A 142,660-nucleotide genomic window follows, 5' to 3' on the forward strand; every position below is an offset into this window, starting at 1 on the left:
GCGCTGATGGCGGGAGGCGAGGGCCGACTGCCTTCGTGACCCACAGCTTCACCGCCCCCCACCCCTCCCACGGTGCCTGGAGGAAGAAATTATGAGCTGGAAAACTCTCTCATTTCATGGGGGTGGGGAGGGCTCCCCGTGACTGAGGGGCTGGTCCAGGCTGTACCCGAGGCGGGGGCGGGGAGCCTTGTCCAATCCCTGCTTTTATATCTGCCCCCAAGCACCTCCACCTTAGTCTGAAATCATTCAGTCTCTTTCCCTCACTGGCTGTGTGTGTTTATACAACTCACTCACCCTCCCTGGGCCTCAGTTCCCTCACCTGTGAAAAGGAGCTGGCTCCATCTCAGGCTTCTGCCAGCCCCAGCCCCAGCATCTTAGGGTCCCAGGAGATTGTGAGCTGCCTGGGCTGCAGGCTGGGTGCCCATCTGAGGAAGAGAGGTCTGATCGCCATCCCCAGGGGCTGTGACACTGGGCGGGGGGGTTGGGGGGGTGGGGAGTGTGTCTCATGGCCAGAAAGAGATCCCTGAGGACCCTTCATAGTCAGGGGCCTTCCAGGGGTCACTCGCACCCTGAGCACAGCAATCTGTTGTGGACACAGCCCGGGTCACATGGGTATCTGTGCATGGAGGATTTCAGCTTGTCCTCCACAGTCTCTGCCCTGCAGTTCCCTCTCTCACGTGTGTGATGTTCAGGGCTGCATTTGAGCTGAACAGAACTCATTTGGTGACTTGAACTGACACTTAACAATCTTAGTCTGGGGGTACTCTTTCTACCCCCTTCTGATGCCTATGTCAGAAGCTTTCTCTATCTCCTTTATACTTTAATAAAACTTCATTACACACACACACACAAAAAAAAACAATCTTAGTCTGTGGAGACACGGGTTCAGTCCCTGGGTGGGGAAGATGCCCTGGACAAGGAAATGGCAATCCACTCCGCTATTCTTGCCTAGAAAATCGCATGGACAGAGGGAGCTTGGCGGGCTATGGTCCATGGGGTCACAAAGAGTTGGACATGATTGAGCGACTGAGCACACACACAGTTTCTGCCTTAGAAGCTCCATTTTTAGACGAAGTAAAGAAAGCTTGGAGAAATTAGACAGCTTTCCCCAAATTACTATGTTGATCATGAGTGCTGTTCACTGGCCATTTCCACTCTCTCTTCCAGGCATGGGGTAGGATCACACCTCAGGGGTCCCTCTGTAGTTGGGTGGGGCCATCACTGCAGATGGTGAATGCAACCACGAAATTAAAAGATGCTCCTTGGAAGAAAAACTGACCAACCTACATAGCATATTAAGAAGCAGAGACATTATTTTGCCAACAAAGGTCCATCTAGTCAAAGCTATGGTTTTTCCAGCAGTCATGTATGGATGTGAGAGTTGGACTGTAAAGAAAGCTGAATGCCAAAGAATTGATGCTTTTGAACTGTGGTGTTGGAGAAGACTCTTGACAGTCCCTTGGACTGAGAGGAGATCCAACCAGTCCATCCTAAAGGAAATCAATCCTGAATATTCACTGAAAGGACTGATGCTGAAGCTGAAGCTCCAATATTTTGGTCACCTGATGTAAAGAGCTGACTCACTGGAAAAGACCCTGATGGTGGGAAAGATTGAAGGCAGGAGGAGAAGGGGATGACAGAGGATGAGATGGTTAGGATGGCATCACTGACTCAATGGACATGAGTTTGAGTAAACTCCAGGAGTTGGTGATGGATAGGGAAGCCTGGCATGCTGCAGTCCATGGGGTCGTCGTAAAGAGTCGGACACGACTGAGCAACTGAACTGACTTATGTGACTGGTCCCAGCCAGTGAGTTGTGATTAAAAATTATATGAGTCTATTCCAAGTCAAAGTATTCAAATGCCAATTCAGGACCCTCCAGATCTTTCCTCTCTCTCTGTTCCAGCAACCAGCAAGTTCAAAATGGTGGCCATTCATTAGCCTGCATCCCAGTTCAGTTCAGTTCAGTCGCTCAGTTGTGTCCGACTCTTTGCGACCCCATGGACTGCAATGCACCAGGCCTCCCTGCCCATCACCAGCTCCTGGAGTTTACTCAAACTCATGTCCATCAAGTTGGTGATGCCATCCAACCATCCCATCCTCTGTTCTTCCCTTCTCTTCCTGCCTTCAATCTTTCCCACCATCAGGGTCTTTTCAAATGAGTCAGCTCTTTGCATCAGGTGGCCAAAGTATTGGGAGTTTCAGCTTCAACATTAGTCCTTCCAATGAACACTCAGGACTGATCTTCTTTAGGATGGACTGGTTGGATTTCCTTGCATCCCAGAGTGGGGAGAAATAGAACAGAGCTCTGAGTGGATTCATGATGGACTTTTAGAATGAACAAGATAAATCTTTGTGTTTAAGCCATTACACTTTTTTTTTTAATGTATCTTTTTTTTTTTCAATTGTTTTTGGCTGAGCCTTGTAGCATGTGAGGTCTTAGTTCCCGACCAGGGATAGAACCCATGCCTCCTGCATTGGCAGTGGAGAATTTTAACCCCCAGACCTCCAGGCAAGTCCCTAAGCCATTACACTTTTAAGGGCATTTGTTACCACAACCTAACTCATCCTCTCCTGACTGATACAGCCACCAAGTCGGACTTTGGAGGGCCCCTCACTTCAGCATAAGGGCACAATGGACTTGCCAGGAAAGGAGACAAGCCATAGACTTATATGGACAATACAGCCCCCAGAGCATATTGCTACTAGAACTCTCTGCTCCTAGGAAACTGGACTCTGAATGGCAGCAGTCCCCAGGCCCTCTGCACCAGCTCAGCTTGGAAAAGGCCCACAGGGTATTCAGCAGCTGTGTCACGTGACCCAGGGAGCCCTCCCCACGCTGCTTAGCACAAGTCACACAGCAGCTGGATCTACTTCTAAGGGCCCCTCTAAGGGGAGATAGGGACAAGCTGGGACCCACTGCAGCGAGTCTCTGGAGTAGAAGTGGGAAGACACGGTGGATTTCACAGTGTCAAGTCCAGGAGTTTCTGCTTTCTTAATAAAAGGGGCCAGATTCAGCTGGTGTGACCTCTCTCTTTTCATCTTTCTGTCTGTTTTGTTTTGAATGTGGGCATGATACCTAGGGTGCTCCCTTGGTGGCTCAGTAGATTAAGAATCCACCTGCAATGGAGGAGACCCCGGTTTGATCCCTGGGTCAGGAAGATTCCCTGGAGAGGGAAATGGTGCTATACCAGTCATCTAAGACCACAAAGAAAAGGCCAGAAGAAACTCTCCTACACTGTTGGTGGGAAAGTAAGTTGGTGCAGCCATTATGGAGAACAGTATGGTGGTTCCTTGAAAAAAAAAAAACTAAAAACAGAGTTACCATATGATCCAGTAATCCCATTCCTGGGCAAATATACAGAAAAAAATGAAAAGGCTAACTTGGAAAGATACATGCACCCCAATGTTCATGGCAGCACTGTTCACAATAGCCAGGATATGGAAGCAAATTAAGTGTCCATCGACAGGTGAATGGATAAAGACGATATGGTATATATGAGAATACATATTCAAGAGAATAGTACTCAACCATAAAAAAAGAATGAAATAATGCCATTTGCAGCAACATGGATGGACATGCTAAGTGAACTAAGTCAGTCAGACGGAGAAAGACATCATATGATGTCACTTAAATGTGGACTCAAAAAAAGGATACAAATGAACTTATATACAAAATGGAAACGGACTCATAGACTTAGAGAACAAGCTTATGGTTACCAAAGGGGAAAGGGAGCAGGGAGGGGTAGTTGGGAATATGGAGTTAACAGTTACACACCACTATATATAAAAATAGATAAACAGCAAGGCCCTACTGTATAGCACAGGGAACTATATTCAATATCTTATAAAAACCTATATTGGAAAAGAATATGAAAAAGACGTAACCATATATTTAACTGAATCACTTTACAGTACACCTTAAGCATTGTAAATCAATTAAACAAATAATTAAGGCCAGAAGAAACCTCAGAATGGTTGAGCTACAACAGCAATGTTATCGCTGATTTCTGATTTCTTTCTCCTGGTTTCTTATTATGAGAAAAAGACCCCCTGTGTGTGTAAACCTCTATAACCAGGGTTCCTGCTCCTTGCAGCCCTGTACCTTCCTATCTGGTACAGTTCCTAGCAGGGGAGTTGGAAGAAAGGACTTTTTCTGGTTATCAACCCCTGCGTTCCTTCCCTTTCCTCACCTGAGGTTACATGGCCCCAGATCAATCCAGTCCCCAGAAGTTGTCCCCAGTCAGTTCCGACTGCAACAGGAAGATTTAAGCACCCCACATCCAGGGGTGCCCCTTCACACCCACTCCAGAGTTACCGTCCCCAAAACACAAACCTGAGCATGGCACTACTCTGCCCCAGAGCCTACCGCCTTCTCTCGGACCCTGAGAATGGCACTCAGATGCTCTTCCAGAGCCCTCAAGGTCCTTCCCACCCTAGATTCAGTTTACCTTTGCAGCTTTAAATCCCTTCGCTCCTTACCAGGCACCATCCCCCTCCTAAGCCGCCTCTGCCACCACCACCCTCCCATTCACCTTGGTCTAATGTGCTTTTTCTCTCTTTTGCATTCTTTGTCCACACTTTGGTTATAGCAAGTGCTCTTCCCCTTATAATTACTTGTTTGCAAATCTTTCCTTCCAGAGATTGTGAGCTCTGAGAACAAGGGCCAATCCTTACTCTATTTGTATGTACCTTAGCTTCCAGAGTGGCTAGTACTCAAAACACAGCCTGTTGAATAAATAAAACCTCAGTGCTTTGGTGATACTTTGGATATTAACTGCGAGCTTCCTCTTTGGGTCTTGTGTGGAGCCACTCTTCAGGTAAACTGTGAAGTTCCCCATTCTGAGGAAAGGGCTTGCTTGGTTTCCTGCTGCTGCTAAGTTGCTTCAGTCGTGTCCGACTCTGTGCAACCCCATAGACAGCAGCCCACCATACTCTCCCGTCCCTGGGATTCTCCAGGCAAGAACAATGGAATGCGTTGCCAGTTCCTTCTCCAATACATGAAAGTAAAAGTGAAAGTGAAGTCGATCAGTCGTGTCCGACTCTTAGCAACCCCATGACTTCAGCCCAACAGGCTCCTCCGTCCATGGGATTTTCCAGGCAAGAGTACTGGAGTGGGGTGCCATTGCCTTCTCTGCTTGGTTTCCTACTAAGCATATTTAATGAGCACCCACCATGTGCTTGTATCAGTTAGCTGTTACTGCAATCATGCTGTGTAACAAACACCCACAAAATCCCGGTGGCATATAACTGTAAGTACTTATTCATCTATGACAAACCTAGACAGCATATTAAAAAGCAGAGGCATTACTCTGCTGACAAAGGTCCATATAGTCACAGCTATAGTTTTTCCAGTAGTCATGTACTGATGTGAGAGTTGGACAATTAAAAAAAAAAAAAAAAAGGCTAAGCACCAAAGAACTGATGCCTTTGAACTATGGTGCTGGAGAAGACTCTTGAGAGTCCCTTGGACAGCAAGGAAATCAAACCAGTCAATCCTAAAGGTAATCAACCCTGAATATTCATTAGAAGGACTGATGCTGAAGCTGAAGCTCCAATACTTTGGCCACCTGAAGGGAAGAGCTGAAAAGACCCTGATACTGGGAAAAACTGAAGGCAGGAGGAGAAGGGGAGGACAGAGGATGAGATTGTTGGATGACATTACCAACTCAATGGACGTGAGTTTGAGCAAACTCTGGGAAATAGTGAAGGATAGGGAAGCCTGGCATGCTGCAGTCCATGGGATCACAAAGAGTCAGACATAACTGAGCAACTGAACAACTTATTCATCATTTGTCTTTGAGTAGGCTGGAGGTATCACAAGTTGTTATTCACAAGTTGTTATTCACTTTTCAGACCAGAGGTGAAGAGAGGTAAAGTGACAGTCTAAGTTTGAACAGTTGATAAGCAGCAGAGCCAGAATGAAAACCTAGGAGCCTAGCTCATAGATGGATTTTTAACCATTATGTTGCACTGCCTTGCCCCTCTGCTACAGACTGAATGTTTGTGCCCCTCCTCTCTGTGAATACAATTGTTGACACTTAATCCCCAGTGCCAAGGTATTTCAAACTGAGGCCTTTGGGAGGTGATTAGGTCATGATGCTGAAGCCCTCATGAGTGGGATTAGTGCCATTATGAAAGGGGCCCAGAGAGCTCTCTAGTCCCTTCTGCCTTGTGAGAACACAGGGGAAAAACAGCCACCTATCAAACTGTAAGCAGGCTCTCACCAGACAGTGAAGCTGCATGCTTCTTGATCTTGAACTTTTCAGCCTCTAGCAGTGTGAGAAATAAATTTCTGTTGTTTACAATCTACCTAGTTTGTGGTATCTTGTTGTAGCAGCCCCAACAGACTAAAACACTCTCCCTCTTGGGGAGCAACCCACCTCTATGCATAAAAAGTTTGCTCATTTTTTTTTAAATAAGTAGAGTCCACTTTGATGCCTTTTACACTTTTTTTTTTTTTTTTGTCTATACTGGATCTTCATTGCTCCAGGGCTTTTCCCTTGTTGCAGTGCACGGGCTTCTCATTACAGTGGCTTCTCTTGTTGCAGAGCACAGGCTCTCGGGGTGCAGGCCTCAGTAGGTGCAGCACATGGACTCAGTAGCTGAGGCTGCCAGGCTCCAGAACACAGGTTCAGGAGTTGCTGTGCACAGGCTTAGCTGCTCTGCGGCTTGTGGGATCTTCCTATATCAGTAATGGAACCCCTGTCTCCTGCACTAGCAGGCGGAGTCTTTACCACTAAGCCACCAGGGGAGCTAAGTTTGCTCACTTTTAAAATCACAACCTAGTATTTCACTCAATGGATGGCAATATATCATAATTATTTAGTTAGTCCCTACTGATGTGCATTTAAGCTGTTTCCAAACTTTCACAAACAATGCTATATGAACAATTTGTGCCCAAGTCATTCAGCCTTGGTGAAGTGTATCTGCAGGGAAAATTCCTAGAAGTGGAATTGCTGGGCCAAATATATGAGCCTTTATAATTTTGAATAATATTACTAAATTTCCTGCCAACAATCTATGGGCTGGCAATTTCCCCACACCCTTTCCCACATGGTATGTTAGCAAGCTTTTTGATCTTTAATAGCATGATGAAGGAAAAATACTATCTCAGTGTTTTTTAGTTAGCATGGTTTCCATTATGTGTAGGGTTGAAAAAATAATAACGTTACCTCATGGGGTTTTTGTAAGGATTAAATAAATTAAGACAATTAATAGATATCAAGTTCTTAGGACAGTACCCAGTTCATGGTAACCGCTTAATAAATATTTATTATTATTACTCTGAAATATTGTGGGAGTGTGGAGAAGGGCAAGCCACAGAGCAGTATGTATAATATGCTATTATTTGTGAAATAAAACAAGAAGCAAAGATATATTTACATATACATATGTATGCATGCACACATATGTGAATATATGTATTTGCACGTATATATAAAACATTTCTCAGAAAAGATATACAAAAGTAGAAAATATTGATGCCTCTAAGAAAGGAACCAGCTGCTGGTGACAGCAGTGAGAAAAGATTTTTCCTTGCATTCTCTTTGTATCACATCATGTTTCAACCATGAGCATGAAACCTTCTCAGAAAAGGTTGCAGTTACTGGCACTTCCTGTAGGAAAGCAAGCTACACAGGTAAGAAGAAGGATTCCAGACCTATAGCTTTATTCTTTTTCAATTTTATTTAATCCAAGATATCCAAAATATCATTACTTCAACATGTAATCAATATAAAATGAGTTAATGATCTTCCAATTAAAATTTAAAAATATATATATATATATATAAGTGCCAAAACTAAATCATAGAAGATGCTATAGGAAAATATGTCTATTTTCTAGACAGGGTAGGATTCCTTAAACAACATGCCAAAAACAAAGTCATAGAGAAAAAGATTCTAATTTGACTATATTAAAATTAGGCATGTTTTCACTGAAAGACAATAAGAATATTAACATATGAAAATGCATTAATGATATTTTACTTTAAAGATACAAAAATCAAGTCATGATTTAAGACTTTTAAATCTTCTCTGTCTATGGTGATTCTCCAGGCAAGAATACTGGAGTGGGTGGCCATTCCTTCTTCCAGGGCATCTTGCCAACCCAAGGATTGAACCCACATCTTCTGGGCAGGTCCTTTACCACTAGCACCACCTGGAAAGCCCCTTCATTTGGATGGCCACGTTTAAGTTGCTTGTTAGGCACATCTGGCTACTGGATATGTACTTGAGCAGGACCCAATGGGGCCTTCCCTGAACAGGCCTTCCCCCATATCCTCGCTTTAGCTCCTCTCTGAAGTACCTAGAAAATAAAATTTGATGCACATTTCCTGAGCCCCAGGGCTTTAGGTTTAAGTTCCCAGAAGGCGCAGAGAAAGCAATGGCACCCCACTCCGGTACTCTTGCCCAGAAAATCTCACGGACAGAGGAGCCTGGTAGGCTGCAGTCTATGGGGTTGCGAAGAGTCGAACACGAATGAGCGACTTCTCTTTCACTTTTCACTTTCATGCATTGGAGAAGGAAATGGCAACCCACTCCAGTGTTCTTGCCTGGAGAATCCCAGGGATGGGGGAGCATGGTGGGCTGCTGTCTACGGGGTCGCACAGAGTCGGACACGACTGAAGCGACTTAGCAGCAGCAGCAGCCCAGAAGGCGACATAGCCCATTTTCCCACCCTGGCCTCTTGAGGGCGCCAGACTCACCCTAATGGTAGCTCAAAAGAAGGTTGTAGTTGCCACAAGCTGAGGAATGGGAAGAGCTGTTCATTCTTCCTCATTTGTCCACGCTCTCTAAACCTAATCTCTCTATCCAATCCCTTCATGGCAGGAGGAGGCAGGACGATGCAACAAGGGAGCCTGAAACCTTTGATACCTTCAAGACACCTGATGAGGTCATAGAATTCCTGGATTTGGTGCCTCCATCCAGTCTCAATGACACCACTGACCTCCTGGGCAGGCAAGATTCATCACCTCCCTGGGCCTGAGTTTCCTCCGAGTGAGAAGGGGTTACTGACACCCAGCCTACATCATAGAGTTTGAGTTAAATCAAATAAGCAATGTGAAGCCATATTGAAAAAAAACCAAAGCATGATGTTAGGCAGGCTTACAAAATGTGGGAGTGGAGGGTAACAGTGAGCATCTCTGACCCGTCACCAAAGAGAGAGTCTTCTCATGGTACTACTCCATGAGACATATCTTCCCAGTTCAGACTCCAGCCTGGGAGCTCCCCTTCTCATCCAGGAGAACAGGATGAAGCACCTTGCCAGTCAGTACTTGATGACAGACACCACACAAAGGACAAATAAAAGAAGGATGCAGGAAAGAGAAAAGCTGAGCCTGAAGAGAAGTCAGGTTGGGGTGTGGAGACTGCTCAGTGGGGAGGGGGGGGAAGTCAAGTCACCTGAGAGCGGTTCTCTGAGGCGGGGAAGGGAGGACATTCCTGTTTGCCGAGCCGGCCCCCTGCGCAGATGTGGGGCCAGCTCTCTCCTGCCAAGGTCTGAGAGACCCCGTCAGGGCATGACCACTCAGGGAGGTGAGGCTTATCAAAGAGAAAGCGAAAGTTGCTCATTTGTGTCCAACTCTTTGCGACTCCATGGACTTTAGCCTGCCAGGTTCCTCTGTCCACGGAATTCTCCAGGCAAGAATACTGGAGTGGGTTCTCTTCTCCAGGGGATCTTCCCAACCCAGGGATTGAACCCAGGTGTCCTGCATTGCAGGTGGATTCTTTACCATCTGAGCCACCAGAGAAGCCCAGGAATACTGGAGTATCATGGAATACTGGAGCCTATCCCTTCTCCAGGGGATCGTCCCAACCCAGGATCAAAGCGGAGTCTCCTGCATTGCTGGTGGATTCTTTATCGCCTGAGCTACCCAGGAGCCCATCAAGGAGAGAAGCACGTGTCAAACTCAGCATCAGCTCACTTTGCAGAGTCTTCTTTAGGATCAAATTCAGCTGTTGTGATCAAGATCCAAAGCTTTCTCGATTGTATTCCCATCCTGGCACTCAGGGAAAATGACAACAGTTATTGGGTTGGTGAAAAAGTCCATTCGGATTTTTCCCGTAAGCTGTGTGGAAAAATCTGAATGAACTTTTTGGCCAGCCCAGTATATAGCTCCACTGGACCAAGGATGGAGATCATCAGTAGCTTCACACACCTGGTACCCACACACCAGGGAGGCCCAACTTTGATGGGGAAGCTTTGAGTTTATTAAGGTAGACATTCACTTCCCTGTCAGATTGAAGAGTGAGTTGTTATGCTGACTCTTGCTCTATGAAGCCATCAAAGGCCTGGACCCCATCTGTATTGTTGCTCCTCCATCCTTAACACACTGCCCTCATCTGAAAGATCCAGGATGGCACACCTCACACCCACCTTCCATCTAGAGAGAGGGTGAAGGGGAAGCAGAGGCCATCCTCTTAAGGGTGTGTTAGTTGCTGCATAACAAATTACCACAGAACTTAATTAATTAAAGCAACAAGCATGTATTATCTCAGTTTCAGCAAGTCAGGACATCAGAGGATGCAGTCGAGGCATTGGCCAAGACCAAGGTCCTCCGAATGCCAGCTAGACCGAGGCTTAAGGATTCACTTCCAAAATGGTTCCGGCGTATGACTGTTGGCAGGAAGCCTCCGGTGCTTGCCACATGGGCCACTCCATAGCGCTTCTTTTTCTAAAATTGATTTTTGGCTATACTGAGTCTTCATCGTTGCGTATGGGCATTCTCTGGTTGCAGCAAGTGGGGGCCACTCTCTAGTTGCGGTGCGCAGGGTTCTCATTGTGGTGGTTTCTCTTGTTACAGAGCACGGTCTGTAGGGTGCATAGGCTCAGCAGTTGTTGCAATGCGAGCTCTCTAGAGTGCGGGCTTAGCTGCCCTGAGCATGTGGGGACCAGGGATGGAACTCATGCCCCTTGCATTGGAAGGCAGATTTTTAACTATTAGACCACCAGGGAAGTTCCATAGTGCTTCTTGATTGTCCTCACGATTTGGCAGTTGGCTTCCCCATTGCACTTATTACAAGAGAGAACAAGGAGGAAGCCCTCTGCCTCCTCAACTCATATGTCACACACAACAACTTCTGCCGTATTCTACCCTTTAGAAGCAAGTCACTAATTCAAAAAGATATCTGCCCCCCATTATTCATAGAAGCAATACTTACAATTGCCAAGGTGTGGAAGCAATCCAAATGTCCATCAACAGATGAATGGATAAAGAAGATGTGGTACATGTGTACAATAGATTGTTGAAAGTGAAAGTATTAGTGGCTCAGTCGTGTCCAACTCTTTGCCACCCAGGCTTTGTAGCTCACCAGGCTCCTCTGTCCATGGGATTCTCCAGGCAAGAATATTGGGGTGGGTTGCCATTCCATTCTGCAGGGAATTCTCCCAACCCAGGGATTGGACACAGGTTTCCTGCATTGTAGGTGGATTCTTTTCTGTTTGAGCCACCAGGGAACTCAGCCATAAAAAAAAAAAGAAGAGCAAATGCCATTTGCAGCAATGTGGACGGACCCAGAGATTACCATACTCAGTGAATTAAGTCAGAAAGAGCAAGACAAATACTATATCACATCACACATACGTGGAATCTAAACTATGGTGCAAGTGAACCTATCTACAAAACAGAAACAAACGCACAGAGATCAGATTTGCGGTTGCCAAGGGGGAGCGGGGGGAGGGAGAAGGAGGGACTGGGAGTTTGGGGTTGGTAGATGTTTATTATTACATTTAGAATGGATAAACAACCAGGTCCTACCGTATAGCACAGGGAGCTATATCAAAGTCTCCAGAGATAAACCACATGGAAAAGAATATTAAGAAAAGAACATCTGTAAGTGTATAACTGAGTCAATTTGCAGTACAGCAGAGACTGGGACGTTATAAATCAATAAAGAAATTTCTTTATTGTACTTCAATAACAAAAAATAAAATAAATCTAAAATGCAGTGAATATATATGTGTGTGTTTTATATATATATATATATATATATATGCACACACAGATAGGACACACACTCAACCATAAAAAAAGGATGAAATTTTGCCATTTGCAGCAACACAGATGGACTTGGAAGGCCTTTTGCTAAGTGGAACAAGTCAGACACAGAAAGACATGAATACTATATGATAATTGCTTATATGTAGAAACTAAAAAATACGACAAACTGATAAATATAACAAAAAGGAAGCAGACTCACAAATGTAGAGAACAAATTAGTGGTTACCAGTGGGGAAAAGAAGAGGGGAAGGGCAGTATAGGGGTAGGGGGAAAAAGGGTTATTATGGGATTATATGAAATCATGTGTGTGAAACTTTTGAAAATTGTAAAGCACTATAGAATTCAAACAATCTTCCATTCAATTAAAAATTTTTTAGGGAAAAAAAGACACAAGTTCCTAAGTGTAGCATATATCTAAGGGAGGGGTGGGAATTAGGCTTCACCTTAATGAAATGAATGTGAAAGAATTTGTGAACACATGTGAAACTGCCACAGGACACATCCAAAAAGTTGCACATATTCCTCTTCTCCTCACCCCCTGTTGGCTAGAACTCAGTCACATGACCACACACAGTCAAGGGGAGCTGGGATGTATCGTTTTTGTTGTAGTGGCTGGACATCCAACCAAAAATGGGTGGTCTGTTACTATGGGAGGGAAATGGTGCAGGAGTAAAGTTTCTGCCTCCAAAGAAGCAAATGCGCAGATACGCTGGTGGGGGAAAAAAGAACGCTGTGGAATATAATTTACGTTCTTGGAAAAAGGAAAACATGTTTCTCATCATTGGCATCCTTGAAAATGCTCATGACAGATGGATGAGTGAAAAACACAGGTCGAATAACAGCATGAATTCATTCAAGACAGTTGATAGACGCAGATCTTAATGGGCGCGGAGGCTGAGAGGTGATTGAAAGGATATTTGCCAGCCCAGTCATTGTGGTTTTCTCCAGGTGATTGAATTACTGGTAGTCATTTCATACATTTCTGTCATTTTTCTATACCATTTACTGTTTTTCCCCAAACAGAAAAAGGAAAAAAAAAAAACCATACACAGTATTTCTTCCTATCCTTTCTAATCAACTCACCTCCCCAAGCTGGTCTAGAAAGAATGTTGGTGAGAAATTCCTGGGTGTCCTGCAATGAGACTTGCTGGGTAATCTATCAGATCAGAGGCAAGCCAAGCACAGGGTAGCAGGAGGGCAGGGCCAGAGGTCTGGTTAGACAGTGAGGATGGGCCAGTTGTCATAGTACCAGGGCTGGAAATCACAGCTTAGTAGGGGGTGGGGGGCATGCCTTTAGAACAGAAGTCAAAACAAAGAGTCAGTCCAAAAGTGGAAGCAGCCAAGGTGTGGTGCCCAAGGGGATGTGCCAGGATGTGGGCAAAGCATCTAAGTGTCCATGCTGAGGACAGTGTTCACAGTTCCAATGAGTCCAAGGGAACAAGGGGAAAAGAGATTTCAGAAAGTGATGCTTGGTATCAGTGATGGGTTGAAAACCAATTCAAGTTGTAAAAACCCCAGGAACCTCATTCAGGACATTTTTGAAGAGGTACAGCCAACCAGACTGCAGCCATGATGGAACCAGGAGGACACGGGGGAGCATGTTACTGCCCCAGCAAGAGCGCCTTTGCAGGGCTGATGCTGACGGCACTGGACAAGGATGGGCAAGTGGGTTTAATCTGCCTGCAAGCTCTGATCTACGACTAGTCCCTCCCTGGACTCTTGCATTGAGAAAAGTTCTAAGGCTGAGTCTGGGCTTGGGAGGAACCACTGAAGCAATGATTAGTGATGTCTCCCAAGGCCCAGGGGAGAGTGCTGTCAACCAAGTACCATGATTTCAACAGCTTATTCTTCTCCGCTAGGGACTCACTACCACCCCGTTTCCCCTCACTTGCCTGTCTCCCATAGTAGGGAAAAATTATTCATAATCCCACCCTTTTCACTTTGGCTGATTCACTGCTAGAGTTTCTATATACAGAGAGCCTTTTTTTGTAGCTGCCATCAAAAGTACATCCTAATTGTAAATGTTTTTTCCACTTGGCGTTACAACACAAGGATTTTCCTATGATCCTTTGTTAATATCTTTTTTTAAACTAACACAAGTACATTGTAGAAGAGACAAAAAAAAATCAACAAGAAAAAAAAAATCTTTAAAACATCTTTAATTCCAAAATGCACAGGGGAACTGTGCTGTGTGTCAGGGAGTGGCAAACCAGGAGGATGGTCACTCTAGAACAATTGCTCCAACACTTCCATAAGTATCAGAATTGTATGGGATTTTCTTTTAAGAAATGAGAGTTCCCTCTGCAAACTCATTAGAAAAGGTAAATCTCCCCCACCTCCAACAACAACAACAAAACAAGGGCAAAGATTATAAACAAGAAAATTCACAAGTAAATAATTAAGAAGCATGTTCTTCTCTAATCAGTCAGGAAAATGAAAATTAAAACAATGAGGTGATTTTCCCCTCCCTCAGCATACTGGCATGAAGTCAAGTGCAATGGGCTTAAACTGCTATAGCCTCTTGGGAAAGTAATCTAGAGTTGTTTATGAAAATTAAAAATACTCTGTGTGTACATTTGTCAGAACAACCCTACTTCCAGGATCTTCTCTATAAAAGTTTAAAAAAAAACAAAACACAGAACACGAAGACATACATACAAGGACATCTAATGAAATACCCACTCATTTATTCAATGAATATTTGTTGATTAACTACTATGTGCCAAACACAGGAATATAGTGACTAAAACAAAAAAAATCCCTGATTCCATGGAGTTTACCTTTCAGAGGGAGGAGATAATAAAAAACAAAGGAAACCAACCCCCCCCCCACCCCAGATACACTTAAAAGACGTAGCATGGAGAAAAACACAACAGGGAAGAAAGACGGAGAAAATGCCAGGGGAAGTAGAGTGTGTGGGGGGTGGGGGAAGGGTTCTATTTCACTTTGAAATAGAACAATCAGGGAAGGCCTCACTGAGAAGGTGGCATTTGATCAAAGAACTGAAGAAGGGGAGGAAACAAGTCATGGGGCTATTTAGGAGTGGAGCATTCCAGGTAAGGAAACAGCTGATGCCAAGGCCAAGGGGCAGACAGGGTCCGTTGTGTCAGAGAAGCAGAGTGAAGTCAGGGAGGTAATGGGGCAGGTGGGCCAGTTGGAGGTCACTGCAAGGACCTGGCTTCACTCTGAGTGGGATCTTGCCATCTCGGGGATGCAAACAAGAATTAGGAAGTCAACAACCTACAAGGGTCATGCAGTCTTGAGGGCGGGAGGGAGGGAGATAGCAGGAACTGAGGACCAGACCCCAGGGCATCCCAACCAGCAAAGGAGGCCAAGGAGGAGTAGCCAGAGAGGTAGGGGGCAACCCAGGGATATTTGGCTGTGTTTCACAGGGGGACGGATGGGCTGTGTCCAGTGTGCTGGCTGACAGGTCAAGTCTGATGAGAACTAAGGACCAACATCCTGAAGGAGATGGGCTGGCCCAACCCTGGCCGAGGACTTCTGTCACGGAGGGTGGGCACTCGTACAAGCCCCTCGGGCAGGGAAGTGGAAAGAACCACAAGAGCAAAGAGAACCCGGAGGACAGCAGCTGATGAGCCCGACAAGCCGTTGCATGGAGCAGCTGGCTGTCTCTGGAGAACAATAGAGGGCCCTGTGTCCTTGAGTTCCAAGGAGGCCGCCTCTCACCCAGGGCTGGGCAGCTAGGAGGAAAGCGGATCCCTGCGTTAATTAAGTCCCATCAACAGCAAGTCGGTGCTTGCCAAGCTGCCGGGTGGGGCCTGATCTCAGTCCTGCCTCTGAGGAAGCTTCCAGGACGCTGGGACTGGTGTTGGCTCCTCGGAAAAGTGCTAAGGCAGGGAGGAGGAAATGAGTCCCTGACGAGGGCCAGGCCAGAGGAAGGCCACAGCCCTGTGAGGAGCCGGGGTGGTGGGGGTTGGGGGGACGGGGGTTGCTGGGGAGAGGCCAGCGGAGGTCTGTCCTGAGTGAGAAAAGCAGATGCTATGAAATGCCTCTTCCTTCCTGCTGTGGGTGATGCCTGGAGGGACAGGGCAGGCTAAAAATGGTGAATTTCAAACAGAAATGAAACAGATTTTCAGCTCACCCTGGGGCTGAGTGACATTTTCTGGACAGAGAATTATCTAGCTGGAAGAGGCCTAAGTCATCATGTCCATGAACCACGTATTTTATAAATGGAGGAACTGAGGCTCAGACAGTGGGAGGTGTTTGCCATGGGTCAAGCATCCAGTGAGCAGCAGGGCTGAGAAGCAGCATCAGGACCCCTGGCACCTGTGCGTGCCAAGGGGGTGCCTGGGAAACGGCTCTGCCTCCTGAATCCATGGACTGAGGAAACCAGGCTGGGGAGGGGAAAGCAGGAGACACCGGAAGCCAGTGGGCTCTCACAGGAGAGAGAGGCCTGGCTTCTGGCAGAGTAGACTCCTCCTGATCATGGGGAGGGGCCTTGAGGTCTGAGAGGGTGGGTCTCAGTGGGCTCAGGACCTGGAGGAAGTGGCACACAGGCCCTGGGAGGAACGAAAGCCCGCACCTTGGCCTGTGGGTGTGACCATTTCACTTAAACCCTCTGAACTGAACTCAGAACCTCAGTTTCCCTTCCCTGTGGGTTCCATCGGGCTCCCGCTCATTATTCATTTCCTGCTAAGAACTCTCACGGTGTTAAGACTTCCTCCCTGGCCTGCATCTCTGTGGGGCTCTCCCAGACATCCTGGGCTGGAGTGGAATGGGCAGGGCCCTTGGGGCTCACCCGGTAGCTTCTCACCAGGGCAAAGAGACCCCAAGGAGCCCTCCCAACCCAGGCTGTACATTGAGGCCTCAGGGCCTAGGACTATCCTGCAATGTGGTGACAGACAGACCTATTCTCTGCCTTCCAGGAGCCCACAGTCGAGCCAGCAAGATGGTTGGAGGGACAAGCCACAGAGCCACGAGGGGACAAGGAGGTGTCCCAACAGGCCCAAGGCAAGGCATGTGGAATCTGGATAAAGGTGAAAGGACCTTTCGCTGAGGGGCAGGTCAAGAGTCAGGGGAGGTGACCTCTACTCAGATCAAAAGGACAGCCACTCATTTATTTGTAATTTCTCTAAAGATGCTCTGTTGGTATTTGTTTTGATTAATGACTGTGGAAGCTATCGGCTTCTTCCAGTTATTCCCTGGTTCAAAAGAATCCCTCAGGAGGAGAAATAAAGCTTTTCTAGCAAGAAGGAGGCAAGACCTCAGGCTCCATGTGGTGGGAAAGCCCATGTGGGCTGTAATCTGAGCCTTGAATTCAGGCATGCAGGCAGTTTGGGGCCCAGGTTGGAAATGGGCTGCGAGCAGCCTTGGAGGTCACAGAGCCACTGTCTACTTGTACTCAAGACGGGTCACTCAGGGAGCTGAGGGTCTGGCCAAGCTGGACCCCAGGCCTCTGGGTTCCCAGAGGGCCATGTTCTCCCTCAGTTACAGAGCACTTGGTTCTGGGCAGTTCCTCACTTGCTTTTCCCACATCCCTGTGCTTGGGAGAGGAGAGCGCAGGAGAAAGCCCACTGGAAAGGGGGGTTGAGCCCAGCGGGTCTGCCTGTGGGAAGTGCTGACGAGAGGGGCAATGGTTCAGAACAGTCCGTCCAAGCTCCCTGAGGAGCAGGACAGGGTGCACCTATGAGGCTGCCAAAAGGGGGCTGGGGCCTCTCAGGCAACTGCTCCCCTCAAGCTTGGCTCCCATCCAGTCCTGTCATCAAAGCCAAGGGAGGCCGCCCTGACAGATGTCACCAGCACGGAGCTGTCAGTCATCCCAGCAGGTCCCCACAGCACCCCCTCCACCGTCCTGTGAGGGCTGGAGAACAAGGCTCTCCAGTGTGTAACCCCCTGAGAGCTGACGGCTGAGCCCCCTCTCCTAAGTCCTCTCATGGCTGTAGCCTCTGCCTTCAGTTTGGAGACTCAGCTGGTCAGAGACCCTCTGGCAGTGCCTGGGGCAACCACATGGGTAACCAAATCCTAGCTTATCCCAAAGCCGAACGTTCTAGTGGCCCTGATACCAGCAGTCTCCAAACTGTGTTCCATGGCCCTCAGCCTGCTGGTGGTGTCCAGTGAGATGCATGTGTGAGTGCTCAGTCGTGTCCAGTGCTTTGTGAACCCATGGACAGTAGCCCGCCAGGCTCCTCTGTCCATGGGATTTCCCAGGCAAGAATACTAGAGTGGGTTGCCATTTCCTTTTCCAGGGGATCTTCCCGATCCAGGGATCAAACCTGCATCTCTTGTGTCTCCTGCATTGCAGGCAGATTCTTTACCACTGAGCCACTGGGGGCAGAGCAGGGGGAAGCTCATCCTGTGAGAGGGGCATGAAATAAAGAATAAATGCAGTCTATCAGCAGATGAACGGAGAAACGAAATGTAGCATACATGTATAGTGGAACATTATATAGCCATAAATAGGAACATGCTCAACATGGATAGATCTGGTTTTTAATATTTATTTTTATTTATTTGACTGCACCAGGTCTTAGTTGTAGCATGTAGGATCTTTGATCTTCATTGTGGCATGCAGGATCTAATTCCTTAATCAGTGATCAAACCTGGGTCCCCTGCATTGGGAGCGCAGAGTCTCAGCCATTGGACTACTAGGGAAGTCCCAATATGGACAGACTTTGAAAATTTATGTTTATTGAAATAAGCCCAACCAGAAAGGACAAATATTGTATTCCACTTAAATGAGGAATAGGCAAATTTATAGAGATAGAAAGTAGGATAGAGGTTGCAAGGGGTGGGGGTCAGAGGAGGTGGGAAGAGGGAAGTTATTATTTAATGGGTACAGAGTTTTTCTTAGAGATGATGAAAAAATCTGCAATACAGTTAGTGGTTACGGTTTCACAGCATCATATCTTATTTAGGGCACTTCAAATGATTTAAATGATAAATATTATGTTATACATATTTTATGGCAATAAAATTTTTTTTTAATGTACTGCTCAAACAAGTTTGGGAGACACTGAGTTCTCAAATTTAAATGCAGGGGACAAAAAAGAAAAAAAAAACAAATAAATAGAAGGGCAATATAGGGGTGTGGGATTAAATTTTTAAATTAAAAACCTTTTAAATTTAAATTTTTATTTATTTTTAAATAAAAATTTAATTAAATTATTTTTAAAGGGTTCGTATGGGATTATATGAAATCATGTATGTAAAACTTCTGAAAATTGTAATGTGCTATAGAATTTAAAGAATATTTCATTCAATAAAAATAAATTTAGGACTCCCTGGTGGCTCAGTGGTAAAGAATCCACCTGCCAACAGAGACACACGTTTGATCATTGGTCCAGGAAGATCGCACGTGCCACAGAGCAACTAAGCCAATGGGCCACAACTACTGAGCCTGGGAGCTACAACTACTGAGCCCACATGCCGAAACTACTGAAGCCTGCGTGCCCTAGAACCCGTGCTCCCAACAGGAGAAGCCACCACAATGAGACGCCCATGCGCAACTGAAGAGTAGCCCCTACTCATTGCAAAAGCCTGCACAGCACCAAAGACTCAGAAGAGCAAAAAAAAAAAAAAATTTTTTTTACCTCGCAGGACTTTTCAGAGCCTTTATGATGGGGAAATATTAGCTACAGTTCCCAGTGGAGAGGATCATTGAACTCTTTGTTCTTAAAAATCCTAGTCCTGTTCATCTTGGGGCTGACCCCAAATTACAGCATTTGACTTCCTTGGCTGCCTCTCACACCTGGAAGAGGCACTAAAGTTTTTGTTAAACCCCTTACCCTGATTTTTATTTAGAAAATAAAGGTCAGCATAGCTATCCCACTGTGTACCAAACTTTCTTCTATTTTCTCCAAAAATGGTGATTTATTTCCTGGGACTTGGAAGGATTTTGAGTTCTTTACTTAAAATTAAAAAAAAAGGGGGGGGGTGTGAGTTGCATACATATGTGTGCATGCAAGAGGAAAATTCTAGAAACTTCTGGTTGTGGAAATGAAATCCCAGAGGAGGAACGCATGTTGTCTGTGGACCAGATGTCTTTGAAGGTGGTTTGGGGTATAGCCTTGGCACCCGGCTAAACTCAGGGCTCCACTTGCCTCTTGGGGCAGGGGCAGGCTCTGTCCTGTCCCCTCCTCCCCATGGTGTTGCCAGTCAGCTGCCTCTGGACAAGCCTCGGTTATAGGAGAGCCTAGGGAGAGGAATGTGGCTGGTCTAGGCCCTGCATCTCTTCTCCCAGAGTCAAGACCTGGATGCCTGCTCAGCTGAGTGTGGGTGAGAGGCCCGGCCAGCTGCCGTATTTGCTTATGACCTTTCCACTGGGCATCGTATTTTATAGTCTCCTGTTTTCAGTCTGGGATTTGGTGGTGACCTGGGGTCGGGTAGGGATGTTAAATTGAAGAAAAAAGACTGGATTCAAGCCCCAGCTGTGGGACAACTTCAGTGAGTCACAGAGCAGAAATGTGGTGTCAGAGAGAGAAGCCAGAGGGGAAAATATTTATAACTGCTGGAAACATGATGAACCTGTCAAAAATACATGCAATCAGCTAAAGAAATTGGGGAGAAATAGGCAAGGTCTTGTTTGGTTTTCTGGGAGTGTAAACATTTTTTAAAAAATCATCAGGAGAGAGAAAATATTAATAATTCCTCTATACACAACTGCCTTGTGTGAGTGATGTTTTGGGGAGATCAAGGGAAAGTGCCCGTGTTCCCTAAACTGAAGCAGTATAGAGAGAAGGGATCAGCCATAGGAAGTGATTGAGAGAGAGATAATTAGATTGGAGAGACAGAAACATGGGTTTCCCTAGTGGCTCAGTTGGTGAAGAATCTGCCTGCAATGCAGGAGACCTGGGTTCGATCTCTGGGACAATCCCCTGGAGAAGGACATGGCTACCCACTCCAGTATTCTTGCCTGGAGAATTCCACAGACAGAGGAGCCTGGCAGGCTACAATCCATGGGGGTCACAAAGAGTCAGACACAACTGGGCAAGTAACAAAGATAACTCTCAGCTCTCAAGAGATAACCATGGGGATGTAAGCCCTTTGAGAATCCTCAGAGATCTGGAGCAATAATGGGCTTCTTAATATAGATGGAGCAAAGCAATGTTCTGATTTACATATGAACAGGAAAGATGAGCCTTAGGATGGGGGGACATGAACCCAGGCCATTGCTGTTGGGTTAAGCAGGGCCTCTCTGTCTGCCCAGGTTCTGGAGTTGAGAGAATTAGACTTCCTTCTGGGGAATCAGGGGTCTTGATGGATTAGATACAAAAGAAAGTTAGATTTAAAAAGAACTGTCTCTGGGACTTCCCCAGCTGTTCAGTGGTTAAAACTGCATTTCCACTTCAGGAAGCATGAGTTCAATCCGTGGTTGGGGAACTAAGGTCCTGCATGCTGCGAGGTACGGCCAAAACAAACAAAAAGGAACAGTTTCCAGAGCAGTAAACAGCAGCGTCCAGAAAGAATCGTGTTTTGGGGGCAGCCAGAAGAAAGGGCACTGAGGCATGGCTAAGAAAGAGGGGCTGTTAACACCTGGGGACGGGATTCAGCCATGTTCCCAGATGACCAAACTATGTGTCACTGAGTCTAGGGAGACACTGGAGTCACTGGAGGAGGGGATGGGACCATCTGTGACAAGTCCTATGGGCCACTAAGGAGACTGGACTTTGCCTAGAGGTGACGGGACCAGGGGAGGAACTTCAGCAACACACCTCCAGTTAGCAGTAGTGGAGTAAGGGTCAGCAAAGAACAGATCAGAGAGAGGAGGCCAGTCGTGGAGTGGCCACATAGCCCCGTGGACATAACCAAGGTGACCTTCTAACATGTCCTCCATCATGTCATCCCAATGGTACCCCAGGAGCCTGGCCTGAGGGGTTCCCACCCACAGTTCACTCCAGAATGGCCCTAAGACTGGGATGACCAAGAAAGCACATCTCTCCAATTGGTTAATAGTGACTGCCTGGAGCACTGTCTTGAACTTGGACAGCTTCAGACCGCCCCACCAGACGAAGAGCCACAGTTGATTAGTGATATCTGAGGAGGGGTGTGTGGGGGGGGTTCATTCATTCATTCATCCACACACCTTGATAAACGTTTATTCAGCACCTCCTGAGGGCCAGGCACATGTGCAATGAAGCTCTCCTCTTTGTAGGAGTGTGCAAAGGCTCAGCCACAGAAAGAGTAAAAAGCCTCAAGTCTGGGCTCCCCTCTGCTCTGGAGCTTCTCCCTTTGAGCCTGTTTAAAAGTGAAAGTGTTAGTAGCTCAGTCGAGTCTTGCTCTTTGCTACTGCATGGACTGTAGCCCGCCAGCCTCCTCTGTCCATGGAATTTCCCAGGCAAGAATAGTGGAGTGTGTTGCCATATCCTTCTCCAGGGCCAACCTAGGGATTGAACCAGGGTCTCCTCTACTGCAGCAGATTCTTTACCATCTGAGCCACCAGGGAAGCTTCCTGAGCTTCTTTGAGTCCTTGGTAAAGGCCTGTGCCCTGTTCTCTTGGGTCTTAACAAATTAGCTGCTTGGTAGTTATTTGTGGAAGGAGGAAAATAAATGCGTGAATTACCATATTTTTCATATTTTATCCATTCATTCAACAAAGAAACCAATATATACATTGTACAAAGCCTTTTCAAGGATTTGGAGACGTGATTGACCTAATCTCTGCCCTCTAGGAATTCACAGTGCCATGTGGAGATTAGACATATGCCCAAATAGTTGCAAAACAAAGTCGTTATTTATTAAGCCAGGTTCCTTGGGGTCCCTGGCTTCAGGGAGGCAGACACAGCTTGTCTGGGGTCCAGGAGACCAGAGGAGACTGTGAGAAGGTAGGATCCTTGGGGCAAAGGGCAAAGCCAGCCGCTCCCTCCCCTCCCCACCTCGCTCAGTGGGGCCCCCTCCAGCCTCCCTGTCCTCCTGGAGCCTGAAAACAGCAAGCATCTGTGTAGGTGGCAGAGAGTCAGAAGGCTACATGAATCTGCTGAAAGACACACTTGGAGATGTCAGAGTCTTGCTTTGAGAGGGCTAGGTTATTTGTCACTTGGGCTGCTTGGCAATAGCCACTTTGTACCTCAGGAAGCCAAGTGGAAGGTGGGAGGCAAGTGTAACCCCTACTCTAGCTCCCTAGTGGGCCCCCCAATTGACCCCCCCCCCACCAGTACAGCCCTTGTGTTGTTGTGTGTTAGCCACTCAGTTGTGTCTGACTAAGTGGACACAAAGTCACTCTTTCTGACCCCATGGAGTATATCCTGCCAGGCTCCTCTGTCCATGGGATTCTCTGGGCAAAAATGCCAGAGTGGGTTGCCATTCCATTCTCCAGGGGATCTTCCTGACCCAGGAATCAAATCCAGGTCTCTCGCATTGGAGGCAGATTCTTTACTGTCTGAGGCACCAGGGAAGCCCCAGTATAGCCCCAGCTCAGCCCAGTTAGTAGTACCCAACTCTCTGCCCCGTATCTTGGGCACAAAGGAGCCCTGTCTGCACCTTTGCTCCCTAGGCAGTCCCTGCTCATAGCTCTGCTACCCAGTTCCCTGCCCCTGGGACCTACTAGCTCTTGTATCTCACTGACTTGTGAGGAAGGGGAGACGAGTGGGAGGGTTAATCAGGAAAAGAAATGGGACATGATGAAGTGGAGGGGATTTGGGGAGGTCCAGGACCACGTGGTGGGCCATGGGGATGGGAGGAAGGACGGTGTGGGGAGATGGAATCCACAGGGGCCCTGGCCATGCTATGACCCCAGAAAGTGGCCCAGGGACTTGTGGAACCCTTCCCCAGAATTTACACCTCTCTTCTGGGACCATCTGAGGTCGGAACCAAGAAGGAGCATGCAGCCTGTGTGCATGTTGTTTTTGAAGAGCCTGCTGACGCTCAGCCTTGAGCTTGGGGGGATCTCCGACTTCCAGAGCTCTTCTTTGTGGTTTTGCCCTTTGGAGAGCAAGAAGCACGCGTGCTGCAGGAACCAAGCATGAACCAGAGGTACACACATGGACATGGTGTGTACACACATGGCCTCCTACATGGGTACACGCCCGCCGTGACTGAGCCACCCCCAGTGTGTGGAGCCAGGACCCAGAGCAAACAACGGAGCATGGAGGGTATGTGTGTAAACGAATCTGCAGGGGCCCTGTGACCACACTCTCAGCTGAAACAGGACAAGTGCTCTCAAGGCTCCAGGAAGGCGGCTCTTTATCACTTTTATTTTGGTGAGGGTCTTTTTGCACGGTTATTTACACAAACTGTTGAGAAGGCTGCCAATGAAATGTGAATCCATGGGAAATGGATTTTTCTTCCCTGGGGATGTACACGGTGGATATCTGGGCATGCATGTGCGTTCAAGAAGGAGTGTGTGTGTGTGTGTGTGTGTGTGCGCGCGCGTGCATGCAAAAGAATCAAAGCTGCTGTATTGGGAGAGAAGCTAGAAAAGAAAAACATGGAACTTCTTGTCACTCATATGTGTGTATACATTCATACAGTCATCTGATGGTATCACAATTATTTGCTTGTATATTTACACACACACACACGTCCACATTTTTAGCACAGCCTGTATTTCACATCAGTGATTTTAAATCACTTTTTTTGTCAGTGATCTAACCCCACTTAATCCAGTAACTCTCAACCATACCTACACATTGGAATCACTTGGGGATCTTTTAAAAGTTCCAAGTGCCCAGACCAATATAGCAGAATTTCTGAAGATGGAACTTTGGCATTAACACTTTATGTCAATATTTAATAACCTCCTTAGGTGATTCTAATCTCTTTTGAGGGCTGAAGACTTCTCTGCATAGAAAGTTCTTCTTCCATTCCTCTGCTCAGAAAACTCCTATTCATCCTTCAAGACCTCTGCCCCTCCTACAGCCCTCCACACTGACATTCCTTTCAGAGTTCTTTTCTTATTACCCCTCCCCCATCCCCAGGAGGGCTTCCCTGGTGACTCAGTTTGTAAACAATCCAATCCACCTGCAATGCAGGAGACCACCTGCAGCACAGGAGACCAGGGTTTGATCCCTAGGTCGGGAAGTTCCCCTGGAGAAGGAAATGGCAACCCACTCTTGCCTGGAGAGAGGAGCAAGAGAGAGAGGAGCAATTCCATGGAAAGAGGAGCCTGGTGAGCTAGAGCCCATGGGGTCACAAAAATTGGAAACGTCTGAGCAACTAAACCACAACTCAACCACCCCTGCTGGGCTATTCTGTCCCATTCAAGGCCCACTGCAGCGCACGGATGGGACAAAGCTATGCCAAGACCTTGAGCCGGAACTGGCTTATAGGGCTGGAAAGGTGTTAACAGCACAGGCTTTGGAGTGAGGCCACCGTGTGAGACCTGGCTTTGTCACTGACCTGCCCTTCTCCTTCTGTATTCAGGTTCCTCGTCTGTACAACAGGATAAAAAATTCAGTCCCCACCTTATAAACTCACGGTATGGAGTAAATACGGTACAAGCAGAGAAAGCTCCTCACGTGTTCCTGACCTGGCCTCCTGGTCACTAGTCTAGGCCAAGGCCATGGCGAAGGTCCCACCCCACCCCGTCACACACACACACACACACACACACACACACACACACACACACACATTCATTCACACACTGTTCATTTCTGAAGCACTCTCAATCTCTTTCCTCCCCCTGACTGGCCGGCCAAAGTCCTGGTCACCCACAGAGTCCATCAACACAAGCAAGTGTTTTCTTTACACATTGGGGCTTTTACTTCAATTTGAAGCAGATGGTTGAGCACAGATGTGAACAGCTTTGGCCTTGTGAGCACAAGGAAAGAACAGGCCTTGGCTTTGAACATGCCTTCCTCCCCACGTTACTGGCCCATTCCCCTGGTCCCTTCCTCTCCTCTGCCCCCCTGCACAACCGTCACAGACCACTGGCCTCCAGGCAGGGCACCCTCTCGTGTGTCCTGTCAGGAGGGTGGGCCCCTGGCAAGGAGTGGCTGGCCAGGCCAGCTGGGGGCAGGTCACCTCGAGGCAAGTCCCGGGGGTGGGGTATGGGTGCTGCTCCCCCTACATACTCACTTCTCATGATGCTGAGGGCCCAAGAAGGAGCCTGGGCCCAGGGAACATGGAAAATCAAGGTCAGAGGCCTGGGCAGCCAGTGGGAGGGAGAGAGGGGCTGGGATCTCAGATCCCACTCCCCACAGGCACCCTCAGCCTCCCTCTCACAGCCCCTAGAAGATGTATCTTGGGTCCAGCCAGCTCAGGGCCAAGTGGAGAAAGACAGTTCCGGATCATGTCTGAAGTCACCAAACATCCATCTCTTCCATGAGTTCCTAGTGGAAATGTTGACTTGTCTTTGGCCTGAGATGGGACCCGGGCAACACGAGGAGCAAAGGTCACAGAGCCACAGTGTGGCTTTTCACCATGGGGTCCTCTCACCCCCAGTTTGTTCAGTGTCCCTGTTGAATCTTTGGCAATGAATTTCTGCAGCCAGAAGGACGGTGGGCCTCAGGCCCGGGCAAGGCGAAGACTTTGCTCTCCCCACCCCACCGGGCAGAGAGCAAAGTGCAAAGTCACCGTAGAGTGGCTGGGGGTGGGGGTGTGGGAGAGGGTGAGAGGGAGGCAGGCTAGCTCTTGTCCTGAGAGGAGGTGGTCTGAGCATCCGGTGGCATCTTAGAGAGGAAGACGAGGCTGGACTTGGCAAGCTCACCTTCTCCTCAAGCTTGACTTGGAAAGAGGGCCCACAGCAGCATCCTCAGGCGAGCCCATGGCTGGTCACTCCTGAAGGAATCAGCCAATGGGAGAAAAGGGATAAATTAGGAGGATAGGATTAACATATATGCACCATATATAAAACAGATAATCAACAAGGACCTACTGTATAGCACAGGGAACTCTACTCAGTACTCTGTAATAACCGATATGGAAAATGAACCTGAAAAAGAATAGGTATATGTATATGTATAATTAATCACTTTGCTGCACACCTGAAACTAACACAGGAGGCAGTCTCTTGCACTGCAGGCAGATTCTTCACCAGCTGAGCCACCAGGGAAGCCCCCAAATCAAACACACTCCAATACAAAAAAAAAAAGCTAAGAAACAAACAAAAAATAAAATAGCTAAGCTAAAAGGGTATATTGTATGGTGCAGGAAATATAGCCAATATTTTATAATAACTTTAAATGGAATATAATCTATAAAATTTTTGATTCACTATATTATACAACTGAAAATAATATAGTATTTTAAATCAACTATACCTCAACAAACAAAAAGAAACAACCAACGGGGATGTCCTGGTGGTCCAGTGGCTGAGACTCCTTGCTCCCAGTGCAAGGGGCCCAGGTTCCATCCCTGATCAGGGAACTGGATACCACATGCCACAACTAAAGGTCCCACGTGCTGCAACCGAGACCTGGCACAGCCAAATAAACAAATTTTTAAAAAAAGAAAAGAAGCAACCAATGGTCAGAAGCACCCCCCCCACACACACTGGTCCTAACTCCAGAAGGCCAGCCTGCACCGGGTGCCAGCGCCCGCAGCACCTGCTCTTACTTACCCTCACGGCCGCTCCAGGAAGGACCCATATGGCTCAGGCAGGGGCTGCATCTTGAAGGGTTCAGTAAGGGATGGAGCCACCATTTGGACCCAGGACTGGCTGCCACCAGAGCCCACAGTGTCCCCTTACTCCCCACCCCACCCCCACTGCATTTTAGAACCACTGCTGATTGAGCTGGGCTTCCCAGGTGGCGCCAGTGGTAAAGAACCCACCTGCCAATGCAGGAGACACAGGAGACATAGGTTTGATCCCTGGGTTGGGAAGATCCCCTGGAGGAGGGCATGGCAACCCACTCCAGTATTCTTGCCTAGAGAATGCCATGGACAGAGGAGCTTGGTGGGCTACAGTCCATGGGGTCACAGAGCGTAAGACAAGATTGAATTGACTCAGCACACATGCTGATTTAGTAGGTTTGGGGGATGGGAGGGGGTGTAGCAGGTAGAAGGAGCTCAGGGACCTGATACCCAGGTGTGACCTACAATCCCCAGGTCACACCTCCAAGGAATGTTAGAGTCAGCCCTGCCCCTGCCCACAGGAATGGCATCCTCACCTCCTTCTCCCCACATCCTTCAGACAAGATACTACACCAGCAGCCAGGAGGCCGACTCTAGGTGCAGCCCATCCCCCCACCAGCTAGGCCTCAGTGTTCTTATCTATAAAATGACAGTGTCTTCATCTAGTGGAAATAAGTGAATTCTGACCTTGAAATTCTAATGTAGAAAACAGATGAGCATGGTTCTGGTCTATTTGAATCAGGAGAGGGTGCGGGACACAGAGAGAAGGGGACCCAGAGTCTACAGTATTGCTTCCAACGTGGAGCCTGGTGAAGACTCTGAGAACTCGGGTGCTTTGGGGCAAATTGGAAAACCCTTAGCTTAGACCATCTTTCAGTCCCTTGCAATCCTGACCTTCAGAAACTTCTCTCTGGCCACTGAACTTGCTGTTGCTCATGAGAAAACTGACCAAAGGGTAGGATTTGCTATAGGAAGGGATAGGAGATGGGGAGAGGTCATAGGGGCTGCCAGGGCTTTAGCTTTGGAGGGAGATCAGAGCTGATGGGGAGGCTCTTCAGGGGCTCCAAGTCCACCTAAGAACACTCAGGAGAACAACCATCCCTTAACTGGGCACGCAAACCCCTAGCAAAGCATTGCCAAATACCTCTCTCTTGCTTCTTGCAACAACCCTGAACAAACAGCTAAGCACTTATTTTTGGAACAGAACAGCTGTCAGGCACCTCCGACGTGCCAGGGAACCTTCTCACATCCCCCATCTCAGAGGTAAGTGCTACCTACGAGTTGGCGGCACCAGCATTTGAACCCTGATCAGTGCTGTTTATCCTAACACACGAAGGCAACTCCTGCTGAAAGGGAGGCTTGGGGAGCCAGGCTGGAGCCAAACCACGAGGCTGGAGGGGCTGCTAACCACAGGCCCCAGTGAGCCTCAGGCCTGGGCGGCCGATGGGCAGGCGGCCAAGGTAGAGGCTGGGGCAAGGCTGGAAGCGGGGTCCAGGGAGGGCGAGGGACCTCCGCCAGGAGGAGGGAGTGTCCTCCGGCTAATAGAGGCTAAGACAGGGGTAAAAGGAAAAGTGAGAGGAGGGAGCATCTTGATGTGGTGAGTTCGGGCTCACATTCTCCGAGCCCATGGTGTGTGCTGGCCCCAGCAGGAATCTGCTTTTTGTTACTGAGTCTGAAGAGGAGGATTAAGAAGCGGAAAGGAAACCCGTGGGGATGGCACTGGGTCTGTGGTCCACGTGGTGATTTACAGCCGCGTCATCCCGGCGCTGGCTGCCTGGGCGGGCCGGCCGAGGACTGGCCCTGAGTTCCTCCCTTGCTCAGTCCGCCTGCGGTCAGAAAAGGCGCGCGAGGCTGGGGCAGCTGGAGCCGGCCCACTGGCTGCTCTGTCAAGGCGCGGCTGCCCAGCCGGGCTCTGCCCCAAGCCATCGGTAGGGCTCTCAGACTCCACGGAAGCCATGGCTACCACCAGCCCAAGGCCTGACCTTCAGTTCTCAACCCCACCCTTTCCCTCGCGTCTATACTGGACCTGCCTTCCACCACCCACCTTGGACCAGGAATCCCACACATAACATCATCCATCCAAGGAAGCCTTATGTCAACTGGGGCGTGGCGGGAGAAACAATGGGAAGTCTTAGGTGCCAAGACCTTTTCTGCAAATAACCAGCTGTGTGACCTTGGGAAGCTGACGCTCCCTGTCTATGATTTAATTCCTTCACCTGTATGGCAAGTACAAGTCCATGCACGTGGATAAGCACTCCCCAAAGGGTTGTTCTGCAGAGAATGAGCCAGGTGAGGCATATCCCATGAGTCTTGGAAACATCACAGACCTTGGCCCCATCTTGGAAATCACTGTATGGGCAACTCTTTGAGACCCCGTGGACTGTAACCCACCAGGCTCCTCCGTCCATGGGAAAAGATGCTGAGGCCGCACTAAAAAGAAAAAAGATCCCACATGCTGCAAAGCACACAGTAATAAATATCCAGCGGGCTGCAACGAAGAGCCAGTGCAACCAAATATTAAAAGAAAAAAGGGGGCAAGAAAGAAAATGCTCTGAATTGGTTGTGTTGATGGCCACATTTTAGTGAAAATCCTAGAATCTATTGGATTGTAAGCTTTAAATGGGTAAAGTATAATCTCAATAAAACCATTAAAACTTCCGTACATGCATAGATAGTACAGGTTAATTGTAGAAAACTTAAAAAACACAGGCAACTAAACAGAAGAAAACCATTGAAGTCACCTCCCCCTCTCCACCCAGAGAAACCATGCTAGCTATAGGCGATTGCTCTTTCACACGCTTTTCCTTTTCTTTTCCTAGTTTTTTTTTTTTCTTACTATTTCCATTTAAATTTTATTTATTTCTTTTATTTTTGTCTACCCTGGATCTTCGTTGCGGCATGGGCTACTCTCTGGTTGTGCTGCATGGGCTTCCCTTTATGGTCGCTTCTCTTGTTGTGGGGCACAAGCTTTAGGGTTGTGACACCCAGGTTTAGCCACCCTGAGGCAGGTGGAATCTTCCCAGACCAGGAATAGAATCTATATCCCCTGCATCGCAAGGTGGATTCTGAACCACGGGACAATCAGGGAAGTCTTAAGGTGGCTCAGTGGTAAAGAATCCGCCTGCCAAGCAGGAGACACAAGTTCGATTCATGGATCAGGAAATCCCCTGGAGGAGGAAATCGCAACCCACTCCAGTATTCCCGCCTGGGAAATCCTATGGACAGAGGTGCCTGGCAGGCTACAGTCCGTGGGGTTGCAAAGAGTTGGTCACGACTTAGTGACTAAACCACCACCACCACAGTTGATTTACAATGTTGTATTAATTTCAGGTATACAGCAAAGTGATTCATATATATATATATATATACACATATATATTCTTTTTCAGATTCTTTTCCATTGTAGACTATTACAAGATATTGAATATAGTTCTCTGTGCTATATGTCCTTACTATTTATTGCATACAGCAGTGTGTATATGTTAATTCCAAACTCCCAATTTATCCCTTCCCATTGTTTTCCCTGTTAGTGGCCATAAGCTTGCTTTCTATGTCTGTGAGTCTGTTTCTGTTTTGTAAATAACTTCGCTTGTATCACTTTTGGATTCCACCTATAAGTGATATTATATGATATTTGTCTTTCCCTGTCTAACTTACTTCACTCAGTATGATACTCTCTAGGTCCACACATCCACACACTTTTCCTGTGCTTAGGCAGACCTGTATCAGATTTCTTGGGAGTGAAATCAGCTTGCACAAGCTGTACCGCAAGCGGGTGTTTGTGTTTTCTCGAACATTCCAGCCCATTCATCTTTGCATTTGGCAGACCTGCTTCCACATCTCCAAGGGGCCTGGCTCTGCTGAGGTTATTCTGGGCACATGCAGAGGCCTGGGCTTCTGGCCTCCAAATTTCCCAGGGAACTGGAAGCAGGTATGGCTCAGCCCACCCCTAGCGCCTCCTGCCTCGCCTGGCCTGGGCGCCACGGGTGACAGGCAGGAAATTTATGAGCAGTTGGAGCTGGCTGCTGTTTGCTGAGGGCGGGAACATGGTGTGAATCAAGGATCACACTGTGTCCTGGCTGGGAGGACTCTCAAGGTCTTAGAGCTGCAAAGTGATGGCCAGAGCCCCTTGTGAGCCGGAGGACTCCACCTAGGGACCGTGAACTGGGGGAGGAAATCCACTTACTCAACAAAGATTTATTGAGTTCCTTCTGAGTGTCAGTTCTGTGACAGGCACTGGAGTTAGAGGCCCTGCCCTGGGGCAGCTTATAATCTAACCCCAGGGCAAAGCTGAAACCACCTGTGGTTTAGTCGCTAAGTCATGTTCGACTCTTGGAGACCCCGTAAACTGTAGCCTGCCAGGCTTCTCTGTCTGTGGGATTTTCCAGGCAAGAATACTGGAATGGGTTGCCATGTCCTTCTCCAGGGGAATCTTCCCCATCCAGGGATCAAACCTAGGTCTCCGGCGTTGCAGGTGGATTCTTTACCAACTGAGCTATCAGGGAAGCCCACTTGAAACCACTGTTGCTGGTAAATGCTGTCTAAGCACCTTTCCCCTGTCCCACCAAGCTGCTCACCAGAGGAGTGAATTCAATTGTCAGGGGCCCTGGGCTGTAGGATGCTGTGACTGCCTGTGATACAAGGAGGCCAGGTCCGGAGCATGGCTCGGTCCAGAAGTCCAAACTCCTTGCTGCTGGGACTTTTCCTGGTGGTCCAGTGGCTAAGACACAGTGCTCCCATGCAGAGGCCCTGGGTTCAATCCCCGGTCAGGGAATTGGATTCCATATGTCGCAACTGAAAGTTCACATGTCACAACTAAAGGTCCTGCCTGCTGCGATGAAGATAAAAGATCCTGGTGCCTCAACTAAGACCCAGCACAGCCAAATAAATAGATACATATTTAAAAAAATAAATAAGCCTCTTCGGATTGAGGCTAATGGATGTGTTCAGACCTCAGGGTCAGTCAAGCACATACGGAAGAACTTTCCTAGTGGTAAGAAACAACAAGGGTTACTGTGCTAAGTACAGAGGATCCCTCCTGGGCTAAGATGCTAGAGGTGGAACTGGGACGCAGGTACCAGGACCAGCTCTGAGACATCCCCATGCAGTCCCCCGGTCCCCTGTTCTGGTTACAGCCTAGCTTCCAGTTATTCCTGCCCACAGAAACAGAGACTCCAGGAAGGTGGGGTTCTGCTGGTCGCTGTGTCCCCAGTTCAGACAATGCGGGCTCCAGATCCACCTCACTGCAGGCTGGGGACATGTGTTTCCCTTTGAAGCCTCCAAGAGCTTCATGCCGACTTCTTCTCTCTCCTCTGTGCTCAACTTATGGTTGGCGCAACTGCCATCACCTGCCCACTCACCCCACACAGTGCCACCATGAGCTCCTGAAAGAGGGGGCCAGGTCGTCCTCGGCTCCCTGTCCCCTCAGAGCTGGGGACAGAAGTCAGTGAATCCATTGACAGAGGCCTCGTCTGGAGCCCACTACACTCCTTTGCTGTTGTACGGCCCTTGGGAGGTGGCTGTTGTTGTTCCCATTTTGCAGATAGGAAAATGGAGGCCCTAGGTCACACGCTAGGATGCAGCAGAGCAAAGCAGAGCCCTAAGCCCCTACAAGGTTCAGCTTCTTCACCAGCAAAAAGGACTAGAAAGTCCCCAAGCCATCCACCCAGCTGCTACCTCCCTGGTTCTAAGGAAATCTCAGCCTTCATCTACTGGGGCCTAAGTGACGGTGGCTGACCGTGGGAGGCCTGGCACTCCCAGAGTCAGGCCAGTGCTAGGAGGGAGCCCATGGTCCTTCAGGGAACCGGCAGGGAGACCAGGCCCCACCATGCCAATCCCTTCTTGTGCTGCAGACCACTCTCTCTGGTGACCAGGCTCTGCCTCTGTCTCCATACTCGGCCTGTGTGTCTCTGTGCCAACTCTCTCTTGACCGCCCCTCTGTCTCTCTCTCCAAGTCCCTCATCCTGTCTGTCTTTCTTGGCCCCCATCCCACCCCACCCCACAGTACAGGGCGAGGGTCAAGCTGGCCTGGGTGAGGCCTGAGCCCCAGCTGCTGCAGCCTCCCATCTGCTTCCCATCCTGGGAGAGTGTCCAGCCAACTCCACTTGGCTGCACACTGCTCTTCCAGACCCCAGAACACAAGGAGCCCCTGACCTTGCCCCACAGACAGGCTGGAGGGGAGCAGACAGCTGGGCAGACAGGTGGCCCAGCCAGGTGAGGAAGGTCCTGCTCCCTGGAAGCTTCCCATGGGCCCTGACTCATGACTCCCACACAATCCACCATCAACACTACACTCACACACACACACACACACACACACATACACACACACACACACACACACACATCCCCAGCCACAGTGTCAGGGATCCCCAGGGCTTAAGATCGCTCCCCACCACCCTTCTGCACATCTCCGGTCTCCCCTCCCCAATCCTTATAGCAAATTGACAGCAGGAGTGATAGGGCACCAGCCAGACAAGCCAATGCATGCCAAAGTGCCAGCCTGCAAACCTTTGCAAAGCCCACAGCCTGCAAGCCTTTGCAAAGCCCACAGCATGTCTTCAGGAGACCCTCGGTAAGAGTCTAGCTGTTTCAGGATGAGTGAAGGCAATAACGGGGTGGCTGGGAGAAGCCATGAGGCCCCGGACAACCCAAATAACCAAATGATTTCTGTAAAAACAGTGTCCAAACCCATCCTCTGGCCCTTCCCATTGTCCCTAAGCCCCTTATATCTAGACTCTGAAGCTACCATGGGATCCAGGGAGTGTTGGGGCAGCTCTGATCAGGGCCCTTTACTCACCACCACCTTGACTATCAGTGACACCACAGAGGTTCCAGGAAGAAAAATGAATGTTTCACCCACACATGTACACACACACACTTAAATGCACACAGCGACACTCCCGAACGCACACCCACCCCCATTGAGAGGCAAGGCAGCACGGCGGTTAAATGTTCCGGCTATAGCATCAGACGGACCCTGTGTGAAGCCTTACTTCCCCATTCTACCAGCTGTGTGAATCTGAGCAGTTACTTAACCTCTCTGTGCCTCTGTTTCTCCACCTATAAAAGGGTAATAATAGTAGTCTACAGTCTGACGTTGAAGAGAGGATTAAAGAACACAATGGCTGGACTTCCTTGGTGATCCAGCAGTTAAGAATCTGCCTCCCAGTGCAGGGCACACAGGTTCAATCCCTGGTCCAGGAAGATCTCATGTGCCTTGGGGCAACTAAGCCCATGCGGCACAATTACTGAAACCCGTGTGCCTAGAGCCTGTGCTCCGAAACAAGAGAAGCCACTGCAGTGAGAAGCCCGTGGACCACGGCAAAGAGTAGCCCCACTTGCTGCAGCTAGAGAAAGCCAGTGTGCAGCAATGAAGACTCACCCAGCACAGCCAAAAATTAATTACTTTTAAAAAAAGAACACAATGGCTGGGAAGCCAAGCCCTTAGCGCCAGGCAGCCACGTGTCAGTGCGCACATGTGTGTATGCATGTGTCTCCCCCATTTGCACGCCAGTTGACCACAACAGGAACTGTGTCTCCCCATCAGGTGACCAGGGCTCCACTGGGGGCACCAAGGAGATGCCCATGGGATATCGTGGAGGACTGCTGGAAACAGCTCACTTGCTTGGACTTCCACACTTCTATTCATTTGGGGAACACTTATTGAGTGTTCAGACCATGCCAGGCTCCATTCAGAGCACGTGAGTGTCCCGCAGTGAGCAAAACAGACAAGGACCACCCCCCTCACCCATCCAAGAGAAGCAGCCCCCGAGCTGAAGTGAGTTTCCCTAGAGAAAGGAAGCGCGTGTTTTCTGTGCCCGAATGGCTTGGACAGGTCCCAGTTTTTGATAATTGATGCACTTCCCTGCATTCTCCGTCCGATACTACTGGATGTACTTTGGCTTCCTCTTGACAACTCAAGGTCAAGCTCGGGGAACATCAGCCTACAGAAGACCCTCCAGGTCCCGGAGGATTCTGGGCTCTTTACCCTTACACCGAATGGCTCCATGCCTCCTGGCTCTTCTGAGCCTCTGGTGTTGCTCTTTTTGTTCTTCTGTTTCTTCCCACGCCATCAGACCACTGGCTGTGGTTCTGGGGGCTCTCACTGCACCTGCTCCAGAGCTGGCCTCCCAGCCGTTTCTGCCCAGCTGCTCTGACCTGGGACACCAGGGAGTCATGCTTATAAGAGCTGTGCGCAGACTCAGCACAGTGGGCTCAGAAGCAGGGCTCCCCTGTGAACTTTCCTGTCTGGCCTCTGTGTCACTTACCCCGAGCTCCAAAGGGTGGGGTCTTTGTCAGTTTTGTTCCCCAAAGTAACCCAGTACCTAGGACAATTCCTAGCACATAGTAGGAATTCATTTGTTCTTGAAGGAGAAAGAGGGATGATTTGAAAGAATAGCATTGAAACATATAAGTACCATATGCAAAATAGATGACCAGTGTGAGTTTGATGTATGAAGCAGGGCACCCAAAGCCAGTGCTCTGGGACAACCTAGAGGGCTGGGGTGGGGAGGGAGGCGGGAGGGGTGTTCAGGACCGGGGGGACACATGCATATCTGCAGTCAATTCAAGTTGATGTATGGCAAAAACCATCACAATATCGTAAAGTAATTATCTTCCAATTAAAATAAATAAAATTTTAAAAACCATTTATTTTTAAATGAATGTAAAGGGTCCTTCAAGCTTGCTTCATCTTTTTGTCCCCATATACAGATACAATAAATGATGAACCACAAATGGATACCACAAATGTATGTGTATAGCTGAGTCCCTTCTCTGTTCACCGCAAACTCTCACAATGCTGTTAATGGGCTATACCCCAATACAAAATAAAAAGGTTAAAGTTTGAAGAAAAATAAAAGAACTACTGCATGTAGTGGGTTGGCCAAAAAGTTTGCTCAGGTTTTTCTCCACGATCTTACAGGAAAACTGCTGAACTTTTTGGTCAACCCAATGTGTGCAGAGGAGGAGGGTTCTGCCCCTGGGTGCACAGGGCTAAACCTTTGCAAATAAGTGCACTGGCTGCCACCCACAGCCTCTGTGTGTGTGGTGTGGTGTGGTGCTGGTGGGGAAGGATGTCAGGAATGCCTCGCTGTCCTGAGGGCGGAAGCAGAGTAGTTCTCAGTAACACCTTGTCAGTGCTCCCTGGGCTGTGGGTGGGGTCACTGGGCTGCCCCTGTGCGCCCAGCTGCCTGGCTCTACCCTGCCTGCTACAATGGAACCCCCTCTAAGGCTCCTGATCCCTCAGGAAAAGGGGGAGATTTGAAACCTATAAGTTCCAGGCATCTCCCCAATGCCGGAACTCAGCCTACCACGTGTGAGGCCCTCCATCTGATTCTGGCAGATAGTGACTACTTATGCCCAGCAAACCTGTGCATGTGTGCACACACAGCAGAGGGGCAGACCTGGTGTCCACTGCCTAGCAACCCAGGGTAAGTCACCGGATGGGGAGGGGACATGTGGGCTCCCTCTGCCCACCTGTGTAATGGACAGCAGTGACCTCTAGGAACACCAGTGACTAACAAGCTCATCCAGCTGAGAGGCCCTCTCATGGCCATCATTACCTTGAACCCTCCTCACCCGTGGACATCTCTAGCCATGTCTTACAAAGAAAGCGAAGCTTGGAGAGCCCGAGGCGACAGAGCTCCCAAGTGGCTGGGCTGAGACTCAGACCCCAGTCCCCCAGCATGGGGCCCTGCACTGCCAGACCTCTCACCTTGGGAGAATAGGGGCCACTGATGGTCTAGACTCAGGAGTGTCTGTTTCACAGAAGTGGATGAGCCTTCCTAAGTCTTGCCCAGCCACCCAGCTGGATAGCCCTTGGTGACTTCACCCCCCTAAGTCCCAGCCTCCTCATCTAGCTCCATTAGAAATGTGGGTTTCAGGAGGTCACCGCAGGACTAAAGAGGAAAAGGAGTGTGAGAGGCTCTGCACAATGAAAAGCACTTGCAGACTGATGAGGCCACCAGTGGCCTGGCCCAGCCACCTGGGCTCTCTGGGCCTCAGTGCTGCGCAGTGGAAATGGGGCTGCTTCAATGCTCAGTCGCTTCAGTCATGCCCAGCTCTTTGCGACCCCATGCAGTGTAGCCAGCCAGGCTCCTCTGTCCACAGTATTCTCCAGACAAGAATACTGGAATGGGTTGCCATTTCCTTCTCCAGGGGATCTTCCCGGTCCAGGGATTGAACCTGCATCTCCTGCATTGGCAGGCAGGTTCTTTACCACTAGCACCACCTGGGCTACCGGCCCTCAATTTGGGGAGCTGCAGTGAGGAATGGTAAATTCATAGAGATGAGGTTCTGGTACTGTGGTTAAGGTTATGACACTGTTTAGCCTCACAGGGAAGAAAATCACTCTGTCAGAACTCCAGGATCAACTTTTGAGAAATTAGCCATGTGGCTGTTGACCTGGCTGCCCTCCCAACTGAGAGGACCTGATGTCCTCCTCTGTTTCAGGGAGAGCACTCCCTCTTTCAGCCTGGGTAAGGGATGTCCGGGAAGGATTGACTGAACTGGTGAGGAGGCAAAAGCTCTTACTGGCAAGGTCCTGCCCTGCCTTGGATGTAGTGTGTGGATGAAGTACTCAGTGCTGTGGCAGCCATTGTGTAGCCATGAGGTACAGACCAAAAATGAAGCCTGAAGTCTTAACATCACCGGATCCTGGGATCCAGGGAATAGTTACATCCCTTCACCTTTCCTAAGTGTGAGAAACAGGAGCCCTGTTAGTTTAAACTGCTGCTTGAGGAGTTTTTGTGATCTAAAATACAAAGCTTTTCTTACTGATTCAAGCCAACAAGAGCCAGAATTCTCCAAACAGGAGCCTGGGAGGAGCCCAGGGGCACTTCTGTGTCTGTGTCTTGAAACCCCTAGTTCATTCTTCCTAGAGTCTTAGCCTTCAGCCCAGGAACATTCAGGCCCAGATGTGTGGATTTTCATGGAAGGAATGCTGTGCATTATTTAGTGGCTTCCTATGGGGCTTCCCTGGTGGCTCAGATGTTAAAGAACCTGCCTTTAATATGGGAAATCTGGGTTTGATTCCTGGGTTGGGAAGATCTCCTGGAGAAGGGAATGGCAACCCACCCCATATTCTTGCATGGAGAATTCCATGGACAGAGGAGCTTAGCAGGCTACAGTCCATGGGGTTGCAAAAAATCAGACATGACTGAGCGACTAACACACACACACATATGTGCCAGGAGCTGGGACACAAAGATGAAAGGGCTCACAGTCTAGCTAGAGAGGTACATTAAACATACACTGTGTAATGTAATGTAGTACAGAGTTTTTGTTTGTTTTTTAATTGGGGTAAAATCGCTTTACAATGTTGTGTCAGTTTCTGCTATACAATGAAGTGAGCCAGCTATATGTATACATATATCCTCTCCCTCTTGAACTTCCCTTCCACACCACCCCTATCCCACCCCTCTAGGTCATCACGGAGTACCGAGCTGAGCTCCCTGTTATATAGCAGCTTCCCATTAGCTGTCTACTTTACACATGGTAGTGTCTATATGTCAATCCACAGTATAGAGCTTTAATATCACATAATTTATCAGGTAACAAATTATGTAAAATACAATATAATGACAAAAACTGAGCTCTAAAATATTACATAATAGAGGATCACATAATATAATATGTTCTATCATAACTTCATAGTGTATCACAGGATGCTTGCCTGAATTAGACTCTACTCACCCCTATGTAAGGGCATGGAAGTGGCCGTGCTGCTTTGGGGCCCTGAGGAGGCTGCGGTGGGGGTCAGAGAGGGCTTCCAGGAGGAGCTGAGCCTTCCAGCACGAGCAGGAGGTAGCCAGACAGACAGCAGAGAAGGGCATTCCAGGCAGAAGGGACAGTATGAGCACAGAGGCCAAAAATAGCCCCTCTGGGTGAGGAGTTCCATGTGGCTAGAGTGTAAATTGGGATACCCAGAGTGACCGGCTGGAGCCAGGTCACTTGGGGGGAGGGGCAGGTGCCTGTGGGAAGCCCCCGAAGGGTCCCAAGTGGAACAGGGAGGCTCTCTCCCAATCGGAACACACCTGGCTCTCAGCAGAGCTGCAGGGAGGGGCTCAGGTGGGAATGAATCGAGCCAGGGAGGAGCTGGGCAGTGGGGCCCCAGGTAGCCGTGAAGTCTGGGCAGAGAATGAACACCTTGAAGGTGTGAGAGGCTCCCTACTTCACCCTCTAGAAACATTTACACCAGAAGGTCAAGGAAGGCAGCGATCTATACTTTCCCCTAGAACAGGTCTGCCTCCGGTCTGTGGGGGCAGGAAGAAAAAGAATGACCAGATTGAGGACAGGTGGGGAACCAGGGCCTGCTGGCACTCCCTGTGCCTGGCTGTCCATCATATCAGGGGCAGGGGCTCAAGGCTGGGCAGTGGGCAGGACAGGCCTGGTCACTCCAGTGGGAGGGCAGTCTTGCCCCCCTGCCCCCTGCCTGTCCCTGGTCCTCTCGAAGCCCCTGGGCTAGAAAGCAGGCTCTGGTCACTGGACAGACCCCACATCATCACCAGAGGCCTGGGGCCAATGGCCACCAGTCTTTCCCTCGTCCCTCCTCAACTTCGGCCCCACAAAGACCAGGAGACACAGGAGGAAAGGCAGAGTTCACAAAATAATTTCACATACTTTGTGCCACTGATCCCTGGAAAGATAGGGAGGCAGGCTGGCATCTCCCGGATAAGACAATGGAGCTAAGCCACCAGTTGCACAGCCCCCAGGGCAAAGCTGAGACCAGCCTCAGCGTCCAGACCACACACCTCAGGCCTCAGCAGAGATGGGGGAAATCAGCCCACACCTAGCCCTTTGGATCAGGAGATCAACTGCCCTGACATTGTGATAAATCTCAATATTTTGTCTTGCAGAGCTGCCATCTCTCCAAGTGAAAATGGGCAGAGAGGAGAAAGGTGTGAAGTACCGACCTGAGGAAAGTGCAGATGAGAGAAAAGTGAAGGTGTGGTCACTCGGTCGGGTCCGACTCTTTGCTACCCCATAGACTGTAGCCTGCCAGGCTCTGCTGTCCATGGGATTCTCCACCAAGAATACTGGAGTGAGGAACCATTCCCTTCTCCAGATCTTCCTGAGCCAGGGATTGAACCTGTGTCTCCTGCATTGGCAGGCGGGTTCTTTTACTGTCTTAGCCCAAGTGCAGATGAAATGCCCTCCAGAGCCAGAGCCTCAGCTGTTGTAGGAAGAGCCGACAACCCATAGCAGTATGGAAGACAGGTTTTTTCCACTGCTGGGGTGAGGGGTGGCTGGGTTTCTGGGTCTCGCGGAATAGGGTGGGGGGCAGGCAAGGAATAAAGGTTGGTAGGACTTGAGAGAGGAAAGAGGAAGCCCCCAGTTCCCTGCCCCTGACCTGTGACACCCCCATGCCATCACCAGCATCTGACACCTGGGGAGGGGTCCCTGTCCCCACCTCCACCTGGAACCCTGGGCCTGACTCTCAGCTACTCCTCAAGGGTCCAGAGGGGTCTGAGGGAGGCAGACAGGCCTTGCCCTCTCCTCTCCTCCTCAGTGCTGGCCTCCCAGTGGCCAGTACTCCCCCAGCACCCCAAGGGCCCCCGATGACCCTCCCAGGAGGTGCCCAAATTCCAGGCAGACATCTCCCAGAAGTTTCTGGCAGCGGCAGCAGTTCTTAAAAAAGGCTTCATGTCATACTGCAATCAGCCAAGGAGCCCAGCACTGGGCGTTTCATTAATGCCACGCTTCTCCCTAAGCGTCTCCTTCTGATGAGCTGGTGGGGGTCTCTGCACCCTCTCTGCCCTCCACCCTTCCTCCAGTTTACGATTTTCTCCTGCACCATGCCCTCCAGGGCACCTTCTTCCTGCCCTGTCTCCTCCAGCCAAGGTTTTACAAAAACAGTCACTTCTAACCATCCCTAATTTTAACAGCTTAGAGAACAGGGGAAAAAAAAAAAAAAACAGTCGGGCATCGTCCAGGAGACTTAATGAGGTGGCCTTCAGGCACCTCCGAGGAGCAAGAAAAGTCACAACTGGTGCAAGAAGAGGAAGAAACAACATTAAAAGCAAACAAGGGGAAACGAAATAAAAAGCAGAGATAAAGAGTCGGGAGAAAACAGAGGCGCCTGAGAAACAGGGATTCCAGCCGCCAACTTTTACGGCGTCCAGCCCTGTTATTCATAAGCGAGTTTCCTCTCTCACAAAGGACCTTTTGCACGGTTTTCCCTGCTGCCTCCAAACCAGCTGCTCGCGCTGTTGTATCGTGAGTGATGATGAGGCTCTGAAAGGGTTTTTTGGGAACAGATGGCCAGGGGAGAGCTGGGGAATGTGCCAGCAGAGGGCTGGGCGGGCTGCCAAGCCCTGCGGTGACTGAGTGCTTGGGCTTCCAGCTCGCGTGCTTTCCCTGCCCTCTGCCCTCCGTGGCGCCAGCAGGCCTTCCCAGCGAGCGCTCGGAACATCTGGAGTCTGGGGCTGCCAGGAGGGGGGGCCGCGGCGGCCGGGCGGGGGACCCTGTGTTCCAGCGGAGCTCCCAGGGCTTCGCCACCAGGCCTGCCTCGCGGAACAGCTAATCAAAACCACAGCGCCCGAATGGGAACCAGGCGCGCTCCCAGCTGCAGCCAGAGGCCGCCGGGCGACTTAACCCGGTGTCAGGCCTCGCTGGCGGCGGCGGCGCTGGGGGGCGCGGGGAGGGTGGGGGTGGATCGGGGCTGCTGACACCCCCACCCCCAGACCAACCCACCCCCCTTCACCCCCAGCGGCGGAGGGCTATTGGCTCCCTGAGGCTAAATGGAGTTTACACGCGCTGCAGTTGCAGCCGGGCTGCTTACATAAGAGCTGTTGCTCCCCTCACCCACACCACAAGGTCCTGTACCCCCATTTGCTGGGGGTCTCCCGGGGCATGGGCCACCCTGCTGGGCAGTACGTGGACTTTAGGGCCCTGCTGTCCGCAGGAGCTGAATGAAACCCTAGGAGATTGGAATCAAAGAAACAAAGCGGCTCCACTGCTTCTAGCGCAAGACCTTGGGCAAGTTACCGCACTTCTCGGGGTCTCAGTTTCCCCTCCGTGCAATGGGGGAAGTGGTGCCAAAGTGCAAGGTTAGCAAAAGGGGTAGAGATAAAGTATGGGAGGTGCTTGGCACCCAATGGGAACTCTCCACGCAGTCAGTGTGGTCTTTGGTATTGGTGGTGGTGTTCAGTCACTCAGTCATGTCCAACTCTTTTGTGACCCCCATATTCTGTAGCCCACCAGGCTCCTCTGTCCATGGGAATTCCCAGACAAGAATACTGGAGTGGGTTGCCATTTCCTTCTCCAGGGGATCTTCCCGACTCAGGGATCGAACCTACATCTCCTGCTTGGCAGGCGGATACTTTTACTGCTGAGCCACCAGGGTGAGTCTGTTTAATAGCATTGCTGCTGCTAAGTTGCTTCAGTCGTGTCCGACTCTGTGAGACCCCATAGACGGCAGCCCACCAGGCTCCTCTGTCCATGGGATTCTCCAGGCAAGAACACTGGAGTGGGTTGCCATTTCCTCCTCCAATGCATGAAAGTGAAAAGTGAAAGTGAAGTCGCTCAGTCGTGTCCAACTCTTAGCGACCCCATGGACTGCAGCCTACCAGGCTCCTCCGTCCATGGGATTTTCCAGGCAAGAGTACTGGAGTGGGGTGCCATTGCCTTCTCCATTATTGCTTGTTCTTTGGTATGAACCCATGAACTTTGAAAGCCCATGAGTTTCTGGGCTGGTGAGATGCTCACCCCTTTTAAGGACGCAGGGCCAGAGCTCTGCCCTGAGCGCTGGACAAACAGGAATCCCCCATTTAAAACAATTTGCCCTCGGCTACCTTGGGCTGGTCATTCATCCATTCTCGGCACTGCCTGTTCCTGAGATGATCCTTCCTGGGGTTCCATATGAAGCTGTTACCTTGGAGCTGTAAATTCATGAGATTTCCTTCCTGGCACTGAGAAAAGGCCAGCCCTTTCTCCTATGGGATGTTGTTGAAGCCTTCCAGCAAGGCGGCAAGGAAGGTATGGAAGCTCTCTCTTTACACATGTGAGAATGGGGGCTCAGAGAAGTTAGGTAACACACCCAAGGTCACACAGGCAGAAAGTACCAGCACCAGGACTCGAACCCAGGTCTGCAGAGCCAAAGCCTACTCTTCGCCTACTTCGTGGTCTTGCCAAGGATCTCCCTGTTGTATGTGCCTTAAGGTTAATGACAGCAGCACAGAAACTTAAAAGAACTGTAGGGTTCTCTCAACTGAACCCCCACCTATAGCATCCTGGACGGGGGACCACCAAGTCTTTCAAGGGGTTTCCAGGGTGTACCCTGGATCAAAGCGGTGCTCCAGGGGCTTCTCTGAGAGGTAGTGGCTTAAGCATCAGAGGGGACTTTCCGCGGTCTCTGTGATTTTCTGAGTGGGAAACTTTGCTTCTTTCTCACCGTCAGAGACCCTGAGTTTTCATTCGCACACAGTGTAGTGGGGAGGAGGATGGGGGTCTGTGAGTGAGGGGAGAGGAGGGGAGGAAGTGAAGGGAGTGTGAAAGGAGAGGGGAAAGCAGCGCCCCAGCCTCTCCCCTACCTCGGGACCACCCAGGGAACATCAGACGGCCACGTCCTGCGTTCCAGGGCAGCCAGCTCCAGCCTAACCTGGGAGGCTCCCTGCCCAAACGAGCCCTCCAGCCCAGTGCCTGCCAGCCCTGTAGACTCACGGTGTCAAATGTGAGAGGGGAAACAGCAGCTGAGAGAATGCTCCACGTTAGAACAAACAGCTGGCGACAAACGTCTATGTAATTGGAATGCCAGAAAAAATAAATTGCATCCATTTTTATGACGAGAAGGGAATTTGATGGTGGTTTCCCACCCACCCCCCTTCTTTCTCAGCAGAGAGGGGCTCCATGGACTTTCAAAGCACATGGTATTTAACTCAGTAACATGGCCCAGAGGATGTAGAAATAGAACCTCCTCTCACCACCCCATTTCCATGCAGGGGGCAGGACAGGGAAGGGGCAGGGGGCCCCCCCGGGCACCTCTTACTGGCGAGTTCCTTAGGCCTCTGAGCCTCGGATTCATTGTTCCTGGGACAACACCAGGCTTCCCAGATAGCACTAATGGTAAAGAACCCGACTGCCGATGCAGGAGACATAAGAGATGTGGGTTCGATCCCTGGGCTGGGAAGATGCCTTGGAGGAGGGCATGGCAACCCATTCCAATATTCTTGCCTGGAGAATCCCATAGACAGAGGAGCCTGGTGGGCTACAGTCCACAGGGTTGCAAAGAGTTGGACATGACTGAAGCGACAGCATTCACGCGCAGGGGACAACACCAGTCTCCACCTTGAAGGGATGGGGGGAGGGAGGAGTCAATGGGGTGATCCGTCGGAAGTACTAAACACCCAGCACTATGCTTAGCGTGTGAACCAGGCTCTAAGAACGTCAGGTATTGTCAGTATTCTTGTGGTGCACTGGGGTCCCAACAGTCTCTGTGAGTGATTTTCAAATCTGTGTGAAATGCCTGTGATGGGCAGAGGGGATGGGAGCAAAACACATTTAGTCATTTAGATAGTCAAGGGGCTGAAGCGACCTCAGCTCGGCAAGTCTGACCAGAAAGGGCCATAGCAATCACTTCCGGGGTCAACTCACCTTGGAGAAGTAGAAGCCAAAGCCCCAGTGAGGGTGACCGTATATGCGATGGGGGGACAGAGCTCGGACAACACCGCTCAGTGGGCACTCTGGGGACACAGGAGGCACAGGAATTGTGGAGTTGCTGTCTCCCACACTTCAAGGCTCAGGAAGAGTCCACAGAAACAGCAGGTCCCTCCAGGTCTGAGGCCTGGGCTCAGACACCAGACAGAGAACACTCTCGGCTCCCACTGACCTTCTAACCCCAAAACCAATGTGCCATCTCAGCTTGCCCCCAGCACCAAAACACAGAAGTCTGCACCTGAGATGTCCTTCCAAAGAGGAGTGCGACTACCCTCCAACCTGCCATCACCACCAAAAGCACCCCCTGCCCAGAAAGCAGCAGCAGAAGGGGGACAACGTGGATCTGATGGAGCCACACCAGCCTTGGCGCCTCCTCTGGCTGAAGACCGCCCACAGGTGAGGAGCAGCCTCTAGAATTGCAGAGTCCACCTTTCCGGTCCGGCTGGCACTGATGGCTACAGTCTCAGCCTGGGGTCACCAATCATTGCCCCGAGCTCAGCACACCATGACTGACTTTTCTCTCTGTGTGTGTCCATGGGGATTCTCCAGGCAAGAATACTGGAGTGGGTTGCCATTTCCTTCTCTGGGTGATTCTCCCAATTCAGGGGTCAAACCTAAGTCTCCTGCATTAGTAGGCAGATTCTTTACCACTGAGTCACTGGGGAACAGCCCCGAGGCCTGTGAGCAACTTGGTGGGGGATAAGAACTTACTGGCCATTTATCACCAGGGCTTAAACTATACCATCAACGTTAGTAGCTGCTGCTGCTGCTGCTGCTATTGCTTTTGTTGTTGCTATTATTGTTGTTGTTATTGTTGCTATTATTTTATTCAATAGCTTCAAATCACTGGAAGGCAGTGCCCTAGATCGTGGGAAACTGGTCCTCTCCTATTCTGAGGTCCAGCAATGCCGATCCAGCCCAGGTGTGGAACAGCTCTGCTGCTCTTTCTTCCCCTCCTCCAAAGAAGCTCCCAGGAGTCGCTGCTTTTAAAACAGGAGCTGCGGAAACATGGCCCAGAGCCAGGTGCTTAAGGCGCGTTATCTCTGGCTGCGGCCAGAGTCGGAGCTGAGCTCTGCGGAGCCCTTCCACTCCTCGCACCTGTCTCTCAGCTGGGCAGCCTCCGATGGGCCTCTCTGCATGACTGGGGCTTCCAGATGGACCCTGGATCCTCAGAGTCACATCCTGTGAGGCCCAGAGATGGAGGACTCACCAGTCAAGGGATATAGGTGCCCACCCCCAGCAAGGCAAGGCTGGGATGGGCAAAAGGATGAGCTTGGGGCCCAGAGGGTAAGTCAAGTTCACTTTAAATCCCGTTCTTAACACAGGCCTGGAGGCAGCTTATCAGTGGACACAGAGCATAATCTCTCAAGGAGGAGTCCTGGAAAAGGGTCACCCAGCCCCTGGGGCACATGAACTGTGAGGGAGCCACCCTTGAGTGGGACAGCTCAGGGTGCCATCAACAGGATTGTTGGTGATCATTTATGGAGGACTTCCTTTCAGTTGTTCACTTACATCAGAATGTTTTTTAGTTTCTTCCTTTCTTTATCCTTCATTAGAATGTAAGCCTGACTCACTTGCATCCCCAAACCCTCAGGTCACCCTGAGTGGCTGCAGGGGATGGGTAACAGGGGTTTCATCTGAAACCCCCACCCTCTGACGCCCCGCTGCATCCACATACTCTGTCCACAGAGACTGTGTGTGTGTGTGTGTGTGTGTGTGTGTGTGTGTGTATGCTAAGTCACTTCAGTCGTGTCTGACTCTTTGCGACCCTATGGACTGTAACTCTTCTGTCCATGGGGATTCTCCAGGCAAGAATACTGGAGTAAGTCACTCTGCCCTCCTCCAGGGGATCTTCCCAACCCAGGGATAGAACCAGCATCTCCTGCATTTTCTGCATTGCAAGCAGATTCTTTACTGCTGGGCCATGGGGGAAGCCCATCTACAGAGACTTGGGAGGCTCAAATCTCTTTGCTAACACCCATCATGGCACCCATGTGCTCAGGTTGGGATTTCCCAACAAACAACTCACTGCCAGTGCTTGATAAACATTGAATGAATCAATAAATGGATGAACAAATAAAGGGATGTATTTCCAGGGGTTCTGATTAACAAAACAGTAGCCAATTCAAGCCACTCAGGGTCACTTGGCGGTCACTGAAGACCATCCTGAGGACACCTTGAAACTTACCTACCTGCCTGGTGACAGAGATGCAGGAAGGCACACACAGCAGGAATGGGGTGATGCTGTGATCAGCCAATCTACCAGCACAGCAGTGGGGCCTGAAGATGTCCCAACAGCTCCAGGACCCTGTCCCATGCCTCCCTCTAAGTCCTCTTGGTAATGGTGGTTGTCCAGGCATGGTCCTCTGGAGATGGCAGCCTCAGGACACCCCACTGGCAGGAGGGGCTACAGGATGCCAGGGTCCCCTTACCCTTCAGAGGTGAGGCAGGATCTCTACTTGGAAATCAGACTGCAAACAGCCTTGGAAATCACCGATGCTTCCACATCCCCATTGACTGAGGAGAAAACTGAGGCAAGAAGCAGTTAAAAAATGGGTCCAAAATGACACAGCTAGTAGGTGGTGAACCAGGCCTTGAACTCAGGGCTGTTTTATGCTCTTAAAAGTGAAGTGTTAGTCACTCAGTCATGTCTGACTCTTTGCAACCCCATGGACAGTAACCTGCCAGGCTTCTCTGTCCATAGGATTCTCTAGGCAAGAATACTGGAGTGGGTTGCCATTTCCTTCTCTGGGGGATCTTCCCAACCCAGGGATTGAATCCAGGTCTCCTGCATTGCAGGCAGATTCTTTTACTGTCTAAGCCACTAGAGAAGCCTGTTCGATGCTCTAACCCACCATCTAACACCTGTTTCCCAATCTGGACAATGCGGAGGCTGGACCAGATGGGCTCTAAGGTGTCTTAGATTTGGGCTGATTTCAGGGGAAGCCAAAAACTCATCTCTGCTGGCCATTGTCACCCCACTCCCCTTTCTTCTCCTCTCACCTTCCAAGCGTCTCTCCTCTTCCCCAGCCCAGGACACTCTGCTCCACAGAACAGGGAAGGAGGGGCAGCACTCTGGCCTTTGGTGGGTGAGGGGAGGACTTGGGGTGGGGGTGGGGACGAGAGGCATAAACGGGGGAAATGGGGCCTGCCCACCCTGCCCATCCACACCTCCGACCGCCCAAATGCCAGGGGAAGTTCACCCAGAGTTTACAACCCTCCTTTGTCACAGAGCACTGCATGGAGCCATCAATCACGCCCTTAATTTATCCGTGTCACTTTCCAGAGGAAAGCTGCCCTGCGAGCAGCCAGTGGTACTTCCTTTCTCACCCACTAGATGAAGATTTCACCTAATTGGTCCACGTTAAATCACTCCCAGGATTGCAATGTGCCATCAACACAGCAGTGGCTGGTGGTGTGGATGTGCTGGGCTCCTCCCTGCTGTGGGCAGCAGAGTCCACAAGGGTCTCTCTGCCTGGAAGCCTCTTGAAGGGGCCTTTGGAAGGCCTGGAGAACCCAGAGAAGGGCCTCCTTGTAAGGGGGGTTGGGGCTCAGGGATGGGGAGAGGGCGGGCCAGGAAGGAAGGAGGAGGTGGAAGGAAGGAACAGATGGAGGGTGATAGAGTCACCTGCCCCCAACCCCGCCGCTCTCCCCATCCCTGCATGCCCAGGGGAGTCAGGCATCTCTAACCACCTCCACCCTTCTTATGGGTACGGACTGGGTCCCAGCCTGTCTCTCTCCCTGTAGCTTCGTGTGTACAGAGATCCAGAGGGCTGCATCACAAGCCCTGCTCTTCATTCCTGGCAATGACCCTCAACTGGAAATGCTGGAAGCCAAGCCACGTGGGAAGCAAAGCTGTGACCAACGCCTTTCCTCCTGCCCATATTTCTCCAAACACATTAGGCTTTGTACACACTGTTCCCTCTGTTTCCAATGCTGTTCCTGCTTCATCTGCTCAGTGACCTCCTGGTTGTCCTGCTGGTCCCAGCTCAAACACCACTTACACAAAGGTGATCTTTCCAACTCCTTTGGGCAGGAAAGGCACCCTGTCCCTCCTCTGCCTGCCTGGCCTTCCCATACCCCAGCAAAGGCCTCCGGGACCTCCTGTCTATATTCTCCTGCCCTTATCCAGATGCAAGAGGGTCTCTGAGCATCCTGTGAGCTGTGGAGGTGCTAGGACCACATGTTTATCATTTTTATACTCCTGCCCAGCAGGTTCAGCAAATGGCTGGGGCTCTATGAATCTCTTCAGAATGAATGAATGAATGAACATGATTTGCCTTAATGCATGGCCTCAGGTAACCCACAGGCCAAGTCATAGTCCCAAAACACACCAAAGGGCTCTCTTGGGCAGTTACCAGCCCATGAGATCTCCCCCTAATATGATGTTAATCAGGGGCTGAGTGGGGAACTCAGCACCAGAATGTGTAAGACCAGAAAGAGCTTCAGAGATAAGCTGTCCTCATTTAAGTGATGAGCAAACACAGGCCCAAGGGGACTGTCCCCGGTCCCCAGGAGCCCTGTTACCAGTGTGCTGTGTGCTAAGTTGCTCAGTTGTGCCTGACTCTTTCCCACCCCATGGACTGTAGCCCACCAGCCTCTTCTGTTCTTGGGATTCTCCAGGCAGGAATACTGGAGTGGGTTGTCATGCCCTCCTCTAGGGATCTTCCCAACCCAGGGATCGAACCCATGTCTCTCACATCTCCTGCATTGGTAGGCGGGTTCTTTACCACCAGCACCACCTGGGAAGCCCCAGGAATAGAGTCACACACAATCCCAGGGGCCTGAGGAGCCCTGAAAATGAAGTGAATCCCAGCAAGCCTCCAAGAGGCTGGTCTCGCTGGTCCCTTTGGAAGCCTCTGGATGCGAGTAAGAGGCACCCTGGATTCCGGTCATTACCTCCCCATCCTCCCCAGAGGCTGCTGCCCGCATAGCTGGCGCGTACCTTGCGCTTCTTGGCGCGGCCCTCGGCCTGCAGGGTGCGGGTGCAACGCTGCACGCACTCGGAGAAGCTGAGGTTGCTGTGGTCGGCGCTGTAGTCGAGGTCGGCCAGCCGCGCCAGGGACAGGATGTAGTTGCAGGCGATCCTCAGGATGGCCAGCTTGGACAGCTTCTGCCCGTATGAGTAACACGGCACCTGGTGGGGGAGAAGGCGTCAGCAGGGGCTGCCCGGTCTCTGCTGAGAACCGGCCCAGGGGGCACCTTGGCCAGGAAGGTGTGGGGCCATTCATGCCGCTGCTGGGGAGGGAATGGTCAGGCAGCAGAGGTGGTTTGTCTGATCTCTCCACCTTGATTTTATTCACTGTTCTAATCACCTGCTGTTTACACCCACACACAACCCCTGGGGGGCATCCACGTTCCCAGGCTGTACAGGAGGAAAGCCAGGCTTGGCTCTTGCCCGAATGTCAGTAATCATGGAGCACAGTGCGCTTCCCCCTGGGACAGAGCTCCATCCCCTGTGTTCCTGAGAAGGAATCTTGGACAGATGTTTTTTGCTCTGAGAGTCTGTTCTCTCATTCGTGACACCTGTCTTGCTGGACACTTGGGGTCTGACAACAGACAATAACTGGATTCTACCGTCAGAGGACTTACACTCAAGACTGAGGTTATGGACCTCGGGGGTGGTGCAGTGGCTAAGAATCCACCTGCCAAAGCAGGGAATGTGGGTTTCATCTTTGGTCAGGGAAGATCCCACATGCCATGGAGCAAATAAGCCCGTGTACCGCAACTACCGAGCCTCAGCTCTAGGGCCGGTGAGCCACAACCACTGAAGCCTGAGTGCCGAGAGTCTGTGCTCTGCAACAAGAGAAGCCACTGCAATGAGAAGCCCATGTACTGCAACTAGAGAGTAGCCCCTGCTCGCTGCAACTAGAGAAAGCCAGCTCACAGCAACAAAGACCTAGACAGCCAAAAATTAACTAACTAATTAATTTTTTAAAAGAGTGATGCTTTAACATCAAAGCAGAGCTAAGCACCCAGACTCTCAGAACAGATCAGAGGAAAGTGACAATGCTCAGTTGGGAGGCCCACACATGATTGGATTATGCTTTTCTCTTTTTCTTTCTGACCTCAGGACCTGGGAAGCTGCTGGGCATACAACAGGTGCCTAATAAGTACAGCTCCAACCAGACTTGACATCCTTGACATTCATCACTGACTTCTTGTTCAGTCACTCAGTTCAGTCGTGTCTGACTCTTTCGACCTCATGGACTGCAGCATGCCAGGCTTCCCTGTCCTTCACTATCTCTGGGAGTTTGCTCGAACTCATGTCCTTTGAGTTGGTGATGCCACCCAACCATCTCATCCTCTGTCTCCCCCTTCTCCTCCTGCCCTCAATGTTTCCCAGCATGAAGGTCTTTTCCAGTGAGTCAGCTCTTCACATCAGGTGGTGAGTGGACAGTCACAAATGGCACAGCGATTTGTATCAGGTAAAGAGATGGAGTCTCTAACATCATCCACCCTTGTTTCCACTGCTTGAGCAAAAAACTACATGGACTGCAGCACAGATCTGTGTCGAAACATGGAGCATGCATGCTACATTGTTTCAGTCATGTCAAACTCTTTTCCACCCCATGTACTGTAGCCCACCAGGCTCCTCCATCCATACGATTCTCCAGGCAAGAATACTGGAGTGGGTTGCCATGCCCTCCTCCAGGGGATCTTCCCAACCCAGGGATCGAAACTGAGTCTCTTTCATCTCCTGCATTGGCAGGCAGGTTCTTTACCACTAGTGGCATGTGGGAAGCCCCCGTAAAGTGGAGACGTCACTGCAAAGTCCACCTGTCAGTTAGACATGGGCTAACTGATAGAGCTGCTCTGATGCGTTGTTCACCTAAATGGCTAATTGTGCATACCCAGCAACCAAGGCTGGGCATCCTCCTCCCTATGGCTCTCCAGGAGCTATATGTAACATCCATCCCCAACACTGATGCCTGGTACTGACTAACCCTCATCGCACAGTGAGTGGGGCCCCCATGGCAGGATCACTCAACACACACATGAGGCACTGTTCTGGACCAGTGGTTCTCGATAATATCATCCCTCAGTAGCAGTTGGCAATGTCTGCAGATGTTTTTTAGTTTTATTTATCTATTTTTGGCTGTGCTGGGTCTTCATTGCTGCCTGGGCTTTTTCTCTAGATGCAGTGAGCAGGGGCTACTCTAGTTGCTGTGCACGGGCTTCTCATTGCAGTGGCTTCTCTTGCAGAGGAGCATGGGCTCTAGGGCACACGGGGTTCATTAGTTGCAGCATGTGGGCTCAGTAATTACAGCTCCCGGGCTCTAGAGCACAGGCTCCGTAGTTGTGGCACTCGGGCTTAGTGGCTCCAACGGCATGTGGAATCATCTTGGACCAGGGATCAAACCTATGTATCCTGCATCAGCAGGTGGATTCTTTACTACTGAGCCACCAGGGAAGCCCTGCAGACACTCTTGATCATCACTAGTGGGTAGAGACCAGGCATGCTGCTGAATGTCCTACGCTGCTCAGGATCCTACAATGCGGCCACAACAAAGAATGACCTGGCCCCAATGTCGACAGTGCTGTGATCAAGACAGCATAAACAAGAGAGCTGCTTCAGGGACTTCCCTGGTGATCCAGTGGTTAAGAATTCACCTTGTGATGCGGGGGACATGGGTTCGATCCCTGGTTGGGGAATGAAGATCCCTCTTGCCTTGGAGCGAGTGAGCCCTCATGCTGCAGCTAGAGAGTCCATGCACCACAACAAAAGATCCTGCAGGACGAAACTAAGACCCGACACAACCTAATTAATTAATTTTTTAAAAGAGAGAGTTGCTTCAGGTGAGAACTTTAAATGCATCCACAAATGGAGCCCATGTTAAAGCTCACTGTGTCCAGGAGCTTTCCACGACCTGGCCCCCAGCCCTACACCAGAGGCTATGGGTGCCTGCCCTTGATGGTGCTCTAATCACCCCCATCTGTTCTTAACCCCTAATGACTGTGACTCATTTAATGGTCAGTCTCCTTGTGAGCTGTTGGGGGAAAGTCTGTATGCAGAGCCTAACACAGATCCTGCCCATCACTGGCCTCCAAAGGATCTGTCGAATGAGGGAGTCAACGAACAAATGAATGCTCTCATCTGTTTTTTGTGAGGAGGGCAAATTTGTGGCTTAAGGGAACTTAGTTCCCCACCCAGAGATCAAACCCATGCTCTTGGCAGTACAAGCTCAGAGTCCTAACCACTGGACCACCAGGGAATTCTCCAAAACTGTTCTCTGAGGACGAAGATTTAGGTGTTTGGTGTGGAGGTGAAGCTTGTACATCCTTTGGTCACCTGGGCTAACTCCTGGTCTAGCCACAAACCCCGGGCAAGAGACATGATCATTCTGGGCCTGGCCGCACAGGGTGGGAAGGACTAAAGGAGATGGCGCATGCGCTACACTGCCCGTCAGGGGCATTATGTCCATGGGTGTGGCACAGTGTCTCCTAAGAAGGGCTCCAGAGAGGGTGAGAAGCAGGAGATCTGGAGCCAGGAAGTAGCATCTGCTCATCCCTTACCTGCACCCCCCCCACCCCCGCCCCGGGGTCCTGAGACCACAGCCCAGGGCCCAGACAAGGTTTGCAGTCACCTTTCAACATCCTCCAGCAACCAAGGACTCACCCCTCACCAGGCTAGGAAACCCAGGGAGGGGCAGGGAGGAAACAGAGGGACTGCCAACTCCCCCAACTCCCGTACATTGCCCCCCACCCACAAGCTCTGACCACGCCACCAAATCCAAATCCATCTGAAAAAAAAGCCTGTAGAACAATGCACTTTGCCTGTTCTCAACCAGAGCCCAGAGAATCCTGCTTATCAGCCTGAACAAATAAACAAGGTCCGTGGAGCAAAAAGTGTCCTGGGGGCCCTAGGACAGCGGCAGGGGTCTCAGGAGAAGCCCAGCGCCCCCCTCCTCTGCACCCGGGAAGGCAGGGCCTGTCTGCGGAGGCTCTGGACAGCAGGCACAGCTATGTGACACAAGGCCCTAGTGCGCTGTCACCCAGGGGCCACTCCAGGAGTTGCCTGGCGGGCTCCAGTCCATAGGGTTACAAGGAGTTGGACATGACTGAAGCAACTTAGCATGTACGCACATCTGCCAGTCCGGAGCAGGGCTCTCAGAAGGGATCTGCTCCTGGGGATCTGGGGTCATTGTGGGACCACAGAGCAACAGATGAGGTCAAGGCCAACCTAGGAGCTCCTGTGCCAAGTTCTGAACCAGTTTCATCCCAGATTTGTCACTCTGCCCCACTGCTTCTCTCAAAGTCCAGGTCTAACAAGAAAACCATTTATTGAGCTCTGATTGTTTACCTGGCCCTGTGGTCACTATTCATAGGTAGTTTTAGCCCATTGAAACATTCCCCCAAATAAAGACCATTACCCCATCTGCACACAAGGAAACAGAGAGGAGACATATTGGGCCTCAGGTCACTCATCTAAGACCTGATTGCAGCTACAAGCTTGTGTGTCTATCACTCAAGGAAGGCACATGGCCACCAGGCTCTCTGAGCTCCTGTTGCCCGAGGTGGCCGTATATGGCACACCAAGAATCCCTTTTGGCAGCTCACTCTGACTCCTCCTGCTCTCCAGGGCGGGTGTTCCTCAGCTCACCTGGTTAATTCCAGGTCCTTCTCATGCCCATGCCCCAGGATGCAGCAACCAGGCCACCGCAAAAACCCAGCTCAGAGCACCCTGGCCTAATGCAGATCTGATTCTAGGAGGTCAAGGTAAGGCAGAAAGAGCTGATCTGAATCCCAAACAGTAGGATGTGACTTTGAACAGGTACCTTCACTACTCCGAGCCTCAGTTTTCTTATCTGGAAGGTGGGAATAACATCTGTGTACCCTCCATGGCTGTTGGAACCAGGTCACACCCTGCTGTTTCTTGCAATCTACTAAGGCCAGGCAAAGGATGGCTGTTGTGAGAGGTATTTAATGCCCCGGGAGTTTAAGCACTTCCAGTATCTCTCAGCTGATGAAAGCCGAGCTGGGTTTTGAACTCACACTTTAGCTGAGCTCTTTCCAATTAGCCAGAAGCAACTGCTTGGGGATGTGGATGTATCTGCATGTGTGCATGCTAAGTTGCTTTAGTCACGTGCGACTCTCTGTGACGCTATGGGCTGTAGCCTGCCAGGCTCCTCTGTCCATAGGATTCTCAAGGCAAGAATACTGCAGTGGGTTCCCATGCCCTTCTCCAGTGGATGTATCTTGTTGTTGTTGTTCAGTCACTAAGTCATGTCTGACTCTGGAACCCCATGGATGGCAGCACGCCAGGCTTCCCTGTCCTTCACTATTTTCCAGTTTGCTCAAACTTATGTCCACTGTGTCAGTGATGTCATCCAACCATCTCATCCTCTTTCGCCCCCTTCTCCTCTTGCCTTCAATCTTTCCCAGCATCAAGGTCTATTCCAATGAGTCAGCTCTGCACCATTACGTGGCCAAAATATTGGAGCTTCAGCATCAGTCTTTCCAGTGAATATTCGGGGTTGATTTCCTTTAGGATTGACTGGTTTGATCTTGCTGTCCAAGGGACTCTCAAAAGGCTTCTCCAGCACCACAGTTGGAAAGCATCAATTCTTTGGCGCTCAGCCTTCTTTATGGTCCAACTCTCACATCCATACATGACTACTGGAAAAAACCATAGCTTTGACAAGATGGACCTTTGTCGGCAAAGTGGTGTCTGTGCTTTTTAAAGTGGATGTATCTATATGGTGTGGAGGTGGGCAGCCCACCCTTCTGAGTAAGGGCTGGAGAGTTCTGGACTTCGTGGGACCCCGGCCTTAGTGAATACCTCTCTGAGCATCCACATAAGGCCCAGAGCCCAGCCACCACACCACCTGCAGGAAAGCCCACAGTGGTCATCCGTTCAGCTTGCTCAGAGGACAGAGGCCAAAGGAGGCAGCAGGGTCAGTTGGCTCCAACTCCTGAGGCAGCAAAACTTCCAAGAAAGTAAAAGGACCTGCCTGATGCTCAACGCACAAGAACTGTTAAGCTTCAGGACTTCCCTGGTGGTCCAGTGATTAAGAATCCACCCGCCAACGCAGGGGACAAGGGTTCGATCCCTGGTCCGGGAAGATCCCACATGCCTCAGGGCAACTAAGCCCACGGGCCGCGATTATTGAGCCTGTGTTTTAGAGCCTGTGCTCCACAACAAGAGAAGCCACCGCAATGAGAAGCCAGAGCACCACAACTAGACAGTAGCCCCGACTCACCGCAACCAGAGAAAGTCCATGCACAGCAACGAAGACCCCACACAGCGAAAAATGAAAAATAAAAAGATTGTTAAGCTTCAGAGCAGCACGTGTGGGGATTTTCTCAAGGTCCCATATGCCTCTAAGAGATTCCATCCTACTTACTTACCAGACCCTCTTCTGGCTCCAACAAGGGGGAGAAAGCAGGAAGGATCCTGGCCTGAGATGCTGAGGACCTAACTCTACTCCGGGCCATCCACATGACCTTAGGCAGGGCCACAAGCTTAGGGGACTCAGTTTCCTCACCAATAAATGGACGTGAGAACACCTGCTGCCTCAGAATGGAATCACCATGGACACATGTAGGGAGGGGCTGCGGCTGTAAGTGAGTGTTAGTCTCTTAATCATGCCCGACTCTTTGAGACCCCATGGACTGCAGCCCACCAGGCTCCTCTGACCATGGGATTTCCCAGGCAATCATACTGGAGTGGGCTGCCATTTCCTTCGGAGGGGCAACAGAGAAGCACAGCCAGGAACCAACCAGCCAATGCAGGGGAGGCCTGGAAGCCCTCTTGCCTCTGTGCCAGCTCCTACCCACTCCTCAGACCCATCCTCAGATGCCCACCAGGGCTTCTAGATCCACAGAGCTCCAGCATCACTGTGTCCTCGACAGTCGAGCACCTGATTCATTTGAAATTATTCCCTGATCGTCTCACATCAGGGAGTGCTGACTTCCTGGGGTGAAGTCTCTCCATACAGAGTCATTCAAGGTCCTTGTCAAGTTCTGTCTAAACAAAATCCCAACCTGACTCCCAGCAATGAGGCTGAACCCTGAAAACCTGGGCTTAAGTCTTTATGAGCCCTGGCCCAGAGCCAGACGGGACAAAGCCTGGTCACTAGTTCCACCTCTGTAAGTGTCCTCACCTGTGAAGTGGGAAGGTGGGACTACATATGCATGACCACAGGGCCAGGTAAGGTACTTCACCCCCTGCAAAGAAGTTCAAAAGGCAGCCGTGCTGGTGACTGGATGAGAGGGGCCGGAGAGAGGCTTCTGTCATTCCTGTCCCCTCTGGACCCAAGCAGGCCTGTCCCTCATTCCCTGAGGAGTGGGGCACAGGCTGCCACGGCCCCCTGGCATCCTATGGGGTCTGAGGTTGAGGAAGGTGCAGGCCTGGGGGCGCCATTCTCATGACCCATTCTGGGCCACCCTGAGTTTACTTGTGGAGGATTCCCCGGGAGACCATGGCACCTTCCCTGGTGGCTCAGACAGTAAAGACTCTACCTGCAATGTAGGAGACCTGGGTTCGATCCCTGGGTCAGGAAGGTTCCCCTGGAAAGGGGAATGGCAGCCCACTCCAGGACTCTTGCCTGGAGAATCCCATGGACAGAGGAGCCTGGCAGGTTACAGTCCATGGGGTCGAAGAGAGTCGGACACGACTGAGGGACTAACACTTTCACTTATGAAGAGGTACTTCAGCAGGTCCTGAGGGCTCTGCCCTGCTGATCCAGGTGTCTGCCTAGCCAGACTGCCATTCCTCCAGTGCTGAGGGGCTTAACACTTCTCTGGGAGAGAGGAAATCTTGCAAGCACACCAGATGCCCCGTGGGCAAGCACAGCCTGTGAGCCAGAAGGTTCTGTCAGGGAAGGCCGTGGCCCATGGGCTCAGGCCCCTCCCTTCCCCCCACCCAGCAACACCAGGCTTTCCTTGAACCCCCTCCCACCTGGCCCGGAGCAGCCCCGCACATGGGCCGGCCCCAGCTGTACACACATGGCCTTCACATGAGGCGGCGGGGAAGGCCCCACGCAGCTGGGCTGGTGGCATGTGGCCTGACCATCTGCCCTGCATACCCACCCCCCACCCTCCTGCCAGGGGGCCTCTCTCTCCCCCACCTGCACTTCTATGGCCAGGCAGCCTCCTACCCCATTCCTTGCCTGGTTGAGAATATGGTGGGTTGGACAAAACAGGAGACTGTCGAGCTTCCCTGTGCTGGGGGTGGACAGCTCCTGGGTGATCACCAGGCTGTTAGGAGTCTGAGCCTTGGAGCGACTCACTGACTGATTTGAATCCAGATTCTGCAATGAGAGTGGCACGTGCACCCTGGAGCCTAGTGAATGACAAGTCAGGGAGATGAGCAGTGCAAAACCCATGAGGCCTGGTGCGGCAGCCAAAGGCTGGGAGACTGCCACCAATTTACAGAAGCTCTCTGAACCTCAGTCTCACCATCTGTTAAATGGGGGTGGAACAGGAGTGGGTTGGGACAACACCTATTTCATTAAATAAACTAATACACATAACACACTTAGCCCAGGACCCAGTACAAAGGATAGCAAGGAGATCAAACCAGTCAATCTTAAAGGAAATCAACCTTAAGTATTCATTGGAAAGACTGATGCTGAAGCTGAAGCTCTAATATTTTACTCCCAGAGATAGTAAAGGACAGGGAAGCCTGGCATGCTACAGTTCATGGGGTCACAAAGAGTCGGACATGACTGAGTGACTGAACCCAGTTGCTTTGATTGCTGCCACAGATTGATGGCAGTTTCTATGATTGTTAAGAAAAATGATTATAGAATTCGTATTTCTACATTTGTCACGGCCTTTGCCCAGCATTGAGGATATTGTGGATGTTCAAGAAAGGTTCATTCCTCCTACGCCCTCCCTTCCTTTCTTCACTCGATGTTTGCAAAGAAGCTGTGTATGAGGTAAGCTTTATCACCATTTTCCAGTTTCATTAACTGAGGCTCAGAGAGAAAATGACTTGTCCAAGGTCACACAAGAGGCATACAGCAGAGACGGGCCTCAAATGCTGGCCTCCAGGCTCCCTGCTCATATTCTTTTCACTGTACCAGGAAGTTGCCCGGGGAAACAGAACTCCAGTCCAGAGTTACAGTCCCACCACAAACCTCAGCGCCGCAATGGCCAAGGTCTCATTTCAGGCAGAACCAGACTCTTACCTTTTGCGTCTTTCGCAGGAGCCCATTTCAGATAGTCAAGCCTGAGCCTAGATCCAAGGGCTTCCCTGGTAGCTCAGTTGGTAAAGAATCTGCCTGCACTGCAGGAGACCTGGGTTTGATCCCTGGGTTGGGAAGATTCCCTGGAGAAGGAAATGGCAAGCCACTCCAATATTCTTGCCTGGAGAATCCCATGGACAGAGGAGCCTGGAGGGGTACTGCCAATGGGGTCGCAACAGTCGGGCACGACTTAGTGACTAAACCACCACCATCAAGTCTAAATCCAGAGGCACAGCCTGTCTGGACAGGGGTACGCACGTGGGTGTGTGTGTGTGTGTGTGTATACACATGCACACCTTCTACAGGAGGGAAACTGAGGTCCAGAGGAGGGAGTGCCTCCAGGACACAGGACTTTCTCCATCGGACAGGGGCTGTGGGTGTGGTGAGTGTGGCCTGGGCCCTGGGCTCTGGGGACCAGAAGTGCCCTAGCAATTTCTTTTGCTCCCAGATAACAGACAGGTGCCCACCAGCAGCCTTTCTGGGGAAAGGACAAATGCTTTGGGCCAGGAGGGCAACAAACAGGAGCAGATGTTTCTGTCCAAGCACTTGGCGTGCGCTTAAGAGCACAGGTACTGATTGTGTGTATACACACAGCTGTGTGTACTTGTGTGTGTGCATGCACTCTCTCCCTGAATTTGTCCCTTTTATACAGAACTTTCCCGCAAGAAGGACAGAAGTGAAATGAAACCAGGATTAACAATCCTGTCTCAGAGAGTCAGGCTTGTGTCTGCCCACCTTCCAAATATAAATGACACTGCAAGTCCGGGTGGGGGGCCCATGACACGGATACAGCTAACACTGTGAGAAGCATTTGGCCAGGCGGGCATTCTAGAAACTTCTATCATCTTTCTTAACCCACTAGGTGATTTGGGAAGAGTACCCTTCCTTCTTTCTCTGGGCCCCAGTTTTACATTCCATTAAGTCGCTTACTCCTTGGAAGGAAAGTTATGTCCAACCTAGATAACATATTCAAAAGCAGAGACATTACTTTCCCAACAAAGGTCTGTCTAGTCAAGGCTATGGTTTTTCCTGTGGTCATGTATGGATGTGAGAGTTGGACTGTGAAGAAGGCTGAGCGCCGAAGAATTGATGCTTTTGAACTGTGGTGTTGGAGAAGACTCTTGAGAGTCCCTTGGACTGCAAGGAGATCCAACCAGTCCATTCTAAAAGAGATCAGCCCTGGGATTTCTTTGGAAGGAATGATGCTAAAGCTGAAACTCCAGTACTTTGGCCACCTTATGCAAAGAGTTGACTCACTGGAAAAGACTCTGATGCTGGGAGGGACTGGGGGCAGGAGGAGAAGGGGACGACAGAGGATGAGATGGCTGGATGGCATCACTGACTCGATGGACATGAGTCTGAGTGAACTCTGGGAGTTGGTGATGGACAGGGAGGCCTGGCGTGCTGGGATTCATGGGGTCGCAAAGAGTCAGACACGGCTGAGTGACTGAACTGAACTGAACTGAAGTGGAAAGCTAATTCAACTGACAGGGATGTTAAGATCAGGTAAGATGGAATTTATTACTAAAAGAAGTTAAAGCCACTGGACAAATAAGATGCAGTTGAGCACACAGAGACTATGAATATTTTCTCAGCATCGAAAGAGGCAGCTGGAGGAGTAAAAAGAACCTGGAACTGGCAGTCAGAGGACCTGGGTGCCAGCCCTGGCCTGCTGCTCACCAGCTGTGATGCTCTGGGCATGTGACCTCCCCAATCTGAGGGGGTTTTCCTAGCTTCAAGGTGAGCAGGTGGACAGGCATCTCTTTGTCATCTCAGCCTTCCATCCTGAGGGGCAGGTAGCAGGCTGCTACCTGAAAGTGAGACTGAATTCTCCACTTGGCCCACTGCCCAGGGTCCCAACTGTCTGTGACTGCTATCTGACCCCTCCACGCCACTCCACTTCACTGACCAATCAGCTCACCCATTCCCAAATGAGACACTTTGGCTCAAAAGTCATAGAGCCTCTTTTCCCCAGGAGTTCAATTTCTCTCCCAGGGATGAACACAGGCACTGCCCGACCCACTCATGGGAGGAGGCAGAGAGAGTGTGATAAAAAAATATCATATTTTCTGAAATCCTTTGTTACTGGCTAAAGCCTAGAGAGGGTGAATAACTTTCCTGAAGTCACACAGGAAGTCAGCTGCAGAGCAGGCAGAAATCCTGACCATTCAAAACAGTCACATCCACCCATCCCCTCAACCTTCCCCATGCCCTGTGTGGAGTGGAGGCAGATGGCACTTACCACACACTTCTTAGATCTCTCTTTGCTCTATGAAAATGAACAGCCTAGAACTCCTGAGCAGTCTCAATCTTGTCTAAGTGGAATTGTAAAACTGCCACTCCCCACTACAGGGAATTCTTGGACAACTATTCCTCTCCATCCTCCCAAGAAGACAGTGTCTGGTGAGGACAGCTGCCACCTGCCCTAAACTAAGAAGCCCCTAACCCATTCCAGAACTAGTTTCTGAAGATCCCCTATCAACCAGTTCCTGCTCAGCAGACCTGCCTCTTCCATGTGCGCTGAAGGTCAGCAGTAAGGGGAATCTCCAGGAAAGACTCTCTCCAGCCAATTCCTGGGGAAGGGTTATAGCCAGGGTCCTTAAGGGCACCGAGTGGGGGAGGGGGGTGCAGAGTGTGTAAGCAACCTGAGGGCAGGGACAACCCTGCTGGGAGGCGGGGGCTGAGAAGGGGTCGACAGGCTCCCCCGGAAGACGGAACACTTATATTCTGGCAAAACCAGGACCACCCCTCAGCAGCATTCCGGGTCTGCCAGAAGGGTAAGGGTCTTCGCCCTTACCCACCGGAGACAGATTCCCACATTTCCCCTCTCCACTCCTCACTGCGCCCAAGGGACTCCGGGAGACAAATATTCGCTGCCATAAAAGTGAACTATGAGGGCTGAAGTCAGACTCGCAGACAGGGTCACCCCAAAGGGGATGGAAGTGGCAGTAAAGAGGGCCAGAGATCTCTAACCTTCATCCTCACTTTGCAAACTAAGACCCATACCAAAGTGTGGCAAAGGTCGCTGCCCCAGGCGGTCCCATACCTGTCTCGGCGCTGGGACCGACCAGGCGGGGATTACTTGCCCTTTTATCCACACCCTCATCCTCCTTAAAGTCACCCCACCCCGCCCGCCCCACCACTTGCCCACCCAGCCTCTTGCCCACCCACTCCCACAGCCATCCCCAAGCGCAGTGAGGGTGTGTGGCTGGGAGCCGGTACCTGCTTCCTGAGCGCCTCGAAGGCTGCGCTGATGGTGTGCACTCGCGTCCGCTCCCTGGCGTTCGCCAGGAGCCTCCGGGTCTGCTGCAGGGCTTTGATCTCCGAGGAGGCGGCTGTGGCTTCGCCCGGCCGTTTCCTAGGCGACGCGGAGGAATCCGGGTGGTTATTGTAAATTACGTGTGAAATTGACGAGTAAGAACTTTCCCCAGGGCGCGTGGGGGGCGCGGGGCGCACCGAGGGCTCTGGGGGCGCCGGGGGCGCCGACGGCGTGGGGCGTGCTGGCGGTGCGCACAGCAAGATGCGGGGACGCAGGCCCGGCTCCCGGAAAGGCTGTGTCTCGGGACCCCCAGGTACCTGGCCCTGGGGCGCAGGAGGCGGCGGCGGCGGAGGCGGCGTGGGGAGTCCCGGCCCCACTGCGCCCAGGGCGAAGCCGCGTTTCCGCGGGTCCAAGACCTCCGGCGCCCGGGCGCCCCCGCGCTCCCCGGCCGTGTCCGCGCCCCCACCTGAGGGAACGGCCGGCGCCACCCGGGCTGGCACCGGGGTCGGGACTGGCTGCAGCCGCTGGGTTCTGTCCCGCAGCCCGTTGGTGGCGGTGGCGCCGTGCTCGGGTGCTTCCAAGTCCAATCGGAAAGTTTTATAGCCGTTCGCGCGCCGCGCCGGCTCCTTGCCTTTCCTCTTGAGCTTCTTGAGGCCGTTCAGCTCCTTCACGCACACGGTCTTCCAGGGCCCGTCCTGGAGAACCGGGATGTGCTTCATGGCGCGGGTAGCGCGCGAGGCAGGGGCGTGGGGCTGCCCGGGAAGCGCGCCCGCCGCGCTCGCTCTGCCCGGGCGGCCGCCGCGCTCAGCGCCTCGGAGTCGCCAGCTCTCCCCCTGCTCGCTCGCTCGCTCCCTCCCTCCCTCCCTTTCTCCCCCTCGCCCCGGGGCAGCTGCGCCGCCGGGCTGTCCGTTCCCGGAGCGCTCAGAGTGTCATCTGAAGTCGCTGCCGCCGTGCCAGCGTTTCTGGAGAACGCCCGCTGCGCTCCATCTGTGTTTGTTTAGCCTCAGTTTACACAGAAGCCCGGTTCCCCAGATCAGTCAGCGCCGCCGCCTCCCCAGCCCCGGCCGCCCGAGCCGCGAGCGCCTTTAAAGAAACAGGAAGCATTTTTCAAAACAGCTGGGCTGCCGGCCGCCTCCTTTGTCCGCGTCCTCTCTGCCTCCCCCCACCCCCAGCCCTTCTGCCCAGAACCTGCCTCCTCCGATTCTCCCTCCCCGCCCCCTCCTCGAGTCCCGGGCGCTTCCCTTTTCCCGCAGGACAGTCTGCTCCCGAGCACATGGCTTCTGGGCCCTTGGGCCCTTCCCCAAATCGGAGCTAGGCCTTCTCTCGGTGACCTTCCGCACCCAGCACCTCCACGTCCAGCCCTCCCCCCAACCCTACCCCAGCTTGCCAGGCGAGAAAGAAACTGTACGGCGACTTCTCCTGGAAGAGGGTGAGGTCATTGGGGGCTGAGGGGAGGAGGAAGGCTCTGGGGTTGCCCAGGACCCTCAGGACCCCTGCACCGCAGTCCCATTCGCTGGGTCACTCGCTGGAGCAAAGGGGAACCAGGAGCAGAAAGCCTAAGCGACAGGGAAACTGAGGCTCCAAAAAGGAATGGGCTTTTCCCACGGTCACGCAGCGAGTTTAAAGAGGCCCATCATGGTGGAAGCTTCGGATTTCGACGCAGCATCTGTGAGAATCTGAAGTCACCTCACCCCAGGCTGCCCGTTAAGCCCGGATTTACTCATCTATGAAATGAGAAATTCGGAGAATATCAACGCCTAAATCACAGCGTGGCTGTGAGAAATTAAGCCCCAGGCACATGGGAGGGACCAGTCCAATGGAAGCTTTGGTTATTATTACTATTAATAACAGAGGCAGAATAGCTCCTAGAGGCAGATTTCCTGGCCGGCTCTGCCACTTACAGACTGAGTAACACTGGGCAAGTCACTGAACCTCCCTGTGCTTCCCTTTCCTTCTCTGTAAAATGGAAGTAACAGTTGTATCTCCAGGACTGTTGCGAGGGTTAACTGACCCTGTATGTACAAAGCGTTCAGAGCAACCTGGTGCAAAGTGAGAGCTTTGCAGGTGCCTGCTGTTACTGGCAGGGGGCAGAGAGTGACTTCCCAGACCCTTGGTCCTCAGTGCCATCCTACTGGAGATTCTGGGGAGGGGAGTGGGAAGGTCAAGCTAGTTGGCCCTCACTAAGCCCTCCCCAGCCCCCCCACTCCCCCACCCCAGAGGCTGCCCCAAGGACCTGCACATACTCCTCAAAGGCCTTTCTCTGTAGCAGTTTCTCCTTAAGGTGGTGATGGGTGCTTTAAGTAGTTTGGGAAAAGATCGACCTTGGCCTGGGGCTCTGACCTCTGCAACCACTGGAATCCTTATCTTTCTGGTTTCAGTCCTTCACTCCCACCCCCTACACCCACCAAACCCAGTGGGGGTTTTCTTCAGGGTTCATCTGGAGTGCCTTCTTTCTCTCTCTCTCTCTGTCCTCTTGTCTAGGGGAGAATGACCTAAGGGTGTGAGGAGGTAGATAACTCAGTAGCCTGTGCCTTGCAGTGTCCTGGAAGGTAGGAGAGGGGTCCAGGCAGAAAGTTCAGGGGCAGGAGCATAGATTGTGCTTGGCTTTTCTCTCAAGGCCTGTGACCCTGGACAAGACAGTTCATCCCACTGGAGTTCTGAATCTGTCCTTGAGGGTGACATTTCTGTGCAGCCAACCTCTCAAGGTGGTTAGGGAAATAAAAAGAGATCACAGATTTAAGAGGACTTTGACATCAAACATACCCTCATATGTCTGCATACACATAGGAACACACACACGAAAGCATGCAATTTTCTGACTATGGCTGGCTGAAATATGTGCTTAGTCGTGTCCGACTCTTTGCCACCCCATGGACTGTAGACTGCCAGGCTCCTCTGTCCATGGGATTCTCCAGGCAGGAATACCAGAGTGGGTTGCCATTTCCTCCTCCCTGTCTGAACCCCAGGGATCGAACCCCTTGTCTCTTCTGTCTCCTGCATTGGCAGGTGGGTTCTTTACCACTAGCGCCACCTGGCAATAGTAAATGCAAAACCTCATTTTTTTCCCACGGGGGGAATCGGTCCCAGCATGATACAGAGATTGCTTCCTGAGGCACCCACTTCCCTGGACACCCAGCATCTTCCCATACCTTACCTCTCTCCTGAAGACCAAGGGTAAACCCCAGACAGGAGCCCCTATTCTCCTGCTTTTTCCCCACCAGCCCCAGGCCCTTTGAAGAGAACATTCTTCTCGCTCTTGGATGATTGGCTTCAGTCTCCTCTCTCTGTAAGCCTTGGCTGGTCATCACAGCGCCCTGTCACTCTTGCTGGCCTCTGCTCACTCCCAAGAATTGCTTCAGCTTGTCCTTCACTGAGGTCCTGTCTGAACCCCTAGGTTTGTGAGGCCCTGAAACACTGCTGTTTCTGGGACTTCTCTGATGGTCCAGTGGTTAGGACCCTGTGCTTTCACTGCAGGGGCCCTGAGTTCCATCCCTGATCAGGGAACTAAGATCCACAAGCTGCTCTTTCCTTCCTCCCTGTCTCCCAGGAAACCTTTGCTGAAGCCCTCACTTCAGTATTCTTGTCTGGAGAATCTCATGGACAGAGGAGCCTGGAGGGTTACAGTCCATGGGGTCGCAAAGAGTTGGACCTGATTGAACGACTAACACTATCTTTCACTTTCATGCCCTTTATATTTGCCAGCTCCCAAACAGAGTCTGAGACCCCAGCTAGCCCACTCTTCACACATCTAGCCAGTCAGTAGCAGAGATGGGGGGAAAGCCAAGTCCTCCTCCCCAGAACTGCTGAGTTCCTCTCTGAACCTCAGTTTCCTCCTCTGTAAAATGGGGATCATAGTATCGTCTCCCAGAACTGGCATGAGGTTGGGGTGAGACTGCATGTACAACACTAAGCTGGAATGACAGTGGCCTCAGGCCTCTGGGTTGGCACAGCTGCCCAGACTCCTTGCATCGCAGCATCTGCCTCCGGTCTCGGAGTGCGCTTGCAGGCTGGAGGTGTCCACAGCTAGTTGGAGCATGTGGAAGTCTTGTAGCAGGACTGAAAACTGTCCCTAAAGAGGCCAGCATGGGCTCCAGGAAAATCACCTGTCTTTGTTGAGTATCGAGGGCTCCACTCATACTGATCCTGAGCCTGTCACCAACTCTCTCAAAACAGTGGAGAAGATCACTGAGATCCCATGGGAACAGGGGAGAAGGGAGTGGATAGGAGTGGTCAGCTGCACTGGGCGGAGGTGGAATGGGACTCAGACCCAGCAGGTCTTCCAGGACACGCTCCTCCCCCCCGCCATGCTGCCTCTCCTGTGGGCCCAGGGGTTGGCATCAGGCTAGCCTAGGAGGAATCTGCTTTGCCACTTACCAGCTGTGTGGCCTTGAGCAGCCCCTTTACCTCTCTGAGCTGTAGTTTGTTATCTGGGCATTACTTCCTTAGTCATAAGATGGAATGCCATGCACCAGAACTGGAGAGGCCAAGTGATGTGAAGGGTCCCTGTTATTGTGATTCTCAGCCCTCCAAGTGGCAGACCTTCAAAGTCCAGGCTAACTGCCCAAGGTCCCCCAGCTTAAGGGCAAACCTGCCACCCAGGGCTCACTTCCCTTAGTCTCCTGGAAAAGTGGAGGCAGACCAGCCTGCTGGCGCCCTCTGGTGGTATGATACAGTATGAACTACACACAGCATAGCTGACTCCTCACAAGAATTTAGAGCGCAGGACTAGAGTGAAGTCGCTCAGTATATCCAACTCTTTGCGACCCCATGTTTCCTCTGTCCATGGGATTTTCCAGGCAAGAATACTGGAGTGGGTTGCCATTTCCTTCTCCAGGAGATCTTCCCGACCCAGGGATTGAACCCGGATCTCCTGCATTGTAGGCAGACGCTTTACCGTCTGAGCCACCAGGACTGCTGCTGCTGCTGCTGCTGCTAAGTCGCTTCAGTCCTGTCTGACTCTCTGCGACCCCATAGAGGGCAGCCCACCAGGCTCCCCCATCCCTGGGATTCTCCAGGCAAGAACACTGGAGTGGGTCGCCATTTCCTTCTCCAATGCATGAAAGTGAAAAGTGAAAGTGAAGTTGCTCAGTCGTGTCCGACTCTTCGTGACCCCATGGACTGCAGCCCACCAGGCTTCTCCATCCATGGGATTTTCCAGGTAAGAGTACTGGAGTCGGGTGCCATCGCCTTCTCCGGAGCTACCAGGACTGGTAGCCCTGAAATGAGAGTAACATGGATTTTGTGAATTCATAGAAATGCCAGAGTAAAAAGGCTTTCAGGGCTCCAAGTGGTCTCACACCCTGCTTGGAATGGGACAAGACACACACCCCTAGAAAACCTATGTGCGCGCATGCTCAATCTCTCAGTTGTGTCTGACTCTTTGCGAACCCATTAGGCTGTAGCCTGCCAAGCTCCTCTGTCGATGGAATTTTCCAGGCAAGAATACCGGAGCGGGTTGTCATTTCCTCCTCCAGGGGGTCTTCCCAACCGAGGGATCAAACCCACGTCTCTTGCATCTCCTGCCTTAGCACTCGGAGTGTTTCCCTCTGAGCCACCTGGGAAGTCCTACATTAAAAACAGCCACTGGGCGGTTCCACATCCTGTGTGTGGCTGATCCAGGAATAGGAATGAAGCTAGAAAGAGAAGTGAAGGCAAGAGCTTAGGGCTTGGGTCACTGGGAACAAATGCTCAAAAGCCAGGCAGTAATACCACCACAGTGGCAGTGAATATAGGCTCTATTTCTACATAGGCTCAATTTCCTTGTAACAACCCAGGGAAGTAAACCCATTGTACAGATAAGGAAACTGAGGTTCCTAGACCAAAAAGAAAAAAAAAGAAAAAACTTGCCAATGGAAAAGTTAACAGAAGTGGGATTTGAACCCTGGCCAACTGACCCCAAAACTCAAGCTTTGAACCACTGTGTTTTGTGGCCTCCTGAGACCTCAGTGACCAGCATCTGACCAGGCGAGTCACTGGGCCACGTACAGGGCTGGCCTCTCTGGCTGGCCATGCTGGCCTCCCTGCATGTGCCACCAGGCTGGGTGAGCTTCTTGCTGTCCTCTTCTCAAGGGAAGCCTCTGGCCTCCCTTGGACCAGCTCAGTGATCCTCCAGGTCAGGGTCAGATGTCAGGGGTACTTCCTCTGGACATTTGATGATCTCAGGCATATGGATCCCAGATCTTATCCAGGCACTGGTACCTCCTGGCATTGCTGGGTGGAACCTACCCAGCAGTTCCTTAGTGCATACACACCACCCATGGGGGAGGACAGGAGAACTCTGCCAGGTGGCACCCCATGATTGCCATCTCCTTGGCAAATGAGATGGATCCTTGGATCCTTGCTACTTGGAATGCTGCATTCCTGAGTCTGGAGTTCCCATTTCCGACTGTCCAGATTGTTCCAAAGAGGGTGTGTCTTCAATTCGAGCAAGGAAGAATGGAATTAGACTGCCAGAAGGCTACAGAACGCATATGATCACTGCCTTCTGGAGTTGTGCTCATATCCACACTGGATAGGACCACCCAAGGGAGTGAGCAGAGAGTAGGATACAGCCAGCCTGGTGGCCCCCAAGTCCCCTCCCTACCTTTCAGTCAGAATGCCTGAACTGCCGCCATTAACCAGCAAGACACTGGATCCAGAGGACAGAAAGGAGATATCCAGGCAGAAAGCTCTCAAACTCCCTCTCCAGCTTTCCTTCTAGCTCCCTCTATCCAAGTGACCATCTAAATTGTGGAAAATTGAGAGACTTTGGGGCTGGGACAGGGCCTGGATAAGGACATGACAGGAGGGAAGCGGGGAGGCCTTTAGTACACCCTCTCTAGGACTCCCTCTCTGGGGTTCTGTCTCTGGCATAAGCTTGGGTATCCCTTCTCAGGCCCAAGCACATGCTCTGTGGCTAATGCAGCAGACTCCCCTGCACAAGGCAAAGTCCATAGGGCACACTTGGTCCTGACTCCTGTGGTCAGGAAGGAAATGGGAGGGTCGGGTCCGGAGAGAAGGGGTTCAACAAGCATGAGGGGGAGCCTGGTACAACAGGCAGGTGGGTGCCAGGTTCTCACACAGTTGACCAGAAGTCCTTTGAAACCTGGGACACAGCCTGTCATTCCTTTGGGTGACTTCCTTTTTTCCTCACATGTGTTAGGGGCTGCCAGCAATCCTCTCCACCTGCAAGCATGCAGGCAGGGATATGTTCCTCCATCCCAGGAACCTGGACTGCCTTGGCTAATGGAGGCCTGCTGGAGTAGAAGTGATGCTGCGCTTTTAAGGGCACTGGCTGTTTCAGCTTCCTGCCAATGGGAGCCCTGAGTCACCATGTGAGGGGTCCAGGCTACTGTGTTGCAGGGCGAGGCCTCATGGGAAGCCCCATGGTGCCTGCCAGATCTGTGATGGAGGAAGGGACCCAAACACCTGCCTTCAGATGCTTCTAGCCTCAGCCTCTCTCTCTCTGTAACCACATGGAGAACCTGAGTGAGAACTGCCCAGTTGAGCCCAGTAAACCTCCAGAACCATGGAAACGTATCCTGAATTGTCGTGTTAAGCCACTGCATTTTGGGGTGATTTGTTATGCAAGCAATAGAGAACTGAAACATTCCAGTAGGAACCAAGGTTGGCATCTAGTCCCCCGTTTCTCCCATTTCCTCTCTGATCTCATCCCTCAGTTCTCCCCATAACCCACCCCATCCTTCTGCTCTCACCACACTGGGCTTCTTCTATACTTTGAACTTAGCCAGAAGGCTCCCTTCTGCCTCAGGGCCTTTGCACTGGCTATTCCCTCATTCTGGAATATTCTCTCTCAGGTAGCCTGTGACTCACTCCCTCATCCTCCTCTGGTGCCTCTATGTCACCTTCTCAATGAGACTGTCCCTGGGCATCCCGTAGAATTTGTATCCCCACCCCTTCAGAATCTTCTGCCTCTTTCCTGCTTTAATTTTTCAAGCACTTGCCATCATCTGACATATTATATATGCATGTATATTGCTGGGGTTTTTGTTTCTTTGTATCCTGGACTAGAATGTCAGCTCCATGTGGGCAGGGATTTTTACCTGCCTTGTTCACTGCTATATCCCAGCATCTAGAACAATCCTGGTGCACGTGTGTGCACGCATGCATGTGTACTTAAGTCACTTCAGTCGTGCCTGACTCTTTGCGACCCTGTGGACTGTAGCCTACCAGGCTCCTCTGTCCATGGGTTTCTCCAGGCAAGAATACTGGAGTGAGTTGCCTTTTCCTCTTCCAGGGGATCTTCCTGACCCAGGGATCAAATCTGGGTCTCCTGCCTTAGGGGCATATTCTTTACCATCTGAGCCACCAGGGAGGTTCACTGCTCAGTTTGGACCAGGTCTTACTCAACTATTCAATCAGCTGCTTTGATAGAAGAAGCCAGTGGATCCAGAGATGATCGTGTCTTAGAAACAATTGCTGTGACCACCGAGAACTGGTGGTTCGTTGAATTCACTTTCTTTCTCTCTGGCTTCGTGTCTCCTGGCCTGATAAACAACATGGGGGACAATGGGTGCAAATCAACCATCATCCAGTCACTTGACAAACCTGGCACCTGGCCAGGCCCCGTGATGGGACTGGGACAGAGACATGAGGTGTCTGTCGTCAGGAGCTCGAGTAAGTCCCACCTTTGACTTGGTCCACCTGTGGTGATTCAGTGCGCATTTGTAGACACCTGCTGAGGCTAGGGAAACAGCAGCGAACAAAGCAAAAACCCCTGCTTCGGGGAGCTGACGTTTGGCGAGAGGGCATGAGGTGACCACCCCAAGGAGCTCCGGGTCCAGTAGAAAGATGATACAAATCCAAGAGCTGTTAGACACAGTTTGAAGTGACACACACTGCAGGGAAAACTCTGGGAATTCCAAGTGTGGCAGAACCATTCTGGGAGACTTCCTGGAAGAAGAGGCATTTGGGGTTTTGTTTGTTTGAATATTCATTTGGGAAGATCCCTGGCAGCTCAGACGGTAAAGAATCTGCTTTTAATGCAGGAGATCTGGGTTTGATCCCTGGGTTAGGAGGATCCCCTGGAGAAGGGAATGGCAACCTACTCCAGTCTTCTTGCCTGGAGAATTCCACGGACGAAGGAGAGCCTGGCAGGCTACAGTGCATGGGGTCGCAAAGAGTCAGACACGACTAAGTGACTAACACTTTCACTATATTTATTTGTTTTATTTTTTGGTTGGGTTGGGACTTTGTTGCTGCACGTGGGCTTCCTCTGGTTGCAGCGAGTGGTGGCTCCTCCCTTGTCACGTGTGGTTTCTCATTGCGGTGGCTTCTCATTGCGCAGCACAGGCTCTAGGAGCTCAGCCTTCAGTAGTTGCAGCGCAGGGGATTAGATGCTCCATGGCCTGTGGGATCCTCCCAGATCAGGAATTGAACTGGTGTCCCTGACATTGCAAGGTGGATACTTAAACCGCTGGACCACCAGGGACGCCTGAAGAAGAGGCATTTGAACCAGGCTGGAAGGACAATGGGATTTTTGGCCAGGCAGACCTCCTCCCTGACAAATATCCATAGCTTACTCCCTAGCCTTGTCTCAGCCTCCTGTTATGTCACCTTTCGCTAAGGCCTCCCTTCACCACCCACTTACAACTGGAACGTTACCCCTTTTCTCCTTCACACACACTCTATGATCCACTTACGCATCTATGGGATCCATTTGGCCTGCGTTCCCACCTGAAGTAGACAGGAAGCAGCAGGGAGCAGTGGCACCCACTCCCTCATGGAGCCTAGTGAAGGTTCCTCCCTGTGGTGGGTAAGATGGCAGAGCAGAGAGGGGATGGTAACGGGGCCCCGCCTTGACATCGGGGATTTGCTAAGAAGTGAGGGGACAGCCAAGCCTCAAGGAGACTTGGGAGAGCACACCGCCAAGAGGACATGAGGGTTCAGGCTCTGCGCTTTCCTTGACCAGCATCTGACTTGGCCCTGCCCTCTCTGGTCCTCTTCCCTCCCCCAACATCACACTGTCCCCCAGATTCCTTCATTCCAGTGAGCTCTGATGGGAAAGTCCAGGGTCTTCAGTGGCTTCTCCTATGCTCCTCCTCTGCCCTCTATGTGCTCTGATTCAGTAAAACAGTGTTATCCATCTTTACCCCATGTTGTCCATTTGAATTGTATCACCCTTGTGCGTATGTGCTGAGTTGCTTCAGTTGTGTCCAACTCTGTGCAACCCCATGGACAGAGGAGCATGGGATTCTCCAGGCAAGAATACTGGAGTGGGTTTCCATACCCTCCTCCAGGGGATCTTTCCAACCCAGGGATTAAACTTGGTGAACTGTGACTCCTGCATTGCAGGTGGATTCTTTACCACTGAGCCACTGGGGAAGCACATCACCTTTGTAGTTTTGTTTACTAATTTATTTCTTTTTATAGTTATATAAAAATTAAAAGTATAAAGCCTAAGAGCATAGCGATGTCCTAGGGCTCTGTGACAAGGTGTCACCTTTCAAGACAGGAGCACACATTACTCAGGGTTTGAGAAATTCCAGGCTGGATGTTATCAGAGTTGTCCTAAAGTTCTGACTTGCTGATCTGGGCGTCGAAAAATGCATTCTCATCCCAGGACCAGCTATGTACCCTTCCCTTGGGTATCTGCTTCCTTTGTCCCCCTGCCCTTGCAAACCTCAGTTTCTTCATCTGTAAAATGGAAAGAGTAAGAAGGTGATGGCTCCTACCTACCTGGAGATACTCCCACCTTTAACATCTCAGCGTCTGTCTTAAGCCTCTTCCAAATCCAGAGCACAATGGGGAGAAGTGAAAAGTTCACTGGCTGTAAAGAAAACTCTCTTGCAGGCCTAACCCCTATCGCAGGCAAGAAAAGCTCTGTCATGGAGCCATCAAGCCCACTGGAACCCAAAGCCTGATCAGTCAGGGGGCGGGCAGAGAGCGAGCCAGGGGCCCATTAGTGCTTCCCTCATCAGGACCTAGTTGTCAACAGCCTAACAAGAACTGGCTTAAGCCAGTGATCTCCCGGGAGCTGTTACCAAGACTCATAGGCATGCTCTGTGGCTAGATGAGAAACCAGTGTGTGATAACTTTTTTTTTTAGGAGAACAACTTTCAATTCCCCAAGGAGCACATTCCTTCATTGTGAAGTATTCCCTACCCATCTCCCCCATTCCCTCAGAAAAGAAAGGAAATTAAAAAAAAAAAAAAAAAGGGCTTGGCTGCTTCTTCTGTACAGGCTCCTTGAAAAACTATTTTTACAACTCTCTGAAAAAGTCCTCTCTGATGGCGGCAGCCGGAGCCCATGGGGGGCATAGCGGAGCTGACGCAATGCACGTTTATTAGCAGTGAGGAAAATTTAAAAGGTACCGCTCTACCACAGCCGCCCCACAGACCTGGGAAGCCCCGGGGACAGCTGTCGATCTGGTGGTCTCTGGGCTGAGTCCTCAGACACACTTAATCAGTTGCAATCCTAGATCGGCACAGCCGGAGGGAGGCTTGGAGATCATCTAGGGCACCGAGGACAAACGCTTTTCATCATGCATGCCAAATCTAATTGATTGGTAGGGGCTGCCTGAAGCCCTGTGTTGAAAAGGATTCTGAGGCTGCATCTAGGTCCCATGGGAATGAACACTGTAATTGATTAGCAATGTCTGCCATGCAGAGGGCAGATTCATGCCATGTGTTGGCCATTCCTGGTCTAGTCCAGCCTTCCCATTTTATTGATGGGAGAGACTGAGTCCCAAAGCCCATTGTCTGTAGGGTCTTTCCCAGCCTTTTGGGGGGGCTGGGCTGTTGTCAGTGGTGTGCCTTTGTGAGTACATACATGCTCAGTCCCTTCAGTCATATTCGACTGTGCAACCCCATGGACTGTAGCCCGCCAGGCTCCTCTGTCCGTGGAATTATCCAGGCAAGAATACTGGAGTGGGTTGCCATGCCCTCCTCGAGGGGATCTTCCCAACCAAGGGGTCAAACCCTCATCTCTTGCATTGTAGATGGATTCTTTACTCACTGAGCCACCTGGGAAGCCCTGTCAATGGGGTATGTGTGGGGGCGGGGGGGACTTAAATATTTGTGAGGTCCAAAGATGTGTCCAAAGACTGTCTCTGAAAAAGCAAAAGAATGGGTTGGGTCAATTCAGTCAATGGCTTATTCCTGGAAATAATTGGTAAGATCAGTTGTCTTGTAGGATTGACAAGTGAGTTCAACCTATGTAGATGACCTGGCAGACCAAGGTGACCCCTACACAGTATTTACCTAACATTAATGGTTAGACAGTCAAAGAGTCCACGAGACTTCCCTGGTGGCTCAGTGGTAAGGAGTACGCCTGCCAATGCAGGAGACATGGGTTTGATCCCTGATGCAGGAAGATCTCACGTGCCTCGGAGCAACTAAGCCTGTGTGCCACAACTATTTCACCTGTGCTCTAGAGCCTGGGAGCCTCAACTACTGAGCCCATGTGCTGCAACTACGGAAGGCTGCATGCCCTAGAGCCCGTGCTCCACAACAAGAGAAGCCCCCACAATGAGAAGCCAGCTCACCACAACTAGAGAAAAGCCTGTGCAGCAACAAAGACCTAATGCAACCCAAAATAAATAAATAATGAAAATAAAATTTTTAAAAATCCATGAGTGAGGCTAACCATTTGGCCTCAGGACAATAAAATCCTCAAATGACCAATGGAATCATTCTAATCAAATGGACAGCTATCCTTCTGGTCTCTACCTGACAAGCTTGGATCTAACCATCCTGTCCATACTCCCTTCCCTCACCCCCATCTTTTCCTCCCTGCCAAGCCTGGCTTGTTTCCTTCTCCTCTACTGAGCCTGAGAGAGACCCTGAAATAGACCTTGCTTTCTCTAACCAAGAATCCTTCTGTGGTGGGTCAGACAGTCCCCCCACAACCAATACCTGCATATCAGCTCTTCCATTTTAGATTCCCTCCTTCCATCTGTATGACAGCTCAGGGACCATCCAGACCATTCCTCGGGGTACAGACTCACTTGACATCACTGGGAAATACTGGCCCCGCTGGGTCCCCCGACTACCTCTCAGGTCGTGCCGGGTGCCCTGGATACATCCATTCTGTCTGGTCCAGCTGGGTATTCATGAACCTCTCACAGTGGCAGATTACTACTGAGGACCCCTGAAGGGGGCAGTCCCACAGTGAACATTTGGGGTGGGAAAGAACTTGGCATGTAATGCGGTGTGCTGAGGAGTACAGAAAGGGACCCGGGTCATTGATAAGGTGAGCCTGGCTGTCAGAGAGGCCTGGCTTGGTAGGAACTCTGGCAGGACTGCCCAGGGGCCCAGCCACCACTTCCTGGGGATGATGAGATGGGGCAAATTTCGTTCGGATCTCTCAGCACTTGTCACACTACCCTCTGGGAGGTCTACCTTGGCATCTTTCATCCCCAGCTTAAACTTAACTGCTCTTTTTCTGGGGGGAAAAAAAGACAGGCCCTTACCCAGAGAACTTGGCTAAGTGGGAAAAGACCCTCAGTGGTCAGGAGAAGTCAAGCTTTATTATGGGACAACTCTGAGCTGAACTAGGCTGGCCACGTACCAGCTAGGAGCTTGGCCAAGTTCCCTAAAAGCTCTGGTCCTCAGTTTCCTCATTTGCAATGTAGGATAGAAAGACCACTGACCCTCAAGGGTTGCTGGGACGATAAAGGGTCATCAATGAAATGGCTCAGCACAGTCTCAGCCTGGGGTAGCTAACAATCTCCTGAACACCTCTTTTCTTTTCTATGCAACACATATGATCCCTGACTTTCAATGGTTTGACTGAAGATTTTTTTTATTTTTATGGTGGTGTGAAAGTGATACACATTCAGTAGAAACTGTGCCTGAAATTTTGTTCTTTTCCTGCACACGCGGTGCATCCCTGGTGGTTCAGTGGGTAAGGATTCCACCTGCAATGCAGGAGACCTGGGTTGGGAAGATCCCCTGGAGGAAGAAATGGCAACCCACTCCAGTATTCTTGCCTGGGAAATCCCATGGACCAAGCTCTGAGCTACAGTCCATGGGGTCCCAAGGGTCAGACATGACTGAGCGAATAAACCACCCCCACTCGAAGCGATACTCTCTTGAGATGCTCTGCAGGGGCAGCCGCCACTCGCAGACAACCATGTGATCACACCAACCCACAAACATTCTGTCCCCAGACAACTTCTGTTTTTCACTTTCCGTCCAGTGTGCCATAAATTACATAAGAAAGTCCGTGCCATGTGTGCGCTCTGTGCCGCGTGTCCGACTCTTTACGACCCCATGGACTGTTGCCCGCCAGGCTCCTCTGTCCATGGGATTTTCCAGGCAAGAATACTAGAGTGGATTGCCATTCCCTTCTCCAGGGTATCTTTCTGACCCAAAGATCGAACCTGCGTCTTTTGCATCTCCTGCATTGGCACGTAGATTCTTTACCACTCTGCCACCTGGGAAGCCCAAGAAAGTCTGTTACAAGATAGATTTTGTATTTGTTAAAATGGGCTTGTGTAGGTTAATGGAGTGTCCCAAGCACGTTTAAGGTAGGGTAGGTTAAGTTGTTATCTTTAGTAGATTGGCTGTATCACATACATTTTTTGACTTAAAAGTACTTTCAACTACTGATGGGTGTATTAGGATATAATCCCATCATAAGCAGAGAAAGACTTGTACTTCATACTCAGGGATGGGACCCTACCACACCTCCTCTGGGAAGCTTCCCTGAAAAACCTCAGCCATTCATGCAGTCTGCAGGACAGCTCAGGGAGCATCAGGGACTCACTTGACCTCACTGGCACCACTGGTCTCCTGATTCCAGCCAGGGAACTTCCAAGCTAGCCTGACTGTTCTGTGCTGAGACCCTTGTTTCTCTAAGAGCCTATGAGTCACTGGGGGCTGGGGCAGGGGACTGCATCTCTCCTTGCTCCAGAGCACCCCCACCCTGAGCTTTAAGCAGAGGATACAAGGGGTGCTGGATAAAGTGGCCACACAGATCCTGGCACCATCTTCCCACCCCCATCCACCTAATCTCTCTGGTTCCTCTGATTTTTCCAAACCCCTGTCTAGTTTCTTCCTAATGCTTCTGTCTCCACGTCTCCAGGGCTCTGTTTGCATGAGGGAAAAAGTCTACACACACACACACACACACACAAAGCTCAGAAAGCATTCAGTTGCTCCCGGGCGGGCTGCCAGCGATTGAGTGACCTGCAGCTTCCCCCCTAAATCGCATTCCACTGGCACGGATCTTGCCCCGCCTGACGCCAGCCTCCGAACTCGCCCCCAGAGCAAACATTTCCAGTTGGCAGCCTGGTCTTGTTTTTCTGAGGCCCCAATTCAGGCTCCCTTGTAGAAAACAGAAAACAAAATGCATGGGACCAAAAAGGAATTCAAATCAAATGTGAAAGGAGTCAGGGGAAGGGGGGTGAGGTGGAGAGGCGTTGGCTCCAAGGCCCAGGGGAAAATAGGAGCCTCGGGATGTGCAAAGAGTTTCTAAAAAGCAAACACACATGCTCACAAGCCCTCCTTCCCTGCTGGCTGGGAGGCTGGGATCAATTCATTCAGGCCACTGCCTCCTGCTAAAGGACTTACTCTGTTCTCATTCACAGCTGCGCCGCCCGGAGGACCAGGGATGGCGGGGGAGGTGGTGGGGAGGCTGTGGATCTGAAAGGAGAGGGTGGTCGGTGTTACAGGACTGGTGTGTGTTCTAAAGGGGAAATTAAAGGAAGAAAAATAAACATGGCCAGCCGGGTTTTCACGCCAGCGCATGCGGCGTCAGCACGAGGAGGGGGGCGTGTTTTGCCTTCTCAAAATAAGAGCCGCTCAGTGGAAAGATGTCACAACCCAGGCTCAGGCGCTGGGGGACAGGCCAGTCAGGAAGGGCTCAGGCTGGCGCCCAAGCCTCCCCATGGGGTCAGGCAAAGGCCGGGTGTCAGGGCAGGGGTGCTCAGCCAGGACCCATTTGTCAGGGTCGAGCCTGTGGGGACCAGACTCAGAAGGTCAGCCCCCGATGGGGCGGTTGGTCCCTGGGGGAAAGATGGGCTGAGGAGTGTTACTAGGGGAGGATGGACTCTGACCTGAAAGATGGGTGCTCATCTCAACAGGGAGGGAGAGATGGGAGAAGCCCACAGGATGGGAAGGGGCTAGGTGGGGTTATGGGGTGGGAAAGGGGATAAAAAGGATGCTTTGCAGACTCTAAAGTGAAGGTAGCTGGCCACAAACCTGGCTCAACCGCAGAACTGGTCAGCAGGTCTACAAAGAACCTCCTGCCCAGGGACAAGGGCCCCATGAGGGCACTGGCGGGGATAGAGGGATCCTGGCTGCTCAGATGGTAAAGAATCTGCCTGCAATGCAGGAGACCCAGATTCGGTCCCTGGATCAGGAAGATCTCCTGAAGAAGGGAATGGCAAGCCACTCCAGTATCCTTGCCTGGAGTATTCCATGAACAGAGGAGCCTGGCAGGCGATAGTCCATGGAGTGGCAAAGAGTCAGACACAGGCCCAAGGGCATGTCAAGGCCTGGGCTGGGATGTAGAGTCCCAGCCCAGCAGAGCCAGAGAGGAGTTGTCAAGCATCAGGGGCCCCAAGGGAGTGGGCTGTCACATGAGGAGCTGGGCGGGACAGCTGGGGAGGCTGTGAGAGAGAGGATAAGGGCAGGCAGCCCAGACTCATACTGGGACCCATGTGACCGTGTCCTTCCTCTATGGTACCCACTTCCCACATAGGAAAGGGCCTGGCATCTTAAAGGGAGCTGGGAGCAGTGATGAGGTCCCAGAGTGATGGGGACTGGTGAGGTTTGCAGAAGATGTATGTGCTCAGCTGTGACAGTCCACACTGCTGGAGCAGGAAGTCACAGAGACCAGGAGGAGAGATTCAGGGGCCCCGGTCCAGTGTTCCCCGAAGATGGTAGCAGGACAACCTGAGTTTGAATCACCCAGAATGTGTAATAAATGTACATCCCTGGCATGCTTTCAACCTGCTGGATCCGACTCATCTGATTGGGTTGGAGCTGTACTATGGAAGGCCAGCCCAGGGGGTTCTCCTGACCTCCATAATGGTGCCATGATCTTTCCCCTCCAGCCCTTCTTCTCTGGCTGTACCCCTACCTGTCCAGACCCCAGGAACCACAGGACTCCCACTTTCCCTCTATCACAATCTGTGTGGGACGTAATTAACAAATCTCTCCCAAGTGTTCAGTTCAGTTCAGTTCAGTCGCTCAGTTGTGTCTGACTCTTTGCGACCCTATGAATCACAGCACGCCAGGCCTCCCTGTCCATCACCAACTCCTGGAGTTCATTCAAACTCATGCCCATCGAATCAGTGACGCCATCCAGCCATCTCATCCTCTGTCGTCCCCTTCTCCTCATGCCCCCAATCCCTCCCAGCATCAGAGTCTTTTCCAACGAGTCAACTCTTCACATGAGGTGGCCAAAGTACTGGAGTTTCAGCTTTAACATCATTCCTTCCAAAGAAATCCCAGGGCTGATCTCCTTCAGAATGGACTGGTTGGATCTCCTTGCAGTCCAAGGGACTCTCAAGAGTCTTCTCCAACACCACAGTTCAAAGGCATCAATTCTTTGACGCTCAGCTTTCTTCACAGTCCAACTTTCCCATCCATACCTGACCACTGGAAAAACCATAGCCTTGACTAGACTTACCTTGACTCAAATTAAGGACACCTCTAACCTGAAAGAAATGAGTCTCTAATGGTGGAAATTCAGACCTGGAAAGAGCGAGAGGGAGAGTTTGGGGAGTACGTGAGAAACCTTCCAACTAACCCTCAACTTTACTGTGTCATTGAGAGGCCCCACAGGTAGCTTTTAAAAAACTTCTTTTCCCTTTATTTATCAGTTCTTAGAATAGTGAGTTATTTTTCTCTAAGCATTCTCCAAATGTCTTTTATTATTATCATTTTGAATTTATGGATTTTAAAAATATTTGATGTGTTTCAATTCATTGCAAGGTTTTTATTTGGTTGGTTTTGTATTTGATGCTCCTTCAGGTTGGCATCTGAGCCCTTTTGACATGAGCCCAGTGAGGTTTGGCAGCTTTCTTAACTTCTGATAAAAGATGCTCTGCGTTTACCTTGTATAATTGTTGCTCTGTACCTGGAAACAGCCAATTCTCCAAGAAGACTTGATTCCTTTCAGTGAGAAAAGATGCTTGCATATGTTCTCAGTCTCTTCAATCTTGTCAGACTCTTGGCGATCCTATGGACTGTAGCCACCAGGCTCCTCTGTCCATGGGAATTCTCTAGGCAAGAATACTGGAATGGGTTGCCATGCCTTCCTCCAGGGGATCTTCCTGACCCAGGGATCAAACCTGGATCTCCTGCACTGCACGCAGATTCTTTACTGCTGAGCCACCAGGAAAGCAGCCAAAAGGTGATTAGAGACCACAATTTGGTCACTATAGGTACTCAGTCAAAGACAGCTTGTTTCAGTTTCTCAATCTTCTCCAAGTAGAGCTTGAGTTTGGGCCCAAGGGCATCTGAAAGATACCAAGCCCTACCCCATTAAGTATGTCTCTTCTTCTTGGAGGTAAGCTTTCTACCCACCTGAGGCAGCTTCACCCCACATACACTCTATCCTGCCCCACATACACATACCCACCCACACATACCCTCTATCCTCTCCTCAAAAATGAACCTCAGTCCCCCAGGCTGCCCATTAGCCTCAAAGCCCTCTTCACCGTCTTTCTTCGATGCATACCATAGTATGAGGAACATAGCTAAGAAAATCCTACCTCAAGGGAGTTGCCATAGTTTTATGCCATAGTCTATTCACCTGCAAAGGGAGGTCAAAAAGTATTTTAAATGAGACAATTCAGGCAAAGTTCTTAGCACAGTGCTTGGCAAATAGTAAGCACTAGAAAACTCATAGGTGTGGAGCACTCCTACCAGAGGATCCCACAGTCTTCGTGTGCAAATGGAGTTTCTCTGGATCCTTCCCTGACATTCCCAAAGCGGGAGGGCCTGTAGATCCTCACTATGCTACAAATCAGAGACACAAAGATGATTTGTGCTGGTTTAGGTTTGTTTTGTTTGCTTGTTTTTGGCCGCACCACATGTCTTGTGGGATTTTAGTTCCCCTACTGGAGATTGAACCTGGGCCTCAGCAGTGAGAGCACGTGGAGTCCTAACCACTGGACTATTAGTGAGTTCCTGGCTTTAGATTTTTGAGAAAGGGAGTCCCCAGAGGAAAGGAGTATTCAAAGAAAACAAGTCCCTAGCGTCCCTAGAGGGAGATTTTTTTTTTATATTTATTTATTTGGCTGCCCGGGGTCTTAGTTATAGCACTCAGGATCTTTGATATTCACTGCAGCATGTGGGATCTTTAACTGTGGCAGGAGGGATCTTTAGCTGCAGTATATGGGGCTTCCCTGATGGCTCAGCAGGTAAAGAATCTGCCTGCAATGCAGGAGACACAGATTCGATCACTGGGTCAGGAACATACCCTGAAGAAGGAAATGGCAACCCACGCTAGTATTCTTGCCTGAAAAATCCCACAGACAGAGGAGCCTGGTGGGCTACAGTCCAAAGTGTCAGACACAACTGAGTGACTAAACACACATACACATGTGGGATCTAGTTCTCTGATCAGGGATGGACCCTGGGCCACTTGCATTGCAAGCGTGGAATCTTAGCCACTGGGCCAGCAGGAAAGTCACCAAGGGAGATCCTAAGTTGCAAGAAATAAGCAAATGTGTGTGTGGAGATGATGGGCATTGCAAGACAGGTGTGGGATAATAAGGGTGATGGGGATCTTGTGTGAGTACAAACCACAGCATGGCAGGGCCTCAGGAAATCTGGACCTGTGGGGTCTGAGGCTGCTCTGGGGACCAGCTTCCCTCTCTGTGGAATCAATAAGGCTGGTCACAAATATTCAAATTAGGCACAGCCATGAGGTTTGCTTTAGCCAATGAATTGTAAGCAGAAGGGGCATGTGTCACCTCTGGACAGAAGTTTTAACAGCTGACATGCAACTGGCTGAATTTCCTTCCCCTACCTCTGCAATTGTGGAAGCCTGGGTCAAAAGGGAGTCTCTGTTGCTCTGAGTTCTCATGTGGCCACAGTACACAGAGTCTTTCCTGCTCACAGGTAACAGGTAAGTCATGTGGGGTCAGGAATAAATTCTTATTGGGTTAAGCCACTGAGATCGGGGATATGTTTGTTTCCACAGCAGAACCTAACCTATCCTGACTAATTGTTCTCCACCTCTTTTGCAGGGGCTCACTCCCCCTCTCTCTTCTGCATAACTTTTGCTTGCTCAACATTCTCCTGTGGCCCTGTCTCTGCCTGTAACCGCTTCCTTCTTCAGGATGTCTCAGTTCAGAGAGACAAAGGAAGACTGATTTCCCCAGCTCATCTCTTCATACCAGCCACATGTGAGTTGTTGCCCAGCTTATAGACTGGCTCTGTGGGCTAGATACCAATTCCTGGTCCACATAACTGTAGGGTAGGGAGACAAGCGGGGTAGGTGGTATCACATGATACAAATCACAACACCTGCCTGAGGATTTGGGTAGGACATGACTACCTGGAAGGGACTAGAAGTGGGAAGGCACCAGATGGGGGCAGGGGAACAGGGGTGTTTGCTTTTAAGCATTAAACCAGCTTAACCTTGGATCTACAATCTAGTCAACATCTGGCTGAAACAACACTTCGATGGAACATCTGGATACTTACTCTGCACAGTGTGAAACAGCAGGACCTTTGGCAGCATCTGTGTGAGTAACCCATGTGGGGTCTCCTCTGTGTGTTTAACATCACATTTGGGCTTTCCTCTGCCTGTAACAGAAAACCAGGCTCAAACTGGGTTTAAAAGTTTTAAAGGGAAATTCTTAGCTCCCTGGGCTGAAAAGTCTAGAGAAGAGGCTGGCTTTAGGTAGGTGTTAATCTAGCAATGAACAATATTACCAAGGACCCAGTTTCTTTGTATCCTGCTAACGGCTTTATCCCCAGACTGACTCCCCTCAGAGGATCCCCAAAGGCTATCAGAAGTCCCCCTGGTTGCATTTACCTCGTTCAGTCACAAGCATGGAATTGTATCTGTCTCAGCATCCCTAGCAAAAGGCTTGACATCTACTCTGATTGGACAGAATGGGGTCATGTACTATAACTGATCCCTTCACTATGACCTAAGGGTACTGGAATGGGCTGATGTACTTAGTCACATGCTCCACCTTTGGAGCTGGAGAAGGAGCAAGCTTCTTCAGAACCCCAAGGACCTCCAAGTACAAGCTGGAAAATGTTAGGTAGGTAAAAGGAGCATGAAACTTTACATCCTGCTAGATATAATGATTCAGCTGTAACAAATCTGCCTGCCAATGCAGGAGATGAGGGTTCAAATCCTGGGTTGGGAAGATTCTCTGGCAACCCACTCCAGTATTCTTGCCTGGGAAACCCCATGGACCGAGAAGCCTGGCAGGCTACAGTCCACGGGGTTGCCAAGAGTCAGGTACGACTTAGCAACTAAACACACACAGAGAACTGGGACTAAAGTGAGGCAAGTGAGGAAGCCAGGGCTCAGAGTTAAGGAGGCATTCGTTTTCAGGGTTGGGTTCCTCACTTGCTTTACCCTAGTCCCAGCTCTGCTGCACAACAAATTACTCCAAACCTTTGGTGGCTTCCCTTGCGGCTCAGATGGCAAAGAGTCTGCCCGCAATGCAGGAGACCAGGTCTGGTCCTTGGGTTGGAAAGATCCCCTGGAGAAGGGCATGACTACTATTCTTGCCTGGAGTATTCCATGGACAGAGGAGCCTGGCGGGCTATAGTCCACGGGATGGCAAAGAGTCAGACAGGACTGAGCGACTATCACTTTCACTTGGTGGTTTCAAACAAGAAACATTTATTATCTCATGGTTTCTGTGAGCAAGTCAGCAATTTGAGAGTGGCTTAACTGGGGGTTTCTGGCTTGGAGCTTTCTCATAAGGTGGCAGTCAAGATGTTGGCTGGGACTGCATTTATCTGAAGACTTGCCTGGGGCTAGAAAATCCACTTCCAGAATGGCTTCTTCACTCAGCTGATTGTAGAAGGTTGAGTTCTTCCCCCTTGAGGATTTCTTTGTAGAGCTGCTGGAGTGCCTTCTTGGCCTGGTAGCTGGGCTCCCCAGAGAAAGTGGTCCAAGAGAGAGCAAGGAGGAACCTCCACTGTCTTCTATACCTAGTCTCACAATTCACACACCATCACTCCTGTCATTTTCTGTTCATTAGAAATGAATCACTAAGTCCAATCCCCTACTCAAGGGGAGGAGAATATGCTTCCACCTTTGAAGGAAAGATTGCCAAAGAATTTGTAGACATATTTAAAGATGTCATGTGAGGGCGGATGGGAGGGAGGCTCAAGACGAAGGGATATATGTATACATGTAGCTGACTCACTCTATTGTACAACAGAAACTAACACAACATTGTAAAGCAATTATACCTCAATAAAAAATTTTTTAATTTTAAAAAAGATACCATGTGAGGCAATAAGATGACTGGGTTACTAAAGACACCCTGTATAATTGTTTCTTTATGTCACATTATCTAAGGCCAAGAGGACACATGCTTTATCTCCTATGCCAACTTTGGTAATAGCAGTCAGAAAAGGAGATCTGTAACTGATTAGTAATGTTTGCCCTAAGCCTAACCAACAGCTATGGCTCCTTATAACAAGGGGGCCTATTTCTTTGATAAAAGAAATTCATCTATTCAGAATCCAGTTGCTCAGAGAAGGTGGGCCCCAGATAATGAATCAGGATTGGCCTAAACCAACCATCCCATGGGAATGGGCAATGCCATTCTCCCTTGCCAGAATTTCATTGGGGGACACAGATGTAACTCAGCCTAGCCAAATTTGAATTGTGATGCTGGAGAAGACTCTTAAGAGTCCCTTGAGTGCAAGAAGAACAAATCAGTCCATCCTAAAGGAAATCAACTCTGAATATTCATTGGAAGGTTTGATGCTGAACCTGAAACTCCAATACTTCGGCCACCTGATGCAAAGAGCCGACTCACTGGAAAAGGCCCTGATGCTGGGAAAGATCAAAGGCAAAAGGAGGAGAGCGAGGCAGAGGATGAGATGGCTGGATGGCACCCCTGACTCAATGGATGTGAATCTGAGCAAACTCCAGGAGATAGTGAAGGACAGGGAAGCCTGGCATGCTGTAGTCCAGGGGGTCGCAAAGGGTCAGACACAACTGAGCAACTGAACAATAGCAACAGTCTAGCCAAGAGAAGGGGAATTCTGATGGAGAATTTCTGGGAAAGGTTATCCTCTCAGTCAAAATGACACTGATGAGGAAAATACTTCCTTTGAAAGCAATTTTAGGAGGATATAATGCTTAGAGGTCCAGCTGCCATCTTACAACCAAACAGAAAAGCTATGAGAATGTCTGAAAAATAGAATCAGAGCACAGATATCACACAGCGATTGAGTTAACCAATCCTGGAACTGCCCTCCTCTGGACCTCTCATTTTGGAAGATAACAGATGCTCTTACTGAGCATTCTGATTGGGTTTATTGTCACAGATGGCCCAAAGCAACCTAGCTGACGTGTGAGATGGTCCTGTATCTTATGTACCTTCATGTACCTTGAGGGAAACTAGACAAGTTCCTTCCTTACATCCTGGTTCAGTATGACATCACATCCATCTTCACAACCTCCAGGTACACTCCGGAGCCTCTTCTTGACTAAGTGGGAGAGTGTTGATAAAACCCTACACTTGATTTTCTTTCCTTTTTTTAGATGCAGGCCTTCTCCAGAGACCTCACCGAAGTATCTATGGCCCACTTCTGGTCTGGGCCCCAGAAGCAGGCTAATCAGTCTTTGAGAAGAGAGAGGACTCCTGACCCCCAAGGAACTTGCCTAAGGCAGACCCTTAGACCCAGTCATCCTGGGGTGGGGGGGGAGCCAGGTGTACTGGGAGGTCGGGTCTGGCCATGAGTACAAGCTGCTCCAAAGGGTTTTAACCCTCCTTCCCTTCCTGTCCTGTCTGCTCCTCCTTCCAAGAGTTTCCCTTCCTCTTTATTTTCCTGTCCCAATAACCAGTCTCCTTCTTTCTCATTCTTTCTAATATGGATACAGGGATGCTCCAAACAACTACATTCCCCAGCCTCCCTTGCAGCTAGATGTAACTGCAAGATGTAGATGCAGGGAGCTGGCAGGAGAAGTCATGTGCTCAATGCCCTCTTGGGTCTGTCTTGGGCATGCCCATCCCCCACCCCTTCCTCCATGCTGCAGCTTGGAACTGCTAGGAATGGTGGAAAAAGAATGCGAACCTGGGTTCCAACTTTAGCCCTGGACCCCCTACCTATAGCTGTATGTGGGAGAAATCGCCATCTCGTTTAAGCCTCTGTTATGTTGAGGTTTATTACCTGTAGCCCTTTCTCTCACCTCTCTGCCCTCTCTCTCTCTCCTCTTCCCTCTACTGTCCTTCTCTTCCTTCTCTGTTTCCCTCCTGATCTTCAGACCCCCTCACCTTCCTTTCCTCTCTTCTCTCCTATCCAGTGTGTGTGTGTGTGTGTGTGTGTGTGTGTGTGCATGCACAATCAGTTGTGTCCAACTCTTTGTTACTGTAGCCTGCCAGGCTCCTCTGTCCACGGGATTCTCTAGGCAAGAATACTGGAGTGGGTTGCCATGCCCTTCTCCAGGGGATATCCCCTACCCAGGGATTGAACCTGTGTCTCTTGCATCAGCATGCAGATTCTTTACTTCTGAGCCACCTGGGAAGCCCCGCAAACCCACTGGCCCCTTGCAAAGTGGCAGATGGTGACAGCAGGAAGCCAAGAGCCCAGATGGCTCTCTTGCTGCCCAGTTCCTGTGAACACCATCCTGTCCTGAGGGTCATGACCAACCGGGGGCTTGTTCCCACTCTGAGGCGTCTCCCATCATGTCCAGCTCTGTGGTCAGACCAGTCTGCTCTGGGGAGGTGCAGAGAGCCAGCCAGGGCACCAACCCCAGGCAGGCCATCCTGTGGCTGCATGCCCAGTGTCCAACTCCTGTCTCATGATTCCGCGGTGACCGCTGTGATGCCCAGCACTGGAGGCTTGCCTGGGCTAGAGCCCATCTGGCTATGCCCTCTGGCTTCCCCAGAAGGAAATGCTCTTGATGTCGGGGAAGCCGAAGCCAGCCTGAGCCGGGGGTGGGGCTGACCACTTCTAACTCTTACTCTTCAGCTCCAGGTCTGAACTCTGCACAAGTGAGTGAGGGTGGCAGAAGAAGAGAGGACAGCAAGGGTGCTGTCTCCCCAAGGGCAGCAAACCACCCACAAACCACCATGACCTCCCTGCTCCCAGCCCTGCCTTCTGAGCCCTGGTGCCAGCCGCCTGTCCCTGCTCAGCCCTCACAGGCAACAGATGGTGCCTTGAAGACAAGCCCTGGGTCCTGGCCCGGGTGCGGATGTCAGCTGTGGCGGGACTCCCCTTTCACTCTATGGCCCTGCAGCCAGGGCAGCCCCCAGTCATCACCTGGCTCAGCAGGCTTGGCGGGGCTAGCAGAGCTGAGCCCAAAGAAGCCACAGGCAGAGTGTTAGTGGCCTTTTAGGGGTGGCGGTCTGGCCTGTGTGGGAGGAGAGGTGGCCGAGGCCCCAGGGCAGGTAGGAGAGCCGCGAGAGAGCAGCCAAACTGGGCCCTGCCCATGGTGCTGGATGTGGGTGCAGGGCCTCTGCTGGGCTCAGCTCATAGGAAGAAGATGGACATCTGTTGGCCTCTGGGCTGCTGCTGGTGAGGTCCTAGACCACCAGAAGGCCCCACCCTGTGTCCCCAGTCACAACCCCCCAACCGAGCCAAACTCCTTGACCTGAGCCAGCCCTGGGCAAGGGGCAAAGCTGGCGACGAGTCCACCTGGCCACTCCCAGATCGGTTACTGACCGTCAGCACGATGTCCTGACAGCATGATGTCACGTCAGAATTCTCGAAACACTTTCCATCTGGAGTCAACCATCCCTGCAGCTGCTGTGAGGGCCGCGCCCCACTGCCAGCCATGGGATGGGATCGAGTGTCCTGGTGGAAGCCAAGCTTAGGACAGGCTTAGGAAGAACAAAGTCAAGGCGGGGGCTGCTGGGGGAACAGGGAAGCCCTTGTGGGGCTCAAGTGCAGAAGCTCTGAGCCTGTGGGGAGTAGGCAGAGGCCCATAGAGGTCAAGGCTGGGCCGAGAGCCCCCAGGCAGGGGCTCAGGGGGGAAGCCAGAGGCCAAAGAATGTTAGGGAAACTTACATAAAGCCTCTTTCTCAATCTCTGTCTCCTTCCCCCTTGTCTCTCTCACACACACATGTACCTTAATCTCTCTACCACCCTTTGTTGAGACACCACTCAAAAGTCTTTAGGCTTTGTTCACATAGTTTTCCTGCCAAGAGAGCTCTCGCTTCTCCTGGTGAATTTCTGTCATCCTTCAGAGGGCAGCTCGAATGTCACCTCCTCAGTGACACAGCCCCCTACACTGACCCCACTCTGCCCCTCCTCCACGAATAGGTTCTCAAGAGTCCGTCTCTGAGCTCCTCAACCACCTGGTGGTGTTGACAGACAGTTCACTGCCCACCTGCCCACCTCCGCCGCTGACGAGGGGCACCCCAGGGGGACGCCAAGGCAGCCTGAAAGAGCTCAGGTGTGACTTGGTCCTCCATAGACAGTCCCAGGGCCTGCCCTTGGAGGGGGTTTACACACAGGCCTGAGGACATGCTAGTGGGTCACTCCATTGCCCCATGCTGAGTACATGGGGATCAAACAAAGAGTTACTGATTGAATGCATTTTCAAAATTTATTTATTTTTAATTGGGGGCTTCCCTGGTGGCTCAATGGTTAAGAATCCACCTGCAGTTCAAGAGATCCAGGAGATGTGGGTTCGATCTCTGGGTCTGGAAAATACCCTGGAGAAGGGCATGGCAACCCACTCCAGTATTCTAGCCTGGAGAATCCCATGGACAGAGGAGCCTGGCAGGCTACAGTCCAGTGGGTCACAAATAGTCAGATGTGACTGAGGCAACTGAGCACACACACACATTTTTAATTGGAGATAATTGCTTTACAATGTTATGTTGTTTTCTGCCATAGATCAACAAGAATCAGCCATAGGTATACATAATTTCTCTCCCGCTTGAACCTCCCTCCCATCTCCCCCGATTCCACTCTTCCAGGTTGTCACAGAACACCAGATACAACTTCCCATTAGCTATATTATGGGTCTCCCTGGTAGCTCAGACAGTAAAGAATCTGCCCGCAATGCAGGAGACCCAGGTTCAAGCCCTGGGTCAGGAAGATCCCTTGGAGAAGGGAATGGCCAGCCACTCCAGTATTCTTGCCTGGGAAATCCATGGACAGAGGAGCCTGGAGGGCCACAGTCTACAGCTTTACACATCGTAATGTATGTATTTCAATGCTACTCCCTCTCCCACCCCCTCCTTTCCTCGCTAAGAACAGTCTTACATCGAGAACAGACTTACATAGAGAACAGACTCATGAATGCATTTAAATAGGCCTTTGTCTGAGACCCACACATGACTCGCAGGTCTCTCTTTCTCTTCAATGTCTTGGAGTTATTTGGAGGTTGGCCCTCAGTGTGCGGAAAAGGTGCCATGAAAGCAGTTCAGTTTTGTTGGAAAAAACAAAGTCAAAGCTGCCCAGGTGTTTCTGACACCACAGAAGCCCCAGAAAGCAGAGAGAGGCCTGGGGGCTAAACACCAGAGAACCTGATGGAAGCCCCATTAGCCCACATGGGTAAGCCTCAGTCAGACCGTCAGTTTCTTCCTTGGTCCAGTGAAAATGTCTATGGTAATAACATTCCCAGTGTTGTTACAAGAAACAAGTGAGATAACATGCGATCAAAAAATGTGACACACTAATGCCATAAAGTGTCATTCAGCCCCACCTCCCACTTTTATATTTATTCATTTATCTTTTGGTTGCATACATGTGGGATCTTAGTTCCCTGACCCACACCCCCTGCAGTGGAAGTGCAGAGTCTTTCCACCAGACCTCCAGGGAACTTCCCTTGTCCCAATTCTTTAATTTCTAGTTCTAGAAAACTGGTGGAATAGGAATCCATTAATGTCCTAGATGCCAGAAAAGACTGAGGGCAGGAGGAGAAGGGGAGGACAGGGGATGAGATGGTTGAATGGCATCACCAACTCAAAGGACTTGAGTTTAAGCAAACTCTGGAAGACAGTGAAGAACAGGGCAGCCTGGTGTGCTGCAGTTTGTGGGGCTGCAAAGAGTCGGACAGTGCTGAGAGACTGAACAGCAACAGATGTCCTAGAGAAGACAATACAGGGGATTTCCTGCCTGTCTAGTGGCTGGGACTCTGTGCTTCCACTGTCGAGTGCCCGGGTTCAATCCCTAATCAAGGAACTAAGATCCCATAAACTGTGCAGCCAAAAAAAAGACAATAAAAAGGTAGAAAGACTGATCCATATTAAGAATTCATTAAAGGTTTATTGATGAGATTATATTTTAGAATGATTCCTAACTCCAAAAGCCTAAAAATTTAAAGGTATTGAGGGTGGCCCTTATTTAACCAGAAAAGCTTGGTTACCTGAACACTAGCCTCTGGGTATCCTGGGTGGAGCCACACACGCCAAGCCCCCAGATCCTGGTGCCCTACCCGCACCTCCCCCCCCCCCACCGCCACCTTCTGCCCTTGGCCGTGCTGAGGACCATTGCCTAAAAGCATCATCAGGGCTTAGTTGGCCCAGAAAAAAAGTTATCTGGGAATAAAGTGAACGACTGGTAAGGAGCCCCACGTGACCCAGGCATTCTCAGGGCCAAGATATAGCACACCTGTGTCCACAGTGCCGTGGAGTGGGTGCCACAGAAGCCTGCTGGACTGCAGGGGGAAGATAGACCTGTGACAGCATCTCTAGGGCCCCCATCAACCCCACTCCATTTCCGAGACCTTCTTGGGAGAGGACAGCTTCAGGGACCATGCAGGCTATCAGCCAAGAATGAGTCCAGGTTGTCAGAATTACCCAGACAAGCCCATTTCAGTCTTTTGTAAGGGAGGGGGTTTGGCTGGGTGGAGACCTGGAATCCCACTGAGATAATCCTCACTGGGATAGTCCTGACAGCCTGAGTCCCTGGCTTAGGAAAGTGAACATCTGCATCACCAACTCGATGGACATGAATTTGAGCAAACTCCAGGAGTTGGTGATGGACAGGGAAGCCTGGTGTGCTGCAGCCCACGGGGTCGCAAAAAGTTGGACACAACTGAGTGACAGAACTGAACTGGTCCAAGCTGTCCTGCCAGCCCTGGGGATGAAGGACTGTGACCGCCATTGTAAGGAGTGGGAGATGAGGCTGGGTCTTCTCTCCATTAGATTTACTGGAGCCCATTGACCTTGACACTGGACCCTATAATCACCTCCCAACTACCCTCTTCCACCCTCCCTTACCAGCTTACTGAGCCCAGGTTAGGTCTGCTTCAACTATCCCAACCCTCACCCTGATGCAAGATTTAAGAGATGCAAACTTTACGATTTCTAGAACACTTGACATTTTCATTGTTGTTTAGTCACTAAGTCGAGTTCGACTCTTTTGCAAACCTAGGGAGTGTGGCCCTCCAGGCTCCTCTGTCCATGGGATTTCCCAGGCAAGAATACTGGAATGGGCTGCCATTTCCTTCTCCAAGTGACCTTCCCAATGCAGGATTCAAACTCACATCTCTTGCATTGCAGGAAGATTCTTTACCACTGATCCACTAGGGAAGCCCATTCTCATACTTTTCAAACAGGGGCCCTTTACCCTTCTAGGCCAGAATTTTCAGCCTCTTTTCTTCAGCTCACAGGACAAATGACTTCTGCAGACAGACACACTCCTTTGGGTCACTTCTAAGCTAAGTCCCTAAAATACTAATTCTGTCTAAGCCCCTAAGACATAATTCTGCCCCTCTTTCTCCACTTTGTCCTGCCACTATATCTCACACCTGTATATATTATTGAAGTTTACACTGTGTACCTTGGTTACTTATTTCTGTGACAAAGTCGCTTGGGAGTAAGACCTGTTTGGTGGTTTGTTTGTTTTTTTCTTAATCCCAGTGCCCAGGCCAGCATCTCACATGCTGTCTGCAGGAAGTGTGTGTCCCTGAGCTGTCTCCTCACCAGCCAAGATAGGACCTGTTTTGTGGAAGATGGAAAAAGTGCTCTGGGAGGAGGATTGTGAAATGATAGGGATGACGTGAGGGGCTTTCGAAACCCTGGGAAGGAGTACCCACGTGAACTACAGCCCCTGGCTATTCTTGGCCACCAGCAGCTCAGTCAGGACAGCTGCCCCAAGCCTGCAGTCAACTGGGGACAGGGCCGCCCCAGCCAATGCAGGCCTCTGCTGCCCCCTGGTGGCCCCCAGGGCCTCTGCTAGGCAGCGTCTCCAAGGCCCCCAGTGTCTGATCTCTGGGAAACTACTCAACCCCAATCCTGAAGACAGGAGACTTCTGTCTTTCAGACAGAAATCTTGAGATTTTCCATTGGAGCCCCCACTTCACAGCCGTTCAGGGCCTCCTTGCAATATGGCGCCAGGAATAGCTAAGAACAGAGCCTTAGGTATCTTTTCAACTCAGTACTTTGCAGTTAAACTCATGGTATGATCTTCAGTGGCCTCCTTCACTTATCAAAGGCTGTTTTCTCATCCATAAAATGGGAATGATAATATGGATCCTTACTCATATGGGTTGTGTGAAGATTAAAGAAAATAATGCAAGACTTCCCTGGTGGTCCAGTGGTTGAGACTTCACTTTCCAGGGCATGCTGGTTTGATCCCTGGCGGAGGAGCTAGGATCCCATATGCCTTTCAGCCCCCCAAAAAAAAAAAAAAAAAACCCCAAACAAAAAACAGAAACAATATTGTAACAAATTCAATAAAAACTTTAAAAATAGTCCCCATTAAAAAAAAAAAACTTTAAAAAATAAATAAATTTAAAAATAAAGAAAATAATGCATGAAAATCGATTAGCACAGTGCCTGATGCACAGTAAAGATCCAAGCGGTAAGTATTGCTATTATTGTAACAGTGGGAGTCTTGACGACCCTCTGTTTCATTCTGCCTCCTCTCTCTGTCACCTTTCTCCATGAGACCCTCTCTCCAGTGATCTGTCTCCCCCAGCCCACCACTTGCCTGCTACCACCTCCCAGTGCTGGCAAAGAATCTGCACCCGAGGAAATAATTATGGTGCCCATGGTGGCCTAGACATCTACAAGATCAAAATCTGATGACAAGTGAAATGCACCAGGCCTGGCCCAGGGACTCCTGGAGAAGCTTGGCTGGAGAAACTGAACAGAATTGCTACACTCCTCCTGGCCCACCCAGGACTGCCTGCTTAGGGAAAGCAGGCCTTGTGCCAGTGTTTTGTGCCCCTTGGGTGGTCTGGAGGCCCAGAACTTCGCCAATTTGGGGAGGTGGGGGTGAGGTGTGCAGAGGAAGGAGTTATTGCTACCAACACCCTGGGAAGGTAAGTGGAGTCCATTTAGGAAAAGAAATTTTTCTGCACCACCTCCCCCATTGTTTTCCCTTTTCTTTTCCTCATAAAAAATGTTAACTTATCGTGATGATGCAATTAAACAGGTTATTGTAGAAACTTCGGAATATACAGGAAAGTATAGAGAAGAAAATAAGAACAACTTATAATACTTACATGTTCAACAGATACTTGCAAACAACAAGATCCTGGGAATGGAAAAGTAAATGAGAGACCCCATCTTAACCCTCCCAGAGTCACACTCAGGTAAGGGGATTGCATCCTCCTGGGACAACCAGCCACTTATAATAGTCTGACGTGCTTCCTTCAAGTCTTTTTCCTAAATAGATCTAAATCTATATATAATGATTTCAAACAGCACTGAGGTCACATTGTCTATATCCATGCCGTGTGTGTGCTAAGTCACTTCAGTAGTGTCTGACTCTGTGCAACCCTATGGACTATAACCCATCAGGCTCCTTCGTCCATGGGATTCTCCAGGCAAGAATACTGCAGTGGATTGCCATGCCCTCCTCCAGAGGATCCTCCCAACCCAGGGATCGAACCCTGTCTCTTACATCTCCTGCATTGGCAGGCAGGTTCATTACCACTAGTGCCCCCTGGGAAGTAAAACTGCTATCCATCCAAAAATTCTGGCGTGGATTAATAGCTGAATACTCCAGCATATAAGTGCAATATAATCTAACCAATCCCAGTTTGTCAGTTATTATTGTTTCCAATTTTCTTGGCAGTTCTAAATAACATTATGCAAAAAATTCTTTTAGATAATTTTTATGATCTGCTCTGACTATTTACCTAGGGTATTTTTGTAGGAAAGGAATCATTGGATCAAATGGAATAAACATTAGAAACAAACAAAAACAATACTGAATTTTGGTTATAAAGTAATGCATGCATTTTGAAAAATAATTGACCAAATATAGAAAAGTACAAAGAAGAAAATAATGTTCACCTATAATTCTATTACCTCCAGGTAATCACTGCTAATAATCTTGAGACCTATATTTCCAGATTTGTATCTGCACATAAAGGTTTTAAACCCACTGACAGAATTCATCTGGTAACTTGAGTAGTACATTTTTCTTTGCACATATATACAATATTTTTTCCAAAATAGGATTTTACTGTAAATATTTTTATTCTAATCTGTTGATGATACACTGTGAGTTACTTTTCATTTACATAAATACATTTCTACCACATCATTTTTAACAGTTGCATGATATTTCACTATAGTTGTATACTATGTTTTATTAAATTACTCTTCTATTTTTAGACATCTAGGTTATATAAATTTTCTGCTGTTAGAAATCATATTGTGATAAATATTCTTATATGGGCATCTTTATGCATTTTTAAGATTTTATTTTATTTTTGGCCTTGCTGTGCAGCATATAAGATCTTAGTTCCCTAACCAGGGTTCAGACCTCTGCCCCCCACAGTGGAAGCATGGAATCCTAACCACTGGACCATCAGGGAATTCTCAGTTTTTAAGATTTTAAGACCACTTGCCCTTGGGCTTCCCTGGTGGCTCAAATGGAAAAGAATCTGCCTGCAATGCGGGTGGTCGGAAAGATCCCCTGGAGAAGGAAATGGCAACCCTCTCCAGTATTTTTGCCTCGAGAATTCCATGGACAGAGGAGCCCGGCAGGCTATAGTCCATGGTGTCACAAAGAGTCAGACACCACTGAGCAAATGCCACGCACACTTATCCCTAAAGTTCTCTAGTTATCTGTTTCAAGAAATTAAAAAAAATATATATATATACATACTAACTATCCCATAAATATATTGTGGATACTATATTTCTTGAAGTTTTCCTCTTTTTTCCTACAGTGACTTTATTTCCCTTTGTAAGCTTGTTCTTCTGCCTTGGTTTTTCTCTATTATTCACAGAGCCTTTTCTCAATTACTAGCTGATCTTTGGTTGTTTATATATAAGAGGGTGATATTAAAAAACTGATCGGAAGTTTCCAGGTTAAGAGTCCAGGCTGAGAACACACACACTATGTTTCTCCCTCCTGTACCCTCACCAATATTATAGTAAAGAGATTAAGTGTGGGGAGCAGGGGAAGAGAGAGAAACCAAAGGGCAGAGAAAGCAAGAGGGGGAACCACAGCAGCCAAACTTTAGATGCTGGAAAGCATACAGTGAGGAGGGGTTGATACGACACAGTGCAGGAGGAGCTGATGCGAGAGGTTTGTTGTTCAGTCGCTAAGTCACGTCTGACTCTTTGCAACCCCATGGACTGCAGCCCACCAGGCTCCCCTTGTCCTTTACCATCTCCTGAAGCTTGCTCAAACTCATGTCCATCGAGTCGGTGCTGCCATCCAACTATTCTCATCCTCTGTCATCCCTTTCTCCTCCTGCCCTCAATCTTTCCCAGCATCAGGATCTTTTCTAATAAGTCGGTTCTTTGCATCAGGTGGCCAAAATACTGGAGTGTCAAATTCAGCATCAGTCCTTCCAGTGGATATTCAGGGTTGATTTCCTTTAGGATTGACTGGTTTAATCTCCTTTCTGTCCAAGGATAAATTACTGATTTACTGATTTTTTCCAAAGTGTATTAAGAGAATAATTTTTTTAATTTAATTTTATTTAACTTTACAATATTTTATTGGTTTTGCCATATATCAAAATGAATCTGCCACAGGTATACATGTGTTCCCCATCCTGAACCCTCCTCCCTTCTCCCTCCCCATACCATCCCTCTGGGTCGTCCCAGTGCACCAGCCCCAAGCATCCAGTATCATGCATCGAACCTGGACTGGCGACTCGTTTCATATATGATATTATACATATTTCAATGCCATTCTCCCAAATCATCCCACCCTCTCCCTCTCCCACAGAGTCCAAAAGACTGTTCTATACATCAGTGTCTCTTTTGCTGTCTCGTATACAGGGTTATGGTTACCATCTTTCTAAATTCCATATATATGCGTTAGTATACTATATTGGTGTTTTTCTTTCTGGCTTACTTCACTCTGTATAATAGGCTCCAGTTTCATCCACCTCATTAGAACTGATTCAAATGTATTCTTTTTAATGGCTGAGTAATACTCCATTGTGTATATGTACCACAGCTTTCTTATCCATTCATCTGATGATGGACATCTAGGTTTCTTCCATGTCCTGGCTATTATAAACAGTGCTGTGATGAACATTGGGGTACACGTGTCTCTTTCAATTCTGGTTTCCTCGGTGTGTATGCCCAGCAGTGGGATTGCTGGATCATAAGGCAGTTCTATTTCTAGTTTTTTAAGGAATCTCCACACTGTTCTCCATAGTGGCTGTACTAGTTTGCATTCCCACAAACAGTGTAAGAGGGTTCCCTTTTCTCCACACCTTCTCCAGCATTTATTGCTTGTAGACTTTTGGTTCGCAGCCATTCTGACTGGCATGAAATGGTACCTCATAGTGGTTTTGATTTGCATTTCTCTGATAATGAGTGATGTTGAGCATCTCTTCATGTGTTTGTTAGCCATCTGTATGTCTTCTTTGGAGAAATGTCTGTTTAGTTCTTTGGCCCATTTTTTGATTGGGTCATTTATTTTTCTGGAATTGAGCTGCAGGAGTTGCTTGTATATTTTTGAGATTAGTTGTTTGTCTGTTGCTTCATTTGCTATTATTTTCTCCCATTCTGAAGGCTGCCTTTTCACCTTGCTTATAGTTTCCTTTGTGTGCAGAAGCTTTTAAGTTTAATTAGGTCCCATTTATTTTTGCTTTTATTTCCAATATTCTGGGAGGTGGGTCATATAGGATCCTGCTGTGATGTATGTCAGAGAGTGTTTTGCCTATGTTGTCCTCTAGGAGTTTTATAATTTCTGGTCTTACATTTAGATCTTTAATCCATTTTGAGTTTATTTTTGTATATGGTGTTAGAAAGTGCTCTAGTTTCATTCTTTTACAAGTGGTTGACCAGTTTTCCCAGCACCACTTGTTAAAGAGATTGTCTTTAATCCATTGTGTATTCTTGCCTCCTTTGTCAAAGATAAGGTGTCCATATGTGCGTGGATTTATCTCTGGGCTTTCTATTTTGTTCCATTGATCAATATTTCTGCCTTTGTGCCAGTACCATACTGTCTTGATGACTGTGGCTTTGTAGTAGAGCCTGAAGTCAGGCAGGTTGATTCATCCAGTTCCATTCTTCTTTCTCAAGATAGCTTTGGCTATTCGAGGTTTTTTGTATTTCCATACAAATTGTGAAATTATTTGTTCTAGCTCTGTGAAGAATACCATTGGTAGCTTGATAGGGATTGCATTGAATCTATAGATTGCTTTGGGTAGTATACTTATTTTCACTATATTGATTCTTCCAACCCATGAACATGGTATATTTCTCCATCTATTAGTGTCCTCTTTGATTTCTTTCACCAGTGTTTTATAGTTTTCTATATATAGGTCTTTAGTTTCTTTAGGTAGATATATTCCTAAGTATTTTATTCTTTTCATTGCAATGGTGAATGAAATTATTTCCTTAATTTCTCTTTCTGTTTTCTCATTATTAGTGTATAGGAATGCAAGGGATTTCTGTGTGTTGATTTTATATCCTGCAACTTTACTATATTCATTGATTAGTTCTAGTAATTTTCTGGTGGAGTCTTTATGGTTTTCTATGTAGAGGATCATGTCATCTGCAAACAGTGAGAGTTTTACTTCTTCTTTTCCAATTTGGATTCCTTTTATTTCTTTTTCTGCTCTGATTGCTGTGGCCAAAACTTCCAAAACTATGTTGAATAGTAATGGTGAAAGTGGGCACCCTTGTCTTGTTCCTGACTTTAGAGGAAATGCTTTCAATTTTTCACCATTGAGGATAATGTTTGCTGTGGGTTTGTCATATATAGCTTTTATTATGTTGAGGTATGTTCCTTCTATTCCTGCTTTCTGGAGAGTTTTTATCATAAATGGATGTTGAATTTTGTCAAAGGCTTTCTCTGCATCTATTGAGATAATCATATGGTTTTTATTTTTCAATTTGTTAATGTGGTGTATTACATTGATTGATTTGCGGATATTGAAGAATCCTTGCATCCCTGGGATAAAGCCCACTTGGTCATGGTGTATGACCTTTTTAATGTGTTGTTGGATTCTGATTGCTAGAATTTTGTTAAGGATTTTTGCATCTATGTTCATCAGTGATATTGGCCCATAGTTTTCTTTTTTTGTGGCATCTTTGTCAGGTTTTGGTATTAGGGTGATGGTGGCCTCATAGAATGAGTTTGGAAGTTTACCTTCCTCTGCAATTTTCTGGAAGAGTTTGAGTAGGATAGGTGTTAGCTCTTCTCTAAATTTTTGGTAGAATTCAGCTGTGAAGCCATCTGGACCTGGGCTTTTGTTTGCTGGAAGATTTCTGATTACAGTTTCAATTTCCGTGCTTGTGATGGGTCTGTTAAGATTTTCTATTTCTTCCTGGTCCAGTTTTGGAAAGTTGTACTTTTCTAAGAATTTGTCCATTTCTTCCACGTTGTCCATTTTATTGGCATATAATTGCTGATAGTAGTCTCTTATGATCCTTTGTATTCTGTGTTGTCTGTTGTGATCTCTGCATTTTCATTAAGAGAATCTTTTTAAGATTACAAAGATGGGAAAATGATAGTAGCATTGAAAAATTCAACAAAAAGAAAAAAACACTGAGGAAATTTCCCAGAAGTAGAACAAAAAGACAAAAAGAGAAAATTGGAGAAATCAGAATAGGAAGTCCAACATCCAAATCACTCTGACTTCTAGAAAGAGAGATCAGGGGAAAAAAAAAAACAAAAGGAAGGAACCAGTAAATAAACAAATTAAGAAAATAACTCAGAACTAAATAAAGGATATACATTTCTGGATTAAAGGGGCTGGTATATAGCCAGACAAATTAAAATGGAGCTACACCAAAGTGTAGTGTTGTGACACTGGAGAGCACTGGGGAACCAACGGGAGATCAGACAGGCTTCAGAGAGGAGAAACAGACATGTGAGAAAGGATCAGAATCAGACTGGCCGCAGCTACTTAACCCCCAGTACCCTAGATCCTGTGCTCTGCAACAGGAGAAGCCACTACAATGAGAAACCCACACACCGCAACTAGAGAGTAGCCCCGACTCGCCACAGCTAGAGAAAGCCTGCACATAGCAATGAAAACCCAGCACAGCCGTAAAGAAAGAAAGAAAGAAAAACTTTTTAAAAATAGTACAGTAAAACATTAACTTAGACATGCAACATTCAGATACAACTTTATTTTTGCTGCCCAGTATCAACTCATCTTCTGGAATTTGTGTTTTAATGGAATTTCTGGGGTCATGGACCCCACCCTTAGCTGAGGTGGGGGAGAGTGAGAGGGCATGAGCAGCACAGTCCAGGGTGGAACATTCAGGGCCCTGAATTCCCTGGCTCTGGGATTAGTTCAGGCAAAGGTCAAAAAAAAGGATCCAGCACAAGCAGTGACAATCCTGCCGAGATTCCTGGGCAAGAAACACATACTCTTTCCTGCACAAAGGAAGTGGGGCTCAAGCTGAGGCCACCATCTTGGGAAAGGCTTGTCTGAAGAGAGACATGGGACAGGGAAGAAACATCATCCAGGCTGAGTCAGGCTACACTCCTCCCCTGGATTGGCGTACCCACTTCCTGGTCTACCCACTTCATGTCTTAACCCACACTAAAGGGGCTTTCGCTTCCACCAGTGGAGCAAAAACTGCTTGTGTCACATCCAAGGTCACTTTCCTACTCCTTCAGACGACACTTTTTAGCAGCCTCTCCCGCTTCTAAAATCCCTGAGCTGTCTTCTGACTATGGTGCATACTCCTTGGGCTTCTCGTCTTCTGCTTGGCTGGCTGCTCATCCTCCCCTCAACCTCATGGTGATGGGGTCCCAGGGCTCAATCCTGCACCCTCTCACTTGCCTGCACCTTTCCCTGAAGTGAGCCCATCCACTCCCAAGGTGTTCTTCACTACTTTTTTGATGACACCCAAATTTGTATCCAGCCTAAACCTCTTTTCTGAGCTCCAGAAAGCTTGCATAATTCAGTTACCATCCTTGACGTGTCCAACATTTGTATTCTGGTCCCCACTCAAAGCCATTATATGCCTTAGCAAGTGCGAACATACACAGATGTTAAACCAGGAACATTTCAACCAGGAACCTGGAATATCATCTAGACTCTGCCCTCTGCTCCCCATCTCTCTATACATCACTCATCAGTAAGACCTGTTACTTTTCCTTCCAAACATATCTTGAATTTATTCACTTTCTCCAACTTCACTCTCACAGTTTGGATGGGTCATCAGTGTGGTCCGGGTTTTCTTCTCCTGGGGACATGGGATGATAGCACTTTTCCAGCCTATTTGAAGTTAGGCATGCCTGTGTGACTTACTTCTTACATGTGAGAAGACGAAGCATCTGTCACTTCTGGTGGGGAATTTCAAGAACCAGTACACATCCCTTCCTCCTGCCATGGGCATTATGGAAATCATATTGAGGTGAGGACCCTGACAACCTGAATCCCTGAGTAATTAATACAAGCATAGCTGTCCTGCTCACTGGCAAAAAAAAAAAAAAAAAAACACCTGAAAATAAATATTTGTTGTTAAGCCACTGAGGTTAAGGTCTGTTTGTTACTGTAGCACAACATAGCCTATCCTGTCTGATAAACTATCTGGTCCAAGTCACCCAAGCTCCTGCAGCAGCCTCCTACTTCTACTCCTCTCTCCTACCACACAGCAGAGTAACCTCTTTACAGCTTTATTGTTGTTGTTTAATCACTAAGTCATGTCCGACTCTTTTCGACCCCATGAACTGCAGCAAAACAGGCTTTCCGGTCCTTCACTATCTCCTGGAGTTTGCAAACTCATGTCCATTGAGTCAGTGATGCCATTCAACTATCTCATTCTCTGTTGCCCTCTTCTCCTCCTGCCTTCAATCTTTCCCAGGATCAGGGTCTTTTCCAATGAGTTAGATCTTTGCATCAGGTGGCCAAAGAATTGGAGCTTCAGTATCAGTCCTTCCAATGAATATTTAGGGCTCATTTCCTTTAGAATTTGTTGGTTTGACCTCCTTGCAGTCCAAGGGACTCTCAATAGTCTTCTCCAGCACCATAGTTTGAAAGCATCAATTTTTCAGCGCTCAGCCTTCCTTATGGTCCAACTCTCACATCCGTATATGACTACTGGAAAAACCATAGCTTTGACTATACAGACCTTTGTCAGCAAAAAATGTCTCTGCCTTTTAACACGCTGTCTAGATTTGTCATAGATTTTCTTCCAAGGAGCAAGTGTCTTTTAATTTCATGGCTAAGGTCACCATCCACAGTGATTTTGGAGCCCAAGAAAATAAAATCTGTCACTGTTTCCACTTATTTCCCATCTATTTGCCATGAAGTGATAGGATCAGATGCCATGATCTTAGTTTTTTGAATGTTGAGTTTTAAGCCAGCTTTTTCACTCTCCTCTTTCACTCTCATCAAGAAGCTCTTTAGTTTCCCTTCACCTTCTTTGCAACTTAAGTCAGATCTTATCACACCTTCCTTAAAACCTTTTGGCAGTTTCTCTTATCCGTAAAGAAAATCCACACTCTTTCTTAGGGTCACAGGATCTGATCCCTGCCTGTCTCTCTGACTGGGTTTCCCACCCCTTTTTTCTCACTCATTACACATCCAGTCCCCCAGGACTCCTTGCTGTCTCTGAGGCACGGAGCTCTTTTCTGCTTCAGGGCTTTTACAGATGCTGTTCCCTCTACCTGGAACCCTTTCCCACATTATTCACATAGCTAGCCCTTTCCCATCTTTCAAGCCTCAACTTAAATGACACCTCTGCCGGAAGGCCCCTACCGCTATTCCCTGTTTGTTCATTTCCTTCTTAGCTTTTACTAGAAGTTGGAATTGCATTTGCTCTTCACAATTATTTACTTGTTTATTCACAAGTAAGCTCTATGGGCGGCCCTGTTGGCCCTCAATACATATTTGTTGGATGGAGGAATGACTGAGTGAGAAGGAATTGCAAAGGCTCAGTGGTAAAGAATCCACCTGCAATGCAGGAGATGAGGGTTCAATCCCTGGGTCAGGAAGATCCCTTGGAGAAGGAAAGGACAACCCACTCCATTATTCTTTTTAGATTTATTTAATTGGAGAATAATTACTTTACAATATTGTGATGGTTTTTGCCACACATCAGTATGAATTGGCCATAGACATACATGTGTCCCCTCCACCCTGAACCCCCCACCTCCCTCCCCATCCCATCCTTCCAGGTCATCACAGAGCACTGCGTTTATGTTCCCTGTGTTATACATCAAACTTCCACTGGCCATCTGTTTTACATATGGTAATGTATATGCTTCAATACTATTCTCTCAAATCATCCCACCCTCTCCTTCTCTCACTGAGTCCAAAAATCTGTTCTTTATTCTTACCTGGAAAAGTCCATGGACAGAGGAACCTGGCAGGCTACAGTCCATGGGGTCGCAAAGAGTCAGACACGACTTAGTGACTAAACAACAACAACAATGCCCTAAGTAAACGTAAGGCCGTAGTGCTCATGGGGCTAGTGAATATCACAGGCCTATTCAGCCTGCCCTCGAGAGGGGATTCTTTAAGGTGACTACGGGCCCAACCCCACAAGATCGTTTACTCTCCTTGGGAGCTAAAGTGCCCCTGAGACACAAGGCCTCTCCAGAGGGCCCAGCTTGGGCTCTGTCCTCCCCCTCAGCTACCACAGCTCACCCAGTGACAGCCCAGCCTGGAGCAGGTCCAACTGGAGCCGAAGAGTGAGCAGCCAGTCCCCAGGGGGAGGTGGCCAGCTGCTGCCGTCATGGAGAATGTGGCCTGGCCAGCTCTCTAGAAATAGCCCAAGGTCAAGGTGGGGTGCTTCCGTCCACCACAGATGGAGAAATCTGAGAGGAGGCCAGTCCCGGATTTCCTTCTACCCCACTACCGGGATCCCTGACCTTGGTCTGGAGCTCCCTGATTTCCAGCCACCTTCCCATAGACCCCTGCACTCATCTCTGCTTTCAATGAACACTCAGGCTTCACTTCCTACCCCCTCTGCCTCCCAACATACCCCTGAGATGGACCAGGTGGGCCTTATCCCATGTCAAAGCTCAGAAGGTCAAGGGTGTCTTCCAACTTAGCACGTGAGTTGACCGACAAACTGGATGGCAGTGCAGAGCCCCATTCTAGACTCAGTGCTTTACCCTGGTGGGACCTTCCTCACGGAGGGGACATGCCTAGCAGAGTCCACAGCCTCTGCCCTGGGATTGATCACATCTACCTGTCACCTGCTCTCAGGGACCCTTTGTCCTGTGGACTCTGACCCTGTTCATTGGCACTGAGAGCAGTGTAGCCTCGTCAGCTGCTGCTGTCAGCTACTGGGACCTCGCTGTTTCCGGCCACTTGCACCTTGGGTGCTGAATACACTGCCTGCTGGTCCAGCTCATTCACCAGACCTCACAGCTGGCCCGACCACACAAACCCACTGTCCTCACACCCACAAAACTGGGGCATCCAGCCACAAGCTTCATCAGTCCCTTGTGGCAAGCAGGGCCCCAGACTCACTTTTCTTGAAGGTTCCCACAGGCCTGGGAGGAGGGAGCGGGGAGGTACCTCAGGGAGACCAGCTGGATGGTCTGGAACAGACGCAGGAAGGGGCGCTGCCCGGGGATGGCCAGCAGGGCCGGAGACGGGGGAGGATGGGAGGAGTCCACACAGGGGGTGACTGGCCCTTTGAAAAGAACAGGACAGGGTGGGCACCTGGTAGATTTCTGCTAATCAGATTACAGTAGGCAGAGCTGATTCAGGAAGTAGGAGAGAATGAAAGGTGGGATTTTTTTTTTTTTAAATAAATACAGCATTTGTTTTTAAAGGACTTTCAATAGGTCCAAATGAAAGCTGGTAGAATGTCCTGTAGTAGACAACCTTTGGAATTTGAGTGACCCGTATCTGTGTGCACACCAGGATTCCATGTGCAGAAGCCCAGCAAGTGCACTGCACAACTCTAGGGCCCCCTTCACATTGCACAGATTGTGAACTCGAATACTTATCACAGATTTCTGGCGGGTGACAGCCAGGTGTCTTAAGGAAGGAAAGAAGGGCATCTTTCTTTTGGGCTAGTGGTAGGGCTTCAAGTAGGTACTTCTGGCAAGCTTGAAATTAAACTTCAAAAATTAAAATCTCTCTAGCATAAATGTGCTACTCATACTCATTTGCATGACAGCCCTTTCTTCCTGAAGTATGCAAAGGTGGAGATTAATTAGCATCCATTCTTAATTACAGAGCCCCAAATTCAAGAAGACAGATTTTTTTTTTACACGCTTTGGGATTGTGGGAGGTAGGGTGGAGGGAAGGGTATTCGAGAACTCAATGCTGTCAAAAGCACCAATAATTCCTAGGCCTTATTTTAAGCAATATTTGAATTTGGGTATTATATGATTCTCTCTATGCCTTTACATAGAGAGTGCTTACAAACTTTTCTGGAATTATTTTCTTCACTGGCTACCCATGTGAATCTTTGTTCCCAATCTTTGTTCCCACACATTCCAAACCAGCAACCCTATATCTTTGGTTAAATGAAGCACTGACTGCTCAGAACCCATTCACTTCTTTTTTCTTTTTAAATTTATTTGGCTGCACCAGGTCTTAGTAGAGGCATGCAGAATCGTCTAGTTGCAGCTTGTGAACTCTTAACTGTGGCATGTGGGATCTAGTTCCCTGACCAGGGATCAAACCCAGGCCCCCTGCTTTCAGAGTGCAGAAGTTTAGCCACTGGACCACCAGGGAAATCCCAGAAACCATTCACTTCTAACACCACAGATCCTTAACAGACAGACTCTGAAATGAGTATTCTCAGAATCATGAATACACTCAACTCTCTGAGAATCACCAAAAGCAGACCTAGCAGGCAAAGTTTCCCTAATAAAGATAAGGGTCTCCAATGAGCTGAAGAAATGTTTTCCACATAGGCCAGACATTAAAGCATTCAGTGAAGGAGTGGCTGAGGAAAGTTTAGAATTGTGGGTAGAGGCTAGGTGTCCACAGGCTGTCACCTGGGAGCCTTGTGTTACCAACCACATGACCACTCACTTCCTGGGCAACAGTTTCTGGTCAACATGAAGACCTCTCTCTGGAAATTTCTTGAAGATATATTTGGCAAGTAAATAGCAACTAGGACTGTTTGCTGCCTTTATACCAAGTAAAAGGGAACATCCCCGCGTAACCCAGCCCTCAGTGGCAGCTTCCCCAGGCTTGTATATTGGGAAGTCCAGTGCTAACCCTGACATATCACCCTGCCACCTGGGCTGGAAGCTGCTTCCCACAGTCCCCTCCCTCGTGTGCTCCCAGGTTAGACTTTGTCAGTGAGAGAATCATGCCCTGGACTTAGACGGCAGGAGGGAAGCAGAAGCCATTTTCCCCAGAAGCTTGGTCAGGTGCAAGAGTATCACAGAACTCTAAGGGCTCCCACTTTCTCCCCTCACACTTCTGGTTGCAGACTGGGTCCCCAAGTCACAGAACAGCTTCTGTTTTTCTGACCACCTGATAGATGCTGAGGCCCTCAAGTTCTCTCTGCTCTCTGATTTAACCCTCAGCCTTACACAGGGCCTCTCATGACTCCATTCCCACCCATGCTCAGCACTGACCCACATGGAGAGCTCAGCCCCCTTCCTCGAGGCTCTGTGTATGCAACAGACCTCACAGGATGCCTAGAGGTTAGCACCAATGACATGAAGAAATGTCATACACCATGATTCTTAAAAGTTGCTCCATCCATTTTCTCCACCTCTACTCAGTTTGGCCACCTGATGAAAAGAGTCAGTTCATTGGAAAAGACCCTGATGCTGGAAAAGATTGAAGGCAAAAGGAGAAAAGGGTGGTAAAGGATGAGATGGTTAGATAGCATCACCAGGTCAATGGACATGAATCTGAGCAAACTCTGGGAAACAGTGAAGGACAGGGAAGCCTGGCGTGCTGCAGTTCATGGGGTTGCAAAAAGTTGGACACGACTTAGCCACTGAACAACAGCAACTCAGTTTCAGGCCTGCTTCGTGAGCCCTGATAAAACAAAAGCCACCCACTCTAGGTTGTAAGCTTCAACAGACTGAAGAGCTTCTAGACACCTTGAAGTTTGCACCTTTCCTTTATCCAGCTTCCACCAACAGAGGGGAATAGCATACACAGAGATTTCTCCACCACCCTAACCCCTTCCTCCCTTAGAAGGAAAATGCTGCTATACTTTCTATTCCTCTCATTCATTTTCTCCTCCTGCACTAGAGTTTGTCCTCAAATTGGATATTACTAACTCTGAATGATTTTATTTTAGGGTGGTGCATGCACTTGTCATCAATTACTGTGTAACAAGTCACCTCAAAGCTTAGCTGCTTAAAACTCACCGTTACTATCTCACCATTTCTGTGGGTCAGGAGTTAAGGACTGACTTAGTTGAATGGTACTGGCTCAGGGATTCCCAGCAGGGGGTGGACAAGATGTGAGCCAAGACTCCAGTCACCTGATCGCTTGCTTGGAGCCAGAGGGTCTGCTTCCAAGATGAAAGTGAAAAGCAGATTCTTTACCATCTGAACCACCAGGGAAGTTTCCAAGATGCCACCCCCACAGAGCTGCTGTCAGCACATGGCCTTTCCTTCAGGCTGCAGGGGTGTCCTCATGGGCATGCCAGCTAACTTCCCCAGAGTGAGCAATATAAGAAACAGAGCACCCACGATCTGGCCTCAAAAGTCACAAGCCATCAGTTCCTCCAGACTGTACGCATTTGAAATGAGCCATGAAGTCCACCCACACTCAAGGGGAAAGGAATTAAACTTCACTTTTTAAAGGGAAGCACTTCAAGGAATATGTAGGCATATTTTAAAGCCACCAAAGTGTGAAAGCAGAATAAAGATAAGATGTCAAAATACCTATGTTCTCTAGAGTCTGTTACAGAGTGAAGCCAGAAAGGGAAAAACAAATACTGTTTATTAACACGTAGTATAGAATCTAGAAAAACGGTACTGCTGAACCTATTTTCAGGGCAGGGATAGAGCAGCAGATGTAGAGAAAAGACTTGTGGACACCGTAAGAGAAGGAGAGGATGCGATCGATGAACTGAGAGAGCAGCAGGAAAACATATACATTACCATACGTAAAATAGATAGCCAGTGGGAATTTGCTGTTTGATGCAGGGAGCTCAAACTGGTGCTCTGTGACAACCTAGAGGGGCGCGATAGGGTGGGAGGAAGGTTCAAGAGAGAGGGGACATACATATATACTTATTGCTGATTCATGTTGATGTACGGCAGAAACCAACACACTATTGTAAAGCAGTTAGCCTCCAAATAAAGATAAATAAATAGAAGAAAAGAAACAAAACAAAACAAAAGATAAAGCATCAAAGTACCTGTGTTCTCTAGAGCCTGTTATATAGAGTGAAGTAACTCAGAAAGAAAACAAAGTATATTAACGCATATATATGGAATCTAGAAAAATGGTACTGATGAACTTAGTTACAGGGCGGGAATGGAGCAGCAGACGTAAGAACAGACATGCAGACACAGAGAGAAGGAGGGAGTGGGACGAACTGCGGGGGTTGCGCTGACACATGCACACTACCATGTGTAAAACAGATAGCTAGTGGAAGCTGCTTTATGTGATAACACACGGAGCTCAGCCCGGGCTTTGTGACAGTTGAGAGGTGTGAGATGGGGAGGGTCTGGGGGTGAGGAGGCTTAAGAGGGAGGGAATATATGTATTGGCTGATTCACGTTGTTGTCTGGAGAAACCAACACAACACTGTAAAGCAATCATCCTCTAATTAAAAATTTTAAAATAAAAAAATTTTTAATTAAATTAAAAAAAATTTTTTATTTAAATTAAAAAAATTTTTTTCAAAACTGTGTTCTAATTTTACATCTAAATGCTGAGGGACATCCCCTCATCCCTCTAGATCTATTTCCCCAAGATAAGAAGATTGACTTCAGTGACCACTAGGGCTTTGTTTCCAGTTAGTAGGTGTCTCAGTGTTCCAGCTCCAGCACTCAAGATCCTAGGACTTGACCCCAGACCTCAGGCACCCCTCCTTTTCCTCCCCTTCTCTTGCTGCAAGCTCTTGGCCCCAGGTGCATCCACCACCCACTGGAACCCAAACCTAGTTCATCAGCATCTCTGGATGGCACCCAGGCATCAGCAGGTTTTATGGCTCCCTGGTGGTTGAGGACATGGTTGAAGACCACTCCTCTAACTGCTCAGTGGGAACCCTGAGCAGAGAGATCCTTTCAACAAATAAAATAACAGTTGTTGTTGTTATTGTTGAGTCGATAAGTCATGTCTGACTCTGAACCTCATGGACTGCAGTACACCAGGCTTCCCTGTCCTTCACTATCCCCTGGGATTTGCTAAGATTCATGTCCATTGAGTCAGTGATGCTATCTAACCATCTCATCCTTTGCCCACCTCTTCTCCATTTGCCTTCAAATCTTTTCCAGCATCAGAGTCTTTTCCAATGAGTCTTCTCTTCACCTCAGGGGGCCAAAGTATTAGAGCTTCAGCTTCAGCATCAATCCTTCTAATGAATATACAAGGTTGATTTCCTTTAGAATTGACTGGTTTGATCTCCTTGCTGTCCAAGGATAAATTACTGATTTGTCTTTTTCCTTTGAAGTATATGTACATCAAAGTACAGGTATTCAATGTCCAGTTAATCATTCCTGGCGTCTGATTTTTCTAAGAGAACACTTTGCTCCTTGTTACCTCAGAGAAATACTTAGAAAAGTTTAGCAAGTTAGAGAAGTTTGCAGAAATTGTTCAAGGCCAGGATAGAACTTTTTATAGAAGTTTTCCTGCTCAGGCTTTCTCATCATGGTATTGTTTCTGTGGGAAAATTGACCCAATTTTTATCTTTTTGACTTACACCACCTTTTCCTAGAATATAACCTGCTATAAGTTTAAACAATGCCTGTCTTTTGGGGTTTTTTTTTTTTGCTTGTGTATGTGCATGTGTGGGTGTGAGAAAAATCAACCATCTCCAAGAGGGTAGAGCCCAGTGCTGAGAACGATGCAAGCTAGGAGCACTCTGGGAAGAAATGCCTCTGGAAGGCTGTGGGTGTGAGGCTTGGGTGTGATGCTAGAAACAGTCAGCTGGGCTTTTTGATCGTGACTTAGCATCTTTCCCCATGTGCCCGCCACATCAGTAAGTCATTGGCTCAGTTTGCCCAGGCCTGAGGGGTTTCCTGGGATGCAAGACTTTTCAGTGTTAAAATTGGGAAAGTTCCAGAAAATTAAGACAGTCAACCTCCTACAAGTGTTGGGAACTTCTAGCACTTTCTCTGTCTTTTAATAGTTCTAGAAGTTTCTTTCGGGCAAGGTGCTTTACAGACTCCTGAGCATGGTAAATGCCTGCTGACTGCCTGAACACGTTATCGGGGAAGGAATCTTACCTCCTACCAGTGTAAGAGGCAGGGTGGAGCCAGGCAGGGTGCTTCACTCACAGAAACAGGGATATTGAAAGCACCCCTCTGCACCACGAGGCTTTTAGATGCCAGTGGCAGAGCCCAAGGCCTAAGAAATGGAGCAAGCTGCCTTCTATCAGCCGGCTCCAAACATTGGGGTGCCTATCATGGAGAAAGGGGGTGTGGCCTGTTGTCTGTCCTGAGACTTGTGAGTGACAGCCCTGCACACACATGGGAGGTTTCTGATTGCTTGGGTCTGGGGATTTGCACACACATGTACATTTCTTTGGAATAGGAAATGGCAACCCATTCCCTATTCTCACCTGGGAAATTCCATGGACAGAAGAGCCTGGCGGCCTCCAGTCCATGAGGTAGCAAAGAGTTGGACAAGATTGAGCATGCATGCAGGTATACATTTCTTGATCTTTCCCACTTCTAGGCAGGAAATTTCTCCCTGACTGTAAAAAAAAAAATTTGTCACACATAAACTTCTCTACTTCTTTCTCTGAGGTTACCTTGAGCAAAAAATGACTTTGATGGGGAATTTCCTGGTGGTCCAGTGGTTAGGACTCCATACTTCCAGTGCAGGCGGCAGGGGTTCAATACATGGTTGGGGAACTAAGATCCCGCATGGCACCTGGTGCAGCCAGAAAAAGATAAAAAAGAAAGATGACTTTGATGAATCAGACCTTTTTGCTGTATCAGTGGCAGTCAGGTTATAGATTCTTTTTACGGGAGGTTCTAAAGCAAAAGGATGAGATGAGGAGGGAGGTGGGAGGGAAGGTCAGGATGGGGAACACATGTACACCCATGGCTGATTCAAGTGAATGTATGGCAAAACCCACAATATTGTAAAGTAATTAGCCTCCAATTAAAAAAATTTTTTTTAATATCCTGTGATAAACCATAATGGAAAAGAATATTTTTTAAATGTCTATATGTGTATAACTGAATCACTTTGCTGTACAATTGAGATTGGCACAATATTATAAATCAACTATACTCCAACTAAAAAAAAAGTTCAAACCACTCTTCACCATCTGTGAATACACAGAGTTCATTCATGGGTGTGGATGTATGTCCTGGATTCTCTTCCCTCCCGGCTCTCTCCTGGGCTTCTCCTCACCTGGATCCCCAGCTTCAGGAGATTTCCTTGGCTCTTCCTCTTGGCCCCATCTTCTCTTGTTTCTGTCATTTCTGGGATCAAGAACTTCCCCCACCCTCAGATGGGGGTTGGGAGAGAATGGATACATATATACGTATGACTGAGTCCCTTCACTGTTCCCCTGAAACCATCACAACATTGTTAATCGGCTATACCCCAGTACAAAATGTTTTGATGTTAAAAAACTTTTTTTTATAAAATTAAAAAAAAAAAAAAGAAATTCCCCCACCCACAGCTCAGCCAAAGTGGAGGATCCCACATGGTCGCTATGGACCTGCCTCACCTGGCGAGCCCATTAGATGGAGGGTTGGGGGATGCGGGCGGGGCAGTGGGGGAGGGGTGGGAATCCTGGCCAGCCTTGATAGAACACATTCTCTGTCTCTAAAATCCGGGGCTCAGTCTTAGGGCCTCTGGTGAGCCTGCTTCGTGTTCTGTATCTAAAAGTTTGTGAGTCTCAGGGCCTGTGGTTACCATGTGGGGAAGGAACTTTTGAGGTCCTTGAGCAACAGTGATCAAACTAGGAGGCCAGGTCAGTGGATGGACAATGGAGACAGGTGACCAGGCAGCCTGGGTGAAGGGGACAGAGACAGTGACTCTGAGCCCACTCTGTTCCAGAAACTTCCTGGCCCCCATTCTCATCCTCTTGGTAACTTCAGGTCCTGCGGGACCCTTGTTCTAACTCCTCTTTAGCTTAGCCAGCTTTATACGTTTCTGTCACTTGCCACTCACCAACCCCCGAGAGTCACCAGTGCCCACTGCCCACCCACCCCAACACACACAGGCCCCTTCTTGGGACCCTAAATCTGAGCCTTTCCTGCACCAACAAGACGCCCTGAGCCCCGTCTTTTGCGCTCACTTTCAACTCTAGAGAGGGCCTGCACCCGCTCCCTGTGGGTCTGTTCCCCAGGAGTCAGGGGGAGATGACCTCCTCGCTGTGGCCTCTGCAGGGTCCTCACTCCTGTCTCCACTTCCCATAGCCCAGGCCTCACCTCCCTCACCATCCTGCCGCAGAGACACTTTAGAACACATTTGCTAGAACACTTGAACAAAGTAAACAGTGGTTTCCTCACATTCCTGTCAGCATTTGTTTTTCACAGACTGAAGAGTCTTGAACCTGAGGGCACTCCCCTCCCCACTCCCCCCACTGTGTTCATGGCTCTTGCCTGAACTTTTGTGGGGAAAGGGTGGGGGTGCTCAGGGTCGCTGGGCTTGGACAGCTGTTTCAGGTTGTCCATTTTTAGGCCTTCAGAGTCCATGTTCATCGTCCCCTCTCAAACCCTCCTCTGGCCCAGGACAAGTGACAGGTCAGGGCACTCGGCGCTCAGGATCAGACGGCCTTGACTCCTCACCACAGCACTCCCCTGCCTCCTCCTGTCACAGCCCCAGGCGCCCCTTGGGCCTCATTCTCAGCAACGCCTTGACTTTGTCCCAACCCCATCAGGGTCCAAGGACCTGGCTTCTCCTCTTCTAGGATGTGGTGTGGACCTCAGGGGAGACTTAAGAACAATGCTGGGCCCTTATCAACAGCTAATCCCATCCTGGCCGGCTCCTGGACTTCCCTTCTCAGAAATGCCAACTCTTATTTTAACACATGGCGTGTTCTCTTCTGAGTCACCTCAGTCCCGATTGTGTGCAGCCAGAGCAGCCACAGTCCCTCCCTAACTCACACCTCGGTCAAGCTCTTCCGCAAGAGCACAGAGCAAACACCTTCAAGTCCATCCGGAATGGGCCTGGCTTCCTTCTGCCTTGTCACCAGCTCCTGGCGCCGCAAAGTGCAGGAGCCGGAAGGGACCCTAGAAATCACCGGGTCTCACCCTGTCCTTCATAGCTGAGTTCACTAAAGCCCGGAGAGGGCAGGGTGTTGCTCAAGGTCACACAGCAAGGTCAGGAGTCCTGGTCCAGACCCTTGCTTTCTATGTATGTTACTTCTCAGAGAACATGAGGAGAAGGGAGAAAAACTGGGGAGGGGGCAGTTTGTGGCTGTTCAAATTTCTTCCTATTTAAGCCTCCATCCTGCGCTTTCCAGGTGAGGCTCAGTGGTAAAGCATCTGCCTGCAAATGCAGGAGATGTGAGAGATGCAGGTTTGATTTCTGGGTCAGGAAGATCCCTTGGAAAGCCCTGGAGTAGGAAATAGCAATCCACTCCAGTATTCTTGCCTGGAAAATTCCACAGACAGAGGAGCCTGGTGGGCTAAGTCCACGAGGTAGCAAAGAGTTGGATGTGATTTAGCGACTAAGCATGCATGCACAACGTGAGGTATTTGCTGAGGTTTCAGGGAAGAAAGCCTCCTCTGACCACCACCCTTCCAGCAGAGCCCCTGCCTGGACAGTGTGTGCTGAGACTGTGACACCCAGAAAGCAGAGGACAGGCAGGGAGAGAAGCCAAATCTTAGTGACATGAGTCAGACATGATAGCGACTGAGCACACATACAGTTCTCCACCCTACACTGACTGGCCCAGAAGGGGTGCTTGTTCCACTTCCAGGGTCAGCACTGGGGCTTCTTTCAGCAGTAGGAACAGGCTTAGGCAATCCTAGTATGCGGAGGGACTTTTCCCAGAAGGGAGAGTATCAGAAACCCCCATGAATCAGAGCCTCCAAGTGTCCTGACTGTGGTACTTAACAGAAGAAACTGCTAAGTGGCCGGATTGTTGTTCAGTTGCTCAGTTGTGTCCAACTCTTTGCAACTCCATGGACTGCAGCACACCAGGCTTCCCTCTCCTTCACCATGTCCCAGAGCTTGCTTTCAGTGATGCCATCCAACTATTCCTGCCCTCTCTTGTCCCCTTCTCCTCCTGCCCTCAATCTTTCCCAGCATCAGGGTCTTTTCTAATGAGTCGGCTCTTTGCATCAGGTGGCCAAACTATTGGAGCTTCAGCTTCAGCATTAGTCCTTCCAATGAATATTCAGGCTTGATTTCCCTTAGGATTGACTGGTCTGACTAGGTAAATGGTTAATAATAAAAAGAGTTGCTGTCATGGGGAAGTCCAGGCACCAGCCCTTGCAGCTAAGCCCACACTCCTGCAGAGTGGCTGCCAGAGCTCCTGCCAGTGCTTGAGTAGCTCTGATCCTGTTCCATTCTGAAACTCAGAGAGGAGTTCTACCAAACCCAGGAGAAGGGATTTCCCTGGTGGTCCAGTGGTTAAGAATCCATCTTCCAATGGCTCAGATAGTAAAGAATCTGCCTGCAATGCAGGAGACCCAGGTTCACTCCCCAGGTTGAAAAGATCCCCTGGAGAAGGGAATGACAACCTACTTCAGTATTCTTGCCTGGAGAATCCCATGGACAGAGGAGCTCGGCAGGTAACAGTCCATGGAGTTGCAAAGAGTTGGACACGACTGAGCGACTGCTACTACTACTTCCAACGCAGCGGTTGCCAGGGAACTAAGATCCCACATGCTGTGTGGCAACTAAGCCCATGTGCCACAATTAAAAAGACCCAGAGCAGCCAAAAAACCACCACCAACAACGAAAACCCAAGATGGATTGGAGGACTAACCCCCACTTACCTTGCATTCAGCCGCACCCCCTGCACCTTCTAACTCATCAGCATGTGGGCTCTGGAGGTGGCCTGCCTGGGCTCAGATCCTAGCCCCACAAGTTACTAGCTGTGCACGTCAGAGGAGAAGACCCTGGGCAAGTCTGCCACCCTCTTTGTAAACTGTGTATAGTAAGAGACCCTTCCTCTAGGGGTCAGATTAAGCATCAGAGCATTGGCAGGTGATCACTCAGCTACCATCATCATTTCATTGCTATTATCTCATGCCTCAGCAGACATGATCTGCTTCCTTTATCCCATTACCTGTGCCACCCCAGGGCCAGCATTATGAAAGCAAGAAATATTAAGTCCTGTGATCCTCAGGACCATGCTACATGCAGTTCTGGGGATGTCTGTGAAATGTGGGAACATAAGCCAGAGCAATGGTCAGAACATTCCAGAACAGGAGTGGAGGGTTTGGTCAGTCTGTGGTGTGTTCTGAAAGTGAAAATGTTAGTTACTCAGTCGTGTCCGACTCTTTGCAACCCCATGAACTGCAGCCCGCCAGGCTCCTCGGTTCGTGAAATTCTTCAGGCAAGAATACTGGAGTGGGTAGCCATTCCCTTCTCCAGGGGATCTTCCCAACACACAGATCAAACCTAGTCTCCCGCATTTCAGGTGGTTTCTTTATCATCTGGGCCACCACGGAAGCCCCACAGTGTGTTCTACAATTCCACTAAAACGTCGTATGAATATCTACGTGTGTCTTGCTCAATATGTGCCAATACTTCCCTTCTTTCTACTTCTGTGTTGTGATAAAAGTAGAGGTTTTCATCTCACAGATTGGGCTCTGGCTTAAGGGAGGTTTCAAACTTTGGATAATCAGAAACCTGATACACATTGTAATGCCTTTTTAAAAAAAATTATAAGTACAGTTGATTTACAGTCTTGTGTTCATTTCTGCTGTACAGCAATGTGATTCAGTTATACATTTTTTTTTCTTTTTTACCACTAGTACCAGGCTTAGATGGTAAAGAATTTGTTTGCAATGCAGGAGACCCGAGTTTGATCCCTGGGTTGGGAAAATCTCCTGGAGAAGGGAATGGCTATTCATTCCAGTTCTCTTGCATGGAAAATCCCATGGACAGAGGAGCCTAGTGGGTTACAGTCCATAGGATCACCAAGAGTCAGACATGACTGAGCGAGCAAAACATATTTTTCTTTATATTTTTTTCCATTATGGTTTATCACAGGACATTGAATATAGTTTCCTGTGCTATACAGTAGCACCTTGTTGTTTACTCATTCTCTATATAATACTTTGTGCAACGCCTTTTAAAAATCATTATGTATGTATATTTCACACGATCTTGTTTTTAATTTTATTTTTCATTTTGAGATAATTTTAGACTTGAGAAACTTTGCAAAAATAGTAAGAAAAATGCCTAAATACACTTCACAAAGCTCTTCCAAATGTTAACATCTTCTGTAACCGAGCATAATTATCAAGACCAGAATATGAACAGGAATTCCCAGGTAGTGGTAAAGAACCGCCTGCAGTGCAGGAGACACAGTGAGATGTGAGTTCAGTCCCCAGGTGGGAAGAGCCCCAGGAGGAGGACATGGCAACCCACTGCAGTATTTTGCCTGGAGAATGCCCTGGACAGAGGAGCCTGAGGGGTCACAGTCCATAGGGTCCCAGAGTCGGATGTGACTGAAGTGACTTAGCACGCATGCAGGATATGAACACTGATACAGCACTACTAACTTATCTTCAGCTGGTATTCCAACTTTGTCCACTGCCCCTGGATTCTTCTTCTCCCCAGGATCCCATGCAGTCTCACAGGGCGCTGAGTTATCATGTCTCCTTAGTCTCCTCCAGTCTGGGACAGTTCCCTCAAGCTTTGTCTTTCCTGATCACAGCACTTCTGAAGAGCAGTGGCCAATTGCTCTGCAGAATGTTCCTCATTTTGGGTGTGTCTGGTGCTTTTCCAGAATTAGACTGAGGTTTTTCATTTTTGGCACAAATGCCTACAGAAATGATTTTTTTTTAACTTCATTTATTTGCAAGATGTTACTTCCCTGACCAGGAACTGAACCCGTGCCCCCTCCATAGGGACTGTGGAGTCTTAACCACTGGACCTCCGGGGAAGCCCCGGGAAGGCATGTTGTCTTCTCAGCACATCACACCAGGAGGAACGTGATGCCCATACATCTCATTTCTGCTGATAGGAACTTTTACCCCTTGGATGCGGTGGTGTCTATCAGATTATCCATGGCAAAGTTACCTTTTTCCCCTTTGTAATTAATAAGTATTTTGTGTGGAGATATCTTGAGACTATAAACAGAAACCTTTCTTTTTTTTCGTTGTACTTTTACCCACTAATTCTAGCACACATCAGTGGTTCTTGCCTGCAACAATTATGGTGAGGTTAGTGTTAGTCGCTCAGTCGTGTCCGACTCTGTGACAACATGGCCTATAGCCCACCCAGGCTTCTCTGTCCATGGACTTCTTTGGACAAAAACACTGGAGTGGGGAGCCATTCGCTTCTCCAGAGGATTTTTCCAACCCAGGGATTGAATCCAGGTCTCCTGTATTATAGGTGGATTCTTTACCATCTGAGCTACCAGGGAAGCCACTGTGGGGTTAGCCAAACAGCAATTTCCTATTTCCATCATTCCTTCTATATTTATTCATTGGAATTCTATTGTACGAGGCTTCACTTCATTTATTTATTTATGAAATTATTTATTTATATGTATATAGAGTCATGGATATATTCTTTATTCCATGAGGTATTATTTATTACTATTATTATTTATTTTGTTACTAAAATTGTCTCAGATCTGGCCATTGGGAACCCCTTCAATGTGAATCCTGTGTTTTTTAATAATATCCTCATCATTCCTGGGTTGGGAAGATCCCATGGAGAAGGAAATGGCAAGTGACTCCAGAATTCTTGCCTGGAGAATTCCATGGACAGAGGACCTTATGGGCTACAGTCCATGGGGTCGCAAAACGTTAGACACGACTGAGTGACTAACACACACAAACATACGCACACACCATTTCTGAGCACTTTTTCTAGCACTGCAAAATCTTCTGTATTCATTTATATTTTCACTGCTCCAGCCCTAGAATCAGCCAGTTCTCCAAGGAGCCCTAATTGTTTTTCACTGGGAAATGGTACTTAGAAACCAAGATCCAGAGACTCGTATACTCATAGCTACCGTCATTATTTCCAGTCCCTTACAAAGGATGAAGCTAGGGAATATACATCTGTATGCACACACACATACATATACACCTATATCTATTTTTATTTCTATATCCAATCATCCACGTATATAAAACAAAGTTGTTGTTCAGTCGCTAAGTCATGTCTGACTCTTTGCAACCCCATGGACTGCAGCATGACAGGCTCCTCTGTCCTCCACCATCTCCTGGGGTTTGCTCAAACTCATGTCTATTGAATCGCTGATGCTATTTAACCATCTCATCCTCTGCCACCCCCTTCTCCTCCTGCCCTCAGTCTTTCCCAGTATCAGGGTCTTTTCCAATGAGTCAGCTCTTCGCATCAGGTGGCCAAAGTATTGGAGCTTCAGCTTCAGCATCATTCCTTCCAATGAATATTCAGGGTTGATTTCCTTTAGGACTGACTGGTTTGATTTCCTTGCTGTCCAAGGGACTCTCAAGAGTCTTCTCCAGCACCACAGTTCAAAAGCATCAGTTCTTCAGCAATTAACCTTCTTTATGGTCCAACTCTCACAGCCATACATGACTACTAGAAAAACCATAGCTTTGACTATGCAGACCTTTGTTGGCAAAGTGCTCTCTTCTTTTTTGACACTGTTAATTTTCCTCCAGTAGGTGGCAGCACTTGTACCATCACTTTTGAGTGGATTCCTGCTGCATTTTGGTAATAAAGTCATTAGGGCAGTTCACCCAAGTCAGTTGGAGACAGAACGCAACTTCAGGGTTAATAGCCTCACTCGACCCACAGCTTTAAAAAAGGGTAAAAAAAGCCCACATCTAAGGAAGTCTGTGAAGGGAATTCAAGCAAGTCTGTCCAAACCCTGCCCAGGCCACGGGGCAGCTGTTCCCCTAAGTGGGGACAGCTCCAGCCCCCAGCCTCAGATCATCATCCCTAGGTGGGGCTGGAGGTGGGGGGCAAAATGGACCGGACTTATTGAAGGTCTCAGGGCCCTGCCCCTTCATACTCTGGGGTCCCAAGAGACACAAAGGGACATGAACCCTTGTGTGCACCTTAACGGTCTCCGCTTAGAGTTTCCATCTGAAGCAAGAAGCAGAGACCCAGTCGACCTGGAGGAGGGTGGGGCACTGCCAGGGAATCCTGTGGCAAGGGAAACCACAGATCAAGACATTCAGACTCAGGAAATCAAGGTGGCTACACAGAGTCGCTGTCTCCCTTCACGGCCCGAGGGCTGCCAGTCCTGCTTCCTGGAGTGGCAGGAGAGGACAAGAGGTAGCCTGGGCTCCAATCCCAGATGTGCCACCTCCTAGCTGTGGGCCTTGACCAAGTTCCTTACCCTCTCTGTGCTTTATTCTTATCTGCAAATTTCGTAGGGATTTGGGGTGTTTATGAGGACTGCGTGAGATTACACTGTAAAGTTCTTAGAACTGAGCAGGGCACAAAGAAAAGGCTCAACAAAGCTTAGCTTTCATTTTTGTTACCACAAATACTCCTGTTATTTCATTTTCATGCACTGCTTCATTATGGTTCTTGATCCCCAACGGTTTCAGCTTGCAGTGGGTATTGTTGCCCAGCCCCAAGACTTTAAACAGCCTCTCACCTCCAGGCGTGTTACTTCTAATTCTAGATCAAGGGCTCTGATTGGCCCAGCACATCGCTGTAAGCCTGGGCCACAGACCAGGCTCCACCCATATGGGCGTCCCAGGTCGCAAGGTCACTGAGGGCACCCAACCACGGAGAGTTTTCTTCCAAAAGGTGGACAGCCAGGAATAGACCAGTAAAGTCAACACACGCATAAAACATTTTTCAAAGATATGTACGTGCTGTTGTGAATAAAATAAAAGTGAAAGTGGTTCAGTCGTGTCGGACTCTTTGTGACCCCATGGACTATACAATCAATGGAATTCTCCAGGCTAGAATATTGGAGTGGGTAGCTTTTCGCTTCTCTAGGGGATCTTCCCAACCCAGGGTTTGAACCCTGGTCTCCCGCATTGCAGGTGGATTCTTTACCAGCTGAACCACAAGCGAAGCCCAAGAATACTGGAGTGGGTAGCCTATCCCTTCTCGGGGGTATCTTCCCAACCCAGGAATGGAACCGAGGTCTCCTGCATGCAGGTGGATTCTTTACCAACTGAGCTGCTAGGGAAGCTTGTGGATAAAATATGAATGTATTTAAAGGTGTCAATTGAGCCACAGTACTTTTCTTAATTATTCCTGTTATCAATAATATATTCATATATTATTATATTAATATTTTATATCAGTAAATATAAATGATCATCATTCACTTTCTCAATGCAACTTAAGGTGCAAATTTTACCATGTTCAGTTCAGTTCAATTGCTCAGTAGTGTCCAACTCTTTCCTGCAGACCCCATGGACTGCAGCATGCCAGGCTTCCCTGTCCATAACCAAATCCCAAAGCTTGCTCAAACTCATGTCTGCTGAATCAGTGATGCCATACAACCATCTCATTCTCTGTCTTCCCCTTCTCCTCTCGCCTCCAATCTTCCCCAGCATCAGGGTCTTTTCCAGTGAGTCAGTTCTTCACATCAGGTGACCAAAGTATGGGAGCTTCAGCTTCAATATCAGTCCTTCCAATGAATATTCAGGACTGATTTCCTTTAGGATTGACTGGTTTGATCTCCTTGCAGTTCAAGGGACTCTCAAGAGTCTTCTCCAGCACCACAGTTCAAAAGCATCAGTTCTTCAGTGTTCAGCTTTCTTTACAGTCCAACTCTCACATCCATACATGACTACTGGAAAAACCATAGCTTTGACTAGACGGACCTTTGTCTGCAAAGTACAAACAAATGGGTCACTCAGTCGTGTCCGACACTTTGCGACCCCATGGACTGTAGCCTACCTGGCTCCTCTGTCCGTGGAATTTTCCAGGCAAGAGTACTGGAGTGGGTTGCCATTTCCTTCTCCAGGGAATCTTCCACACCCAGGCATTGAACCCGGGTCTCCCACATTGCAGGCAGACGCTTTACCCTCTAATCCACCAGGGAAGCCCTTGTCAGCAAAGTAATGTCTCTGCTTTTTAATATGCTGTCAAGGTTGGTCACAGCTTTTCTTCCAAGGAGCAGGTATCTTAATTCCATGGCTGCAGTCACCATCTGCAGTGAATTTGGAGCCCCCCAAAATTAAGTCTCTCACTGTTTCCATTGTTTCCCTACCTATTTCCCATGAAGTGATGGTCTTTACCATGTTGGTCTTTATTAAATGTCTTGATTGTAAAAACAGTCTTCAACCATCCTCAAATATTTGGTATATAAGCCCTCAACACTACACTGGGCTGCTTCTGGTCCACCTTTTAAGTAGCTGACTGAGCCTTAAATCTCTGGACCAGTCCACTCTCCTCCCTGGCACCCTCCCCTGACACAGAGGCTCCAGGGTTCTATTGCCCTAGGATGCATACCCCTCCCGACTCTTAGTCTCTGCCTGTGAGCACACAGCCTGCAGTGTCTGGGTGCTGTGATTATGAGACGTACCTATAAATGCTCTCCTGAGCATCATCCCCACTCCCCAAAAAACATCTCCTTGGGTGGGAGTGAACTGGGTGGTACGGGAGGGGCATCCAGCATTTATTCTGAAGATACAGTGATTCTCTGGTCCTCTGGAGGACATTAGGGAGGGATGGTAGCATCTAAGAGAGAAACATAAGGCAGGCATGTCAGATGAGTCTTGTGCCTCAGGACAGGAACCCATCTCCAGGCTCTGGGTTTCTGGCAACTGCTGGAACAGGGGCTGAATCTGCAATAAGGCAAGGTGATGACTCCAGCTTCTCTCTGTGATACAGCCTGCAGGAAACTGTCTCATTCACCGTGGACAACTGCGATTCTCACCACCTCATCATCTGCCTAAAATTCTGTACTCGCAGCACCTTCTAGGTAATCACCCATCTTCCAGGTAACCTCTTAGCACAGCTTACATCATGCTAGGCACACACATGAGTTATCTAAGCAGAGCAACGTAGGAGTCTTGCAAGTATTGTAGGTTCTATGTCAGATAAGGAAACCAAAGAGGCAAAGAGGCCAAGATCAACATCATCTGAATGAAACCAAGACCTGTCTGGGGCCCTGGTCTGTGCCCACAGGCAGTACTCTTGAAGCCTGTTGAGTAAACTCCAAGATTCTCAACCTGAGTATATGGGAAAGCACATCTTACTTCGAGATAGGCAAGCCCCTAATACCAGGAATCCACAGTTCCTGATTCCCGCCAGAGAAATGTCTTCCTATTCGGAAGTGCCTCAGAGACAATACTGGCTTCCCAGGTGGCACTAGTGGTAAAGAACCTGCCTGCCAATGCAGGAGACATAAAGTGAGGCAGGTTTGATCCCTGGGGTGGGACGATCCCCTGGAGGAGGTCTTGGCAACTCACTCCAGTATCTTTGCCTGGAGAATCCCATGGACAGAGGACCTGGAAGGCTACAGTCCTTGGGGTCACAAAGAGTCAGACACGACTGAAACAACCCACACACACGCAGACACAACACTCACCATCGTTACAAGCGGGACTGGACATTTGCTGCTTTGGCCACACAGCATCTACTCTTCCTTCCTAATAATCACTCTAATTTCCTTTGGGGAATTATCTGACAGCTACTGTGTACTGTCTCGGTGGACAGTAACTCATCTAGCAATCTATCCTCCACTTCATAAGCCAAAACAGTCACCCAGATCTCCTAGAGCCTGACTTCCTTTTCATCACCTTAGAACAATCAAAGCCAAGTATCTGATCTAAGCTTGGCTGGTTGAATGCTCTCCTTCCTAGGATTTTGGCTTTGGTGCAGGAGATACAAAGACAGAGTGAGCTCATTGTGGAAATTCATTCACCCCAGTGACTGCACCTGGGTGAGACTGAAGTGCTCTCCCTGCTTCAAAGGACCCTTTGAGCTGCCCAGCTCCTGTCCAACTTCTGTTCTAGGTCTTGCCTTCCAGCCTGAGGCATCCATGGCCACCCAATCACTTCCCTTTTCTTAATTTAGCCTGAGTCAGTTTCTGTTGCTTGCCATCAATGAATCTGGCTAAAATACACCAGCTCATGCTAAGGAAGAAAGAATTCCCCATTTCCCTTCCACATGAGGGATTCAAAGACCAAGTGTGAACTCGCCAAGATTCTTTTTTATTTTATTTTATTTTGTTTTATTTTTGGCCGCACTGGGTCTTTGTTGCTGCGTGCAGGTTTTCTCTAGTTGTGGCAAGCAGGACTACTCTTCATTAAAGTGTGTTGGTTTCTCATTGTAGTGCCTTTCTTGTTGTGGAGCACAGGCTCTAGGCTTGCGGGTTTCAGTAGTTGCAGCATACAAGCTCAGTAGTTGTGGCTCACAGGCTTAGCTGGCCTTATGGAATGTTGGCCTCATGGAATGTGGAACGGATAAGGCAATGGCACCCCACTCCAGTACTCTTGCCTGGAAAATCCCATGGATGGAGGCGCCTGGTAGGCTGCAGAACATGGGATTGGGAAGAGTCAGGCACGACTGAGCGACTTCACTTTCACTTTTCACTTTCATGCACTGGAGAAGGAAATGGCAACCCACTTCAGTGTTCTTGCCTGGAGAATCCCAGGGATGGCTGAGCCTGGTGGGCTGCCGTCTGTGGGGTCGCACAGAGTCTCACACGACTGAAGCGACTTAGCAGCAGTAGCAGCAATGTGGAATCTTCCCTGACCAGGGACTGAACCCACATTCCCTGCGTTGGCAGACAGATTCTTATCCACTGTACCACCAGGGAAGTCCTGCCCTAGATTCTTAACCAAAAAAGAAAAGAAGCCTATAAAATTTGCTAGCCCTAACCATCTGCCAGGTGGCAACTTCCAGTCAGAACACAGAAAGCCTTAGTTTGTTACTGAAAGGGTATGGTGGGTCTGGCGGCTAGCTACTCAAAAGCCAATAAACAAGCCAGGTTGGTCGAAAGGAAGTTTGCTTTATTTCAGATACTGGCAACTGGAGGGGTGGAGTTGGGGGAGGAGGCGAGGGTGGTGGACATCTGCTCAAGGGCCAACTCCACCCCTCCCCAATAAGCAGGGGGTGAGAGCTTTCATAGACAGGGGTGGGCAGGGTGGGTCTACATGCAGAAAGAGCACAGTCATCTCTAACAGTCATCTTTAAACTGGTCACCAGTGGTCTGACCAGCATCATCTTGATTGTTTTAGGTACAGTTAATCTTCAGTTCCAGGGTTCATTTGTTTCCATTTCTTTGAGGTCAATTCTCAGAATTGTGGCAGCTCATGGGTACACTTTGCTCATCATGTTAACTTCTCCACCTAGTGTTTTGGTATTTATAAGACCACTCACAGGATATTGCTCAGAATATTACCTATGTGTTGTGCTGTGCTGAGGTTAGTCACTCGGTTGTGTCCTACTCTTTGCCACCCCATGGACTGTAGCCCACCAGGCTCCTCTGACCATGGGATTCTCCAGGCAAGAATACTGTAGTGGGTTGCCATTCCCTTCTTCAGGGGATCTTCCTGACCCAGGAATGGAACCCAGGTCTCCTGCATTGCAGGTGGATTCTTTACTGTCTGAACCACCAGGGAAGCCCAAGAATACTGGAGTTGGTAACCTATCCTTTCTGCAGGGGATCTTCCTATCCCAGGAATCGAATTGCGGTCTCCTGCACTGCAGATGATTCCTTACCATCTGAGCTACTAGGGAAGCCCCCAAATTATCTATAGCCCTTAAGAAGAAACTAAAAGTCCTTGACTATGCTTAATGACTGCATTATTATTTAGTCTCCTTTGACTGTTTTCCTTTGTTTCAGCATTTCTCACTCCTCTGATTAAACTTATTCTTTGACTAAAGTTTTCCACAGACAAAAGGCAGAGAGAAGACATGGTGGGGATGGGGCAAGGACCATAAGGTCTTGCTCCATTTCAAGTTCACTTGACAAAGTTAGGCTACTGGATGAAGGGAGGAGTGGAATTTCTAGTGTTTACTCAACTCACAGGGAAAGTCTAGAGATTACCTACTCACTATTGCAGCAGTCCTCAGATTTGTCCTGGGAACAGAATTGCACAGTGGAAGTTGTGGTGAAAGACACTTGGAAGGAGAGTGATAGCTGCCTTGGAGACATAAGGCTAACCTGTAAGCTGGCTAATTTGCTGGAGAGAAAGCAAAGAAAGAAAAACCTGTGAAGAGGCCTCCCTGAGTCAGAAAAAGGTCTCTAACAGTGACCCATACAGGACTTAGGTTTGATTGGACTTCGTAAAGCAATTTGTCCCCTGGGACATTGTTGAAAACAATAGAGCAGTGAGTCAGAAATTTTGGAGATTCACAACGCGGTGTTTTGAGACAAAGAGAACCCTTCCCAAACCTCTGTCATCACAGGATAGTTGTGGTCATGCTCAAGGCTGTAGCCCTTGAGGTGCAACATCTGAGGCATCACACTATGAAGGGTGGAGGGACCTCACTAAAATTACCCAGTCAGTTACTAAACATGAAAACAAGCAATTCATCTCGAAAAGGCAATAATATACCTGGGGAGCGGAGTGTGACCAGTAGCCATATTTGCTATAAGATATTATCTAAGATAACCAGTTTCCAACAAAAAATTACAAGACATAAAGAAATAGGAAAGAATAGGGAATTCCCTGGTGCTCCAGTGGTTAGAACTTGGCCCTTTCACATTGTAGGTTCAATCCCTGGTCAGGAAACTTAAATCCCACATGCCAAGAAGCAACAAAGCCTGCGTGCTGTGACTAGAGAAACCCCAAACACCACAATGAAGACCCAGTGCAGCCAAAAATAAATAAATAGAAAATCTGAATAAACTGTAGACTTTAGGAAAAACAAATAAATAAAGATTATGTGGAAATAGATTGCATCAAGAATAGAGAACCCACACACTTATGGCCAATTAATCTACAACAAAGTATGCAAAATACACGGTGAAGAAAAGACAATCTCTTCGACAAGTGGTGCCAGGAAAACTGGACAGCTACATGTAAAAGAATGAACATTTTCATTTTGTCATATATAAGCTTAAATGGGTTCAAAACCTAAATGCAAAGTCAGATACTATAAAACTCCTAGAGGAAAATGTAGGCCAAACAGTCTTTGACAAAACTTGCAGCAGTAGTTTTTTGGATCCATCTCTTAGGGTAATGGAAACAAAAGCAAAAATAAACAAATGGGATCTATTAAACTCTAAATTGTTTGCACAGCAAGAGAAACCATAAAATGCAAAGATAACCTATGGAATGGGAGAAAATATTTGTAAATCATACCAACAGCAAGAGCTGAATTTCCAAGACATAAAAACAGTTTACACAGTTTAATAAAAAAAATTTTAAAAACAACCAAAAATGAGCAGAAGACCTAAGTAGACATTTCTCCAAAGAAGACAGACAGATGGCCAACAGAAACATGAAAAGATGCTCAACATCACTGATTATTCCGTTCAGTTCAGTCGCTAAGTCGTGTCGCCGACTCTTTGCCACCCCATGAATCGCAGCACGCCAGGCCTCCCTGTCCATCACCAACTCCTAGAGTTCACTCAAACTCACGTCCATCAAGTTGCTGATGCCATCCAGCCATCTCATCCTCTGTCGTCCCCTTCTCCTCCTGCCCCCAATCCCTCCCAGCATCAGAGTCTTTTCCAATGAGTCAACTCTTCGCAAGAAGTGGCCAAAGTACTGGAGTTTCAGCTTTGGCATCAGTCCTCCCAATGAACACCCAGGACTGATCTCCTTTAGAATGGACTGGTTGGATATCCTTGCAGTCCAAGGGACTCTCAAGAGTCTTCTCCAACACCACAGTTCAAAAGCATCAATTATTCAGCGCTCAGCTTTCTTCACTAATTATTAGAGAAATGCAAATTAAAACTACATTCAGGTAGTTTTGATGATGGCCATCTGACCTCACTCTGGTCAGAATGGCCATCATCAAAAAGTCTACAAGTAATAAATCCAGAGAGGGTATAGAGAAAAAGGAACCCTCCTGCACTGTCAGTGGGAATGTAAATTGGTACACCCACTGTGCTGAACAGTAAGGAGGTTACTTAAAAAACTAAAAATAGAGTAACCATATAAACCAGCAGCCCTGCTTCTGAGTATATACCCAGAAAAGACAAAAACTATAATTTGAAAATATAACATGTACCCCACTGTTCAATAGTACTATTTATAATAGACCTCATCTTTATCTATTCATATATATATATATATATATAGCTTCCTCGGTAGTTTAATTGGTAAAGAATCCACCTGCAATGCAGGAAATGCAGATAATTTGGGTTCCATCCCTGGGTCGGGAAGATCCCCTGAAGGAGGGAATGACAAGCCACTCCAGTACTCTTGCCTGGAGAATCCCATGGATAGAGGAGCCTGGTGGGCTACAGTCCATAGGGTCACAAAAAGTCGTACAAGTCTGAGCAACTGAGCAACAACAACAAAACCCGAATGGTCTCCTCAGCTGGTCTGAGAGCTCCTGGGGGTATGTTTGTGATGTACCCCAGGGTCTTGGAGTGACAAGCAGTACAATAATTATTTCATGACCATATGTGTGAGAGCTGCTAAGTTGTCTTGTTCACCACTAAACCCCTAGCATCTAGAACCACATGACATACAACCTGTTTATTGATTGAACTTATGAGTCAGATGAGCGTGCCCCTCTTCTGAAACCCAACAAAGGAAAAGAAGCTGAAGCAAAAGTCTTGCATGATATTTTATTCTGAGAGGGAAAGGCAGTGGAGGGAGTTTGGTGAGAGAAACTGGAGAGAAGACTCCTGGATTCAGGAAGGAAGGAGCCGGCCGAGGATGCTGGAGTTTCTGTGCTTTTTCCCCAGGATGGGGTAAGAGGACCCAGGGAATCAAATGAAACCTACTGTGGAGAGAAGAGACAGGTTGATCCGGGCTCTGATTTCTCAGTCTCGGGCCATTTCCTTGGTGTCAACCTCATCTTACGTGATGGTCTCATTCAATCCTCATTTCAGCCTCAGAAATAGAAATAATTATTGCCCTTTCACAGGTAAGGAAACGGAAGCTCAAAGAGGTTAGGTTACTTGCCCAAGGTCACACCTCTGAGGAGAAATGGAGACCTGATTTTACCCCAGGATTGTTTGCAGGAGTGTGGGGAGGGGCAGGGGGAGGCTGCCTCAGGCTGTTAGGAGTTTGCCTTTCACCGGGAGGCTGTCAGGGAGTGAGTCCCTGCTGTTGCCTATGCACATACCTGGCTTGCTTTTGCACATCTTGATGTCCTCACAGATAACCCGAGAGGTTTTTCCAGCTGTGATGTCCGCAGCGATGCGACGGAGAAATCTCTTCGTGATTGACTTGCACAGACCTTTCAGCAGCCTCATCTTGCTGCACATCTTGGAGGCCACCTCGATGACGGTATTCTGCAGCGGCAGTGCCGTGGTGGGAAATGGGCTTCAGGTGAGCCTTGCCGGGCCCTGTCTCTCTGCAGGCCCCGGCAGCCTTGGGCTCTCAGCGGGTCTGGCAGTGGGAGTGCTGGGTCCCGGGAGTTGGTGCCAGGTGGTAGTGGGAGCAGGGACTGGAGAGACAGGGCTTAGCCCCCCTCCCCATCTCAAGCCTGGCCAGCAGGGGCTCTGGAAAGGACAATTGACCCTGCCGAGTCTTAGCCTCTGTATACCCAGGCCCTGTCTTCTGGGTGGAGAGTGGTGCCCAGACCCACTTTAAAGGCTCTGTCTATATAGCTTCTGGGTCCAGGGCCAGACTGGGGGCTCCATCTGCTGGGGCGGGGGGAGGGGGGAGTGCGGCTGTGGCGGGTTAGGAGGGTATCCAAGCTTGGAGCTTTGGTCCATTGCTTTTGAAATATCTTCTTCTGACATCTCCCATGGAAGGGGATAAATCTGAGTACCCCAGGGTGAAGGTAGTGATGCTGAGCAGGGTGGGGGAGCCAAGGAGAGGGAGGGAGGGAAAGTGAAACTATGGTTCTGGTGATGATGCCTCCACTTGTTAAGTATTCACACAGAGCTAAGTACATCCCACTTTCCAGCTCATTTAAAAAGCCTAGGTAAGGATCCCCAGCCCTCCCCACTCCACTTGGGGGCACCTCTCCACCCGCCAAGTCCCACAAGCCTCCCGTCTCACCTCATCGGGCTGATCTCCCAACTTGTCCATCAGATGTTGCATTATCATCCGACAAGGACCACAGAGTAGGCCCAGCTCTTCTCCTTGGAGCAGCAGGTCACCCTATCAGGAAAGGAAGCCCATTAGGGTGGTCTCTCAGACACCCCAACTTCATAAGGGCTCCAGGAAGGGTCCCCTGGGTGCTTTCAAGCCAGTAGGATGATCCATGATCTGTCTGTCCATATGAGGACCTGAGCCAGACTGGCTGGCCCCTGCCCATCTCTCTGCCTGTCTTCGAGGGGCTGAGAGACCCCACGACCTGCCCCCACACCCACAGCACCGGTCCCAGCCCAGCATCTGCCCCTCTGCTGTTCTACCATCAGACAAGGAGGAGGCTCTTGGGGAGGGCCCAGCCACCAGGGTAGCCCCCACCCCACAGTCAGGTACCAGTGTGAACAAAACCAGCATCTTCAGCTCCCAGCCCTGCCTCCCCACCCCCTGACCAGTTCAGTCTCCAGACCCTCACACCTGGCACTGCCCAGGGAGGAGAGGAAGGAGAGGGATGATGGGGGGGTGGGGGGGGGCGGGTAGCAGGTGGGGGGTATCCCCGTGTACCTGGGGATCCTCCGGGTCCAGGCCCTGGCACAACTCATCTCCGTCACACAGATGGGCCGTCGCCTGGTCATGGCTCTCAGGAGTCAGACGGGAAAAAGCCAGTCCTGGGGAAGAAACAGCATGAGCAGCCCTCCACAGAAAGATGGAGAGGAGAAGTCAGTGCTTCTGGCTGGGGAGAGCCCAGGAGGCAGCTGGCACCCAGGACGGGGAGGCGGCCTTGTGAGGGGTCCTGGGTGCCTCCTGCCCTGCTCTGCCCTGGGGCTGCTCTGACCCATGCCAGGTGCCCTTGGAGCTCATGCTCAGGTCCATCAAATCTGAGAAAGCAGGGCTGGGAGGAGGAGCCATCGGGATCTATCCCAAGGGGAATGTCCTCACCCGGGGCGACCAGGAGCACCGAGGCGATGAGCAGGACAGCCCAGGAGGTCATGTTGAGGCAGCTGCCCAGGCTCCCTCCACAGGCTGTTTTATAGAGGCTGCGAACCTGGCAGGGTCCTCTTCCTATTTTTGGCGACCTCCCGTGTCTCTGAGTTTACCACAAACACCGGTACTGGTCTGTGGAGAAGTGGGAGGAGGAGTGCACCTCAGAGCTTCCACACACCGCTCTCCACCCTGCCCTGCCCAGCACTAGAACTTTCTGAACTGAGCTGGGTGTTGATGGAGAGCATTGGCCGCCATGATGCCCATCCTACCCTGATGTGGTAACGGGAAGAGAAGTCCCCACTACCGAGGGGTTGGGTAGGGCCCTTGGCCAAGTGAGCATCCATGCCCCCTGCCTCATCTCTTCCTCCCACCCCAGAGGTCTGGGCTGGTGTCACTAAGTCATCCTTCTCCTCATCTCTTGGGTCTCCTTCCAGCCATTTAAGCCAGTGTAGCACTACCTGATTCAGATGTAGAAAAAGGTGCCCTCAGGGTAGATCCTGAAGCTCCTCCTCCCAGCCCTGGATTCTCCAGCTTCATGGACCCTGATCATGAGCTCTATGGGCACCCTGGGTCCCCTAGACCCACACCAGCCTTCTCACCATCATCAAGGAGGCCCGGCCTTTCCCTCAGAGCTGGGTTCAGCCCAGCCTGGCAGTGACCTGGCCGATGGGCAGAGAGAGCCGGTGGGAAGGACAGGAGCCCCAGCCAGGGTCTGGTCCCAACTTCTGGGTGTCTGAATAGTCATCTGTGTCATAAAGGTCATTGGCCTTCATCTGTCAGAAAAATTGAATAGTAGATACAAATAATTTCTTAGTATCCATATGTCCCAAATATTGCGTGGGATATACTTACACTGGAAAGTATTTGTTGTTTACCTGAAATTCCAAATAAACAGCATTCCATAGTTTGTCTGGCCCCTTGAATCCTTTCTGGTTTATTACCCAAATCCCAGGGTAGCAGACACACTCACACTAACTCATGTCACACACTTACACACGGTTACATGAACTCAGGGACATACACTCTCCAAAGCACTGACAAATTCACACACACTCATAGCCACTCACACTTCCAGATACCCACACACACATACTCACACATTAATTCACAACCACATACTTTCATATACTCATAAATTCACACATAAACACACCACCTTTATTCTTGCCCATTGTGGAAGTCAGTGAATGCCACACTAAGGAGCAAGGAATTGAAGCATTTTTAAGCACTTTGGCTCTTTTATTTTTATTGAAATAAATTTTAATTAGATAAGTAAGAAACAATAAATTAAACCACTTATAAGTTCACCAAACAGATTTACAGAAATATTGACAGATGACAACTAGACTCATAGTGGTTTTCATTTTTAAATTTATAGAAATATTGATTCTCTATGGTGTGTACGTAGTGTTGTCGGTCAATTATACTTAAAAACAAACTCTTGGAAAAAAGAGATTGGATTAATGGTTACCAGAGGCTGGGGTGGAAGGTTAAGGGGTAGGATTGGATGAAGGTGGTGGTCACAAGGTACAAACTTCCAGTTAAGATAAGTAAATACTAGGGATGTAATGTATAACATGAAAAAGATAATGAACACTGCTATTATATTTATTTTTACATTATATTTATTACATTATAAATGAAAATTGTAAAGAAAGTAAATCCTAAGAGCTCGCATTACAAGGAAAACTTTTTGTGTACTTAATGTTGATTTCTATGAGATGATGATTGTTCACTAAATCCACTGTAATCATCATTTCATGATGAATGTAAGTCAAATCATTATGTTGTACACCTTAAAAGTATATAATGCAGCATGTCTGATATCTCAATACATTGGAAATTAATTAATTATTAAAAATTTACATAAATATCCATTTATGCCTTTCAATGAATATATTTATAAACAAGTATATGTTTATATAAAGTTATATATCATAAAAAATGTTTTGGAACAGCTTTTTAAATTTAACAAGATGTCATGAACATCATCCCAGTCAATAAATTTAGATTTCCTTCATCATTTCCATTGGTTTCCTCATATTCTATTTGAGGGGTGAACTCTAACTGGAGTCCTCAATTCTGGGACTCATGAGGCTTCTACTTGCAGGGCAGAGGTCGGGAGAGCCCAGCAACAGCTTGTGCAGTAGTCTGGGTGAGTGACGCGAATGCCTTCTTGAGACTGGTTGCCTCATAATCCCAAGATGACTACTGAGGCCCTCCAGGCCCTAGGGCCCCGCCCCAGGTGGAAAACTGAGAAGAATGAAGCAGGAAAGGGAGGTACTTATATATATTTTTAAAAAGCAAATATTTCCCAGAGACCTTCAGCTTGTCTCATCAGTACGCCCAGGGGGTACTCGCAACTGTGAAGGGCTATACAGAAGGAAGCCTTTGGCTGGACTTTGAACCAAACTGAGATTCTGCCGGGAAGGACAGATGAGAAGTCAGGGGATCAGGTAGGCAACAGCTGTATCAGCTACAGAAGAACTTCTTGCTAAACAGTGTTTTGAAGGAAAAATTGATGGCATTTTGTAACTAATCAGATACAAGAGACAGAGGAGACAGGAGGCAAGAGTTTTATAGTATTTGAAGGCTGAGGGGCCAGTGGTGAAGCAGGAAAATTAGGAAGTGGAGCTTGTGTGTGAAAGCTGAGTTTGAGGTGTTGCATTTGTGTGGTCTGCTTGAGGGCAGGGCTGCCTCTGCTGTCACATCCGCCCTTGATTACTAGAACTATCCTGAGACCAGATAGTCAGCTAAGGGTTCGCCTCCTGTAAGGAAACCAGGACTCAGAGAGGTCCAGTGAATGCTCCAAGGACACACAGCTCAAACCACATATGTCTGGGGATTTGAACTCAGACTCCAAAATCCAAGTTCGTCCCCACTCCACATTGGCCCTATCTCTAGGTCTCTAGGCCAAAGTTGCTTGCCATCTGGCCGCCAGGTCAGGCGCTGTCCCCGCTCCCCTCCACAAGCCTCCTCTTTCCTAACCACGTGAAGATACCATGGTGTACATGTGGAGACCACATTAGTGAAGAGGAAAAAGCCCAAGAAGGTGACTCATGTCCTTCTTTACCGTATTCAGTAAATACACATATCAGTAAATACACACATATACAAATATCTTTGCGGAATTCAGTAAGATCAGATATTCCAGCAAGCCCTTTTCTGGGGTGCTAAGGGGTATGGACAAGGGGCCCTGGGGTCCCACATGACAAGAACCTAGCACAAGTCCACAAGTCCTATCCGTTTGTGGTCATGGGGTCCCATGGACCGGCCCATTGCAAGTCAATCTTCTTCAAGAAATCTTTGCTTTCCCCAGTGTCATGAAGATATCCTCTTGTTTCTTCTAGCAGTTTTATAGTTTTCTACACGTAGGTCTGCGATTCACCTCAAATATGCTGGGTTGAAATTCTGTTGCTTCAGATCAATTTGTTGAAAAGATTTTCATTTTCCCATTGAATTGCTTTGACATCTGGGTCAGAAATCAAATGTGGGTCTGTTCGTAGGTTCTTTATCACAGCAAGTACTGCATTAATAATAATAGCAAAACACTCTGATTCTTTTAAACGGGCACAATATTTGAATAGTCACTTCATAAAGGAAGAATAGCCAATAAATATTTGAAAAAGTGTTAAATACCATAACTCATGAGGGAATTCTATATTAAAACTACCATGAAATGATGGCACCAAAATGACTACAATTAAAACAAGATCTCGCTTACGTGTGGAATCTGAAAATGAAACAAACAAAAGAAAACAAAAAAACAGAACTCGTAGAAACAGAGCCCTTTTCTGGGCGTGGGGCCCGATGTGGGAAGAGGGCAAAATAGGTGAAGGTGGTAAAAAAGCACAGGCTTCCAGGTATAGAGCAAGTCCTGGGTGTGTAACATAGAGCACAGTGACTATAGTTAGTAATACTTTATGTATATTTGAAAGCTGCTGAGACAAATCTTAAAAGTGCCCATCACAAGAAAAAAATCGTAACGTGGTGATGAATGACAACTAGACTTCTGGTCATAGTCTTTTTGCAATCTATATTATATCAAAGCATTATGTTGTAAACCTGAAACATATCATATGTCATATGTCAATTACATCTCAAATTTTTTAAATGAATAATAATATGTATCGTGCAAGGATGTACTGAGATATTAAAAATCATATTAAATATTTGTCATATGTGGGGGGAGAAAAGACAAACAATACTAAGTGTTAAGAAGGATGTGGAGCAATGGGTACTTCAAAAGTTGTTGGTGAGAATACAAAATGAACACTTTAAACATAGATTGACATTGTTTCACAGAGTTAAGTATACACTAATGAAAACATATGCACATACAAAGACGATTACAAAAATGTTCACAGAAACATGACCCAGCACCTACACTCCTAGATATATACTCCAAAAAACTGAAAACAGAGATTCAAAGGAACACTTGTTCATCAATGTTCATAACATTTTTCAAAATAACCAAAAGTGGGAATGACCCAAGTGTCCCTTGATAGATGAATGGATCAACAAAATATGGTATACACATACAATGGAATATTATTCAACCATGAGAAGGAATAAAGTTCTGATACAGGTAACAACATGGATGAACCTTGAAAGAATTAAGCTAAGTGAAGTAAGCCAGATACAAAATAATACATATGATACCACTTACATGAAATATCTATAAAAGGCAAATTCATAGGGATAGAAAATAGATCAAGGATTACCAGAGACTGAGGGGAGGGGAAAAGAAGGAATTATTGCTATTGGTTACTGAGTTTCTATTTAAGGTCATTAAAATAAATTTTGGAAATAGTGATGATATTTGCAGAATATTTAATTAGTGCCACTGAATTGTACATTTTGAAATGGCTACAATGGCAAGTTTGTGTTATATGTATTTTACCACAACAATAACAAAAAAAAAGAGAGAGAGAGATAATGCTCTTAGAAACTTTCCCACAAAAGCCAAACATTAGAAATAACCCAAATGCCCACCAACAGGTAAATGGATAAATAAAGTTTAGCCATACAATGCAATACTACTTGGTGATAAAAAAGAAATAAAATGCTAATACACGCAACAAAATAGATGAATGCCAAACACTGAGCAAAAAGATACGAAACACAAAAAAACTACACTCTGCATGATCCCATTGATATGAAATTCTAGAACAGGCAAAATTCACATCTGGTGAAAAAGAGCAGAAAAATGATAGGAGGGGAGAAGAGGATGTGTGAGTTTTGGGGAAAGTACACAAAGGGGCTCTCTCAGGTGATGAAAATGTTCTCCATCCTGACTGGGGTGTGAATCTCATGGGTACATGCATCTATCAAATCTCATCAGTCTCTACACTTAAGATTTATGCATTTCACTATATGTAATCATGTCCCAACAAAACGAGTATCCAAAAATGCTTAAGTTACAATCTCATGGTTCCTAATGAACATTAGGGATTCCCTGGTGACTCAGTGGTAAAGAATTGGCCTGCCAGTGCAGGAGATACAGGTTCAACTTCTGGTTCAGGAAGATCCCCTGGAGAGGAAAATGGCAACCCACTCCTATATTCTTGCCTGGGAAATCCCACGGATGGAGGAAACTGGTGGGCTACAGTCCATGGGGTCTCGAAAGTTTGGACACAACTTAGCAACTAAACAACAGCAACAATGAACATTATCAAATACTTTCCAAAAGTATTATATCAGTTTACACTGCCATTACCTACAAGTTTGCTGTACTTTCACCAGCGTTAGATATTATCATAGTCTTTCATCTGCAAATGTAATGAGTAGAAATAGTAAGTACTTTTAATCTCCACTTATGACCACAAATTGTTTAATACTTTCCCAAATATTTATTTACTGTCAACTGCATTTGGGGAGGAGGACTTTCCTAGTGGTCTGGTGGTTAAGAACCTACCTCACAATGCAAGGAATCTGTGTTCGATCCCTGGTCAGGGAACTGGGATTGCACAAGCCACTGAGCAGCTAAGCCCTCCCAAACACAACTAGAGAGTCCCAGCATAACAACAAAAGATCTCACATGATGCAATGCAGTTCCTGCAACTGAGACCAGAGGCAGCCAAATAAATACATATCTACATATATTTTTTAAACTTTTTATTTGGGGGAATTATCTTTCTTATTTTGATTTTTGTCCCTTGCCCATTATCTATTAGACTCTACTATTTTTTTTTAATTTCTAAGGATTCTTTATGTCATAAGTATATTAATGGTGATTAAACTACTCCACTTGGGGGAGGAGAGGGGATTAAAAAAAGCAATAGTAAACATTAAAAAAAAATAAAACGAAATACTCCGAATGCTTTGTCACTTCATAGCTTACCTTTAACTGCTGGTGATGGTTTTCTTTTGCTTAGAAAGGTTTCATTTTCTATAGTCAAACACATCTTTTCTTTATGACATGTTTTTTCAGTTTAGAAAGTTGTCATGTCATTACTGCCTTTTATCTAAAAAATTTTTTTTTCAAATTTTTGCTGTTACCTAGTTTTTTAATGTTGTATTATTTTAATTCTCTGGAACTTTATTTTAGTAAGATATGCAGGAATCAAATTTTATTCTTTACAAAATGATACGTTCAGTTAATTTAAATTGTTGATGGTATATTTTCCCTGATTTCCCTGATTTTCTGCTGATTTGAATTTATTCTTTTATCATATATCAAGTTACCTTTAATAAAATCAAATTCTGAGCTATTTCTTCTGTCCCACTGGTCTGAATATCTAGTGTTCTATTTAACACCACAAGGTTTAACTACTGCAACTTTCTTTTCAGATTTTTCTTTGATAGTACTTTACTTTATTTTTTTTTTTTCCTCAGGTAAAAAGTAGATTTATAAACCCACACCATCCTGTCCAGATTCACGCAGTCACATTTCAGCAGGAAGGTGACTCAACAGGTGTTCCCTTGATCCAGAGACTCTGCTCCTGGGAACGGCTTCCCTCCTTCCGCTTTGTTTTCTGTGTTCAGTGTGGATTTTAGGAAAGGTAGCTCACGGTCACGGGCATGAGGGCGAGGTGTTCATAAATACCTCACGGCAGACAGAGAGCTACTGGGTGGCTCAGCGGGCTGAGGGACCCTGAGGCCCCGGGGGCCGGGCCTTCCCTGCGGGGACATGATCCTTGGAAACAGACTCGGGCCCAGCTGCGGTTCCGGTCCTGGTGGGGTTGCCTTGGGGCATCTGTGTGTCCCTTCACATAATTGAGCCAGTACCACTTTCTATGCAAATACAAAATAAACATCTGATTCTGGGTTTTTTTCCCTGCTTCTTTCCAAAATTTGTTGACTCCTGGGGAAATTCTTTTGCAGCCCCTTTTGAATCTGGCTTCTCAAGTAGTTTATCCATCAGTATCAATTCTGTGAGACTGCTTTGGTATCCTGAGTGCCTCGCTGTCGAGCGCCATCACCTGATGAAGGACCCCGCGGAACTGGTAAAGCACTTTCAGGTTCTCTTCACCCACACACGGGTCGTAGAAGCTGGGCAGCCCAGCCTTGGAGGCCTCGGTGAGGATGAGCTTGGAGTCCTTCATCAGACACTGCAGGGGCACGGTCACATTGATCACCTTCACCTTCTCGCTCTTCTTGCTCTTGTCATTGACAAATTTTCCATACCAGGCATTGACGATGATGAGCCCCATTCTGGACTCTTCGACCTCGATTATTCTTCGGACAGATTCCTGCATCAACCAAACGGCAGCTTCTGCCTCTGGTTTCTTCTGCAGGATGTCGGTGGCTGTGCTTTCCCTTTGCTTCTCCAGTTCTTTCTCCTTCTGAGCCCTGAGGTAGGGTCTGATGACCAGGCGGTGCAGAGCGAAGTACAGCAGGAGCGGCCCCTCGGTGGCGTAGAACACGGCGCTGGGCAGCAGCTGGTCTGTCAGGTAGATAGGGAAGAAGTAGGTCTGACTGGCCCTATTAACTTGATTTTGAGGGAAACGGCCTGTGGGACTCCAACGCTGACAGCCGCCCCGAGGACACTGTGCCTGGAGATCTTCCTCTCTGCTTCCATCACCGTCCCGAAGAAGCTGGCCTTCAGGGACCCCTTCACTCGGGTCTGGTCGTCATCCTGGAATTTGTGCTGATAGCTGATGAGTGCGAAGGAGTGAGGGATTCCAAGCTGCAGGGCCACAGTGAAGTGGCTGGTCTTGGTGTCCCGGACGATGCTGGTGTTCATGGCTGACTGGACGCCCCAGCGCCACTGCAGGTAGCCCACCGTATTCTTGTCCAGGTTCCGGGCCAGGACAGTGGTGAGGCCCGGCTGGATGCCGTGGGATGAAAACTGCAGGGCACAGTGTGTCATCACAAAGCATCTTGGTGTGAGATTACGGAACAGCTTCAGGCCAAATAAAGGCCCCTGCAGATCCCCAGCTCCAAATTCTAACTCTCCCCAGCCCTTCACAGAAGTGACTCGTCTGAGCGCAAAGTTAATGGAACCCCCTCCATTCCCATTCTGGGTTGAGAGGCTTCCAGAGAGGATGGCTGTGTCTGAAGCTGTTGGGGTGCCGCAATGGACTGTGATATGTGCATCTTGTTAATTTCAATCTGCGGAAAGCCACTTCCGGACACATCCTTGTACTCCTCCTCATAGCGATCAAAAAGGTCAGTGGTGTCAATGCCAACACTGATGGTCCCCTTGGGGTTGGTGCGCTGCTGCAGCCTGCTCTCCTCCCTCTCACGCTGCAGCCGCTCAAACTCTTCTCTGATCTCAGCTGGCGTTCTCCTCCTTTCCACAACCTCCCAGCCTTCCATCTCCAGTCCTCTCTTGCCATAGATGTCATAGACGGCCCTGGTCTGGGGGTCACTGAACACTTCATAAGCCTGGTGAATGAGGTTAAACATCCGCTCGGCCTGCGATTTGAGCCCTGGGTCTCTGTGCTTGTCGGGGTGGTAAAGCATGCACAGCCGCCGGTAGGCCGCTTTTAGCTTTTCGCAAGAGGCCTCCCTGCGCACGTTCAGCAACGAGTAATAGTCTTCATTGTCCAGCTCCTCCTCGCTCAAGGCCGTCGCCATCTTAGTACTTTACTTTAAAAGTATACTTCAAAAAACAAGAAAAAGTATCTTTAAAATATTTTATATGCTTTAATACTTTATTTTCCAAAAGCATGTATAAAGTATATTGTGCGTGTGTGTGTGTGTGTGTGTGTGTGTGTGTGTGTGTGTGCATAGTTGCGTTCAACTCTTAGCGACCCCATGGCCTGTAGCCCGCCAGGCTCCTCTCTCCATGGAATTTCCCAGCCAAGAATACTGGAGTGGGTTGCCATTTCCTACCCCAAGGGATCTTCCTGACCCAGGGGTCAAACCCGAGTCTCTTGCATCTCCTGCACCGGCAGGTGGATTCTTTGCCACTGTGTTAATACTAAATACTGCTGCTGCTGCTAAGTCGCTTCAGTCGTGTCCGACTCTGTGCGACCCCATAGTCGGCAGCCCACCAGGCTCCCCTGTGCCTGGGATTCTCCAGGCAAGAACACTGGAGTGGGTTGCCATTTCCTTCTCCAATGCATGAAAGTGAAGTCGCTCACTCGTGTCCAACTGCTAGCGACCCCATGGACTGCAGCCCACCAGGCCCCTCCATCCATGGGATTTTCCAGGCAAGAGTACGGGAGTGGGGTGCCATTGGCTTCTCTGACTAAATACTGAAGATAACAATGTAGAAATTTTTTTTACTAATAAACTATCACAATGAAATTCTCATACCAAATTTTGTGAAAACTAAAAATTAATATGGAAAAAATTCATCTCTTTACAGTCACTTTTCCAGCCATGAGCATACTATGACTTTCAGTTTTTCTGTCTTCCTTTACACCTCTCAAAAAAGTTTTAGGAATAACTCAGACTCAGGGACACTGAGCTCCATCGAGCGGCCGGAGATGGTGACTGAAAAGCACGACCCCCACCCTCACATCCCCGTGGCCACAGGAGGGACCCACCACCCTCCGAGGAAGGTGCAGCTTAGAGGCACTGCGCTCGCACAGTCCCATGCTTGGCACATGACTCTGAGCTTACTCACGGGGCATTTTCATATAACAAAATGAAATGGTAGAAAAGAAAGTGATCATTAGAGGCAGTAAAGCTGAAATAAGTGGAAAGATCATCAGCCCACTGGAGAAAGTAGATGGTGAAAAACAGAGTGAAGCAAGGTTTTGTATTTCCCAGGCCACCTGAAATTTAACTAACAAGTGACTGCTCTACAAAACAAAAACAAAGAAACAAAAAACCTGCTCTTTCTTTAGAGAGCTGCTCTATTCAGTTCCAATTACATGAAATAAATCAGCCCCTTGAGGTTAACTGTCTGCTTTTCCTGATTATACTTGGAAAAATATTAAATAGCCTCACACTTGGAATAAGAAGGGAAAAAATACCCACCAAAACTGTATGGAGTATTTTGCTTTTCACTGGTCTTCATGGATCTTTTTCTTCTGTAAACATTTCTGTTGTATCATATTTCAGGAATTTAGTACTTTAAGGCATTAGATTTACTGAGTACTATGTCTGCCTATTTATCCAAATTATTTCCTTGACTTACAGCTTTTTGCAGCCACGAGTTCTCCAGTTTTCTTTTTTATTTATTTATTTACTCATGAATTTATTTCCTTGGCTGTGGCAGATCTTAGCGGCAGCATGTGAACTCTGAGTTGTGGCATGCAGAATCTTCAACTGCAGCAAGTGGGATCTAGTTCCCTGACTAGGGATTGAACCCCAGCCCCCAGCATTGTGAGAATGGGGTCTTAGCCACTGGACCATCATGGAAGTCTCTCCAATTTTCCTGATAGCATGTATAGATTATTACCCGAATTTCTCTAAAGTCATCAAGTTTCTGTTTATGTCAACACTTCGTTTTATTTTTATCTACAGTATTTAATTTGAATTTCAGTCCTTGCTTATGTTTTGAGAGCTCCAACTATCTACTAAAACCTGAAGACACAGTGTGTTTAGTCTTATCAATGTTCTTTTGATTTCAGCATTTAGGGCTACTGCCTGTCATTTTCCATAGTGACGATTTTATTTATGACATAACCTCGGGTCAGAAGTCATGATCCTTTTATAGGCTATTTAGGGTAACTTCCTGTATGCATGAGACGATCTTCTCTTCCCTTTTTATCCCATTCCAATTATAATGAGAGCTCTAAAAAATACTCTTGTCCAAGCTCATTATCTGTTTTCTTAGTACCTGGTAACCATCAGTGCTACTTCAAGTAGTCACCCTTTTACTGAAAGTACAGTCCCTAGCATATTTGAAGAGGAACATTCTTTGGTTCTACTTTGTCAATAGTTTTCTTAGAGCTACAGTGGATTGGTTTAATTGTCACAAGCTTAACTTAAGGGACATCATTTTGGGCTTCCCTGGTGGTCTAGTGGTTAAAAATTGGCCTCCCAATGCAGGGAGTGTGGGTTCAATTCCTGGTGACAGAATTGAGATCCCACATGAGGGTCAGCTAAGCCCCGAGCCGCAGCTACTGAGCCTGAACACTCTAGAACCTGTGCTCCGCAGTAAGAAGCCTGAGCAACACACTTAGACAAAAAAAAAGACTGCGCACCACAACAAAGACCCTGCACAGCCAAAAACCCAGCACAGCCATAAAAAAGAAACATCACATGACTTGTGGTTCCTTTTGTCAACTAGAAATGCAGCTTTGTCTGCTTATAACTCATAATCTTGAGCAAATTGAAAATAATCAATAATATATCAGAGAAATGCAAATCAAAACTACAATGAGGTAGCATCTCACGCCAGTCAGAATGGCTGCTATCAAAAAGTCTACAAACAATAAATGCTGGAGAAAGTGCAGAGAAAAGGGAACTCTTTTACACTGTTGATGGGAATGCAAATGAGTACAGCCACTGTGGAGAACAGTGTGGAGATTCCTTAAAATACTGGAAAAAAAAAAACAAAACTGGAAATAGAACTGCCATACAACCCAGCAATCCCACTACTGGGCATACACAACGAAGAAACCAGAATTGAAAGAGACACGTGTACCCCAATGTTCATCGCAGCACTGTTTACAATAGCCAGGACATGGAAGAAACCTAGATGTCCATCAGCAGATGAATGGATAAGAAAGCTGTGGTACATATATACAATGGAGCACTACTCAGCTATTAAAAAGAATGCATTTGAATCAGTTCTAATGAGGTGGATGAAACTGGAGCCTATAATACAAAGTGAAGTAAGTCAGAAAGAAAAACACCAATAAAGTATATTAACACACATATATGGAATTTAGAAAGATGGTAACGATGACTCTACTTGCAAGACAGCAAAAGAGACACAGATGTAAAGAACAGACTTTGGACTCTGTGGGAGAAGGCGAGGGTGGGATGATTTGAGAGAATAGCATTGAAACATGTATATTACCATATGTGAAAG

The 142,660-nt window shown here is 48.7% G+C and overlaps 3 protein-coding genes and 3 long non-coding RNA genes across 10 annotated transcripts; 1 reads left to right on the plus strand and 5 right to left on the minus strand.

Moving 5' to 3' along the window:
* Positions 1-25,637: 25,637 nt before the first annotated feature.
* ATOH8 (atonal bHLH transcription factor 8) lies at positions 25,638-64,427 on the minus strand. Of its 2 annotated transcripts, XR_009739421.1 has the most exons (4): positions 62,551-64,427; positions 50,079-50,270; positions 47,566-47,662; positions 25,638-26,680 (listed from the first exon to the last, which is right to left on the minus strand). XR_009739421.1 is itself a non-coding variant. In XM_061432664.1 (3 exons), exons 1-3 carry the CDS (start codon positions 63,304-63,306, stop codon positions 26,675-26,677), a joined length of 954 nt encoding a protein of 317 aa, XP_061288648.1. In that variant the 5' UTR covers positions 63,307-64,350; the 3' UTR covers positions 25,638-26,674. The 2 variants fall into 2 exon arrangements, 1 of the variants encoding a protein (XP_061288648.1); XM_061432664.1 differs by lacking the exon at positions 47,566-47,662 and having other exon boundaries at positions 62,551-64,350.
* Positions 64,428-71,740: 7,313 nt separating this feature from the next.
* LOC133257137 (uncharacterized) lies at positions 71,741-74,134 on the minus strand. Its single transcript, XR_009739422.1, has 2 exons — positions 73,265-74,134; positions 71,741-72,045 (listed from the first exon to the last, which is right to left on the minus strand). It is a non-coding gene; the product is annotated as an uncharacterized LOC133257137 (long non-coding RNA).
* Positions 74,135-80,193: 6,059 nt separating this feature from the next.
* Positions 80,194-83,605, minus strand: LOC133257139 (uncharacterized). The gene is made up of 4 exons (XR_009739426.1): positions 83,531-83,605; positions 83,197-83,298; positions 81,255-81,295; positions 80,194-80,999 (listed from the first exon to the last, which is right to left on the minus strand). It is a non-coding gene; the product is annotated as an uncharacterized LOC133257139 (long non-coding RNA).
* LOC133257138 (uncharacterized) lies at positions 82,508-120,242 on the plus strand. 3 transcript variants are annotated; one of them, XR_009739425.1, is made up of 5 exons: positions 82,508-82,895; positions 83,149-83,765; positions 86,243-89,849; positions 94,120-94,198; positions 119,838-120,242. It is a non-coding gene; the product is annotated as an uncharacterized LOC133257138 (long non-coding RNA). The 3 variants fall into 3 exon arrangements; XR_009739424.1 differs by lacking the exon at positions 119,838-120,242 and adding an exon at positions 107,235-107,825 and having other exon boundaries at positions 86,243-89,854; XR_009739423.1 differs by lacking the exon at positions 119,838-120,242 and adding an exon at positions 107,235-107,825.
* A 7,621-nt stretch (positions 120,243-127,863) lies between these two features.
* LOC133257140 (antimicrobial peptide NK-lysin-like) lies at positions 127,864-130,314 on the minus strand. Of its 2 annotated transcripts, none has more exons than XM_061432666.1 (5): positions 130,234-130,314; positions 129,859-129,962; positions 129,265-129,366; positions 128,381-128,549; positions 127,864-128,032 (listed from the first exon to the last, which is right to left on the minus strand). In XM_061432666.1, exons 1-5 carry the CDS (start codon positions 130,283-130,285, stop codon positions 128,022-128,024), a joined length of 438 nt encoding a protein of 145 aa, XP_061288650.1. In that variant the 5' UTR covers positions 130,286-130,314; the 3' UTR covers positions 127,864-128,021. The 2 variants fall into 2 exon arrangements, with proteins under 2 accessions (XP_061288650.1, XP_061288649.1); XM_061432665.1 differs by having other exon boundaries at positions 127,864-128,035.
* A 7,314-nt stretch (positions 130,315-137,628) lies between these two features.
* LOC133257141 (dnaJ homolog subfamily C member 11-like) lies at positions 137,629-139,303 on the minus strand. Its single transcript, XM_061432667.1, is given in 3 exon segments — positions 137,629-138,211; positions 138,214-138,789; positions 138,792-139,303. Coding segments are annotated over 3 exon segments (1,665 nt in total). The 5' UTR covers position 139,303; the 3' UTR covers positions 137,629-137,633.
* Between the last annotated feature and the right edge of the window lie 3,357 nt (positions 139,304-142,660).

This window comes from Bos javanicus, chromosome 11, assembly GCF_032452875.1.
Source record: "Bos javanicus breed banteng chromosome 11, ARS-OSU_banteng_1.0, whole genome shotgun sequence".
NCBI classification, from domain to species: domain Eukaryota; kingdom Metazoa; phylum Chordata; class Mammalia; order Artiodactyla; family Bovidae; genus Bos; species Bos javanicus.

Excerpts from the sequence above, each read along its gene's own strand:
- ATOH8 (XM_061432664.1), bottom strand. The coding sequence starts at position 63,306 with ATGAAGCACATCCCGGTTCTCCAGGACGGGCCCTGGAAGACCGTGTGC. Across the intron at positions 50,271-62,550 it reads TCGAGGCGCTCAGGAAGCAG|GTGCCGTGTTACTCATACGG; the intron begins GTACCGGCTCCC and ends CTCCCCCACCAG.
- LOC133257140 (XM_061432665.1), bottom strand. The coding sequence starts at position 130,285 with ATGACCTCCTGGGCTGTCCTGCTCATCGCCTCGGTGCTCCTGGTCGCC. Across the intron at positions 129,367-129,858 it reads TGGACCCGGAGGATCCCCAG|GGTGACCTGCTGCTCCAAGG; the intron begins GTACACGGGGAT and ends CTTTCCTGATAG. Across the intron at positions 128,550-129,264 it reads TGGGAGATCAGCCCGATGAG|AATACCGTCATCGAGGTGGC; the intron begins GTGAGACGGGAG and ends CTGCCGCTGCAG.